Consider the following 141453-nt stretch of genomic DNA (forward strand, 5'->3'; position numbering starts at 1 on the left):
CTGCCATCTGAGAGTGTGTGATACGGAGGCGAGTGATTGACTGGGATTTAGTGGAAGCAGGCCGGCCTGTGTGGCCTGACAGGCACTGATAGCCGCATTCTGGGTCACAGCAGGGGCGGTCTGCGCTCTGTCCGGGAGGTCAGGATGGAAGGACAGCGGCAGTGTGGACAAAACTACCGACGGCTATATGGAGTGTGTAGAGATTTTTTTTTATCAACAGTATTTTCTTAGTTTGTTCGTATTTAAAATGGGAAATCAGGTCTACTCTCAGTTTTACCCGATTGCTTCACTCATCAAGTTCATGATTTTATTCATAAAAGAGATGACCTTGCACGACATTTGTTAATTTTAAGAGTCACATGAGACTGTCTAAGCTGTTACATCTCACATACCTAACCTTCACTCCCAAGATGTAAAAATGAAGAAGAACGGGAAGTCTGAGCGTTGCAACGGACAGCAACAATATTCTTCTCATTAGCAGCTTATCACTGGCTGCGCACATCAGATCTAAGTGAACAAAATACACGGATTATGTCACACGCTATAACTCTTTTTGCATTTTAACCCAATGTACAATTAAAAACTGCAACCGGTGCTGTGATGCAATAGCAGTTAAACTTTGTGAGTACGATACCCGTCTGACATTTCGCTCTAAGCAATAGTCATTTAGAGTCGCGCTCCTTTTAAGGTATTAGTCCATTTGTAATAAAGCTTATTATCAATGACACAATAATGAGTGTGTGGTTTCTGTAGGCTCTGCTTTTGTCCCCTTCTCTCCCTCTCACAGTCTTTTCCCACTTCTTTTTACTTTCCATTTATTCCTGCAGTCCTACCTCCAACTCCTTCACTCTTTCTTTTTTCATCTCGCTTACGCCCCCAACCCTGTAAAGCCTATAAATCACATGGTGATAGATTGGCCCCATTGGGAATGTCTCAACCCGAGGCTTGGAGCAAGGGTAAGCTCACCAGATATGGCTTCTCTTTGTTCTCAAACCACGTCACGGGGGGGATATTTACATGAAGGGCACAGATCCCAGTCACGAAAGAGGGGAAAGAAGGGCTATATTAACGGAAACAGTCCAAGGACAATAAAAAGCTACGATAACAGATATTTTCAAGGGAACAAATTGCAGGGTATATTCGGACTGAGACATCTGGTGGGAATGAATACTACGATCGTCACTATTTATATAGCAGCTCTGTGACTCCACTGAGAGTGGGCCATCAAAGTAAAGTGTGTGTATCACTTCAAGAGGCGTAACCTAGAAAGTGAAGCACGTCACTGCTGTGTGGAAGACGCACTGGATGACCATCAGCCTGGGGTCTCATTCGCTTCCTGCAGCCTGTATCTGTGATGAGCGGTTTATTCCACAGGCCACGGCGCTCTAAGCATTTTTAACATTGTCATTGCTATGTTGACAAGAGTTCAGTTTAACTCGTGTTTCACACGGTAAATTAGACACTTCAGTTTCAAATGACCTTCATCCCACCATGCTGCCTCATCTCATCCTCTCGCCAGCGAGCCACCATGGAAAGCTCGCGAAAAAACGCACGCTGCGAGGGGCTCGCACCATCCATCACACCTCGCAGGAAGAGCCGAGGTGGCTGTCACACAATTTCTCGACACACGTTTCACTTTTAATGTATTTATCACTGTACAGGAATGCCAAAACCAACAAGGTCACCTCTCATCATCAGGATTTTCCAAAACCCCTTCTGCCATAAGTCCCTCATCCCAGAAGTTAAACCCGGGGTTCTCTCGCCGTAGGAATTAAATATTTATGCATCACAGTGAGGGTTCACAGTGATAATAGCAGGAGTTCCAGAATTAAACACAGGTGGAGTTATCACCTTATTGTTAATGACTTTAGACACCGTGCACTCCTGGCTACAGACAGGTGCTACACACAGGATACAGGTACTCGTGGGGCGCAGCCGACTTTCTTCGCAAAGCTGCCAGTCTTTGTCAAAGTTGTGCCCTCTGATCTTGCTGTAGTGCCCACTAGCACCCTGAAATCCAAAAACTTCCTCACAGCTCACTGTCGATGCTTTGAAACTAGACTGTGTTGACTTTTAAGGCATCACCAGTTGGAGGCACTGTCAGCTTCCATACAAAAATCAGTGAGTGCCAGAAAGCCTTTATCTTTTTGCGTCATTGTCATTGTCACACTATCGGCGAGGCTCTGTGGTGTTGGTCTTTCAGTAGGTCCAGCTCTTCGTTCCAGACTGAAATATCTCAACAACTATTAGATGAAGTTCCGTGAAATTTTCTGCAGACATTCATGGTCCCCCAAGGAGGAAAGCTGTTGACTTAGGTGATCCCCGCTACCACAGGGTTGACATTTGTAGTTTTGTCTCAGGGTGAATTGTATTCACTTTTGTGAACACCTGACTGTTCATCTAACGCCATTGTTAGCAAGCATGTTAGCATGCTGACCTATGGTATTTGGGTTCCAGGTCCAGCCTGGAGCTAGCATGAGAGCTAGCATTGCTGTAGACTCTTAAGTCTTGGTTACAAACAAAAAATCTACCTGTAGTGGCTTTAATGTCAACATTGGAAACATATATATTTTTCACAGTTACTTGAAATCAGGAATGTTATTTTTCCCATTGCTAAAGTGATGAAGGATGGAAACAAAAAACATTATAAAAGATTGCAAGCTAATAATCATTGAGCCAAATACTGTTGCCTGGTTACTGGACTGTATGTGATCTGATACTGTATGTAAATGTCCTTTTGAAGTTAGAAACAATACAGTCAAGACTCTTTGTAAGGAAAAATCGGCAGGCAGATATCTCTCAACAGAAGAAACTTCATCATTGCACAAAGATGCTCAAAAAAAACTGACACTGAAGTCAGTGCAACTACAAAACAGAAAGCGATGCTCAAAACTATCCTTGAAAAACATGCATTAGGCTTCCATGGCTACTGGGGTTCTTTGATAAATAAAAAGAAAAAACAAGCTCCCTTGTTAAACTTGTCTGTAATTGCTTTTCATTATTAAGTGGTAAAAGGCAAGACCTGATTTAGCAACCTGTAGTTTCATTCTTCCTTTCCTCAGTGCCTTCCCTCCATTAGCTTCGCCATCTCATGGGAGATGATTCCCTCCAAGAAATCTGGCGCAATAATGTAGAATGCACAGTGAAAAGGAGTAAGACTTTTTAATAAACGAAAATAAGTAGAAAATCTTGCCAGGAGACAGGACCTGGAACATTTTGTGGGCTGCTTGTTGAAAGTGTCTTGGTCTGTATTATACTGGGAAGTTTTTTGGGGGGGGGTCTACTCCAGATAAGAATAAATAAAGCCTTTTATTGCCTTGATTCCTTGAAGATAGACTCAGCTGTGTAATATAGCCACCAAAATATCAGGGGATTAGAGACAAATAAGGATAGGAGCAAGGTAAGAAATGTATCGTGAAGAATTTCCAATTGTTCTGGTGATAAAGCACATGCAAAGAATAGCTTGCAAAAAATGGAAAAGACTTTAATTAAACTGATGCCCCAAATCATAAGAAATTACAATTTTTCTGCAAAGTGATCTGTTAGTAAAGCTACCCTAACCCTGTTTATCTTCCTGTGACAAGATTATGTATTTTCAGAAAATTACAAATGCATTAATTGTTATGATAGAGTTGTATTTTATGTGATAATAGTATCCTCTGCAGGCTGTGCTACAATTAATGATTACACATGAACTCATAACATGCGGACATGCTGACCTGTTTAAACTCAGCTTGATAATAAGGTCATATCTGAGAGCAAACAGTTTCCTTTCATTACCTCCATCTGACATTTAATGTGCCTGTACACTTACAGTAGCACTGACACATATCGATTCAGTATTTAAGCTGCTATAGGGCTCAGCCTCAAATCAATACACAAATACTTTACCAGCTCTCAGAAAATTCCCCTTCTGTAACATCAAGTCCTCAAGTGGTTTAAATAATTTCTGTCGGCACAGCCGAATGCTCCCCGAAATTACTTTTTTATTTGTGTCTTATTAGCAGTTGTATGATAATATGGCAGTGATTTATTTCTCAACTTGGCCTTTTTACTTGTTCACATTTTCTGATGCAGTGCTGTCATGCAGCAAGTAGAACGACCTGTCATTCAGGAGCAAGGTCGCTGAAAAGTCAATCTCAGCATCAATTTTAGTACTTTTTTCCCCCCACCACCTCCACATCAAAGGGTGAGAGTCAGTCAATTTCACTCCTGTCACTCCAATCAAAAACGCCAGTATTTTTCTCCGTCTCTCCCTCTCTGATGAATTGTATTTTTATTCATGTATTCAGGTTTTGTTTTGTTTTGGGTTTTTTTTTATTATTTTTTTTCTTGATTTCTAGTGATTGATGTACGCTCAGAATCACATATCGCAATTTTCCCTTACAGGGCTTTGCAACCTGTACAACAGAGAACGCCCTCTATCCGTAGACTATCAAGTAGGATAAGGGAAACCTGCCCCCACGAAAAACCTCTTAACAGTGGAAAAAAAGGAGGAAACGTTATAAAGAGCAACAGATAAGGGATTGCTCTTGCAGAACGTAGAGCGATGCAATAGATGTTGTGCGTACAAAAAAGAAAGAAACAACAACAACAGTAAAATTGTACTTTGGAGAGGTTGACAGATATCAAACATATATGAAGAATATAAATCCGAGAAAATATTGAGCAATGTTAAGCCGCTAAAACTGGTAGGACCTCAATCACATGACCAGGTCATGTGGGCATTACAGGTGATACTGGGCGGCCTACGGGGGCCAGCTCCAATGAAAACGCCTTCATTTCAAAGACATAGCTTGTTTTACACTAATGCAGCAGGACCGAGACACGTGTATAAATGGGGTATTGAATTACATGCTTGTGTGTACCTTGACCATTTGTGCATGAGGCTAAATGTCCCTGTCTGCCTAAAGTCAGCATTTATATGTCATCCAGGGTGTCTTTGAGTAGGTCTTAGCTCCAGTCGGAGCAACAGACAAGTTCAGTTAAGTTTGTTTTTCTGTTTTTATTGTACATGATTTTATCGTATATCTCCCATGGGGACCACAGGGCCTCGGGCAAGATACCATGTCAAACTGTTGAGGTTTGATATATTCCTTATTTTACAATATTACTTATTTTACATATATTTATATTCATTTTTCATCCTTAAATTTTTATCCTTTGCATTGGTTTTTTGTAATTCTTATGTTTACTCTTATGCTAATTATTATCCTTTATTTTACACGTGCCTTCAAGAGAAAGCCTCAAGAGTATATGCTACCTTGCATTTCACTGCAAATCTTGCATGTGACAAAGAAAACCTCTCGGTCTTCTAAACTTCAATCTTGAACTTTGGCCACTTGAGGGAAAAGCAAGCGGGATGAGCAGTTGAGGCAATAAGTTGTAGCTTTAATTATTGCAAAGCAGCTGCCCAATAAAAAACCAACATGTTTCAGGGGAGAACAGTTGTTGCACTGAGACTTATTCATTGGATAATATATTTGCAGATGGCCATATGATGGCGCATATGGCTCCATCATTCCCCTTTTGTTAATAGATGGAGTAACAAGCAACTGTGAGGATATTTTATTCTCAGTGTTCTGACCACAATGCATGCATTATCAGTCATTTGTCATACTGTAGGGTAAACTAATTTTATGAGATTTGACAGCATGTTACCATCAAAATAGACAAAGATACTCGATACGCTTTAAACATGGATTTCGTTGTAGAATTCATTTATATTGCTGAGGAAGAAAGATGAACAGTCTCAGAGCAGGGGACACGAGAATCCCCACCATCCTCAGTAAATTTCAATCACATCAGTTTTATAAAGAACTTTTCTTATCAAAAGCTAAATCGAAATCAAAAGAAAAAAACTGACATGAACTTTTTTCTTGTCTACAAGGTTTTTATTCTTTTGGGTTCTGCTGCACAGATATAAAACTCGTACATGTAGCAGACCATGTCAACTGTCGCTTCTTGTAAAAACAGACCAAGGAAAATAGAGAAAGGATGTTTCAGCAGGATACCAGCAATAATCTGTGTTAAACCTGCTGAGCTGCCATATTACTGAAGCTCTTGGCACACTGTAGCCCTGCTCAGTCAGTTTAAATAAGCTCTGAGTTGCTATGATCCCCGTGAAACTTTAGATTAGCACAACGTGCACTCAGACATGCCAGGGGACCGCTGATTCTGCTCTCTTGCTGCCGTAGTGTCAAAAGAAAACCAATCACGATGCAAATAAGAAACAGATTTTTACGGCACCGGAATCTGCGGATGCATTGTTTCTGAGGAGAAGCGGGCACGTGGGAGAGAAAATCATTTTTGAAGACACAAACAAGAGCTAAGCATGACCACAGACGTTGTGAAAGTGATAAAATGTTGGCTTGAAGCAAGTTTGAAATTGATTTGATGAATTCATTCATGTGAGATCCCGATAATCTACATAATCAGCAGTGGCCTTCCTTCTTAGAGGCCGCATAGAAGAAAATACTCAAATTAATGCACCCAACCCACCATCACTAATGTAATTTACACTGATTATGCAGGAGAGGAAGAAATCAGCAACTCAGCAACTTAACCGCCATGATGTGTTACTAGGGTCTTTAATATTATGTGATGCTTCCAGGAAAACAGGCGAGGATATGGGCACCTGCCGGGGATTTTTTTGCGGCTGACCAGACAAACGCAGGGGTCTGGAGGTCGACAGCTCTGTGATGCATGACAGTGGAACAGGGTTTTCTGCTAACAACACGCCGGTGTTGCTTCCAGCGAGGTCAGCGTTTTACTCACTTCGCTCTATACGCGCTCTGCTCTGGATTTCTGCTTCGGGACCACAGAGACACATCAGCAGGCTGATGGACCAGCAGCCCTGCCTCACTCACTTATGTATGCGTGTGTGTTTGCGTGCGTGTGCGCTGTTACTCTGACTGTGTGTCCATATGGTAGGTGTACCGTAGAAGCAGAGTAGGGATTTCTGGCACGACTTCACCTGCTTCTAAGGTGCATGAAGAAGGGAAAAAGTCTGAAGAGATAAAAAACTCCAGTAACACTTGTAGTATACAGCATAACTTTATTGTCAGACCAATGCGTTTTGGCGTGTGGCCTTTATCTGGGTCATCAGAAAATATATTCCATTCAAGAGGTGGTGGAGAGTAATATAGAGTGAAAAAAGCAGAGTGAATATTGGACTTCGTACTCATCAGGTGGACAAAAACACGACTCAAAAGCAGCGGTTTTCAGCTCTGGACATCCTGGCGGCCCAGCTGTTTAAAGTGCTGACCATGAATTGCAATATCTCTGATTTGAATCCGTCTGGGGACCTCTGTTGCATGACATTTCCATCTTCCCCTCGTCCCTCCTTTCCTGTCATTTCTCTACTGTGCAGTCTCTAATGAAGGCATGAGACATTCACCTCCAGTGTATTGGGGCGGAGGCAGCAAGCTTTTTGTCAGACATCTCAAAACCTTGGTCAAAAAAAAATTTAATTATTTGTATGGCTGGATATCAAAAGAGGTAAGTTGGAAAGTATGTCTTTTTGCAATGCAAACCCGTGCTTTAAAGGGATCATATAGGTGCTGTTTATTAAAATGTCTTCTGGCATCTCCCGATTCAGTTTTTTCTCTCTCCCTCTCTCAGTAAAAAGACAACCGTTACAAAGGGAGACACTGAATCAATAAGTGTACTATGTTCCGCTGAAAACTCCCAAAGTTTAAAAAGTCAAACATCTCCTCCCTTCACGGGGAGAGATTTATTGACAGGTGACTTGTACCATAAAACTACTTTCAAAAGGATGTTAAAAGAAATTTTCAAGTTGCCTGATCCAGTCCTTCAGCAGCCTCCATGGCTGCACTTTCTCTGCAGTGTGACCCTTCAATGAAAAGGGGGCTGATGTTCCCTCATGACTCGGTCAAGCGCTACCAGTAATATATAGCTCTCAATTCCATCGAATTAGATGCTGGCACGTAGTATTTTTTTCCAGGCACTTCCGTGTCATTAAGGATGAACATGTTAGCCGTTGCTTCGTCCCATCTGTTCCTACGTGAGCTACTCCATGTCATGAGTCAAATCACGGGGTAATGTACTGAGCGCTGAGATAACAGGACTACCTGTCGCCGTGAGTTTTGACAGTCCATTCAGCTGGAGCCGTGAAAGAGAGGCAGCCAACGACAGCTAGACTCCTCGACTGTGTGTAATGCGGGACAAACACACGGACAGTGCAGGGAGCTGCCAATGACTCGGCAGGAGTTGAGATAACATCAACAAAACGTAACGTCTAGTGGAAATCAGTGCTGATGTTGGCAGGTTAAGCTCACTAGCTTCCGCTTTCCGAGAACAAGCTAGCTAGCCTAGCTTGCTAGTTTTCGCTATCCGAATGAAATACGAAGCTAACAGTACGACGGGTCCACCTAAATGTTGAGGTTTAGTTTTACAAGTCTTGCTTTAAATCACTGTCTGACATTTGTTCGGTCCATCTGACTGGTGATGAAAACAAGACCAACCATTCAGGAGCAAAAAATTATTGGAAAAATTCACTGCACATTTAAATGATAAGAGGGAATATTAATAACCATCATTATATCCTCTTCTCCTCTGTAAAGACACAATGTTGTTTCCTCAGCTGAAAAATGTTATGTGTGTGTTATGTGAAGTAGGGAAGGGGAGGACCCATTGTGCTGCAGCCCTTAATGCAGACCCCCATAATGATATCACTCACCACTGCATCTAATAAAAAGAGGGGCTGGAAATGAAGATAAATCGATCCCCGAACTTATTCTATCGTTTAGGTTTGCTGTCGCAAATCCAAGAGAGTTAGGTGTTTCTCAAATGGTCCAAGAGCCACAGTGTGTGTGTGTGTGTGTGTGTGTGTGTGTGTGTGTGTGTGTGTGTGTGTGTGTTTAATAGCTGTCTCACTGCACCAATATGATTACCACTAACTAAATCCCTGCATTTTTTTTTATTTTTTTTTATTTTGTGGCCAGAAGAGAAAACTACACACACCCGTACAGGAGATGCTGCCACACCGTGTCTGCATGCATTGAGCAAACAAGACACAGTGTAGGAGGGATGTTTTTTCAAAAGCAGGAGTCTTTGGAGAAGCGTTGTATATTATACAACATATGGGTTACATAGGTGAGGCATATGGGTTGTAAGCACATCCCATAAAATCAAACAGAAGTGACCAGTTAAAAGAATACCAAAGAGAAAAAGCCACAGCTGAACAGCAGTATCAAGGTCTGGGTGAAAGCAAAACTTGATGTAAAAATGTCAACTTTCAGATATATCCCGAAATAATCACAGAAATGGAATCTGTGAACTTGTTCCTTGCATCAGAGTTGAAAACAGCTCTGATCCTTGACTGGCCTGTCACTGAAAATACCACTGACTGCCCCCAAAAACTAATGAGAAACTTTCACTTTGACTTTTTGTTTTCTCACTGTCTGACACGCTGCACAAGCCTGGGAGTTTCTTTTAAACTGAGAAATTGAGCTAAGGTGTAGAAAGGTGGAACAATAGCTTGACTATTACCTGAAGATATGGAACTGTTTTAATTTCCTTTAGCTCTTATTTTCTTGTACAAATACTCTTAAGAAAGTGTCGAAACAAAAACTTAATTTATTTCCCATGTGCCTAAAAGTAAACAAGACCAGAGAGTTTATATCCATGCTAACTGCTGTGTGAGGCTTCACTTAGGCACAGTGGTGCATTGAGGTAAATAGTAACGTTGTCATGCTAACATACTCTCAATGACAGTGTTAGCATGCTGATGTTTAGCAGCTGTAATGTTTACCATGTTCACAGTCTTTATTTGGAGTGTTAGCATGCTAACATTTATAAATGAGCACCAAACACAAAGTACAGCTGAGGCTGATGAGAGTGTCATTAGTTTTTTATTGTGGCAAACTGAAATTTTGACCTCATTATGGTGCTTAACAAAAGGTCAGGGGATCAAAGTAATCATATACTTTTCTCTGGGGACCTTAAATATGTGCAGCAAATTTCACGGTAATCCATCCAGCAGATTTCAAGATATGTCACTGTGAAACACAAATGTCAACCTCATGGTAGCACCGGAGGAAATTTCAAGGTATTCCCATTAGGATTCATCCTTTGGGGACCATGAATAACTGTGTTAAATTTCAAAACAATCCAGCAGATGTCGAGATATTTCAGTCTGGACACAAAGGGGTGGACTGGCTTACTCACAGGCCGGTGTTGCCGTCCGAAAAGCAATGCCGCTAAATAAGCACATGCAAGAGGCAGTGAAACAACGAACCTGGAGTGAAATACTCACCAGCGGGCTGTTTACTTCTTCTAGGTATTTTCCACAAAGCAGCCCAAATATGAGAATGGTACTTTACAGTGGACATCACACAAGGTATTAAAGACATCACTCTAAATGCTGCCATAGAGAACCTAAGAAGATGCTGTACTTGGCGCAACTTTAACAAGTTTAACTCAGAGGTCATACTCACAAGTGATTCCATAAGACAAACTTCTTTATTTGGAGAGTGAACAATTCAAAGGCCATGTACTGTATTTCATACTGATATGACTAAACTCTCAAACTTTTAGTTACTTAAAAATAGTTTAATGCGCTAATGAGGTAATTTGCTCAGCCTTCAAAGTTGTCCTCTCAGCAAGGCATTAATAGGATAGTTCAGCAAAGCAGAGACTCTCCTGTACGGTGAACTTAACCCTGGTCATCCAGCTGAAGGACATTCAGCCAACCAGCCATCCATAGTGTCTCAGTTGTCAGCAACATCATAGCAGCTCGCTGAGCAGCACATTGCATGTCATCGCTGTCCTGCGATGACCTCAATTTGTTTCTTACAGAATCATGAACTATGTCAAATGCCACATACAGTGCGAGCTGTTCAGATTTAATTGGCGGATGTTATCCTCTCCCGTTATGATTAACAGTTGTCCAATTGGAAAATATATGGCATCAACAAGGGAGATTCCATTCGCTCCTTGATCCTCAGCATTTTCTCCTCCCATTAGTGCAACCTGTAATTCCACACAATATTAGAAACGTATGAGTCATAATAAGTGATAAAATCAGCCTTCCAAACAGCCTGTGACAAGGTGAACAGTAAGGCATCTGAACTTAAAGTGGGATTTACTGCTGGAGGACAGAAACGGACCCTTTGTCTCCTTCCCGGTCTCCTAATGAATTGGTTTTAGCCCGTTTTGGAGCAAATTACCCTTCCCTCTCCTCCTAATTTTCCAATTTGCTGTGTCATTTATACCTAATTGAGGACCGCAGTGGGCTGTATTACTCTCACAAATAGGGTGATATAGTTTATTGAAGGTCTGCTTTATACAGAGGGGCTGGTAAACCAAACATCAATTGTAGACCATACAGAAGATGTGGATTTTTCCCAGAGGCTGGGGAGCATTGCAAAGAGGCTTTAATTATTTCTCAAAGGCAATCCCAGCCATTGCTCCACCGTTCATTTTATGGTCACTTTCCTTTTCTTTCTCCGATGGAGGTAATGAATGGGGTGAGAATTCACTTTATTTTATCCCTGCTCTGTCGTCCTTCCTGGGTTTCGCATCTCATATTCGTCTAACCAAAAGCTTGTTTTCAACATGCCGGGTCAGGGCCAGCATAGGAATGGATAAAGGCACAAAGCTCAGGTTAGTGCCTCCACTATTAATGCTTTCCACATTAAAACCCTGTGTACGCACACTGTGGTTTCTCCTGTTAGGAAAGTGTAAGTTTGTGCCCTTGAGTATGAAACTGTTCATAGCATGAAATTTGCTAACAAAGTAAGTTGTATTTATTTATTAGACTAGTGGCCCAGGATGAGTGACCAAGGAAATACATGAGAAAAGTGATATTTAGTAAAAGTAAATGGGTCATTCTTGCGACGTTGAACATTCAAAAACAGCCCCAGAGGGGCCCCTATTCTTTCTCTTCACCCACAGCATTTTTTGAAAAAAAATGTATGTCCAGTGAAACACAAATCAATGAAAAAAATATCCATCCCACGACACCACACAAAAGGATGCAAAGCGATACAATTTCTTAAAAACCTTGTACAAGTCAACAGCAGACTGGTCCATTTTCTAAATCCTACAGCTTCTCAAAGTCCCGTACAGGAGTAACAGACAAAGAAACGACATGGGTATTTAATGACTTTTTCTAGCACTCTTAACATTGCAGTTGAAATCAAATCACGGCTCAGCTTCTTCCATCTTTTTCATGGCTAGGACACCGACTGACGGTTCAGCTGCTTTCATCTCTTACACTTCAGCTAACAGTTTAGCTGCTTTCAGCTTTTAGTCCAGCTGTTAATTAGCTACTTTCAGCACGTTCATTCACACTGACAGCTCCCTAAGGGCCTAAAGTGGTTCTAAAAAAATGCACACGCCTCAACTTTCTCTACAACTCAACTACAGGTCTTACATAAAATTTTCACTTGCTTAAATTAATTACACTCCAACTGATTTCAGCTACTTCCCGGAGAAAATTTAGCTTTTTCTCTTTGGTCATGTTGGTTTACACAAATCAAGTCATTACATTTACACATGACCCACATATGTAAGTACTTTCTTGAATCACAGCCTAGGTTTAATGTTCAGTAACTGCTTTTGGTACCTAGTGCAAACAAATGCTGTCGTGTCTGAATTTCAGAGCCACCAAGGGGCTTCTCGAGCAAAAGTTTGCCTCTGTGCAATCAGCAAATGGCATTAACCTCCTGCCTCCTCTCACAGCAGCCCGTTATTTTCAGGGGATAATTTCCAAAGGGTTTTTTTTTTTTTTTTACGGCAGCAGATGTTCCTCTCCACCCCACCCGACACCAGGGATGTCTGAGCGACAGAGGGGCCGCCCATCAAAACGCCATCAGGACCCTGCTGGCCACCAGATGAACACATGCCCAGAATGCATCATGTGGGGGCAGTTCAGTCCCATTTACCTATCCCTCCCCTCTGCCACTTCACCTTATCATCAGTTTGTGTCCTTGTGCCTCTCCATCACCAAAGCAGACAGAACAAAACATTCAGTGAGATTTTTTTTTTTTTTTTTGGTTCCTGCCGACAAACCAACTTAGCAAAAGATGTGTCTCCACCCCTAGCTGACTCAGTATGAATTGAGTGAGAGACAGTGGCAGACGGAGTTGTGAGCACATGAATAAATCGATTAGTGGAGCACTTGACGGATGGGATTTTTAGGGGACCTCGACGCACCAGAGAATTAATTTTGCTCTGAGAACATGCCTCTGCCAGGTTCATTCATCTTGGCAGGAAATGTGGCAGTTTCCCCAGGTCTGGGGGCTCAATTAACCAACGGCTCCAGCAGTTTGGGGAGAGAACAGCTTTGTTGAGGAATACTCCACATTCGTGCGTCAGACACATCTGTTAATGATAACAGATTTTGGGAATACAAAATGAGTGAGACTGCGAGGGAGGGTGAGGTTAGGAGGTAAAAAGGTGGGGGTTGGGGGCTCAGAGAGGGGAACTGTGGGGGTTGGGACTGGCTGTGGAACTAAGGACAGGTAAAGAAAACATTATGGAAGGCTAAGGCAGCCTAAAACAGTATTAATTGATATTTTGGGCACTTTGAACCGACCTGCAAACACAACTCTGAAATATTATTGCCACGTAAAATCATTATGGCAAAATGGCTATTAGCTATTTGCTGACTTTGTCTGCCATTTCGTAGCGAGCATGTAGCATGAAGTCATTTCATCAGAGCCTTTTTGCAACATAGAGCTTCCTTCCTGGAACCCAAACTGTGAAATTATGAGCTGTAAAACCAAAACAGTGAGCTGAAAGGCAGTGCGACATAAGTGTATAAAATTGCACAGAATAACACCAATATAGAGTTGGTCGTTAGGTGACAAAGCATCTCTGTACTGTGTCTCTGCCTCCCACTATCTCAGGTTCCAGTCCCTCAGCCTGAACATCTCAGTGGATGATTTATGTAGCAGTGTTGCTCTGTGACCTCAAAATCCGCCCTATCCATACCGCACCTGTCACTGCGCCACTGCCTGCATGCTTACTGAAAACCAAGCCATCCGTGCAAAATGGCAATTTTCCACCCACCTAGAGAATAAAAAAGAAAAAAAAAGAAAAAGAGGATCCAATCTATTTAGGGGCAAAACAAGAAAAAACTCTATGATATGTAGAGCAGGTGCGCGAGGGCTCGGTACGCCACTAACGAGGGAGCTGAACTGCACGCGCCACTGACCACAACACCTGTCGTTTGTAGGGATGCAGAGTTTGGTTTTTACCTCTGCAACACAGTTTGCACAGCAAGAGACCGCAAATGATAAAGCACTTAAGATGGCTACAGATGGGAGGTAGAGGGCCCAGTTTCAGCTGGGGGCACACAGTTCCCAAGCTGTGTCTTGGTAGCATATGATGCATGAGAATCCAGCGGGGACAGCAAAGAGTTGTGCTTGTCTGTCTGGGCCCAAGGTGAAGCCCAGTTTGACCCAGTTCACCATCCCAGGTGGAAACCGTAACGAGCTCATCAGGCCTAACGAAGCTTAACAAGCTTCTAATTGGCAGCGTTATGATGTCCCCGAAGGTCGGAGTGCAGGTTCCTGTGCCAGGAGTGGGAAAAGGCTGCCGCTTCCTGCCAACAGCACGTCGCGTTACTCACTCTCGTCCCTCTGTGTAAACAAAGTCGTGAAAGGACAAGAGGAACTTCTTGCATAAGCAAAAGCAAGAGTTCGTTAACCTATAGAGGAAAATTACACACAAAGAGAAAAGTGGACAGCTCTGATACCAGTCTTGCTACTTCTAGGATCCTTTGAGACACATTTATTAACCTGTCTATGACCAGTATCATGAATAAAGCTCAACAGTGTAGCATAGGACATCAGTGATTTTTCATTGTATCCTGTAACTTTTCTAATTATTTAATGAAACTCAATGACATGCAGTACATTTAAATATTCTGCGTTAAAGGTTAGTACAGCAAATTGACAGATCTCAAGTTTTTTTTCCCCCTCCATCTGCAGTGGAATAAAAAAACTAACAAAACAAAACTGAAATCACTCTTTTCATATTTGATTTTTGGCCTGAACAGAATGATTTGTTTGACAACACTGAATACTGAGGAGAAGCAATGACAGTCCAGCTGAGCTGCTCTAACTATTGCAGAGAAACAAACTTCCTATAGTGTAATGCTGCCACCTTCTGGTTACTAAGCAAAGGTCCCGCTTGGTGAAACTCCCGTCTAGTAAATGCTTGACGACGTGTGATTTCTTGTGTTCAAGCTACTCATCCACACTCTTATTAAACCAACAATTTTAATCCCCAATAAACCATAACACACAAATTTAGAGCTGTAGTCAAAATCCTTTATCAGTTTTGCAGACATAGATTAAACTATGTACATGAAGTATGTATTTGCACACATAACGCAAATGCAAGCTGATTTATAGAAACATGGAGGGTCACTGAGTTCAACAATAACAAAATGAAACAAAAAAAGAAAATGTAGGATTAGAGTGTATTTACAAAAGAATCAAAGAAGGAACAGAAAATCGTATTTGCAGGCTATAAGAACAAATGTTTCAGTGTGAAATAATCTTACAAGTCTTATAAGGCTTGCAAAGGTAGAAGAAGTAAAAGCTTGACTTTACGAGTCTAAAAGACTGGAACAACACTAAAATGAGAGACATATTAGGCAGATTTCCCCAAGGATTTAGCCTCGCAGGGTTTTCCCTAGATTTCAGGAGGGCTTTCAGGTGCTATGGTGGAGTGGGGGTGGGCAATGGGGCGGAAAAACACCAGAGGTTACACGTCAGACCTCAGAAACTCCTGCAGGCCAAACTGGGCTAACAAAACACTTAAGGGCTGATCACAGAAAGATACAGGATAATGGAAAAAAAAGCAACATTAAGGCTTCAAACAAACCAAACTGCAACACTATAAAAGACAGTAGTTACACCTGTACTCTCCATTCAAAAATAATATCTGATGTTAAATATAAGTATAAAAGACAACCCCTCACTTTTTCAAACCTAATTTCCAGAAAAAAATATAGTCTCGTAATTGGGCCTCTCTCTTCAGAGCAGTAGATGGTTGGGTCACTCTGATTTTTCACACAGTGTTGTGAGGCGATTCTGTAGGTAGAAAAGAAAAAAAACAAAAAAAACAACACAGAAATGATGAGGAAAAAAGGCAAATGCAAATAAACTACAACTGTCGTCCTACAAGAACGCGATCAATACACAGTACCTGCAGCAGCCGAATGCTCTTCAGGGCAGTCTCATCCAGTAGGGACAGGTCCACCGAGTCCATCTGACTGGCCAACAGCTGAATGCTCTGGATCAACACAAGATTACAAAACAAAAGCGTGGGTAAATCAGAATTCTCCGTCAGCCTAATCCAAATGTCTTGTGCAAAAATGCATATAATCCATGAATAAAACCCACTAGTCAAATCTCAACATAAATAAAGGCCTAACAAACAGACCAGAGAAAAACTGCATCACTAATGCTGAATCAACCTAAATTTCCTAACTGAATTTCCACACTATTATTTTGTTGCAAAAGCCTGATTTATTGCCTTATACAATCAGCAGCTGGTATCTGTATTGTATCATGTCACCAAAGACAGAATTTGCACTAACAATTTAGAATTACAGTCAAAGTAAATGTTGCATTCTAATCACAAACATCTGATTATAAAGTGGTCATAATTTGTTGAAACTCAGTTTTGTTAAGAATCTGTCCTTTGCTGACACTCCCGGTTGACACAACTTATCACTTAAATAAAACATTGCTCTGTAGGATCCAGAACTCTGAGCCCAGCCAACTATGCACTCACCTCTCCGTTGCCGACGGGGACGTTGATGACAATGTCCTCATTTCCTGCTGCTATGGGAGAGCCGTTGACTGAAATGCTATAGACCCTCTCTTTGTGGCGGGGAACTCTCACTGCAGGGGTCTTAGGAAGCCTGAGGCAAAGAGGCACATGGTGAGAAATATCAACCCCTCACTGTGGGTAATGTCTCCGATTTTGAAAAGAAAACACAAGCTCCAAGAGAGTAAATCGCACTAGATGGCCCATAACATTTCCAATTAGCGAGCTAGCTATGAGAACAAGCCCCCAGTGCCCATATAAGGTATAAAACTCATATAAAGATGATGAGCTAGTGCTTTAGAGATCAACCTGAGATTTATTGCAACAGTTAGGGCATTTATTTGCCCATTTTGTTTTATGAAAATTACAGTAAAAAGCAATAACTGTACAGGAATTTCTGTGGGTGTAATTTCCTCAGCGTTTAATACTTAATATAGCAGATAAAAAGGTACACGCATGCACATAGATACAGACCCTACATGCAGTGCACCAACAAGTGTGCCAAAAAAAATAAAAAACAAAACGAAGAATCCATACTCTGGCAGTATGATCACAGCTATGTACACAATGTACCACAAGCTTTTTCTTAGCACTCAGGTGAGCCACGTAATCATAATCAAGAGATCTGCCCCAGGTTACTTCACCTGTTGGCAGAGTCTTTTAAAATGTGTTTGCCTATGTTTACTACTCTTCTCCAGAATTTTCATTTATGCAAATAGCAAAATATGATAGATGTTGCATCAGTTTACAGGGAATGAGCAATCCTTCCTTGCAGAGACATTGAGAGTTGTCGTAGTATTTTAACATAGAAACCGGTGCAGTGCAGCTGTATCTGTGATACTTACCTTGGGTCGAAGCGTGGGGTGATGAGGGGAGTGGGTCCCATCATCAAAGAAGAATCTAGCATGGTCCTGGCAGGAGTCACCAAAGGCTTCCTGGTCGATCTGAATCCAGAGACACGTTAGTATCACATTATTGAGCTACTAAACTTGAGAAAGGGGTTAAAAAAAAAAAAACAAAGAAAGAAAAGAAAAATGCCTTACCGTCTGATGGAGGTACTCTGCTTGCTGACTGCCAGTGCCTTTGCTCTTTTTGATGTAGTTGGGGGCTTTCTTGTAGCTTTCCCCTAAAGTAAGAACAAGAATTTACACAACACAAAGGGGCTGCACACAAATGACATTCCATAAGTTTATGATCGGTGATGATCTAACTCTCTCTTGCGTGTGATCGAATGAAAATCAGCCACCACCTTCCTTGTTGTGCTCGGTGTGTTTTCATCCTCTGAACCGGATTTGACTCTGCCGTTTTTCTTTGACGCTGTGGGTTGGAAAAAAAAAATAAATTAAAAAAATATATATTTTCCAAACTGTAAATTCTTGACTAGATTGAAAGATGTTGGACATGTTTCGTCATCCATCCTGTCTCATTTAGCATCATCAATAGAACTTTGTTTTTAGACTTGTTCCATTAAAGAATACTTAAAAAGAAAACACAAAAAGTATTTTTAACATACTTTTCTTGACTGATTTCAGAAGGACTGCGTGGTCCTCGGCCACAACGCTCTCAACAATAGCAGCTTCCTCTTCTCTCTGTTCACAGACAGATGTGCATCAAAAACTGAACAAGTGTTTAATACAGCTCAGGGTGTGCCTGCGCAAGCCACAGAGAATCTGAAGCTTGTGTCACAGTGTGAATCTCGAGACATGGTATGAGATACAAGAATCATCAACGTACCTTTGTATCGTCCACCTCTGGCGTCTTTGGTTTCTCGGACTCTACAGAGAGAGGGGTAATTGCTTTCATTTAATGATGATTAAAAAACAAAACAATATAGCATTTTCTCATTTTACAGAATATACACAGCGCTGGCGCAGACGATCATGATATTTCATGCAAATGTGTCTAATTTTTGCGACAACAGATATATGTATTTTGTATGCGTAAAATATAACTGGGGAAAAAAATGCAACTCATACAATACAGTGTACACAGGCAGGCTTTTTTGCAGGGTTCACCGAGTTATATGTAAGACTTTTTAAGACCACATAGAATGCCATTTAATACCCGTTTCATGGTCATACCAGCCAAAGTATCAAAGATATCAATGACAACCAGTAGGAATGATAAAGCACGTATTGTCAGTACTTCCCAGCTGTATGTAACAATAATTACTAATCATATAATCAATCATAAACATGACCTGGATAGGCAGCATAAAATGGATGGATGAATTAACCAAATCCAGGCTCTTTAATACTTTTCGTGACCTGCAGATACCCTGTTAGGATTTTACATGTCAGGAGTCACAAAACTTGCTACAAACAGATGTGCAAAAACATTCTGGTCTTGTGAGGAGATACCAGAGCTGCAGTTATGTGTTTACGTGTCGTTAAAAGCATAATGGCATAAAATGCCTGAGGAGCCCCTGTGGCATAATTGCCAGGAGTATTAAACAACGTTCACAGAATCACGGTAGTTTGGGTTTCATGAGACAAATGCGAGAGCATGTGTGTCAACTTACTGCAGTGCTCCAACCAGGGCATCAACCTGACAGCCTTGGGGAGCTTAATTAGTGCCATGTTGTAGCTGTTGTCAACATCTTTCAGCAGCTGGTTGATCTTCTCCTTCAGTTGTCCAACTCTGGTCTTCACTGTAAAAACACCAAGTGTTGTTGATGATGATCATGCAGTGGTACAGACTAAGCCCCCCAGTAGTTTATAAAGTAGTTAAATTGGCTCCACAGTGACAAACTACAACCTTGAAATGCTCCTCACAGCATGATGCATTGGTACTAATTATCCTGTAATATATTAGCCCCACTGATAAATCATCCAGGCTGATTTCAGTCTATTGCATTTGTACCAGTGTCGGCATATGAGCTGACCAATAAGTTACAAGAAATTGCAGTACAGAAGGGTCAAAGATAAGTTAGAGAAACGGTATCACCATGACAGTTTTTCGGCCAGGGAACACTGCCTGGGGTATTTTTCAGCTCTACACTGTCAGGCAGGCTCAGTACATATCTTGGTCACAAATCTTAAAAAAACCAATTAAGTGTATTATTAACAAAAAAAGTTTGGTATGTGTTTGTGCAAAATAATAATAATAATAATAATGGTTGATTCTTCATCACCTCTCAACTTTCAGTATTCATCTTTGCTCTCAAATGTCAAAATCTGTATCAGATTTTTGTATGCAAAACATATGAAGACCTTATAAAATATGACACTTTGTTATAAATCAAACTACCTAACAGTAAATACAAGTACAGCTTAAAAAGGGTATGCGATTGGGTGGTTGATAAAAAAATTCATCAGCAACTATACTGATCACTGTTTGAGTCATTTTTCATGCAAGGACGACAAACATTTCGTGGTTCTAGCTTCTCCAATGTGAGGATTTGCTGCTTTTTCTTTTAATCATCCTTATTTATTTTCAATAATTTGAGGTTTGGAGTATTGGTTGGACAAAACAAGCATTGTGAAGATTTCACTTTGGGCTCTGGGTAATTGTGTCGACATATCTCATTAGTTTCTGAATTTTTAGAAACCGCACAATCAACTGATTAACGAAAAAGTAATCAGCAGATTAATCCATAATGACAACAATCATTAATTGCAGTCCTATACAAAAGAAAAAAAAAAAATCATCTCTACTACAACCAACCACAACAGTAAAATCCTGCATTTATATTAATGCATGAGTAATAATAAAATAATGATATGATATATAATTGAATTACACTCACGAGTGCCATTTTTCTGCAACAACTACTTATAGAGTACTTAAAATACATTTTCCTGATTATATTTACATACTTTTAGTTACGTGACACTGGAAGTATCCTTTACTTGAGTAAAAGTACAAATGCACAAGTAAAAGTATTTATACACACTGTATAGATACTCTATTACGTAAGTAAAAGTACTGCATTGAAAATGTCGCTAAAGTATATAATTATAATTAGGAATGTGTGCTTATTTATTTGCCTTCCCTTGTGAAATCTCAGCGAAATCAGTTTTTTCGCTTCGACAAAAAAAAATTAAAGGTTTCACAAATCTACAAGCGGGTTTTAAACAGCTTTAAGGCTTTAACAAGGATGTCTAACAGCCTTTCACAACCACAAGCGGATCAAAAAACGGACAGTCGGTCGCTCAGTACTGTCCTATGTAACTTTCCCTTAACTTATAGTCCTTGGAAACTGCTGTGGGTTTTTTTTTGCAACGTCTCGACCAATAGTTAAATATATTCACCCTCGCTGTCGAAATCCTCCAGGAAAGCCTCTAGCTTGGCCGACTTGGGGTTGTTTTTCCGTTGTTTGGTGGTCCTTTTCCTGGGAGCCATGTCTGCATGGAAAGGCGGCGGAGAAGAAGTCAGTTTGCTCACACTTGACGACACACGACGGTAATATCGACGGGTTACATTATTATCCTTTAAAAAGAAACTGCCCGACATGCGGCCCCGCTGGTAATCAAACTAACTTAACGTCAGCGAGCTAACCGTTAAGGCTAAGTTAGCTAGCAAGATCCCGAGCTTGCCCCGAAGTTTGACTGACTTGCTTCATTGTATTGTTTCATCCACACGCACAAGTCTTTCACAAAACACTCTAGTTAATTACCTTTTTTTCCCATTACGATATATATTTTACAAACAATTCATTACCTGATTATTGTATTTGCTCGGGCGACCCTCGACTCTTCCTTCTTCACAAAGCCGTTTTCAAATCTACGCGCGGGGAGGGGCCAAAACCCCCGAACAGCCAATAAGGACGCGTGTTTTCTACGAGTCACGGTAAAATAGTTCTCGGCCTATCGTAGCACCAGACGTCAGTGTTTACATCAGGGGAACGGAAATGGTGTTCAAGCAACATGGTAGAAATGTGATGTTATTAGCAGCGAGACAGCTACATTTTAAAGGGCTACAGAGATCGTATTAACGAAAACCCTTTGCTCTGAAACGAGAGAAAACAAATTGAAACACAAGGATTCATTTATTGTGCACATGTTGCTTTCTCTTTGGTCAACTGTTGTCTAGAAATCGTCAGCTGAAATGTCCACACCTGCCCCATCATCACTTCATCAAGCGCTGAGGAAAGGCTTCAGTAGTCTGAAAAACAATCAGAAAGTATGGAGGAGCGTGCTGGCCGAGTGCGGCCCTCTGATGGCGTCTCTCGGGAATTTGGCAGAGCAGTCCAGGGCGCTGTCCAACGTCCAAATCTCCAGCACGCCGCTCAGAGACTTCCCTGACCTGGAGGATCGGCTGCGCTTCAAGCTCTCGCAAGCCACGGACACCGTGCTAGGCCAGCTCAACGAGAAGATGTAAGTCACCGGGTAAATAGTGCGACACAAATTAAGACTGCGGTGATGACGTACGGGCTCACCTCTCTCTGACTGTTCACAATCTCGACCTGAGATGTAAAACATCACAGACACAACCCGTGACTTCCTTTTTTTTTTTTTTTTTTGGCATCTAGCTGATGTGGTTATTTAATAATCACTCGTTATAACAGCAGCCATGCAGGGCCAGCTCAACCTGCCAGAAGGGGCCCTGGGCAGTAGGATTATTGGGCCTCTACCGACCCCCAATTCTAAGTGATTCTGAGATCGAAACATGCCTCTTTTTTTTAGTGATACTCAGTGATATGTCACTGTTAATTATTGTCCTGCTGCACTTAAAAACAGTGTGTCACTCATCCCCACTGCCATACGTATTCTGATTTTTGCCGTTGCGACACGTGCCACCGCTGATTATGAAATGCTGGTGTTACTTTCACTGGCAGATGCTACTTCTCACTGTCATATCATATATCAGTGGTGTAGCACTCGTGTTTTAGCGACTGACTCTTAGTGACACTCCACTTTGACCAGTGGCATGTCACTACTCCTGGCATATGGCACATCTAAACAGTATGTCACTGGTGTTCCCCTGTCACGCGTCACTTTCCACTGGCATGTGACACTGAAACAAGAGTGGCGCACCATTGGTATATGCCGGTGAAAAGCGGAACCTGCCAGGGGAACAGGAAATCCCCAAAACGCAGCGGCAGATCATGAGCAGGCGTGGCATATGCCAGAGAAAATCAGTAGATGCCAGAGGGAGGCCGCATCTGTGAGTAGAACATTTGGGACGTACCATCTGTAAGTGCCATAAGCCAGTAGAATAACAATGGCTTACCAAAAAACCACCAGTTGCATACCACTGTGATTCGCCATATGCCACTAAAACAAGAGTGGCAATTTGATCAGACACACACCTATTTATCGCATGTGAGCACAGTATCAGCAAGGGGTTTAAAATAATATTTTGGATTTTGACACAGGGCACATATTCTATCTATCCATCCACGCATCCTTCCCTCCCTCTTCCCCTCAGGTCTTCTCTCCAGTCTGTCCGAGATGCCATCAGCAACCAGGTCTCTGCGGCCGTCCAGTTGTACGAGCAGAACACAGACAGTCTGGATGTCCTGGCTGTAACTGAGCGCTCCGCCACCACCCCGTCCATCGCTGACATGCTGGAGTGGCTGCAGGATGCTGAGCGTCACTATCGGCAACAGTATCTTTTATGTTCGGGTTTGGCATTGGGTTGGGTTTGCGTTGTGCTCGGGGTCTTTTTCTCCTCAACACGCGTGTTCAGATTTCTGAGGAGGAAAACTCTTCTTCAGATGCTGAGAGCAGACAATCTCTCCCTTTTAGAATCTGCTCCCAAGAGATGGAAATCCTTGGAGTCTCCTAGTACAGAAGACTGCATCACAGGTAAAATAGCCCTGTAGATATGCACAAATAACTAATTGATAATTTCATCTATCTCTTACAACTGTGGTTTTATTTACTTTCTTACCAGTTGTTATTGTGTTATCCTTGTTTTATTGCAAAGCATTTTGCAACACTGTCTGTGCTGTTCAATGTAGAATTTTTTTGAAATATTATTATATTTGACAGGTTCATTTTTATAAGATAAACAGTTTGAAGCATTGAGCGACACCTTTACAGTCCATTTGAATCAGTCCACACTGTAACACCTTTACCTCTGTAATCTTTGAATCAGGTGCTGGTGATGTATCATGCATTCCTCACCCCGCTCTGCTTTTTCTAGATCTTCCTTTTATTCATTTAGTGGGTCAAAGTATGGGAAGTCACATAAAGCTGTCTTTTGTGCAGTAACGTGGAAATTTGATAGCATAACCCCTTTTTAAAACTCTCGAACAAAAGCAAAAATGTCAGAAATGTTGACTTTCAGTAGGACTTTTCCTTTCATAGTTCACTGTCTTTTCAGTTATCTTCTTTGCATTACTCATATGGACAACTTAATGGACTTGTTCCAGGGCCAGCATTCAAAAAATTGAAAAAAAAGTTTAAAAAAAAACAAATAAAACAAAAAAGTACCGGAAAACTTTTCACTTGACCTTGCAAACCCATGTTGTAATATTGATCTAATGTCACTTCATATAACTTATGTTTTAGTTTAAGCTGACCAGAGACCAGTGCTCGGCCAAATCTCCAATTCATTTTCATCAGCTGTCAGAGCTGGTTGCGTGGGTGTATGTTAAATACATGGTGCTGGAGATTTGTAGGTGAATTAATTACCTCTCTGTTTTCCTTTCAGATGCACTTTGCAAAGTGTCGCTCTTCATGGAGTCCCAATGAAGAGAGTTAAAAGTAACACGAGTGGAACTCAGACCAGTTTGTGAATTTGGCAGCATTTTTACGAGGACGCTGGAAGAGAAGAACCAGATGAGAAAAACTAAACTAACATCACTAAAACTAAACTGACTAAACATACTGTACATGTGTAAATTGGATGGATACTTGGATGCTAGGGTGAGGACTGGATTTTTATTTGGTCAGGAAAAATGAGTCCAGATCTGTTCTTGGATGGGAAGTATCTGCACATATCAGACTGTATATACAAGTAGTAATACAAGATGGAAGAGAAGATGACGAAGAGGATTACCGCGTATCGAAAGATGCCTCTATCCACAGAAGGGCATTGTGGCATCATTTCATACTTAAGTGTTGATACAGTGAAAATAACTGTACCATTCTGTTGTCTGTAATGGCAAAAATCACCCCAAAGCAAATATATTTTTCAGGAAAATCCGGCACACACAAGGAGAAAGACAGGCCCAACATACGGTAGTTAGTTAAGCACGCTTTACCAAACTTATTTTATTTCACAGTTTTGATGTATGCAAAATGACTCAAGGCTTTTAAGGTTCAAATCAAGGGGTGATGACACTGTCAAAGAATGACTGATTGAGAAATCACTGCAATCTTCACAACACAAACCCTCATAAAAGCCACCTTAAAATTCATGCTTTTTTTTGTGAATGCCGTTGATTTGACAGTATAGGCACTGGGCCTTCTTCAGGCACGACTATAAATCACAGTGCAGCAAAAGTCAAATGTCAAAGGCACACGAATGTTTGCAGGTACTGAAGACAAGTTTAAAATTACAAAGAGATATACAAACTAATCAAGATATAGGTTAGCTTGTAGCTTGAAATTCAAAGACTTAAAACCCGGGACAGTAAATTTAGGGCAAGAACCGGAGTTACACAGTTCCCCCTCTCTCCACCTGCCGCTATTCCTTCTTCCTCTTCCTATACATACTCCTTCAGTGGTAGACTATTGGATGTGATAGGTTTTGGGGGATCTGGTGCTGAAGCGGGTGAATTAGCAAAGCTCCGGCCTATGTAACCCCTGCGGTATCTGCCACTCCTCTCAATGAGGGGGCACGTGCTGCTCAACACAGCTCCGCTGATCATTAGAATAACCGCAGCCGCCCAGCCCAGATAAATGGCCTGACCCAGCTCTCTTTTGTGCATCAAGGGCACGTTGGGGTTGTAGAAATCCTGTACGACGGTGTTAGCAGTCCAGGAAACGGGAATCAAAACGCACAGGCCCGTGAGAATGAAGAGAACCCCGCCTGACAGCGCGATACCGGCCTTTGCCCGGCGGTCGTCCCCGGCGCAGGTGGTGCACTTCATGCCACAGCAGGAAACGGTGCAGGAGAGCCAGCCCATGAAGATGGCCAAACACATGAGGGCGCGGGCCGCCTGGATGTCCGGAGGTAACGCCAGCAGGGAATCGTATGTCTTGCACTGCATGTGACCAGTAGTCTGGTAGATGCAGTTCATCCAGATGCCTTCCCATTTGATCTCCGAGGTCAGGATGTTGCTACCAATGAAGGCCGAGACCTTCCACTGAGGCAGGGCCGTGACGGCGATCGCCATGATCCAGCCGGTCACCGCGCAGGTGAAGCTGATCAGCTGCATGCCAGTGTTCACCATGATGACAACACTTCTTTAGTCTCACTGCTTCCACTGAGCAATTACCAATTTCTTTTACTACCCCGGTTGCCTCTTTGGCGAGATCGTATTTTTGTTCTTATCCTTCTTTCGGTTTTCAGAGTCTACTGCTTTGGTTTACTTGTCTTTCTGTTGTTTGGCCTGGCCAAGCCTTACGGTCCTCGGCCCAGTGTCACTTTGTCAGCAGCCATTTTCTTCTCTTTTTCTTTTTCTCTTCAACATCTGCCCACTGTTTTCACTTCCACGTGTCCTCAATACCCTGGGTTATCCAGACGTAATCGCCTGCTTTCTCTTGACAGTCATCCACCTCTTCAAAGCACCAGAGCTCACACACTTTCCCCTCCTTTTCACTCCTGAGTTTGAGTCAATGCATTATTGAGTAGCCGATAGCTGTGCAGCCGCCTGTGGCAGCCGTCAGGAGCGGGATCAATCAGGCTTCACAGTCCTGGCCTTGTTGATGAAATGGATCTCAGCCAGGCTCTTTTTTTTTTGTTTTTTTTGTGTGTGTGGAAGTGGTTTTTTGCCTTCGACTGTGGTTCAAACCCAAGAAGCCAATTGTTAAGCTGCAGCGTATTTCAGTGTCACTCTCCTGGTTTAGTGTAGCCTTACCTAGTTGGATCAGACTGACATAACCTGATACTTGGATTCTAGGCCACTGATGCCGCTAGGAGTGTATCCTGTCACTGCAAGGTTGAAAATAGCGATGCTCGATTACACAGAATAAAAATCCGGTGTAGCTTTTTACCTCTTGTTCCACAGAAATCCAAGGTTTTGTCCTCATAGAATAAATTAAACAAATATCCACTGGAGGTGATCAATCAAAAGAGGTTCTTCCAGGCCCTTATTTGAGCATCTTTTAATCGGTGTTATCTAAAAAAATTTTTTTTTAAAAAGCACAGGTTTCCAGAGGAAAACAGCCAGCAGAATTCATCATCAGACACTGGTGCTGTTGCCAGCTGACGTGTTGCCTTGTTGACAATAAACACGCTGGGGTCCAAGCCTTGACAAGGCCACTTCAGACTTCAGCTGCCGCTCGGCTTCACCCTCCTCCCCAACAGCTTCCTGCGGTATCCACGCAGCCCAAATGGGTCAGTCCGGTTCCAACAAGAGTAAAAATAAAAAAAATCAGGGCTGCGTAGTGAGACTTCTGGGTAAACAGAGCATCAGTTCACTCCGTCCCATCTTCAGCATCGCTGTCAAACCTACAAAAGCGACACTGAACCACAGGGAAAAAAAAAAGAAACCCCAGTGATGCGGGAGAGAGGGCCAAAGAGGGTGAGACAACAAAAGGAGGGAGGGGTGGATGGATGGGGATGGAGCAGTGTCTGTAGGTGGATCAGTTAACACAAAGACAACATGGAGGGCCTCTACAATGGGGATTACACACTTTGTATTGCTCCATACCACACAAATTCACATGTATTTTAAAGGAGCTGTCACAAAAATTAGCTTTCATTTGCCCTTTTTTTCTGACACGGCATTGAAAGAGAGGAACAGCTTTACAAAGTGGGGTCATAGGTAGTCAAACAATGAGCTTGAAATGCTGAAAAGCCACAGGAGAAATACACAGGTTACAGGTAAAATGTCGCTCACCACTGTATCATGACACACGGTTTCATTTTGGCAATGGGGAAACTACAAAACCCAGGATTCTGACACTTTAGCCGAAACTGCTTTTTGTTTAATCTTAATTATTTCATTTCAAAGTGTCACAAAATTGTGGCTGAAACATAAACAGGCTGAAATGGCAGGTCTCTGTCAGGTCATTTATTATAGTAATTTAAACATATGGTAGTTATTGTTAAGAAAACAGCTAGTGGAGAAAAAATAGACTTTGTGTGACAGAAGGATGCGACAGCAGCTCTTTGTCTTCACATTCAGAAATCCCCCCTAACCAGGACCGCTCTCGCCCGATCTGCATTACACTGAACCTTGGCGTTCCATTGTGCCGATGAATTAAATATCACGGCATCAAGATCTGTGGCTCAGGTTTCCTTTCTTCTGTAGCCTCCGCTCTCCTTGGTAACGGTGGTCATGACAACCAGCCGGGGCACAGGAAACAGGAGGAGAGGAGAGGAGAGGCGATGATACACAAAGGGAGTCAGAGGAGGGTGACACATACCAATGAATGCTATCCAGTGTGAATGGATAAACAGACAGATGTGTGTGTGTGTGTGTGTGTGTGTATGTGCGCGCGCCTACAGGAGCCCGGGTCCAGTACATGATTGTAGTGAAAATACACCACAGTTATTGCTAATTTCATGCAGCCTTATATGCATTGTAATTAAGACAAATGTTTGTTTTTTTCAATAAAACAATTTATGTGTCATATTATCACTACAAAGGAGGGTGACTGAGGTTTGGTGTTTTTTGATTTCACACACAAAAATACAGACTTTGTGGGCAATTCAACATCCTTAACTCAGTGTTTTTGTCCAGAGGCGGTCATCCCAGCTGAATGCATGAACTCTTGTCTTAGGCATCGGGAACGGAGGCACTACAACAACCACAGCACTGTATCCTAAGTTCACAGGAGAAGTGGAAAATAGTGTAAACAAATCGCATTGTGAATGTTTGGCTACTGATAACCACGTCACGACTTAAATGTGGAATGTAATTTGTTTATTTAACATTTAGTAATACACATTAATGAACAAATAGGTAATATACCACCGTTTTTTTTAAATTGATTCAGTATACTCCGCTCCGTGAATACCTCAGTGGAACGTCAGCTGCCAGCAAATGTTTGTTTGGTTCCAAATTTTACTGCCTTTATTCCCAAAATGTGTGTGTGTAGAAGGGAACTGTGGTTACTGATCAAATAAATAGAAAAATGTAAGAGAATTTGAGTGTGTTTTTAATACTCCTATGCAAAAAATTATAAATTTTTTTTTAAAAACCATAGGATTCCATTCTTTCTTTTGCTTTTCACATGTATGTGCCCGGATAAAATGGTGCCAAACAAATATACAGTAATTATATTTTAAGCTGCTACACTGGTTGCCACTTACATTCATATAGATATATATATATATATATTTTATTTTACATGTCTAGGTTAGGCCCTGAGCTAGAGTATATGACAAACTTGTGTTCTAGAGTACTTTAGTAAAGCCCAAAGATCCTCAAGCCCATACACCGTCTCATTGTAAAAAGAAAGGTGACTGGGCTTTTTGTAAGAAGTATGAACTCTTAAGCTTTTCTTGCCACATGCTCACCTAAAACAAAGTTCAGTAAAACTGCATCTACACTGGTTAACATGGTAAGAATAGAGTAACAGAGCTTTAATATGTATCTTTCAATTCTCAATTGTGGTTATTTACCTGAAGAAGACCTGTTGGTTCAAACATCGACAATAAAATGGATCTGTGAATCTAGTGTGCGGGTATTCTTTGTATTGTATTTCATGGATTTTCCTGTACGCAGCAACTATTGTATGGTGGGTGTGAACACGGCCACTTATAAATTGTTTTTACATGGTAAGAGCACAGGCCTCTAATGAAACAACTTGTGGAAAAAAGCATCATTAAGCTGCTTCGGTCACTTCATACCCTCAGTTTGATCTTCGATGAACATCAAGGTAATGGTTACATCATTAATGTTTTACCGTTCTCAGCAATCATGTGATCCCAGTTAGCTTGGTAAAGAATGCCATCTAGTGACTAAACACACACACACACACACACACACACACAGCCATTTGTCATCAATGACAAGAACACACGAGCTATGGTATAGGCATAAAATACCAATTTATTACTTTGCACATTAACACAAGAATTCCCTGCAGGCTAAAAAAAAACAAAAAACAAAAACAAAACAAAACAAAAAAGTTTAACATGTCACATAATAGCAATAACAGCCAGTGAATGGCCCTCTGCTGGGGGGCGGAGCTAGAACATGCCCCAGCCTCTCACCACTGGTCAGAAAAGATTCCTCTCCATCGACAGGATCGGAACGTTCCATTCACGGAATTGGAATGTTCCAATTCTACGGTTCTATTGCTATTAGACAATAACACACAGCTTCAGAGACCACTAGCAGAAAATTAAAAAAAAAAAAGAAAAAAAAAAAGGAGGAAAAAGAGCAGAGCTATAACAAACCCCCAAAAAAAGGAACCAAAAGGAAAAATATAATAAAATTAAAATACACAATACACAATGTCAAATTACAAATCCGTTAAGATATAACAATATATCAAAGTGAGAGGAATTTAAAAAATAATTCATGCTCTCCTTTTATTGGGGCACAAAAGAATTATGGATCTTTTTTTTAAAAAGGTTAAAAAGAGGTAATCCTGCTCCGTTGATGCCATGGGGACCCCTTCACAAAGAGGAAGTGCATTTGTGAGAGGTTAGCAGAGTTGCCATGGAGACAGGAGAGCCCCCCCCACCCCCCCACCCGCCCACCCCTACCCCCACCAAAAGGCGTGGCCACAGGTACAAACCAGGAACAAGGAGACAAAATGGATGCTCGATACAGTAACCTGGCAAAGAGGAGAGGGGGTTCGCTCTTTCACGGGTCCACGTTTGAAGAAAGTACCTCGTTTGAATTTGAACACGACGCAAAGAGCCGGCCCCCCCCTCACCTCAGATAACAGCTTGTACCTCCCAAATTACTGACATTTGTGTAGGAATCTTTAAAATACATCTTAGAGAGACTTGACAAATATTGCTAGCCTAAAAACAGTCCCACTAAGTTGATAAACATTTACCAAAAAAAAAAAAAAAAAAAAACATTTATATTTTTTCTTTCTCATAAATATGATTCCAAAAAGGTTTTCTTTTTTTTTCTTTTTTTTTTTAAAAAAAAAACGGACAATACTCTGGCATGCAGGCGAGCAAAGTCTAAATTTTTGTTACTTTAAAGAAAATTGTCTAAAGCCTACGTAACTATTCCACCAAATGCACATTCCCACTGATTGATACAAGCAAATAAAATAAACGAAAAAATTAAGAAAAATAAAAGTACAGAGACAATAGCGAGAGTAGACCAACAACAACAACAACAACAAGAACAACAATGAGTAGAATTATAGCTTTGTTTTTCCACATTTGAAAACTAGAACCGGGTTAATATTGCTTTGCAATGTCATGTTAAAAACAGAGAGTGATCATTTATCTGACCGGAGTTTAATGATCAAATATTGTGATTTAGGAACATCAAATCATTCCCTATTACAGATGCCAGATGAATATTCAATCACCGCCCACTTGGCTTGGTAAAACTAGTGCATGTTTTAAAAACTGATCTGCCCCCTTTACACAAACTTATTGCATGCAATGCCTGGACAACACCCTCCCGATCCCCCCCTAGCCCTCCTCATTTACTGCTTCTCTGCTCTTGGCTGATGCCAACGCCCACGCCTTCAACAGGCAGGTGCTCAAACTCATTCATAGTAAACCTGCTGCTTTACGGGTGGTTTATTACAAAAGGGTTTTCACTGAGCTGTCCCCCCCTGATGAGGCGTGCACGCCGACCGTTTCTCCAAACCCTCTGTCCTACATCTTTATCCCGCCGCGGAACCAGGGGACACCACTTTTGCAACTGTCACTATTTTTTTTTTTTTTTTTTTTTGCTATGGTAACAGTTTGCTGAGTGTTTGTACAGGTGGGTCCAAGGGCAGTGCTTATGCTTATTGTCAATTCATTTAATCCAGTGTTAAAAATGCATAAAAATAGGAAACAACCACCGTTAAATAGTAGAGACTTTAAGATGGGTATACTTCAAATACACACAGAGTAATACAAACCATTTTTAAAAAGTCTAAAAATTCAACTCATTGCCAATCACAAACTGCTTTTTAACAAATCCTTTAATCTAGGTTCACTCTGATTACAATCCCTGATTGTCTCCATCTATCTGATCAAAAAAATCAACCGATATCAACTGAGCGATGTACGCCGCGGCAGACCTGTTTAACCAGTTGGAGTGCTACACAATACCTTAAATCTGCCGCTAACCGTTACTCACGCGAGTAGCCTACAGAGGAAACATGAATTCATCCAGCCTGGGGCCTATTTTCTTCTCACTATTAGCCAGAATGCTACAAAAAAAAAAAAAAAATTTCCAACCCAAAGCTCTACTCCTCAACCTGCAGCTCATCAACCGAAGTCTATTCCTGAAGTCGCACTAGTAACTATATAACTGGCTTTGCTGCCATCCTTAAAATTTCATCACAATAGTAACAACATTGACAACAACGATAACAACATCAACGGTAAACTACTAATTCTAAACAACAGTTTTTAAGATAACCACAAAACATCTTATATTAAACTTTTACAAATCTGCTTTGTTGATTCATATGTATAAATGCATAAAGGTAAGAGAGATTGAGAGTGCCCTCTGTTGCTTGCCTAGCGTCCCGGGTCAGTGCAATGAGTTGGCCAGTATTAGCAAAGGAGACCTCAAAAAACTACATTGGTTTCCGGCCCTTGAAACTACTTGGGAAAAAAAAAAAAAAAAAAGCAACGTCCAGCTGTGTCCTCATATAATCTTTCAGATAATCAGGTCCAAGGAAAAATAAAGATCCCGATTTTCACACAGAGAGCAAGGCTGATAAGACCATGCTCCATACTCTGTGTCTAACGCCTTCAGCCAATCAACAGGTCCCAATGCTGAGCCAGTCACAGGCCAGACCACAGTTACTACACTGCTACACATCAGACCTGGCCGCACTTTCTACATGAAATGGATTCCAGTACTTAGCTCTTCTGGGATTCAATGATGTTTTGAGGCACAAAAGGAGCAGGTGGCTCCCCAAAGGTGCAGATCCCACCCGTCTTGCAATAGCAGTAGGCTAATGCACCGATGTTCAAAATGTAGCTCAAAGCATTTCGATTAATGTGTGACCCAGGACTGCTACAAATACCCACACCGGCCTCTATGAGGCCTGTTTAAGTCATATGTCTCAAAGTTGCTCTATAGATGTAAATATATGCTTATTTGTACTGTATGTGTGAATATAAAAACAACAAATCTGAGGCATTTACAGCAGTTATCTCCTTGATTTCCCTTTACAATTCAGTGGCCTGCCATGAAACATGCACACGTAAAACACACTTTCATACAGCAGTACATGTATATACAGAGATGCACGCGCACACACACACACACACACACACACACACACACACACACTCACACACATACATACACACACTCTCACTCACTCACATACTCACAAACACACATATAGACTTGCGTATTCTTTGCTAAGATGGGAGGAAAGTAATAATGGGCATGAACACCCAGGTCACCTCGCTTGTAAAAGACCGTAAAAGGAGAAAAAGTTAAAACACACGCTCATAAAAAGGAAAAAAATATATATATCATTCTCAAAAGGTCAACTCCCCTCCATCTCTTTTCACGTAGAGTTCCCTCCCCACCACCCGATAAACCCAAGACCTTGTGACAGATTTTGCCCAAAGGGGCTTTGAGGTAAAAGTAGATAAGAGTCCTGCTTAGCTGGGAGAGCTAAAGAGTTGTGCTGACACAGATCGTGCCAATCCACTCCCTTGCTCAGTGTATCTTACAAACACAAGAGTGCAGACATTCAGATAGAAAAAACAAAAACAAACTAAAAATAATGGCTCAACTTGTAGTATGTGTGTGTGTATGGTTTGTTTTTGTTTTTTCGTTGTTTTCCTTTGTGCACTGGGAACCCTCAGGATTCGCAGTGCTGGATTGCTGGTTAGAAAGGCAGCTCAACTGGGAACGCTGGTTGGAGATTGTTCCATGAAACAGAAACTGCTGAACATCGAGACACAGCAGCTTCTCCTGTCCAAGAGCCGCTTTGGTGCAGATTCAGAAAAATGTAGATGAGTATGAAGAGAAAGAGACAGACGACAAGGAGAGACAGAGAGGGGGGGGGGAGATATGGGAGAAGAAGAGGGAGACTGATAAATAGGAAATAAAAAGACAGGAAAAAAAAACAAAAAAAAAGGGGAATCCGCGGGTGGACTGGCTGACGTGCTCACTAGCTCAGGCGAAGTACATGGTGTGCTGGGTATCATAGTGGATCTGAACTGCCTTGGCCAGCGCCTGGGGGTCCCGGCCGTTACTCTGGCCAGACACATGGCTGCCTTCAGCACTGCAATATAGAGAAAGGCAGGGTTTAGTCCGGCTCCATCAGGAATGATATCACAAAAATGCAGGAAATGAACGGGGGAGAGGTGACAACAAGAATCAGAAGCCGTATCCTGATCGCTGCGTGGGCAGTGTCTTGCCTCTGGGAAAGGCATGTGCTTCCAGTGGCCTGGGGTCAATCCAGAGAGCTTTCTCTCCTGTTTCCTCCATATTGTCTATGTCATTAAGTAAGGAGACCTTTTTTTTTTTAAATTTCGTCTGTTAAGTCACCATTACCAATTGCTTGGCAATAAGTTAAAAAAAAAAAAAAAAAAGGCACGCAAAACATACACTAACCAAACCAGAAACAGCCAACTGACCCTCGCCTGAGGACCTAGAGGCCCTTACACTGGAGAGTTGCCTGGCCACACAATGTCCTATCAGTCAAAAGTAAAATGTTACAATAAATTCTCAAGTTAATGTGGAGCCTGAGAAAGCTTCATATAATACATTCAAAAGTCTCCAAATTGTTTAAAAAAAAAAAAAAAAAAAAAAAGGTACTGATTGACAGGCTTATTTTTAAAAAAAGCAAAGATGTGATGAATAACTGTCCACAAGTGTCTTCTCAGAACAATGTCATCAGCACTGTCTGATGTCACATGACTGAAAAACAAGCGACATTAGAAAGGCCTGTTTGATACAAGTCCATGCATCCTTCCTCTAAGCTTAATCAAAACTGGTTAAGTGGTCTAAGCAGTTACGGTACTGAATATTTTGAGCATATCATCCCGTCAGGACAATCGTGTTAAGCGTTTTTCCTATGGTGTCACGCAGTGCTTACGATGTACTAACACTCTAGTTTTAGTACATTTCAGGCATGACCGGATATGGAGCTCCCCTGAACTGGAAGCACAAATGCCCAGGAATTCCTTACCTGTCATGGTCTTTGTCCACCAGGTGGTAGCGGGCTCGGAAAGCCACCAGCCTGGCGTAGTAGGCCGGTGCTGGGATGGAGACTGAACGAGTGCAGCGGACGTAGGTGTGGCACAGCTGGTAGGTGAGGAGCTGCAGTTCGTCGGCCGTGAAGCAGTTGTCGTCCCACAGGACGTGGTAGTGGGACGGTCGGCTGGTTCCCTGAGGAAGGGACGGAACATAATAATACGTTACAGGTCAATACTGTACTGATAATTTCATGTAATGCAATGCGACGTGGTGCACTACAATTTCCTGGTGACACAATAAACTTTGATTCTTTTGTAAGAGCAGGAGGCACACGCTCTAACATTACAAACCAGCGGAAGTGTGTTTGCAGTCGTTTCTTGCAGCTATCTTTTAAATTTAAAAGGGGACAAGTGTTTTATACTGAAAGATAGTTTGTGGGCAGTTTATCACTATAGATAACAGCCAAACCATCTGATGGGTCAAACAAGCATCCCAAATCATGCTGTTTATTGCCATTAAGCATCATTACTGCGTTAACCACAGAGCCTGATTGCTGTACACTTAAAGAAAATTATAATAGGTTTTAAACATTATTTGTATTTTATTGCATGTAAATGTGCCAAATCCCTGCACCATTTCAAAGCTGCAAATGAGACCTGGAGAACTGGAGACAGCTGGACACATTTCAAAGTTGCATCTGAATTCCTATCAAGTGGAGATATTTTATTTCGTGAGATCATCATCTGTAATAAAACTCAGTGCGAGAGCTTGTATCCCTCACCTGAATCCCAGCATGGCTGCACAGGTAGAAGTCAAACTCGGACGGATGCGTGATGGTACTGTCCACTGTGGTGCCAGCTGGGACATTACCACTCTTCCCAACCTGCAGTTAATACAAAGTTAATACAGTTTTGTACAGTAGAAAATCATAATATCGCATGTCGAGGCAAAATTAACTCCCACGGACCCTCTCGGCTTTGTCAGAGCAGAAGAGACGAGTGTGGTGACGTTTCTGGACCACAATGTAGGTAATGCCCGGCCTATAATCCTCCTCCAGACTGATACAGGCCTTGCGGATGGCTATCAGCTCTGGCCACGCCACCTGGAAAGACACAAAAACATGCACACATTTGAGAGGTATCCTCTGCAACATGCATCAATATAGTGCATCTGTGCTTATTTCACACTCTCCTCTCATAATGAGGCAGAGCTGCCATTCCTGCCTCATAAATTACACTTGCGACTTATACACCCAAATGCCAATAATATGACAGGAATAAGCTGGAAACAAGTATTAAAATAACTGGTTCAACACTGCCCCGTATTGCCAGTCTAACCTGTTTCATCTGTCCCTCAGACACGCCGCCACGATAATAGATGATACGTGTGGGCTTGAAGCGCGTGGATTTGTAGAACTGGATAAGCAGCTCCCGCACCATGTTGGTCAAGTCTTGGATTACCTCCTGGCTGAAGAGCTGCTCCTGGAGAGACAATGACATCTGATTTAGACTCAGAATAGAGAATAAAGAAAATGGAAGGGGACGGTTAACAAAAAAACACAGAAAACTGCAGTGTAACGGGTCCGTCAGACTTTGATGAGAGAGATATATCCATAAACCTGAATCTAAAACTAGCATCTATCATGATAAATTAAAAATAATAACTTAAAATATTACTTATAACTAAACTACATATGGCAGCAGTGAACAGGCCAGAGGTGCATTCAAACTCAACAGACGGATTTTAGGAATTACTCAGTAAATTAGCAAATTATGATCTTATCAACCGAAGGAAAATCCAAAACCAAATGTCATTTATAGGGCTGCAATGTGCTTAAAGGTGATGTATTCACATTGCTTTTTTATTCAACCAAGAGTCTAAAAATCAGAAAATATTCAATTTACTATCTTCAATGACAAAGAAAAGCCACAAATCCTCATATTTGAGTTGCTGGAACTGGGTGGTTTGTTTGAAATTCGACAAAAACTATTAATCAATTATCAAAATAGCTGCCAATGAATTTTCTGGCGATTGCTTGATCGATTAAATCGACAAATTGTCTCAGCTACCTGGGACATATCTTGTCGAGACGTCTGGACTCGCACTGTCGCACAGTATCTGCTGGGGTGGCCGTCCATGCTGCCCACCACCGCCGCGATGGACGGCTTCTTCCCATCACCGGCTGGAGGATGTGTCACGTCAGCGCCTAAGAAGATGACCGGCTGCTGGAACACAGAGGGCCTGAACCAAGAACAGGACGCACAAAAGAAAGAAGAGACTTCGCATCACAGGCCTGTACATTATATTTCTTATTCAATGTCTTAACCGAGACCAGCACTACTATGGTGAAAAGTATGAGGGGGGAAAAAAAAAAAAAGACCCAAATATCATTTTACAAAGTTAAAAGCCAACAAAAAAAATTGATTCCTCAAGATTCTCCAAATACAAGCACCAGATGAATTAAATCCTGGGAACTGCAAAAGTTATATGAAAACTATGCAGTTTATTACTTCAACTCATATTTCTCTTTACCAGATGATTACCAGGGGACTATTTGCATCCAGAAAACATCTAACCAATCTCCAACATTCAAAGCCAAGAAGCATTCCAGACTCCCATCTGGACTGCAGCGTAGAAATGACAAAATCCATGCTGACCTCTGATGAGGCACCAGGACGTTGTTGATGCCTCCCAGCTTGGCATTGATCTTGAGGCAGAGGTTGGAGAGGGTCTGAGGGGACGTTTTCACCACGTTCTTCACCTGGACACACTGGGTGGCCATGCCAAGGAGAGTGTCTCCCACCCGCTTTACTTCAGCTGCAGATGAAGACAGGAGATGACTGAGATCAACATCACAGAAATGTAGTTGAAAAAAACCAATTCATTACCTGTAGAATCAAAAAAATGAAGCTTTGCAAAGTTGGAATTCCTACATATGACCGTCTTCCTGTGTCCCAACCGCAAATCTAAAAAGCTTTTGGCTTTTTCTCATTCAACGAAATGCAAAAATTGAGGATTTTCAGTTTCTTACCATAGACAGGGGTTTTGCCGGGCAGAATGACCACAATCAGCTGCAGACCTACATAAGACATTTTGAGGTGTTTGAACATCGGCTCCACACTGTCAGCTCCTTGGGCGTATTTACAGAAACATGGCTGGCCTTGAATGGGCATCCCAGCGTCCTTTGAGATCTTTCGCAGCTGGTCAGTGAAGCTCCTATTGAAAAGCATTAAAAGCTCATCAGAAATCAGCAGCATGAGGACAAGCAGAGGCTATCTAAAAAAAAAAAAAAAAATTCATAACAGCAAGGATATGCAGATTTACAACAAGTCTACAGCCACGCCGTCACCTCTGGATGCTGTGATGTTCACTGTAAAGGAAACTATTAGATAAACATTGAGATTTAAAATGTGTTTTTGATCTTTAGCAGTCGGGGTGAAGTAAATGTAGGATATTTTTCTTTTCTCATGCGTTTAGCATCATGAAATTTCACATTTTAGTATGCTAACATTTGCTAACGTGCAGAGAAACACTAAACTCGGGGTACAGTAGAGTCTGATGGAAATGTCATTAATTTCGAAGGTATTTTGTGACGACAAACAAATTCCACCGTAATCCACCTGGCAGCTGCGGAGACATTTCACTCTGAACCACAAATATCAACCTGCTGGTGGCACAAGAGGAAAAAGTCAGGAGATCCCCAAAGTCATTAAGATACATCGCCTGGGAACTCTGAAGGTTTGTGTGAAAATGTCTTGCCATGTATCCATTAGTTGGTGAGACATTTCAGTCAGGCTCAATGTTGTGGACTCATCCCAAATTGTCTATGCGTGCTACGTGACTAAAAAGAAACAGTGCATAAGCCTCATCTGTATTAGCCTCACGTTGCCACCTTCCCGTGTCCTTGTCAAATACATTTCTGAGACAAGTCTGAACATCGCAATATGACAAAAGTCCATGACTCACTTGAGCAGGTCCTCCCGACACTGTTTCTGTGGGGCGAAACAGGCCACAGCCCAGACCTTGATCTCAATGCCGGCGTAGAACTGCTTCCCTCTCATGTCCCACACGCCCTGGTTGGGCGTGGCCACAGTTTTATTCTGCGGAGAGAGTCCCTATTCTCTTAGTCAACCCTCCGGTTGGATGAGCCAACGCAAAAGGTACAACATCCCAACCCACACGTTGATTTTACTCCCATATACAGAAAAACATAATGCATTAACATCCCACCCAGCCCCGCTGTACGTTGTTAGACTCGGCACAATAAAGAATTTGTACACACATTGAAATGCTCCAAACCGGTTTTCATATATTCATACCATTTTTTAGGTTGGTTTGATATTATAAAGCTGTATTACATAGCTCTGATGTGACCTTAATTTCAGGCACAACATTGTGAAGCTTGTTTACAAGAGAAAGGCTCAGATTCTTAATGCACATAAATATCCGGGATTTATAGCTTTCTCATATCAAGAGTCCTGAAATGAACAGCAAACGAGAGTATTATATTTACTCTAAGGGATATCATTAGGTGAGTGCTCCTACTTCGAGTTTGGTTGTGAATACAAATTCAGGGCAGTGGCTTTCAATTAAGTTAACAAGATTTGCCAAAGGCCATTAAGAGCTTTCATTCTCCGAAACAAGTGACCACAATGAACTATATGAGTGTGGCGTGCCAAGGAAAGGTAAGAGCTTGTCCACTTCATTACAAGACTGTCTTAAAAACAAAATAATAATAAATCTTTAACAGCAGTTTCAGGATTTAAAACTACTTAATAAATGATTGCAGGTTTTTGTCAGCAATAAAAGAAAATGTCATCACAATGCATGTTACACAGGAAATAGACTGTAGCCTTTCCCATCTTACATATGTTGTGCATACAGCGTCATCAGGGTGTGTTCATCTTTGTTTTTGTGAATACTTTTAATGCAGCTGTATGTACATCGACGTCAGTATATCACTGAATAAAATGAAAAGTGTGTGTGTGTGTTTCATTCATACCAAGTGAGCAGAGAAATGGGAAAAGCTTTCAGTCTACATTTAAGGGCATTTAACTGGAAGCCGATTAGACCCGATATCCCAGCAGGCAAGTGGATAAGCCTTTCAGAAAGAGAGTGTTGTGACAGGATCTTAGGTAAATTATACTGTATATATACACACACCATTCAGCCTGATCCAAGTAGTTCAGGCAGCCAATAGTGGGATTTAAGCTTGGCAATGGCGAAGTGTTTTTTTTTTTTTTGTTTGTTTTTTTTTCCTCCAAGCAGCAATCTGCTTTAATTCTGAGGAACAATTTTCAATGAAGTTGAAAGCACCAGCCAAAGACGGAGCCAATTTCCCTTGCAGGGATCATTAAAGTTTCATCTCGTCTTAGCAGACTCATTGAACACTGGCTCTGAATGGAGAGTTACAGACGGGTGACAAATTTAAGGGAAAAAACCAACAGAAAGTCTCTTAGTAAGGTGTCGGGCCACCACGCGCCACCACGACAGTTTCGCTGCACCTTGGCATTGATTCTACAAGTCTCTGTGACTCTACTGGAGGGAGTAACACCATTCCTCCAGAAAAAATTCCCTCATTTGATGGTGGTGGTGGTGGTGGTGGAGAGCGCTGTCTAACATGTGAGTCCAAAATCTCCCATAGGTTGTCAACTGGGTTGAGATCTGGTGACTGCGAAGGCCACAGCATATGATTCACATCATCTCATAAAAACCATTCAGTGCCCCCCCCCAATACCCTATGGATGGGGGCACTGTCATCCTGCTTCTCCATTAATTTTTTATGGTTTTCCTTTAATTTATTTGTCACGCGTCTGTTTATTCCAGCCCCTGTAGTATTCATATTAACCTTTTCATTTTCAGATTGGAGATAAAGTCACTCCACAGACGTGTAAATATTTTACCCAGATTTTACTTAGATGCTGGTCGGCGACGAGTCTTATCGTCCTCCTGTTGGAGCACATCCATTTTTGCCCCCTTTACACACAATCCTTGATGCCCAATTCAGCCTTTCACACCTTACAACCAGACAGTAATGGTAGATTCAGAATTCTGTGTTTTTGCAAAAAATATACGGATAAAATGCAAATTTCTTGTCTTTATAAAATTCTCCCGGTCATGTCTTCTGTTGACAAGCTGGAGGCAAATAGATTGCCTTTCAGGTCCATACAAGTTTGCTCAAAAATGTGTTACACTTGTCTTCTGCATGCACCATCCAGTCTGGAGCTTTTAGAACGGCTGATTTGAGATTCAGAGGGTGACTCTCAGCAGTCTGCAGTAACTAGCTCCTTGTCTCATTTCCTCCATCTGCACAGACACGACTGAATGTGACAACGGAAAAGCCGAGCCCTCATCTACGTGCACCGTAATATTTACATGCTCACAAGCTGCGTCAGCGAAGGGAAAGAGTATTTAAAGTAGATGCCCACACACACACACTGAGCAGACTTCTGAGATACACCACAGGATTATAACGCAGGGCAAGGTCCAGATCTTACTGGTCTGCATATTTTAAAGTTGGATACTGCATCTAGTCACCACCTGAATTATTGGCATCAATTAAATTTCCAGTTACACTTGCATGTAATGGGTATACTGTAAAGTATAAACCTTGCTTCAGACAGCAGTCTCTTGAACTATTCTAAATATTCATTAATCTCAAATTTGCCATGGCTCAAAAATCCACTGTTCAATAAGTTTCTGATCATTTCTGATTAGTGACCTCTGCAAACCTGGATCTTCCCCCGTGTTCTAGCATTCACTCTGTGATGTCCCCCCCCCCCGTGTGTTCCCAATCAGGCTTGCGCCCCCAGAGTGCAGCCCCTGCCCAGTACTCACCCTGCCACAGTCCCTCCCTGTGTCTGTACTCACCCGGCCCCCATACTGCAGCATGGGCGCTGGGAGAACACGCCCCGTCACCTCTGTCATGTCATTGTGCACCACAATGCCAAATTCCTTCAGGTAAGGGTCCGGGCCCCCGACCATGCTGTTGCTTTTGACCTGGGAAAGGGTGAGGAGGAGAAAAGTGGGAGTGACGAAGAGAAGGACTTAAAAAGTTTACCTTAACCGCTAAAGCAATATATTCTTCTAGGTTTCTCTTATTCAGCATTTAGTTAAGCCTGAGTTCAAAGCTATGACTAAAACTTAAAAGTTACTAATCCTTACAGAAACTCACACCAAACGTCAGCTGCTCTAGTTGCCTTCCCTGCTCCCACACCAGGAGGGAAATAACACTCACCAGTCTGCTGATCTCTTCCTGTCTGTCGGGGGCTGAGCGAGCTGTAGCTTTAATCATGGTGGACGTCTGGTTGTCTGTCAGTTTCTTGATACAGCGCTGGCCTGCTACAATGTTACAGACCTACAGAGCGGGGAAAAAAAATGTTTTCATTAATGAAGCAAAAATCAAATCAGATAAGAGGAACAACAGCGGGGAATCAAAAAGGGGGAAAGTCGCCGTTGGAGATGAAAGGCATTTCTCCCTGACCCTACAATAAATTCAAGCGTCAAAACAGACTCTCTCTCTCACCTCCAGGGGAAGATAGGTGTGCTTCTGTTCCTGCCCTACTTGCAGACAGGGTAAATGTGGATACTTGAGCTGCAGATTGTACTTTTGCTTGAAATACTGAGCTACTGTGCACTCCATGGCTTGGCCGTTCTCAAGCTGTAAGGGGAACCTGCGAATAAATGGAATATGTTGGCAAAGACAAGCCCACGAGTATGTCAAACAAAAAACACAAAAAAGGGAAAACATGACCAAGGTTGCACTGATTGGACATTTATGAGGGCTTACAATGTTATGCCTTTTTGGTACATTGCTCTACACATACAATATTGCTTTTGCTGAGATGTAAAAGTGAACACACGGCTGAGTGCAGGGACGACACTTACGTTTGGTGGCTGGCAGGACGGCGTGTGACATTGCACACACGATACTTCCTCTTCATCTGACCGCAATGTGTGACCTCAACTTTCAAGCCTGTTTAGAACACACAAGAAAACCCGTTTACAAAATGATTAAGAGGAGCAGGACCCTTCTCCCAGCAACTGTGTTCTCAAATATTTTCATATCTTCACATTTAGCTGGTCAGAGCTGCACTCTTCTGACAAAGATAAATGCTGACAGGGCCGCCAATTGTTTAGAGGGTTTTTACAGCTCTCTGCAGTTTCCTTTTTTCCTTCCTTTGTCGTAACTGACTTAGACAAACCACAGCAAGAATGGAGCGAGCTTACAAGTGTCTGCCGAAGAAAGTATGCAGTTTAACTTCCACAGCCTGGTTCAAAGTTACATCAAATCTGAAAAATCCCAGTAGGGTTATATTGTGGCTCTTTGTGTAGCAACAACAACAGAAGTGAAGAGACACAGATAAGAACTGCTTGAAATGGCTGTATTTTTTGCTTTATATTCTGTAAGTGATGAAGTAAAAACTCATCTGAACACTTGTGTAAGTCTGAAGGACGTACTTTCTGATTTGAGACTCCCCAGTTTACACAGATTAAGCAGTATGTATACAGCATGATTATGTGTCAGGAGTGGGAGTAGTTTCTTTAGTTCTGACATACTTGGGGGGGGGGGGACATGCACGTTCCTTGCAGGCCCACACCTACATGCATTGGTGAACTCGATTACTTACTCCATACACACTGAATCGTACAAGTTGTGTATGATGCGTGTTTGTCTGTTATTGCCAGCTCTCCTCTACTCTGGTAAATTCAGAGCATTGCAAGTCACATAATGAATGCCTGTTCTGTATTTGTGGCGGTAATGAGTGCTCACCTCTTATTTCCTTGGTGAATTTGACGCGCTGCGAGTCAGTCAGGGGCTTGGTCTGTTCGTTGATGTTCTGTATATCAAGCACCTCGCACATGAACTCTATCACAGGCTGAGCGCGGTAGAACGCCGTGGCTGACACTGTTGGGGCAAAAGAGATTGTTTATCAACCAGTCTCATAAATTAATAACCACGAGCAAGCCACGGAAGTCCAAGATGTTGCATATCACAGGCAGAGTCTGGCCAAGACTGTAGAATTGGGGAGTGGGGATGCAGCTCTCAAGTGACTTAAAGCACCCTCTCGCAGCCATAATGAAGTTCCTCGTCTCATCCGTAACAACAGCGACAGACCGCTTCACATCGGTCCTCAATATAACCGAGTGCACACACCCAACCATCACAGTCCTGTTTACACATCAGGGCCTGTGTTTATATGACAGCAAGTCCCTGTCACAGTTAGTGATTTGGTCTTGGTGCTAAGCAGACAGCTCAACCACCCCCTTCACCATCACGGATTCAGGAACTGGTTGGGTCGGGCGTTGCCATTTCAGCTACAGGTGACGCCTCGAAAGACACACGGGAAGTCCACTGTGAGTTTAAAGGCTGACCGTGACTTCGAAATATAATGGTACAGTGCAAGGGTGGGACAACAATGATTTGATCATTCATTGCAATGAAGGAAGTGCGCTTTTATTTGATGTGGCACCTTGCCAAATGACATCGCATTGTATTGCTGTCAAGGTTGAGCCAGGTTCAACTTTTTTTGCAGAATAAACCCCTGCAATACCTTCTGCATTGGCCCCCCCCCTTCTGCACCAACAAAGACCCCATTTTTTTTCCATGCAGGGCTACTGTCGGTCTGAATGCGGTCTTTCCTCTCATCAGCCCAGTTAAAAGCTACTCTCATCCGCAACATGTTCCATGAATAAAGCTGGACTTGTGCACACTGGCAAAAAAAAGAAAAAAAAAAAATCTATCGAGCTGAAACTCACATTAGCCAATGGCGGTCACATGTTCCCACTAACACGACCCTTCACTAATCATATATTAATTTTCCTGCTGCATTCTTTCCTTGCCGACATTTTAACATGAACTATGTAGGAACCGCAAACTGAGTGGAAACATAAAGCTACAGAAAACCTAAATTTAGAAACAAACCCAGAGTACTTCTTCGTATTTGAGATGTAGAAGAATTAAACTCGGCTATTCATTCATTCAAGTATCTGTATTTTTTCTCTTATGGATGTAACCATTAGTTGAATTTTTCTATCTGATCTCCATGATGGACATAAAGTCTGCCGTTACAGTCTGGGCATAGAGGGAACAGAAATTTGGTGGGTTTTCTTTTTTCCCTCCAAAGCATCAGCTGCTGATTATCAGTGACTGTGTGCATAAAAAAAATACATTAAATCTTGCTGAGCAGACTAATAAGCTGTGGCAGAGGCTACAGCATTAGATGTGACAAGATTCATCATATTAACAAACACCAATGATCACAAATGACTGTGTTAAAGTGTTTCGTTTTTTTTGTAAATGAAAGAATTCAGAGCAAATTTAAATCCCCCACGGCACTGAGATAAATCATTTCCATTCAGTTCTTACCATCGATGTTGAGCATCATGTTCCACATGGCAGGACGGACAGACTGATGGAAACCAAACCACACCTCCCTGCCTCCCCCAAGAGGATGGTAATAGCCCTCCGGAGGGGAGAAAAATGAACGCCCCACTGGAGTGTACCTGTGTGCACAAACAGAGAAGATCAATCGCTGGCACGATCAATTGGTTGCTCTGCTAAAAAGTGACCAGAAACTCTGAACTGGACTAGCATCACTCAAAAACAGTTTCTCATAATGCAGTAGTGTGTCAGATAACTACGGCGTGTAAGCTAAAATAAAGTCAGTAGACGTGAAGATTCATTTATGACTGAACTCAAATGTGTCAGAAAAGCAGTTCAGACTAATAGTCTTGCAAAAGCTGATGTGAGTGAGCCAACACCCTGAAAATCTATCCGTGGTACTGTAATGAACTACGGATAGAGAAATCCATAACAGTTCGATTTGATCAAGGAGACGCATGACAACAAGAATTTAAGTAACACAGGTAAATTAAAAATGAAAAACAATAACTGTCAACACATGGAAATGTGGCCAACGTGTTTGCTGAAAGGCACAGAAGGATTAATAGCGGTACCTCATGGAAGGCAGATGGCGTGTGATGACATCCAGAGCCTGAACAGAGTCTTCGGGGACCTCATTAAGGTGGCCTGAGAGGGCTTCCAGCAGCATCTGAAGACTGACCACGGACACCCACTGCAAAGACACCTTGAACGTCTGATCCTTCCCCTCACCAGGCAGGGTCACCTCCAGATCCACCTAAGGGGGGAGTGGGGTGGGGCATGGGAAGCGAGGCAAAAAAAAGGCAAGGGAAGAGAAAGTGATAAGAACACGTGACAGAAAGAGATCAGTAATAAATACCCAAGGGCAAGGTAGACTTAAAGACGGGAGCAAACACCAAAGAATCCCTGGTGAATTTGTCTTTGATATGACAAAAGACGAGGCAGCACTAAAACACTTTATCAGCACGCAGACACAGAGTCAACAGGTGTAAACAAAAAGAAAAAAAGTGGACTTAATTCTGCTCATGAGGGGAAGATGTAATTCTCATTTACTGTTCAAGCAGAAATGTGAATACTAGACTTTTGAAAACGTGATCAAAATCAAGAATTCAAATTTACTAGTTTAGAAATATTTCCTCCTAATACTCTGCTATAAAAACTCTTTAACCAAATCACATAACACTAACTGAATGAAGAAAACCTGATATTCTCGAGCATCTTTCAGAGGAATGTGGGTACAAGGTAGATTGAGGAAAAGTGGCTACAAAAACATTACAACACATCATCAAAATGACTTCCCACAAAGCAATGAACCAGGCAGGTTGATGAAGCATTTCAGCAAGAGAGTGTCTGGGGTTGTATCTTCTTTTAGAAGCAGTAGTAGTCTCACATTCTTGATCCGGATTTTCCAGGCGAATCTTGAATTGAATCTGGCAACCTTCCACTCACAAATCTACATAAATCTAGCCTGCCTGCTCAACCTAATCCACTAAACAATTTCACATGCCTACCAACTCCTAAAATGTGAACAAACCATTCGGTTAAGGCACTTACATGCAAACTATTTCTCCTTTTATGAATCCTTAGAGCTGACTGATTTTTTCTACAGGACAAAAACATTTACACGCAGTTTTTTTTTTTTTTTTTTTTAGGACAAAAATAACTCTGCGTACATGCTCGTGACACCGGGGTCAAGTGTTTTGAGATACCAACCCTGTCTCTCCCTATTGGCAGTGGATGTGCTGTGTACATGTTCCTCTTCCCATCATAGCCAGGCTGTCGGTCTCCAAAGATCTGCATCTTGAAGTGCCGGACCATGGTGTCCACCACCTCCCTGAAAGGCCGAGACAACAGGATGGTGAGACGCACACGGGAATACCAGTAAACTTAACAATACTTCTGGAGACAATGTAAAAAAAAAAAAAAAAAAAAAAAGGCTATGCAGTTTCATTCTGCAATATAATTTCCCCACTTACTAGAATCTAAAACTTCTTGCACAAGAAGAGACAAGTTTCTCCTTTGGCAGTCTGTGGATATCATGGCTATAAATGTAACTGGCATTTCAAAACTATAAATACCTAAATTAAAACCTCCACCGGAAAAAAAAAAAAAACTGCCCGAGGTTTTTACCTGTTGACCCTCCGAGGCCGTTTCTCAGGCTTGATGTCGATATCATAGTGATAGACGTCAATCTTGGGAATCTGCACCTGGAAGTGGTTGGCAAGGAGCCGGATGGGTTTCCCCACCGTGCCAAGGCCGGGACGCCGTGGAGGCTGAAACAGAGAGGTAGGGGCAGGCGGGCCTGGAGAGAAAGAAGGGAAAAGTGGTTATATTTTAATATGCCATTTCACAGTTACATAATTAATAGGTTCTCTGCATGACAATGAATGATTAGCGCCGTGTCACGGTCCAAATGGGTTTTACTTGACAGTACAAATCAATATATCAAGACTACGGAAGAAAGAAAGTAATTTTCTTTATTTTAGATGGTAAATACATACAACTTTAGTCCTTTTCCTCCTCTCAGTGCAGGCTACTTTACCAGTCTTGTGTAAAAAAAAGATCCTCCATCAAATTTAAACTGAAGCTTGTTTGGCATTTATTTTGTATCAAGAACAAGAGAGACGCCAGTGAGAGGGTGTACGTTTCTCTCTCCATTAAAATGTCAGATTTGAGAGATGAATGTGCGCGGCGTAACGCCAAGCTTGTTGCCAACAGTGACACCTGCTTGAATGCACTGTAATGGGCCTCACAGCCCAGAGGCGCGAATATACGCTCTGATTGATCTGCAACTCCGGCCCTGACCTACATGGGTCAACAAGGGGCTGGCGAAACAATGACCTCCAATTATCCTTCAGCCCGCCCACAGCTCCACCCAGACACACAGGGCGCCCACCCCTCACGCCGAGACAAAGACCTAGCTCCTCTCAGACAGACAGCAGCAGGGCCATATGGAGGGGTGCCACACAGAGAGTCTGGGATTACCGTTGCACACAGTACACGCAGCACACACACGCACCTCGACCACATACACATTGCATACAGCACACGTAGGTGCGTGCACGCAGGTGCCCAAAAGATGCGTGGTGCCCGAGAGTCTTACACCGCGGCCTAAAAAGCTGCAGGTATCGGGAGGCACACAATTTACTTAAAACACTTTAATCACCAGTTACAAACAGGACATATGTACTCAAGACCTCGAGCCGCCTCTAGGTACAACGAAGCTGATAATGACTCATCTCACACATCACCATTAATCGTTTACATCGACACGGAAGGTAGGAGGCGCTGTGATGCTGTCGAAATCTGCAAAATGAGCGTCCGCTAAAGGCCTCAGAGGAAACATACGGCACTTCTTTGCTCCGGTTAGTTGGGACAGAAGGAAAACAGTGAGCAACAGACTGAGCACATACGAGACAAAATATATATAGACATATATTATATATATATATTGTTTTTTTTAAACTTAAAAGAAACTTAATATTTTGTTGGTGGTATTGAAGGAGGTTGGAGGAGGCTGCTTAATGCTTTTGTCAACTCACAGCTAAGAGACTGCAGGGGTCCTCCTGAACTCCATGCACCCACACGCTCCAGTTAGCAAGTGAAGCGCGAGAACACAGACAATCGCGACCCTCCCCATCGCTTCCTGAAAACACGCTTCCCAACATGCCCTCGTGTAGCCTGGGCCCCAAATCACCCCCCCCCCCCCCCCCGCTCCCTAGTACCCCCCATACAAAAAACCCATTAGCTTGATTGTAACGTCATTCAGCTTTTCTAAATCATTATGTTTATGACACAGTCTCAAATAAGAAGCTATTTTTTGTGTGCCTGCTGTTCTTTGTCACGACTTGGATTCAAATCATCTTATGATTCACTCTACATTGTCCTACTGTTTTTTTTTCTTACTGATAGCAACAAAAGGCGTACCGTGAAATTTAATAGTAATTCAGGAAGACTCATTTCTCCCTCCATTCTGGTGCTTTGTGTTGATGGCGGGTATGGAAAACTTCACATGCAGGAAAATGTGTTTATATAAGATTTTGTCCCAGTGTATGTACACCGGGGTGTACAAAAAGTCTGAATAAATTGCAGCTTTTTTTTTCTTTTACAACACCACAACAACAGAAGTTACTACACAGTTGAGTCTAATCCTCTTCCATACAATCTCAGGAAAAGAAAAATTACCTTTCCCAGAGTGAATCCATATTGCATGGCTACTGTATTCATGGTTTCTGCAGGGTTCAGCAAGTTAAAGTTAAGACCTTCCTAATATCACACAGGATGCAATACTTGTTTCACCATCATACCAGTAGGCACAACACAGCCTAGAATGATCTATTATTATATCACGTTTTTCAGTATTTCCCAGCAGAATATGACAATAATTCCACAATCACAATTTTTAAAAAATCAGCGCATCTATTAATTCAGTGTCACAGCATTAATTCAACCCAATGTCGCAAAAATCCCACTTTAAGTTTATAGGTGTGTAACGTCCCCTGGCAGCTCGCAATCGGTTACAAAAACATTTTGTACCTCACAGTACTGCCTACGGCAGGCACGAGAAAACATTTAAAATAGAGAAAATAAGAGAAAATATAAATATTTAAATAGAATCTGGTAAATAAAAATCAAGACTTTAATGCCTTCTAAAGCCTTTTTGGAGGAAACAAAATTTTATGCTTTTTAAGACTAAGATCTGCAGATACCTTGTGTATTGAATTGTATTTCATTGCACATGTATTTCTGTTTTCAGCTGACTAGGTGCATGTACAGGTACTGCAGAAAGGCTTTTACTCTGTGTGTGTCGCTCAGTGAGTTCAAGGTCCTCCCTTTTCCACTTTCACCAAAAACAGACCTGTACCTATATATAGCCTCCTCAGCTGCCACACTGCCATGCTTAGAAATGTGTGCGAGTGGTTCGATGGGAAATGCCTGAACCCATCCCGCCTCTAGAACCCGTCTACTTACCACTCACACCACCACCACTCATATCTGAGGTTTTTCATTGTCCATTAATCTGCCAATTATTTTCTTGATAAGTGGAATAATCGTTGAGTCTAGAAAATGTGAGAAAAAGGTCAAAGAAAAGAAAGAAAAAAAAAAAGAAAAAGAAAAAAAAAGGCCCTAGCTGATGTCCTCAAATTGCTTGTTTTGTCTGATCAACAGTCCAAAACCACAGAGATATTCTGTTTACCACCACAGAAGATAAAGAGAAGCAACACATTCTCACAGCCGAGAAGCTGGAAATGGGAAGTGTTAGATTCTATTTTTTTTTTTTTTTTTTTAAACAAAAACTGAAATGACTACTTTGATCATCAGAACAGTTGTCGATTAATTTTCTGTATCAACCAGTCATAAGCTCTAGATGAGTTTCTAACTGGTGACATTCAGTGGACTGGATTTGTTGTTTTTCTCCTTTCAGGTAGTTTATCTAGACAAACAAAATGGCAACAAGTGAAAGAGGAAATAGATACAAATATGTAGGTGATAAAACTGAAAGAAAAACAGAGGGGGAAAAAAATACCAGATGTGGAGCTGCGACTAAGGATTACTTTCATTATTGATTAATCTGCTCATTATTTTTACTATTAATCATTTAGTCTAAGAAATATCAAAAATGGTGAGGAAAAAATGCCAATTACAACTTTACAGAGCCCAAAGTGGCATCTTCAAACTACTGTTTCTGTTCAACCAACAGTCCAAAACCCAAAAGATACTGAGTTTACAACCGTATATGACAAAGAGAAGCCGCAAATCCTGGCGTGTTGGGAGCCAGAACTAGAGACTCTTTTGCATGCCTTCGCTATTTTTGCTGGGAAAATGACTGAAGCGGTTCAATCGATTATCAAGACAGTTAGTAGTTTATTTTTCTGCCCGCCGACTACTCAAGTAATCTTTTTCAACTCTAACCTGATGACAGGAAAGCAAAATCAAACATGCACTGGTATCTTGTCTGCTAGAAAAAAAAAAAACACAGGCTGGCCTATATTCATGCAAATTTGAGGATACTTTAGAGCCCCAACCTGGACAAGTCCTGTCATGAGGAAAAATGGGCGCAGGCAAGCAGGCTTAAAAAAAAATAAAAATTAACTAATAGCATCTAATAGGAGAAAATTCAAGATAAACATCCCATGACCACCGAAGTTTTCCGACATTAGAGCGTACAACTAAATTAAAACTTAATTACAAATTGAAGCTACAAAAGGGCAGAAGAACATTATGTCCATCTAGAAGAAACCTTCTTTTAAGTGACTTCTTTTCTGAATGTGTCTTTTTCATGTGTTCGAATGTCACAAACATATTTTGATATTTATTACTCTGGCCTTGATAAATATTTGCATATTGATGCCAATCATGTTTAATATACAAACCCATGGCAGCCTTGCCATAGGTTTGAGTTGACAATCCAATCTGGTCTGTGAAACCTTTTTTCTCCCACAGAATAACTTCATCAGTAAAACATTTTTAGACAGGGCTAGATATCATATAGACAGACCCTGCAGATTTGTCAAATGTGGCGTTTAGGTCTCAATTTAAAAAAAAAAAAAAAAAACCCAGTCAAGCCAGCTTCCTCCATGACGCTATGCTTCTGCTCTGAGTGTGACAGCGCTGCATCTACTTTGAATCGCATAGGAAGTGAAATGAGCTTTTCCTGGTTCACAAAATGACGGAGGCAAACAAGTCTACCTGCTGCTGCTTATGTAGTCCGTTAGCGTTTTTCCAGCTTTGGAACCAAATTGACCGCTGAAATGTCCGAGGAGCCACACAACACGGAACAAAGATAACCGCCTTCCACTCTTTGTATGCGTATTTCTCTCTTCATTGACCTAATGTTTGAAAACCATTAGGTGGTTGTGTGCAGTGCACTCGCATTTGCTGAGTGAGGTTTGCCACTCACGCACTGTAGAGCCTACTAATGCTATGCGTGTCCCCGGTAACCACGGTGTGGTCAAGCTGAGAGACACCTGGGCCTGAGCTAGGCATCGAGGACGATGGCTTGGCCTGGTGATGAGTCAGACTAACGGCGCTGGGCAGGAATCGCACTGAAGCTCACACCTGCAAACCACCTAGGCTGAGCTACTATCCGCTGGACTGCGGAAAAGCTAGATGTACTGAGAAGAGGCTTACTGACCATTCATAAATGGAACCATCCACCCCTCAGTGTAGAGCTGTCTATACAGTCAGGTACATATGTATTTGGACAGTGGTGCAAATTTGCCTCTCTACACCAACACAATGGATCTGAAAGGAAGCCATGAAGATGTAACTGAAGTGTAGACTTTCAGCTTCAATTCAAGGGGTTTAACAAAAATACTGCATTAACCTTTTAGGGATTACGGCCATTTTTAATAGTTCTTCATTTTCAGAGGCTCAAAAGTAATTGGACAAACCAACATAATTATAAAGGACTCTTTTCAAAACTTTGATGAAAATACTTTACAGTTAATGACTGCCTGGAGTCTGGAACCCTTAATAATCACCAAATGCTGAGTTTCCTCCCTTGAGATGCTTTGCCAGGCCTTTACTGCAGCTGCCTTCACTTGCTGCTTGTTTGTGGGTCTTTCTGCCCTCAGGTTTGTCTTCAGTACGTGAAAAGCAGGGTCAGTTGGGTTGAGGTCAGATGACTGACTTGGCCATTGAAGAATATTGCATTTCTTTGCCTTGAGAAGCTCTTGTGTTGCCTTCGCAGTATGTTTTGGGTCATTATCCATCTGTACTGTGAAGTACCGTCCTACCAGTTTTGCAGCATTTGGCTGAGTCTGAGCAGATAGTTTAGCTCTATAGACTCCAGAATGCATCCTGCTACATCTATCAGCAGTCACATCATCAATAAACACTAGTGACCCAGTTCCATTGGCAGCCACACAGGCCCATGCCATAACACTGCCTCCACCATGTTTGACAGATGTAGTATGCTTTGGATCATGAGCTGTTCCTTTCCTTCTCTGCACTCTTCTCTTCCCATCATTCATCTATAAGTTAATCTTGGTTTCATCTGACCAAAGAATCTTTTTTCAGAACTGAGCAGCCTTTTTTAGATGTTTTCTGGCAAAGTCTAATCTGGCCTTTCTGTTCTTGAGTGTTACCAGTGGTTTGCACCTTGTGGTAAACCCTCTTTATTTACATTCATGAAGGCGTCTCTTGATTGTAGACATTGACAATGAAACGCCTACCTCCTCGAGTGTTTTTAACCCGGCTGGATAATGTGAAGGGTTTTTTTTTTTTTCCCCCAATCAAGGACAAAATTCTGTGATTACTTTAGTGGTCTTCCATGGTCTTCGGCGTTACTGAGCTCGCCAGTGCATTCCTTCTTTTTAAAAATGTACCAAATTATTGATCTGATCACTCCTAACGTTTCTGCCATTTGTCGGACAGGTTTGTTATATTTTTTGTTTGTTTATATTTTGTTTTTTCAGCCTTTTTTTTCCCCCCATTTTCCCCATTTATCATTATCAGTGCGTGTTAATCACGGTGTGATTGAAAAATCTGCATCCACACTCCACTTAGGAAGGCAGACAATCATATACTACTGCAAGGAAATGTAGCTACCTTGTGAATGTGTGACAACAAAGCTACCAGGACTCTCTCTCACACAACACACACACACACACACACACACACACCTGTGGATGGTTGTACGATACTGTTGTCTCCAAGCACTTGCTCACACACCTTCTTGCATCTGTGTTACAATCGTCCGAAAGCTGCTGCAGTGCATATTTACGCCTTAAATAATACATCCTGGTTTTTCCTAATGCCACCACCTTCTCTCAGCAGCTAGTGGGCGATGTGTGCGGACATACCGCAAGTCAACAAAAATAAACTGTTTCTTCCCCGGCGCAAAAATGGTGCTCTAGTCTGCAAGATGCATTCAATTCCTCTTTTAACAAAAGCCCCGTTTCACACAGAAAAAAAAAAGAAAAAAAAAGACACAGCTCGTCTCAGAGAAAAAAAAAAATAGGTAAACATATTTTGCATGTTGTATGGGGACAATAAAAACTGCGTCGCATGCCTTATCATCAGATCACTGCACCGCTGCAAAATAAGTGCCGTGGTGAGCATATAGGTGGTGAATAACATGGAGGTGGCCTGCAGATTCCGATCGATAAAAGCGCCATCCATCCCCTCCTGAGCTCCAACAGGCGCATGGCTGCTGCCCAAGGAGAAGCGCGTAAACCAATGACAGCCTCGCGCAACACCAGTAAATTAGGAGCCGAGGGATACGCACGTCTCCTCGTTTAACGCCTGTAATGTGGGTTTTATTGGCATTCATCTCGTTCTCTTTTTTTTCTTCCCACCCATCGCTGTCATCTTGGACGCTGCCAGCCCGAAGGAGACGCGCGGTCCCTCACGGCGATGGTGGAAACTTCCACGGTTTTTCGCTAGAAAAGGGGATATTTGGTCAAATTTCGACGGCAACGCGGGGCCCCTTTCCGTGGAAACGAGGTCGTAGTTTTTTTTTGGGGGGGGGTAAGCCAAGACGAAACACACCGCGAACAAACACCAACGTAAACACACCACGACGCGGAAGGAAGGAGGAAGGAAGGTCCTAGTTAAATCCCCACTCACACAATGCCAGCCCCGACACGACGGGCTGTGCGCGCTTCGGATAAATAAAACCGCGCAGACACGGCCGGGTAACCGATAAACGCACCGACTCCTGGGGTGCGGACAGGGAACGGGTCCTCCCGCTCGATGTAAATAAGAGCCACACACACACACAAAAATACGGAGGCTGGGCCTCGGGTTTGTTTTCCCGTCAGCGCGTCGAGGCCTCGCTGCAGCCGCGGCCCCCAGTGAAGCGACGCATTTGCGCACACGCGTCCCGCACAAGGCTCGCTCTCTCCGTCGCTGCTCGCTCCTCCTCTGTTTTCTTAAATCTCTTACCGGGTCCGAGCGCTTCCATGGCCGAGGCCTCTCTCTCCGTCTCTGTCCCGGCCTGGCGGCTCCGTACCGACGCTGAAATTGGGGGCGGTATCGCGAAGCTTAAAGTGGCTAATTTAAGAAAAGGGAATATAGATAGATGCGTGGATGACTGCTGACTGGACTGACTGACCCGAGCTACCGCTGCTGTTGCTTCTGACGATTTGTAACGGCGCATGCGCCAGTTAGAAGCCGTTTAACCTGTTGTGCGCATGCGTAATTTTCCCTGCACGGCACTGGCCCATCGAACTTTTTGCCAATTCCAGTCAGTGGTGGGACGGTAACGGGATACTAGCGAAACCGACCGTGACCAGACATCGTGAATGTGACTTATAATACAAGACGAGCGACCCAACAAACCCCAGGTGAAGTAAAGCGCATTAATCAGAGAGTTTGGAGAACAGCAGTGGTGTTTCTTGGGTCGGACATGACAGCTGCAAACCCCCCCCCCCCTTCCAAAAAAAAAAAAAAAATTGCATAATGTCTCACTGGATAAGGGAAGATCCCTTCCTCACCCACACTGTGTGAATGAAGTCATTGTTTGCATGCGTTTTGACAAAGAAATTACGTATAACCTAAGAGAAACTGATGCTAATAAACACTAATGGATTGCTTTACTTATTTTATTTACAATTTGTTCTCATCTTGTTCTTTTTTATTTTATTTATTATTATTATTTTAAATTTTTTTCTTATTTTTACTGCCCATCCTTTGCTTTTACTAATAATTATTATTATCTAATCATTATCATTCAATTCTTTTATTATTAAAATCCCCTGTAATTCATTTCATTTATAAGGGGGGAAAAGTAGTGGGAGCCAGTCAAGGGGTAACTCGAGTTAAACAGTCCTGAGATGTGGTCTGGTGAAAAACATTAAATTGCTGCTTTCACATTTCTGCAGTGATGCACAGATTAAACCAATAATATAATATATACTATTCTGAATTGGGTCGTTCTCCATAATGACCCCTTTCACTTTTGTTACCCTAAGAATATTTTGATGCTAATACTTGTATACTAATATACTACGATACTAATATATATTTATGTAAAATTTTGAATGCATAACTTCAACTTGTAACAGACTATTTCCACACTGTGGTATTGCTACTTTTATTCAACTAAAAGGTCTAAATACTTATTTTGCCATTGAATCAGATACATTAGTTAATGCAGTAATATAAAAATACTTCATTATTATTAAAAGTCTAGTATTCAAAATCTTTCTCAAGTAAAAGTACACAAGTGTTACAAAAAAAATGTAGAAGTATCAAAAGTAAAAGTGTTCATAATGAAGGTAAATTCATGGCCCTTGTGTGTGTTGCATTATTGTAGTTATTATATTATTGAGTTATTTACTGTTATAGCTGGTCAAGATGGAAATATTTAGAACTACTTTATATTCCTTTGTAGTTTAATCTATAACAATAAATTATATTTTATAAGACTGTTGAATTTTATAAGACTGTTGAATTCCAACACAAGCACACCTCATTCTACTTAATGAGGTACTGGTTAGGTGTTCAGCTGAACCAAATCTTATTTAACGAGGAAAAGTATAAAAACCACTGCTGTGCTCATCACTATCCTCTTGCAATAGGACCAGCTGGATGGCAAAAAACAGTGCTAGTAGTACCTCAAAAGTAATTGGAATCAAAACATAACTACTGACCATGCCAACAGAAAAGAAGGGTTCAATTCTGGCTTTACTGGCAGAGGCATACAGTGAGCGTCAGGTTGCTTCCATCCTTAAAATTTCTAAGATGGTGGTTCATAAGAACAAGGTCAAGCAGCAGACATTGGGAACAAAGCTACAGACCGGCAGGAGGCCAAAACAACTCTCCACTGACCGGGATGACTGTCAACTCATTCGAATGTCACTCAGCAACCGTACGATGATATCAAGTGACCTACAAAAAGAATGGCAAATGGCAGCTGGGGTGAAGTGCATGGCAAGGAACGGTTCGAAACAGGCTCCTAGGGGCAGGGCTCAAGTCGTGTAAAGCTAGAAAAAAAGACCTTCATCAATGAGAAGCAAAGAAGAGCCAGGCTGAGGTTTGCAAAACACCATGTGGATTGGACCATAGAGGACTGGAGTAAGGTAATCTTCTCTGAGTCCAATTTTCAGCTTTACCCAACACCTGGTCATCCAATGGTTAGACGGAGACCTGGAGAGGCCTACGAGCCATAGTGTCTCACACCCACTGTGGAATTTGGTGGCGGATCGGTGACGATCTGGGGGTGCTTCAGCAAGGCTGGAATCGGGCAGATGCGTCTTTGCCAAAGGACGCATGAATCAAGCCACGTACAAGGTTATCCTGGAAGAAAACTTGCTTCCGTCAGCTCTGACAATGTTCCCCCAACTCCTGAGGATTGGTGTATTTCCAGCAGGACAATGCTCCATGCCACACAGCTAGGTCAGTCAAGGTGTGGATGAAGGACCAGCAGATCAAGACCCTGTCATGGCCAGCCCAATCTCCATACCTGGACCTCATTGAAAACCTCTGGAATGTGATCTAGAGGAAGATGGATGGTAGCAAGCCATCAAACAAAGCTGAGCTGCTTGAATTTTTGCACCAGGAGTGACATAAAGTCACCCAACAGCAATGTGAAAGACTGGTAGAGAGCATCCCAAGAAGCATGAAAGCTGTGATTGAAAATCAGGGTTATTCACCAAATATTGATTTCTGAACTCTTCCTTAGTTAAAACATTGGTATTGTTCTTAAAAAATGAATATGAACTTGTTTTCTCTGCATTATTTGAGGTATGAAAACACTGCATCTTTTTTGTTGTTTCGACCATTTGTCATTTTCTGCAAATAGATGCTCTAAAGGACAATATTTTTATTTGGAATTTGGGAGAAATGTTGTCAGTAGTTTATAGAATTAAAAAAATTTTACTCAAACACATACCTATAAATAGTAAAATCAGAGAAACTGAATTTTGCAGTGGTCTCTTTAATTTTTTTTTTTTTTTTCTTCCCAGAGCTGTAAGTATATCCACTTGCAGATAACAAGTGGAATGTGTACAATCTGTTTAAGAGCCCATATGATATACAGTATTCTGATCTTGAAATTTCAAGATGAGAGCAAGTTCTAAAACCATGCAAGTTTTACTATCCACAACGTAAATTTAGATCATCTCTTTAGGTACTTATGGGGCCTTTGCAGATGTGTGATTAATTCCTAAAACTGACTTTAAAAAAAAAAAAAAAATATTAAATGAAAATCTGAAGGGCTCTTGCTTGAAAAATCTTCACTGGTAGTAAAAGTCATAGGTAACTATCTTTACCAACAGCTAAGTTCTTTAATGGTGCATGTCTGGAAGCCCCCATAATCTAGTGGTTTATTCCCACATTAGTGGCCTTTTAAGTTTGTCTATGAATAGATTTATATTAAATTAAATATATTATAAATAGGTTTCTTTCTTTCTTTCTTTCTTGCAACACAGCCACAAATCACTCTCACTTGCAGTCGGGGGAAACCCTCGCCCCCGCCCGCCCGAGCATCCCCGGTGTGTAGAGCACGCTCCTACCAAGCTGTGTCGTCACACCGAGCGGGCACGAATCTCCCCGAACGGACCAATGGGAAAGCGAGGATAGGGCGATTGACACCTCAGTGACGAAAAACTGCGGGCCAGCTGTCACGGCGCGCGAAAGATCAAAATTATCTTTTCAGTGTGTATGGAACAGGCGGGAGGAAGAGGAACAGTCCGGCTAAAAAGCTTTCTAAATGTGCTTTAAAACACTGACATAGCCTTTGCCACGCAGACATTTTATTTTCGACGTCTGTTGTGGCTGCCGAGATTCGTCAAAGCGTTTTTTTTTCTCCGCTGGCTTCTTTTTTTTTTTTTTAAAAAGAGCGTGAACTAGCCGGCGGACAAAGATGAGCCTGGTCCTTTCTCAACAACCGGTGAGGGAATGCTTTCAGACACCACCAACTAGTTTGGACATATATCTAACCTGAAATTATCAGACTGACACATATGCCGCCGTTAGTTATAAGTTGTGAGAGAAGACTGGGAAGATAAAAAGTATTCCAATCAAAGAAATGCTGCTAGCTGCGGATATTGTTAGCGTTAGCCAGTTAGCTAGCTCGCTAGGTTACGTTTAGCCAGCTGGGATGGTAGTTATCGACTTGGCCTGGTCACATCGATTAAATGCATGTTAGTAAGGCATATTACTTTGTTGACCACTGTTAAAATTTTATATCTAAATAGATTGGGATCAAGGGGACTATTCACGGATATCAATCACTTGTGCCTGCGAAGTTTGTTTTAAAGAATTGTACATTTAGCTAACTACAAGCGTTGAAAGGAAGCAGTGTCGCTAGCTAACTTAAATGCTTATCGTTTGGTTTATTGCAAGGCGCCACTAATGTGATTTAACCAGCCACCGGGGTGCCTAGTCACACAATCGACGTCTATGCCTCACGTTAACTTTGCACAGAAATTGTGTTTTCCTGACTTTTTTTCTTTTTTTTTCCGGACACTTTATATCCTTGTATCCTAGAAAAGGTGATGCAGTGAGTTGCACACCTATGAACGGTTGCAGTCTGCTACTTTTACCATGAAATCAATACGTTATACCTGTGGCTTTCTTGAAAGTATAGATTCAGTACACATTTAATAAGTAACACTGATAACTAGCATTTGGCACTGTGTGCCTTTTGGAAGTTTATAGATGCATTACATTGATTCTGGAGCATCATGTTTTCTTTGTTTTTGGTTTTGTTTTTTCACTAATCAGACAGCAGAGTACACTGCTATGCCCCCATATTACTGAAAAAAAAACACTGCATGGTGGTTTAATAATGTTTTTGCGTTATTACACCCAGGCTGAGGGGCTCCCAGCTGTGGCCCAAACAGCAGCAGAGAGTGATTCAGACAGCGGGATGGGCTCTCCAGCAGAGGAGATGGTCACTGAGACAATCAACAATAGAGAGGAGCTTCCAGGTGAAGTAATAGAACAATCAACCGGAGACAGGGCAGAGCCACTTTTGCTATGTAAATGAGGAATCCATTTAGGTTATTGTCTGTAAAATTGGACTAAACTTGTTACATTAAATTATACAGTTTAGGTATTTAGTAGACACTTAATCAAAAAAAAAAAACTTACAATAGGTGCAACAGTCACATTACTATTTGAATGGCGGCTGATGATCCACAACACACAGCTAAAGAGAAATCTGCCTGTGCCAGTCCATGTAATTTTTTTTTTTTTTTAAAGGTGTGAAAAAATTAAATGTTGCAATTAAAATTAAAAAAAAAAGGCCTGAAGAACTTGACTATATGTACTTACAAATGAAAGATCATAAAACCTTTGCTTCAAGAAGATTTTGGATGACGATTGTGCTATTTAACTGTTTATAAATTGTTATTTTGCTTCCAGATTCTGATGACGATGAAGACATCACTCCTCACAGAAAGCCTCGCCGTAATGCCATTAGAGACAGTGACAGTGAGGAAGAGACAGCTGCAGATAACAGTGGCCACATGGCTGAAACGCTGGCGTTATCTGCTTCCAGCGGAGAGGAGATGGAGACGGGAGAGGCCGAAGAGAAGGGTGAGGGGAGAGAGAATGGGGCGCAGAAGAGCAAGAGAATAAGCCGTGCACCCATCGACAGTGAAGACAGTGAGCCTGAGCAAGGGAAATGTGGAGAAATGGAGGAGCAACGGGACGAGGTGAAGAAGGAAGCGAAATCAAAGGAACGGAAGAAGAGAGAGAAGAGCCAGAGGCACCGGCAGAAAAAGGAGAAACATAGCAAAGCGGTGGAAAAACTAAAGAATAAAGAGAGGTTCTCTGAAATGAATGAGGTAAGTGCAGCCTGGTCTTTTCTCTTAGTGGTACTTATTTCCTCTGCCACTGAGCTTTTTGTACATGGGGTCCAGTACATCAAGGTTCCTACTCTAGTCCAGCCTGGACTTGTCTGTGTCATAAGTTTGAAAACTGCTTCTAAACCTTGAAAAAGTATGATATGTATTAAGTACATGTTTCTGTATAGGTCACTAAATATTTTCTACATATTTAGATTAGTTTCAAATTCTTATGTTAGTATCCATTAAGAATAATCTTTATGTAAATAGGAATATGGTAATATTTGTGTAACATCACACCAAACACCCAAATCCTCAAGTAATTTGGGAAATGAAATGAAATTGAATGTCAAATGTTAATCTAAGCGGAATCGAGTGACATGACATATGGATTGTATGATTAAAGACAATTTTACCTATTTCCTCAGGAGACACCTCTCCCTCGGGCTCTGAATGACAGCGGGTGTCCACTTGGTGACACAGACCTGTTTGACACTGGTCTGGATGATGAGGAGGAAGAAGAGTCTCTGGATGCCATCCGAGCTGCAGTCAAACACGAGATGAAAAAACATAAGGTACAAAAAAAGATGACTATTTGCAATTGGAATTCTTTAGTGAAGACTTTTTTTGTGACGTAAGATATTGTTAATGTTCTTTCTTTTTCTTCCTTTTAGAAGTAAAACAACTATTTTGTGTGTGTGTGTGTGTCTGTGTGTGTGTAAACTGCCTTTGGTGTTACCTCTGTGCTCAGCTTTAAACAAAATGTATTAAAGTTAACGAAATTTTGGTGAAATGTTGTGTTGAAAAGAGTGAGACAATGTTAGCCTTGGTACTGCAGATGTTGTCTAGACAGTTCATTGTGTGATCAGTGTTAAATATCGCTGCAGGAACTTCTCCTGAATGAAGATGAAGAGGCACCAGAGAAACCCCAGCGCGTGGTATGCAGTGCCAAAATGCTTGAATTTATTCTTAAATGCTGTAAAATGAATACCAAATAACAAAAAGCGCTTTTTTCATTTTCATTTTCAACATGCATGATGTTCTCAGGAGAGGAAAGCTGCACGTGCCAGCAAAGAGGCAATGAAAAACCTCCACAGTGAGTCTCAGAGGCTTGTCAGAGGTCAGTTTACAAGAAACACTTCTCTTGTCTTTTTATCCGCTGTAGCAATGTGTTAAGTCTGCTCCTTATTTGGATTTTCAAGTTAAACCTCAAGATTTTTTTATTTTTGTATCATAGTATGAAATGTATGGTTCACATTTTAAAAGAGGTGTCACATGTTTTCCGTGCTACTGTGACTGCATCTTTGACATGTTCCTCTGTCTTTGCAGAGTCCACACTTGGCCTGCCCTACCACATCCCTGAGCCCAAGACCATCGACCAGTTCTTTAAGAAGAGAGCCAGGCCAGAGGGTCCTGCCATGGCATTATTGAAGTAAAGACAAAAACAACCCCAAATTACTATCAATTGGCACAATTTTACTAGACAAATCTGATTTTTATAATAGACTGGCTACCTGCTAACATCACCAGCATTTAGTTGCCGGGCAAGTTTTAAGTTTTACATTGGTTCTGTCAGGAACACGCAATCAAAAGTCAAATAAGTCACAAGTGCGCCATAATAAAATTACAAATTAATTATAATTTTATTCTCTTCAGATCTACAAAGTATTCAGCCATGATGTTGGAGACACCATCGGCTCCTCCTCCACCTCCTGTAAACCCCCCCAGCGAGCCCCAAAGGCCATCCACAGAGCACGACTCTTCACCTTCTCTGGATCTCTCATGTACTCAGATCCAGCCCATACCTCATCCTGCCGCCACCTCATCCCCGCAGCAGGAGAGCCTCAGCCAGGCCAGTGAAGCAACTGGAAGCCTAGATCCCACCCAGGAATCTGGACCAATGCTTTACCTCTCTGAGAGTCTGCAGGATTCAGTCACAACAGATGGATCAGTGAAATCCTCTTCTTACTCTGGGGAAGAAACCTCTGCTGTCCCCTTAGAACAAAGCCAAACTGCAGTAGTGTCTGACTCAGAAGCCCTGCAAAAAGAGTCTGTATCTGGGGCTTTGGTGGAGTCTGTATCTGCTCAGTGTTGGAGCACTGCTTCAGCTGCAGCAGAGCCTTCAGTGAAGCAACCCACCAAGCCCAAGAGGGACAAACTGGCCAGACTGAAGGAGCTTGGACTGGACCCCCCACCTGTTGCTAAATTGTGTCCAGATGATGGAGCTTTTGTTCAGCTCGAGCCTCCACAGCTCAACCCTGGTGAGTCATGTTTCTTTTAGGATTTCAAGAGATGAAGAATAAGAATGGGTCATAGCTCAGTATTCCCTCTCTTCTTCAATCAGGTGTGGTGGCCCTGAAGGAGCGTTACCTTCGTCATGTCCAGCCCCCCACAAGGCCCCAGGGAGAGCGCACAATGCAGCTCAACATCATCCGCAAAGACAGCAACCCTTCTGGCCAGGAAGAGTTGCACACTGAATCAGTCTCTGTCACTGTTAAGGAGGGGGCAGATGAGCCAGTGCCCACCAAACCCGGTATGGATACATGTGACATGAACATACAGGCCAGGGTTTAAATTGGTCCTTGAGATTTTTCTCAAATATCAAGCAATTTTGAGAGGTTTATTTAGGACAGGGTAAAGAAGATTGTTTAGCCCCTTTTAAAATCATAAACAAACAAAGGAAAAAACCTTTTTAAGGCACTAGGCCATGGTCCAGATCAGCTATTATGGACAGGGGGGTGCACAAAATTTGACTGGAAATTGAGATGTATTGTTTCTTGACATGACAAACCTCTTCCGCTCTTTTGTGTAGGAGAGAAGCTGCTGACACTGAAGCAGCGTCTGCAGCTCGCCATGGCCCAGCGGAGAAAGGAGGAGAGGGCACGAAAAGCTGAGCTGAATCGCCTAGACAATGAAAATTTTGGAGAGGAAGAAGAGGAGGAGGAGGAAGAGCTGACAGATGAGTCAGAGGAAGAAGAAGTAAGAAGATGTGTTTGTTTCTCTGAAACAATCGAAATTAATTTATAACTATTAGTGCTTTTGTCTCTTTTGTACTCACATCAAGCCGGAACTTCTCTCTCCCAGGGTGTAGACGACTTACTGGGCGGCGATGATGGGGAAGAAGAAGAGAAGGAGGATGAGGCAGAAGAGGAGGAGGAAGGCAGTGTAGCTCAGAGTATCAGGAGCCCTTCCCCCGTGGCACTGACTGGACCCTCGCCAACTCCTGACCTTGTTAACACAGATGGCACACTCATGCTTTTCCCCGGCAACTCCTGCTCTCGCACTGGGTAAGTTTGTTTGGAGTTACTGGTTGTGTGTCTCGGACTTTGTAAGTGCCTCTTGAGCATACACCTTTAAAAAAAAAATGTAATGATAAAACTGCCTTAGAATAATTGGTAAATGTGTGGTTTAGTGTCACTTAATTATCACCTCGGTGTCCCAATTAGCATAAAACATAAGTTGTTGTTTTTTTTAAAATTTCTTTTATCTTTTTTTTTTTGTCTTAACAGCATGTTTAGTGTGTGTGTGTGTGTGTGTGTGTGTGTGTGTGTGTGTGTGTGTGTGTGTGTGTGTGTGTGTGACACACACTTACACACTAGAAGCAGTGAAGCTTCACATGTACTATTTTTCCATTTTAGTGACGGTGTAAGACGGTCTGGTCCCTCTGGACAGGACAGTGGTAATAAGATGGGTGAGTAGAGCAGGGGCCCTCTGTTCAGTTAGTCTATACTTTATACACTCAGACTAATGTATAGTTAATATTGACAATTAATGAGGGGAAATGCTTTAAACATAGTGATAACATTGGTTATACTCGCACTGCTTCTCATGCCAGTTGAAATTGCTTTATTTGGCAGGACACTGTTTTTTTTTTGTTTGTTTTTTTTTTTTTTGTTTAACAAAATTTGTGTTTTCTTTTTTCACTCTCTTGCCACTCTTGTCTCCAGAAGAGGATGACTCCCTGTCCCTGGTAAAGGACAACAGCCACAACAGCAGCTTTGAGCTTGTAGGATCCATGATTACCTCTTACCAGCCTATCAATCATCAGCGCTCCACAGGAAGAGGTGTCCCCAACTCCTCCATTTTCCGCTCCCCTTCTCCCTGCCTCTTCAGGCCCAGCTTCCTCGGCTCTGCCTCTAAGGTAAGATAGAAGGTTTTCCAGTTTGTTTAATACTTACAGCATCAAAATGATATCATCAGGGGTTTGGATTCTCCCAAACATGCCCAGGGTTAAACAAACGTAGTCAGTTCAGCCAGACTGATGTGGCACACAGAAAAATACACTTATAATAAAGGGGTGCAAAATTTTAGTGTCATAATTTAATTGGTTTGTTTAAAAATCAAACAATCGTGAAAGATATGAGATGTACACACAGACATTCACATAAAAATATATATAGACACTTTTAGCTACTTATACTGACATTTAATTAATTACAAATAAATTAAAAAAAAGCCTGTGCAGGTGAGGTAGGAAACTTATACAAAAATCTCTCTTAAAAACTCAAGGTCAGATAAACAGGATTACATTAAATAAAAATAGGAAAAATAAAGAAAACACAGAAAGGAAAGGGAAAAAAAGAAAATTATTTAAGCATTTATACTGTTGTTTGCTTCAAAATTGTGGCTTCATTTTTCATAATTTCTTTTTTTTTTTTGTCTTAACAGCATGTTTAGTGTGTGTGTGTGTGTGTGTGTGTGTGTGTGTGTGTGTGTGTCACACACTTACACACTAGAAGCAGTGAAGCTTCACATGTACTATTTTTCCATTTTAGTGACGGTGTAAGACGGTCTGGTCCCTCTGGACAGGACAGTGGTAATAAGATGGGTGAGTAGAGCAGGGGCCCTCTGTTCAGTTAGTCTATACTTTATACACTCAGACTAATGTATAGTTAATATTGACAATTAATGAGGGGAAATGCTTTAAACATAGTGATAACATTGGTTATACTCGCACTGCTTCTCATGCCAGTTGAAATTGCTTTATTTGGCAGGACACTGTTTTTTTTTGTTTGTTTTTTTTTTTTTTGTTTAACAAAATTTGTGTTTTCTTTTTTCACTCTCTTGCCACTCTTGTCTCCAGAAGAGGATGACTCCCTGTCCCTGGTAAAGGACAACAGCCACAACAGCAGCTTTGAGCTTGTAGGATCCATGATTACCTCTTACCAGCCTATCAATCATCAGCGCTCCACAGGAAGAGGTGTCCCCAACTCCTCCATTTTCCGCTCCCCTTCTCCCTGCCTCTTCAGGCCCAGCTTCCTCGGCTCTGCCTCTAAGGTAAGATAGAAGGTTTTCCAGTTTGTTTAATACTTACAGCATCAAAATGATATCATCAGGGGTTTGGATTCTCCCAAACATGCCCAGGGTTAAACAAACGTAGTCAGTTCAGCCAGACTGATGTGGCACACAGAAAAATACACTTATAATAAAGGGGTGCAAAATTTTAGTGTCATAATTTAATTGGTTTGTTTAAAAATCAAACAATCGTGAAAGATATGAGATGTACACACAGACATTCACATACAAATATATATAGACACTTTTAGCTACTTATACTGACATTTAATTAATTACAAATAAATTAAAAAAAGCCTGTGCAGGTGAGGTAGGAAACTTATACAAAAATCTCTCTTAAAAACTCAAGGTCAGATAAACAGGATTACATTAAATAAAAATAGGAAAAATAAAGAAAACACAGAAAGGAAAGGGAAAAAAAGAAAATTATTTAAGCATTTATACTGTTGTTTGCTTCAAAATTGTGGCTTCATTTTTCATAATTTTTTTTTTTTTTTTTTCCCCCCATCAGAGTTCAGGCAAACTCTCTGAGCCCTCTCTCTGCCTCCCTGTTGAGGACTCCCAAGACCTCTATGCACCTCCCTCCCCAGGTGCTGACTCGGGGCCTCTAGGTGGAGCAGCTTCTGGCCCTGGCCTGGGAGGAGACTCCCAAGGTCACTTCTCTTTGGAGGACGACGCCCATTCCCAGTTACTTGATGCAGACGGCTTCCTAAACGTGGGGCCTCGCCCCGGTGCACCTCATTCCCATAAGAGACAGTTGATCCTGGACAGCCTGGATGAAAATGCAATGGATGCCAACATGGGGGAGCTGTTAGGGCTGTGCTCAGGTGTTTTTGGGACAGCAGAGAGTGGCTCCAGTAGGGGCGGACGCCTTGGATCAACACAGGAGGATGAGCTGCTTGGGTTGTGCTCAGGAGCATTTCCACCAACACAGGCAGGAGAGGGGCAGACGGACACAGACAAGAGTAAAGACGAAGGACGAGATGAGGAAGCTGACAATACCATGGATCAGCTGCTGGGGCTCTGTTCAGGAAAATTTCCTAGTCCAGGTAAAGGAGTGTGTGCTGTCCTTTTGTTTCGAGGGGGACACGTACAGAATTAATGTTTAATGTATTTAATTTAAAAAAGCCAAAGGTCAAAGTGTAGCCTCCACTGTACTAAACCCATCTTTTGGGCTGGTTGTTAAAACTGGAAACATCTCAACATGTTCGAATTACTGTTGTTTCGTTTCGTGTTTGTTTCTTTTTTTAATGTCCTTTTACAATTTATGCTTTTAGCTGATACACATTTGTGGTTTTAAAATGTGAAGCTTATCTTTTGTTTTTCCTCCAGTTACACATTATTTAGATTTGTCTCTTTTGTCTCTTTTGCTGCCAATTCTAGGTTCTGCTCACACAACTTCACCAGCACAAGACAGGTACAGTACAAAAACCTGATATGATCTAAAATCAGCAATCAGTTAGGAGTTTATTGTTCGTTGTTTTGTGGACATATAACACTTGTCCATCCGTATAAAAGTTGCTTACTCTTTGTGATTCTTTATGAAACTGCTTATCCTTATGTCCCTCTCTTTTTTTACTCATTACTTCAATCCCCTTTGATAAAGGAATATTAATTGGAATATTTATATGCAATGTAAGATTCTCATAGTGATTTCTCTCTGTAAAGTAAAACGACGACAGAGAAGGAAGAGCAGCAGGACGAGGAAGAGGACTGCGAGTTCCGGCTTCTGTCAGATGTAGAAAGTGAGCAGGTATTAAAAAAAAGTCGTCTGAAAATATAATCCTTAATGTAATTTCCTTGTTATGGTTTTGGGACAAAGTTCCACTTCATGTGTGGATATATCTCTTTATAGTAGAAATGATAAGAATTCTGGCTTTGCAGGAGGATGATGAAGATGGCGTAGAGGAAAATGAAGAGCATGAGGATGGAGAGGAGGCAGATGCTGGCGAGGAAGGGTACAATGACGTAGAAGAGGAAGAGTTGCACGGTGTGTTTGCTCCCCATCGGCTCAAGAAAAAGAAGAAGATGTAAGTTAAAAATCAAATCAAACTTAAGGTGATTTGCAGAATTGAATTGAATTGAACATGTAGCACAGGTTTCAATTGCGTCTTGCATTCACAGGCTTCTGGCTGACTACCTGGACAAAGAGGCTGAGCTGTCGGGCAGTGACATGGGGAGTGACGATGAGGATGGTGACAGGGGGAGCGAATATGAGGAAGAGGAGCTTCTCGAAGAGCTTCCCTCTGATGAAGAGCTGCAGGACCAGGTCAACAAGATCCACATGTGAGTAACGGCTACTTTTTACACCATGTCTGTCATCTTATTTCTGTGTAATTCAGCAAACTGTAGTAATTATGCTGCTCACAGCGGAAATGATCTTATCTTCAGGCTAAAATGCATTAATGTAAGTACAGAGGGAGCAACTGTGGATAAGCTTGTTCCAGTTTACTCAACTGTTGCTCTAAAATGAAGAGGAAACCTTCGAGAAAAAGCCTGAAATAGTAATGCAAGGTGGATTGTTTACAAACTGAGAGATGAGAGTTTTAAAATGTATCCGTTCTTCTTAAAGGAAGCAGATACTGGATGATGACAAGCGTCGTCTGAGGCTCTACCAGGAGCGCTACCTAGCTGATGGCGACCTGCACTCTGATGGCCCGGGACGAGCTCGTCGCTTCCGCTGGAAAAACATTGGTGAGATTACAGGATGAGGGAATAAATACCCTTAAGCACCACATGCTAGTAATCTCGTTTGAATCTTATTGGAATTGAGACAGTAGTTGTTTAAGGAACACGTGTTTCTGTTGGGCCAAGAACACTTTAGATTCTTAGCTATGTAAAGAGAGAGAGAGAGATATATGATCTCAGTACAATCTCAGTACAAATTAATTTCTCCCCGTAAGGACTATTGTATTCATCAGCTTGCCACCCAGATCAATAGATGAACACACACAGAAGATAGAAAAAGAAAGGAAAAACACTGTTAAGTGGAGGTTTGAGCTTTGAGTCCCTCAGATTTTCCGTTCAGATTCTACAAATTAACTTTAACATTGTTCTGTGTTGTCATTTGATTGTCATTTCCTTTTGAATCTTTCCCTCCAGATCATGGTTTCAACATGAACAGGATGGGAGCAGATGGTGAGGAAGAGGAGGAGGAAGATGAAGACATCGACCAGAGTGAGGTCCAGAGGAGGAAAGAGAGACTGGAGAGAGAACAGTGGCTCAGAGAGCAAGTAGGTCACATTGTTTGTAAATTTGTATCTGCAAGTATTAAGAGTCCTGCACACAGATATGTGAGGAACCATTAACTGAGTAAATATATTTGCAGTATTGACTTTGGTGAATTCAAAATTCTACATTTTGTAAATTCAGTGCAGGTTTAAAAGACATTTAGCCCTGTAAACAATTAACATACTGAAAACAAGCCGCATGAGTTCAAAGAGGCTGTGTTGTTTAGTCTTCCTTCCTTTCTCTGTGTCTCTTCTCACAGTCTGAACAGAAAGCCCAGAAAGGGGAAGATTTGGATGCAGACGACGAGCGGATTGGAGAGGAAGACAGTCATTTTATGAAGCTGGCCAAGAAACTGACAGCCAAGACTCTGCAGAGAAAAGGTCGGTTCATACGAGGCCTCACAAGAAGAGTCCCATGGCCTTAAACACCCAGACATGTTTTTGGCTGGAATAGCTAAAGTAATAAACTTGTATAGCAAAAAACCAGAAGGAAACAAAACATTAAAACCCAATCTGTTAAAAGTAGTTATTAAGATACTCTTATTATTCAATTATTCATTTTTTGACTAACTCTGGACCTAGGAACAACCAGAAGGGAATCACTTGAGGATTTCAGGGAGCAAGGATAAACATAGAGGGTTTAGGTCAGTGATATGAATGAAATAAGAAAGTGATATATACTATAATATATATATTATCTTGTTTTTAGTTCCAGTTAAGCTCCTGGCTGCTTTTTAACAAGTTAAAGGGTAAAACTTTTTTACTAATGCCAGTGAACGTGGCATTATATTTCATTAAAAGTTACCAGATTTTCAGCAGAAATTGAATTGCGATGTTCCTAAGATATATGCTTTTTTTTTTTTTATCTATGTAGTGCTTTTCACCAAGACACTGGCTTATGGAAACTAAACCAGACACAGATGGGGAACTGCAGCCAATACTGTCATTGCTAACTTAATTCAACCACTCTATCTAATAGGTAAACTCCTTTACTCTTCATCAGGGGGGGAAAAAGACTTTTCCCGGAAAATCTGTGTCCCAGCAAACCAAACTAAACTGGACACAGAATGAAAACTGCTGCCAAAACTGTTACTTTGGAGTGTTTGTTTCTGACAGTTGTAGCATTCTTGTGTTCCCAGAAAAAGAAATGAATTAATAAAAGAAATAAACAAATTACTTTTCCCAGAAAACATATGTCCCAGCAAACTAAACTAAACCAGACAGACAGGAAACTGCTCCCAGTACTGTCAGTGACAGTACTGGGAGCTTCAAAGCGTATGTTTCTGGACAGTAGTGGCATTCTTGTGTTCCCAGAAAAAGAAATATGAATAAAACTGGGTGGCTACATGTGATATTCAAGAGCTTTTGACATTGGTAAAGTCATATTTTCAGATACAAATGACAAAGTGGACTGATTAATGTCTGCAGCTGGACATTAATCAGATTTACATGGTGCTTTAATTATTTGCACTGCTGAGTATGTGTAAGTTGAAGACACAAATGTGCTTTGCTTTTTGGCTTTTTTTTTTTTTAACCAGCAAAAAAATATTTTACACGAATCAGTAGATAAATGGAGAAATATTTTAAGCATATTTTGATTTAGTGTTTGATTGTTTTTGTTTTTAAACTACTTTTTATCATAATATTAGGAAACTGGTTTGCTAGAGGGGTCTCACTCAGATTATGTCACTAACATTCACAATTTTTAAACCAGAGCCCCCCGTGGTGCCACAGCCAGAAAAGAAGACCACATCAACTCTCAATCCCTTCCAGAGACCCTCAAGGCCTTTACAGGTATGACAGTTAATGTAGGAGGCAGAAAGTGCTTAATATTTGAAAGGTGAATTTTGATTTTATTTGCTTGTCTTACTTTTAAAACTGCCATTTTCGGGTTGTTATGATTATATCTGTACAACTACCTATAAGATATTTCTCATTTCATAACTTCAGTTTACTCTTGAGTCCAGCTGCAGACCGCTTTTAAGGCGGGAAGGTAGCTCTTGTGTAACTTGTGCGAACCCGAAGCATCTGACACTTGTTGCCTGAAGCCGTTTTTCTGGCTTTTATTCTGAGAAAATATCTCATGGTTCTTAGCCAAATATGAGGACCTTTTCACTCCGGGTCAGTAGAATTACGATTTGATTGCGTTTACCATTTGGAATTCCTGCTAAGGGTTTAACTTTGTGACAGATACGGTGGCTGGTGGACTAGAAAATCGATTTTCTGTTCTGTACTTAGTGTTCCTAAATAAAAACCTCTTTGAAAGGGTCCAGAATGCTGCAAAATGAGAGGCTTGAGTGGATGTTGGTGATTGGCCTTATATGTCGTTCATTACTGAATCTGTACTTTGATCTGTACAAGGTCAACGTAAGACTTATGTTTTATTGAGTTTTTTTTTTTTTTTTTTCCCCCCCTCCTCCTCCAGGTGAGGAGAGGTTCACTACTGAGTCAGCCTCACTCCGTCCTCCAGAAGCTGGCTTCGATCTCAGAGGGTAACCCTCTGGCGCCCAGAAACAGTCGTGGATTTCTGTTTCAGACACTCTCTCCTGAAAAGGACCAGACTACTTCTCAGAAACAGGTGTGTGAGAGAAATGTCAGTCAACAAATGAAAGGTATAGAAGTTGAGACAAGCATAACTGATGCCCTCACATGGAAAATGACCACGTGGAGTCCAGCAGAGTGCTTGAATGGTGTTTCAGTTTGCTCAAAACAGTAACCAGCAACAGAAGTAGGCTCTGTTCCATGGTATGCTATAACAACTCCCCAAGAGGTTGGCTGAAAGTAATGCCTATCCCTCAAATTTTGTTAACTTCTCACTTAAGGCCAAAGGAATAATCTTTTTGGAGCTGCAGCAATATATCGATGACAGAAAATTAACCATCAACTATTTTAATAATCAAATAATTTTTTTTTTTAATCCATTTTTAGACAAAAATGTCAGTGGCTTTTTAATAGAATAGCCCCTGTTTCATTTAACATCTGTACTTTTTGCCCTGGTGAAAACAGTAAATTACTCTGTTTGGTCATGTCTTTTCTCCAAGATCTCGCTGTTCTAAAATAAGCACAAAAACAAAATACTTTCCTAAGATCTTGGAGAGACTTCAGCGTGATAGTCATGTGAATGTGTGATGGGTGAATTTCTTGTTTCTGAGGTATTCTAAAACGGCACTAGGTGGCGCCAAAGCCCATCGCTGCTTTTCAGATCCTGTTATGTAGAGATTGCAAAAAAAAAAAAAAGTGTGTTCCTTGACAGTTTTTCCAAACATCCTTCATTTAAAGAGTTTCAAGTAAAAATAAAGCTAAAATGATATTTTATTTACATTTACTATAGTAGGTTACACAGCTGTTTAAAACAAAACATTCAATTCTTTTACCACAATTATATTTCAATGTCAACATGCACCGAGTCATTTTGTCAGCGTTTTTTGTCAGATTGTGTTTTGTATAAGACCCCTATTGATGTGAAAGGGCTTAACTTTGCATGTGTTTGATCCCCAGATGATGAAGAAGAGGGGGCAGGTGGAGCCCGTGAACCCAGCGGCAAAGAGGGCCTGCAGGGAGAACAAACCCGCTGGACAGACTAAAGGCCCCCAGAGGAGCATCTTCAACTTCCTGGACCACTGAGGACTGCGATACGCTAAGTGAATTATGATCGTCAACTGGGAGGCCAACTGGTAAGGGCCAGGACTTGAGCCGCGTCCAGTACTTCCCCCAGCCAACGAGACTTGAAAAATGAGGGAGGTGGCAAAATTCTGGTTTATGTTTACATGGCCTTAAAATGGCAAACTAAAGAACACCAGTGAAGCATCTTTTGATGTTTACACACACTTGTCTCATCTTCAAATCTGTTATGCCATCAGCAGCATTCACCTGTCACATCTTACTTGACTTAATTTGGACTGCTTTATGTTTAAAATGTTTTATCATGTAAATAGGATCGATTTGTGTTTTTTAACGATTAGGGATTTTTGTATGATGACTTAAATGTATTTGTTTTACAGTGTAAATAAAAGTGTATTTTACGACATTGCTCTGTTTGCCTCTGTCTTCCCTGCTCAGGCTGGATGTTGCCAGTCACAGAGTCGATACAGGTAAAAAAAAAAACAAAAACAAAAAAACAGACATGATGCGTATTCAGTGTGTTGTTCCCCATGTGTGGCTTAGATTGCTATCGTGAAATTGCGTGCCTAGGGAGTGCTGTGTCACAATGGGCTTATGTTATCAGGTAGTCTCTTTAAATTTTAATCGTAAAGTCAACATACGAGGGCAATTAAATTATGTAGTTTTGTCTATATCACAACGCAAGTGTAAAAGAACCTTAACCTGAAAGAGCTATGGATTTGGTTTTTTTGGTTTTTTTGTTGTTGTTGTTAACTCATTTTTAAATCTTTTTACCCCAGTGTACAATACATGAACTTATTTAGCTTGGAAAGAATTTCAAAGAAACAAAAACTATTTGAGCAGTACCACGAGCAGCTTTACGCTTTACGCTTATATATGATTAGAGAGCTGAATGCACACTTCCGTCATCCCCATGTGAGAGAAAAATGTCACTATTCTCGTCATACAGAGGATTTAATTGGAAATGACATGCTGTTGTAGTTGTATCAAATCTAATTCAGCGTGTCAAATTTGATAAAATATCTATAAGAGGCTTCCAACTTATAACCTTATTAATAGACTGTAAGGCAATTAGGATCTTGCCATAAGTAGATGAGGATGCAGCTGTCAGAAATCACTTTTTCTTTTTTTCTTTTTTTTATTGTCTCCATTATTAGGATAAAATGGGTTTTCATTGACTACAATACAAACAAAACAGACTGCAAAAGACACCATTTCTGGTTGGATTGCTTGGCAATGTTCCGTCTAAAAAGGTGTAAAGGTGTGGTTTCAGTGCTGGATATGGTGCTACCATCTTTTGGGGGATTTGTATTATTTCATTGGATTTTGAAAAAAAACAAACAAACAAAAAAAACATGTTAATGTGTCAAAAATCCTTTGTGCAGGGGAGGAATTTTGTACAGTTTAAGATAGACCTTCCGAAACATTATTTCCTCTGTTATTGCTTGTTGCTTCTTGGGATTTTGAAATTTCATTTACAAAATGTTTGTGGGGAAGAAAAAGAACATTTAGCAGACTGACTCATACTTTGACAGGGTGGGAACGCTTTCAAACAAATAAACCCACTTAACCAGATTCCACTTCATGGGTGCACGTTAAATTAGAAGCTACACTTCTCCACCAGTCTTCTTCTGAAAATCTCCGCACTTAAGCGACTCGTTTGACACTTTATTTCACTTTTTTCTTCCAGGTTTGAAGCGTAATTGCAGTTTAGAGCCTAATGATTTGGTAAGTGGCTAATAATAGGCCGGCATTAAAGGGATGGTCCTCTAACGAGCCCTTTCATGTCTCTCCATCTCATTAGTAGCCGCAGTGATTAGGAGGAGGTCCCGGGGTTAGGAATGGGCACAGGAGGCCCCATTACACATCATTAGGGGCCAACGCCAGGAGGGCCTGGAATGAACCCCATGGTGGGCCCTGCCTATAGTGAGCTGTTGTACCTGCAGGCGGACAGGCTTAATCCCGGTGTCAAAGCGACGATTACGTTTTTTTACCTTTTGTCAAAGAGGTGATGTTTTCTTTGTTTGTCAGAATGGAAAGTCTGGAAAACATGGCTGGATTTCTGAGAAATTTGTAAGGGCCCAAGAAGCTTTGCAGAGAGGAATAGTCTGATTAATTTTGTTGCAGAGTTGCATCTATCATTACCTTTGAGCCATTACAATGCAATTAATCAAGATAAAGAATTGACTTCAAATCCTGGGGCTCTGTTTGCAGGGTCAAAAGATCAATTCTAATTAGAATTTCATAGGAATAATGTCTTTGCAAGTTGGAGAGTAAGTCAGCTTTGGCATAATTCTGAATTCTGCCTTTTTTTTTTTTGTCCTTCTGCTCTTCCTCTTCATCAACACCATATCCACTTCTCCGAACTGAATTCCACAACTTTGTTTAACCTCCGAAAGGGAATTTGGAGGTCAACAAAGTAAAGCCAAATGCCCCCCCCCCCCTTCCAACTCCCAATTCACTCCACACTTGAAAGAGGAGGAAGGTTACATGTTTTGGCATTGAGGCCTGGCTTCTAAATATCTAGAGGACACGGATCTGGCTTTATTCAGATTATGAGGAGGAGAGAGGGCAGAGGGTGGAATAATTGAAGAGGAAACATGAGCTGTAGCACCCAAGGGTGTGCTCGCTTGTGTCGTGACGTATGCACTGTATGTGTGTGTCTACTCACATCTATGCCTGAAATAAAAGTGTATAATTAGTGTGCAGCGCGACCCCCGTGCTGGATTAGTGGTTCAATTTAGCACGTCTTGGCTGATTTGGCTGATTTTTTAAGAGCGCTGGCTGTGAGCTCGAGGTCCAGCCGGCTCCTCTTTACGGGCTCTGTAAAGCATCTCAGCACCAAGGATCTGACAGAGTAGCCCATGGGTGCTGCCGGCCGCCCTCGGCCACTGTCACAGCCGAGACTGGTGCTGGAGCAGATGTGGAGCTGAACTGAGGGAAGTGGGTCACGGCGCTGGAGGCTGTGTACAATTTCAAGCAAGGTCTTATTATGCACAAGGTAAGTCATGGTCCTTTTTTTACTCTTTTCGTGTGTGTGTCAGAGGGAGAGAGGGTGGTGTTAACATTACAATATCTTTCTTCCCCCAGGAGGCCTCACAGATGACCCTCGGTCCTCCGAGTTCATTCTATCTCTCTCTCTATCAGTGTCCTCTGTAGTCGTCTTTTGTAACTTGGGTTTTTTCATTTTCTTTTTTGGAGAGAGATGGAGGGAGAGATGATTTTGCGTGTGACGAGGCCTTGGGCGGACGGCTGTGTTTGATGTATTTTTTATGTGCTTAGGCTACTAGTGAACGATGGGGAGGGGGAGGGAAGGAGGGAGGAAGGATGCCTGGAGCTGATGCACTTGAATGGGGATGTTGTTGAAGGAGAGGATGAGGGGAGGATGAAAAAGTGTGTGTGTGTGCGTGTGTGTGTGTGCGTGTGTGTGTGTGTGTGTGTGTGTGTGTGTGTGTGCGCGTGCGTGTATATAGAGGGGTTGGAGGGGGGGCATGAGGTTTTTCTTTTTCTGCCGCCAGCGACGACATGTCAGGGGGATGAGAGCAGGGAGGAGAGAGACAGTGAACACTTGTTAAGTCTGTCTGATGTAGCCTCCCTATACCACACACATACACACCTCCAGAAAACACATTTGCATGCACACACACTCTAACACACACACACACACACACACACACACAAATTCTCGCTCACACACATTCAACTGCCATGCCCTTAGATCTGAAACTGACAATCACAAAAGCAGTCAGTCACCAGTTTGGAGAAAATATCACAGTGCAACAAATCCCGCAGTCCTCCCTTTGCAAAGGCTGGAGAAATGACATTGCCTGTCAGTGTTGCATTGTGGGTAACATTTTGGAAGCCTTAAACGCACCTGTAACTGTAGACATCTTGTGTTACTGTGATGGGATTTAAAAAAAAAAAAGAAAATGTCCTCAAAGACTCTGTTTGACTCCGTATATCATCAACTACGTGGTGACTTTTTCAGTGCCCGACTGGCAGCGTTGGGATTTTCTGTTCTGCTTCACATCCACTTGATGCTTTCCTCCATTTCCCAGGATGCCTTTCGACGCCCGCTGGAGGACCAGCATGACCTTGCTCGTTGCAACCAATCGGAAGAAGGTGAGGAGAGAAATAGGAACAGGGATAACACAGTCAAAGTAAGGGATGATGTTTTTCCCGCAGCGTGAATGCGAGTTTTGTCCCTCACAGAAGCTCAATGGCCTTTAACTGTTTCTCCTCTGATGGAATTCCCCTTGTATGATTCTTAAAAAAAACAAAAACAACACAGTTACAGACGGACTATAAATCGAAGTCCTTCTGAAAGCTGGACCGTGATTTCACGCTGCGAACCTCTCACACTAACAAATCCAGAAGGTGCTCTGTGTGAGTCGGATCTGGTGACTGGGGAGGCCACTGAAGTTCACTGAACTCACCGTCGAGTTCATGAAACCAGTTTGAGGCGACTTTTGCTCTGTGACCTGGCGCATTATCAACCTTGAAGTAGCCACTGGAAGATGGTAAATTATGGCCGTAAAGGGATGCAGATGGTCAGCAACAATACTCAGACAGCCTGCTGCATTCAGACAGTGATTGGTTGGTGTTAAGGGGCCCAAAGTGTGATAAGAAAACATTCCCCACACCGTTATACCACCACCACCACAGCGTGGACTGTTAACACAAGCCAGATTGGGTCCATGGATTCATGCTGCTGATACCCAATTCTGACCCTACCATCTGCTGCCTCAGCAGAAATCCAGATTCACCAGACCAGGCTACGGTTTTCCAGTCTTCAGTTGTCCGGTCTTGGTGAGCCTGTGCCCACTGCAGCCTCAGATTTCTGTTCTCGGCAGGGCAGGTGGTGGAACCCGACGTGGTCCTCTGCTGTTGTAGCCCATTCGCCTCCAAGTCGGACGCTTTTGTTCATTCAGAGGTGCTTTCCTGCTCACCACGGTTGTACAGAGCGGTTATCTGAGTTACTGTAGCCCTTCTGTCAGCTCCAACCAGCCTGGCCATGCTCCTCTGGCCTCTCTCGTCAACGAGGTGCTTCAATCCACCATATGCCGCTCACTGGATGCTTTTTGTTTTTTTTGTTCTTTGTGCGTGACAATCCCATCCCATCTGTCACCGACAAACATGCCACAGTCGAAGTCCCCGAGATCCTGCGTTTCGTCCATTCTGATGTTTGACGTGAACATTAACTGAAGCTCCTGACCTGCAGCTGCAGGATTTTATGCATTGCGCCGCTGCCACATGCTTGGCTGAGCGAATAATTGCGTGAATAAGCAGGTGCACAGGTGTTCCTAGTAAAGCGCTCGGTGAGCGTGGCCTTGGAAAGCAGTCGTGGCCCGGTACGCAACTTAAACAAACAAGACGTGGAGGCTTGAAAACTCCGGTGCACCTACACTGAGAAGGGACTTTTTTTCCATGAAGTAGGAGGCATCTTGCGTGAAATAACAATGAGAAAAATTAAGAACTTTTAGAGTAATTTTATGTCCTAAAATGTGTCTGGGTGGGACCTTTAACTGTGTAGTCCCTACAGGTACACACAGACCTGAAAGAAAGATAAATAGAACATAAGAAAAACACATGAATCGTATAATAATAACAAAAACACACATAAAATACAGCATCACATACAGCCGGGGTTAAAATTGGGCTAAATCTGGATTAAAGTTCGTGGGTTGGGTGCACATCGTTCTTATCCAGGCAGTAGAAAAAAAAAGAAAAGTGATTTCTGCCTCCCAAGGACTTCCAACGCTGTCGAACTCTCCCCCTTAAAGTGTTCATTTTGAGCCCAGAGCGGCTCTTCGTCAGCTGGAGAGGATTCAAACACGTGGGGGTATCTGGGATGTGATGTGGTTAAGACTTCCCCACTGACACATAGTCGTCTAAATGCTGCAGAGATAATCGCCACGTGTCCCCTATTCCTCTCCTCCTTCGTCTTCTCCTTCTCCTTCTGGTACGGGAATATTATACAACGGTTGCCATACAAGGCTGAGTGAACCTGGACAGCCCGGGACCCGACTGTAACCTCGTAATGAGGTCAACATCATGTGGCTGTGTGTGTGGGGGGGGGGGGTTGGTTGTGATATACTGTGCGTAGCCCAGGCTTGTTGCTGTTACATAAGATTCAACCCTATGTCACACTACAATAACCGCACAGACATCACAGTAACATGACAGCCTGCTACCGTGAAGTCCTCATGTCCTCACATTGTTTCCATTCCCTCCCCACGGTCTCCCTCTTCCTCCAGTCCCAGCCCAGTTTAGGAAGTGGTACTAGTCAGCCAGTCCCTTTTTTTTTTTTTTTTTTCTCTTTTCCTTCTCCCCAGAACCACAGTGGCAGTTGAGAGGACGGGGAGGAGGAGGAGGAGAGAGAGGAAGAGGAAGATAAACATCACACAGGAGGGTCGGAGGAGGAGGAGGAGGAGGACGAAGGGGGGGGGGTGATTGGGAGGGCGCAGTGTCCAGCTTCTCCACCGAACAGCAAACCAGCTTTTTTTAAAAAAAAAAAAAAAAAAAAAAGGTAAGTACAAACCAGAACCTCATGCAAATAGATTCACACCACACGGGTGTGTGTGTGTGTGTGTGTGTGTCAGTCATTTGACTTATGTAACCTGCTCATAGGCGATGAAAGGCAGGCTCCGAGGTCGTTTTCACTGAGGAGGCGTAGAGAGGAGACGGCGCTGACATGGGGTGAGCGTTACATAACGCAGCGGAAATCAAACGGTTCCTCCGGTCCTCTCTCCGGCTTTGTCGGGATTTCATCACGTCTGGAGCAACTCGAAACCGCGGTGTTAATGTCGTTGCGTGAGTGTGAGTGTTGAGTTTGGCTCTTTTTTTTTTTTTTTTTTTTTTGTTAGCGTTGTATTCATCACTGGCGCGTAAATATGCGGCCGCCGAGCGTCATTGGCCGGTCGCCCTTGTTTTTTTTTTTTTTTGTTTGTTTTTTTTTTCCCCAAAACGTTTCCTTCCGTCGTCAGTGCTGAAAACAGGCACCTTCTCGCACAGACTAGAAAACATCGAGCCGACAGCAGGACGATTTTCTTGGTATCGTTTTTTTTTTTTTTTTTCTCTCTCTCTCCTTTTTTTCCACCGCGTTAATGGCATCGCGTTGTTAGCACGGGTGAAGTACGGCGAGCCTGTGTTAACGGACATCCGCCCCCCGAAGCGGACCGCGAATTGGCTCAAAAAAAATTCGGGCTCGGCGGCGACGAGTGTGTCGATTTCACACCGGGGAAAAACGACTGATTTATCCGTTTATTTATTTATTTATTTATTTATTTTTCTGGTCTCCTCGCGATCGCCGAGCATCGGTCGGTGCCTGCTGCATGCGCGCGCCCGACAGAGCCACAGTCGCTGTCCTTCAGCACCACGTGAACGCGCGTGCACAGGGGGAAGGAGAGTGGGTAGTGGTGGTGGTGGGGTGGTGGTGGTGGGGTGTGGGTGGTGATGGTGGTGGTGGTGGTGGGGGGGGGGGTGATTGACAGCAGCCTGAAGTCAGGATTAGAGAAATTTCCATTCTGAGGAGACATGTAAATATTTGATGCTAATAGAAGTGGAGTGCTCAGACCAAGCCTGTAGTTATAGACATAAACAAGGAGTTGGGTTCTACCCAGGAGTGTGTTTTTCTGTTTCTGTGTGTGTGTGTGTGTGTGGAGTGGAGTGGGTTGCCGAAGCGGTTTTCATCTTCCTCTTTTCCTCGGTCCTGCTCCTGCTTCGGCTCATCCGTTCACGTCCAGTCGCTCCTGCAGTCTGTTTCTTTTGAATCCACCTCTTTTTAGCCCGCAGAGCTGCGTGTTCCTGACATTTCTGCTGAACATTTTCCAGAAACGCACAGTCGCCTGTCAGGACGCTGTCGACTTGTTTACCTGCCCTTCTGCCGAGCTGCTGGTTTTGACTCATGCTTAAATCGTCACGCAGAGACTGAAAAATTGCTTGCGATATCTGTCACAGTAAACACGTAGCCCGGTTTATTTTCGCTGCCAAAGTCAATTTATCATATCCAGATGATGCAGTTGAAAGCCCGACTTGTTTTTTACCAAAAACTCTTGATCTTCTGGGAAGTGCCACTATCTAAGACAGCAGAGTTTACCATGGAGCAGCAGTGAATTAACAAGCTGTGTTTTGTCTAGAAATCAAACTGTTGAGATGAATAACAGGAAAAACACATTTTGTGAATATTGAAAGTGTGAATTTGGTCGGTCTTGTGTCTTAGATATCAGAGTTTCCCACGCACAATTTCGAGGCGCCAGCACAGAGGCGTTTCTTAGGACAATTTCTCGTCTTCTCTGTACATTTGACATCTATCGCCCCTCTCTCCAACTTGGAAGAGGTTGTCTTCCTGCTTCTGCTCTTCCTGGAGTTTCTTTGTTTTTTATCCCCCCTTCTCCCATTGCTCGGGGGAGCTTCTGCTTGTGTCGATTGTAAAGCCCTTTGATGTAAATCTATGATCTGTGGTTTTGGGCCGCATAAATGAAACGGACGTGGCTCTACTTCCCAATCCATGTCCCTGGCTGTTTGGGCTGAGTTTCATTTGAGGTGTTTTGATACTCGCGCCGATAGGATACCAGGATGTTCAGTACTGGTGCTGAAACCTCACTTTGAGTGACACAAACATTTCTCCACAAAACCCTTTTTTCACTTGACAACGAAGCCAAACTTCAAAAATGTTATATAGCTCGAACAAGTACGGGAACTGAGAATGCGTGAAAATCAAAAATTCAGTGTCGGCTTTCTGTATTTGACAGTTTTCAATACTCAGTGCTATGGATTCATTTCCGTCGATACCAAAAAAGTCTCGTGTCTCTGCAAGTTGATTTTTCCCGGTGCAGTGATAAGAACCGACACTTGGACACTGGTCATTTAAGTGCTGTAACGATTGTCTCCTTGTCATTTCAGTGAGTCCCAGTCGAGGTCAGTGATGCTTCACCATCAGGGCCAACCTCTGAACTCAGCCTACGGAGGGCAGGGAGGCACAAACAATAGTTCTTCCTCTTCACTTCGAAACAGGGAGGGCGACAAAGACGGCAACTTCAACTTCCTGCCTGACAAGGATGACGAGGGCTTCACGGGCATCGGAGGAGGAGACGTGAACCGCAACCAGGTGCGTCCCCGCACCTTGGGCCCGTTGGGTCGCGACCATGCAAACCCCTCGCCACCTTCTGGGTATCACCACAACCCAGGGCTCCTGTCGCCGCGGTCGCGCCTGCCCTGCTGGAGCCCGCTGGAGCCCCTGCCCGAGATCGAGAGCGGGGACGACGCGTATGGTCGAGTTCCCCCTGACGGAGCGGAGGAAGGGAGGATGGAGGAAGAGGGGGGAAGGCTGATGATGAGTCTGAATGAGGAGAAGCAGAGAGAGAAAAGGCAGCTGCAGACGAGGAAAGGCAGCATGGGGTTCAAAGGCAAGGAGGAAGAGGACGAAGAGGCAGGGCTGGACGACGATGACGAATGGGGAGACAGCGAGTCCGACTCCGAGTTCAGCTACCGGTCCGGCAGCAGCATGTCCTCCCTCCCAGTAGAGAGCGCAGAAGGGATGCTGATGGGGGGCTGGGACCGCGTCGGAGTCGGGGAACCAAAATCGAACCACCACGAAAGCGCCGAGGTCGGAAACAGCAACAGAGAACCAGCTGCAAGACACCGGAGCTTCAGCCGCAAGTCGCTGACGGGAAGCACCCTGGGAAATCTGCTGGAGGAAGGAGCAGAAGAGCAAGACGACAACGACCAGTCTTCAGACTCAGACTGCGAGCTGCCAGAGCTGATGGACGCCGTCTGGACGCTGCGGGACCGCGAGCGCTTCAAGGCCCAGGAAATGGAGAAGCACCAGGTGCAGCTGACCATGTATCGCCGCCTGGCGCTGATCCGCTGGGTCCGCACGCTGCAGGGCCGCGTCCAGGAGCAGCAGAACCGCCTGCAGTCCAGCTTCGATGTCATCCTCACGCACAGGAAGGAACTGCTGCGCATGGGCGCGGCCGCCGCCACCGTGGCCAACGCCACTCCCGTCGCCACCGTTGGCCAGTCGTAGAGAGAGAGAAGGGGGGGGGGACTGACAGGAAGTGGTTGAAAGCAGCATTTTCGTTCTGTTTGCTTCCATCCTGAAGACATTTCCCCAGAAAAAAAAAAAAAAAGGACAATCTCCCATCATCCTGTTTGATGTTTTTATGCTTCACACCCGTGTCGCTGATTGTAATGACGCAAAAACTGGAGTTTTTGTTGAGTTTCCTTACCGGTGTTCCCCCCCCGGGGCATCAATAAGTGTATTCAGTTTCATCTTCATTCGGGAGGACTCGAGCCCCGTCCCCGCGCCAAACTAAAATGTATGACCTAGGATGTATTCTGATCCAAGCAATGGAAAAATTAACACTCTATTGTGAGATCGATATGATGTTTGTACGAAAAATGTTCCATGTGCGTGTGCTGTTATCGTCTGTCTTGACTTCTGGTGTATCAAGAAAAGTATTGGAGAATATCATAGATTTAACAGTGTTAGAGATGATTTATACCCTGAGATGCTGTATATAATTAAAATAAATAAAAAGAATAAACAAAATGGCCTCATACCTCGGCACTGTGTTCTTTTTTCCCCCCATACATTCATAAGGCTTCATAAGAAATTTTATTTTATTTTATCACACTTCTGACATATTAATCTGAGGGGATTGCAGGCTGTTGTCTGATAATGCCACTTTTAAGAGCCCAGAGCCTTCATTTCATTCCAAGATCAGCGTGCTGATTTCAAGGAGCAGGTTTATCAAAGCTCCCTCAGTGCAGATATGACTAAAGAAGGGCAGTTTTTATCTTCTGTGGATGTACTTGCTGCACTGGTGCCCATGGGCGAATGACCTTTCAGCTCACAAATGCTTCTTTGTCAGCCGAACAAAGTTGGTCTGTATCAGCTCATCACAAGGGGCCGGGGAGTGTGTGTTCTGCAGGGAGTGTGATAGCCGTGTGAGGCTCAAGCGTCAATCTTTATGGGCATGGCTGCCGCCGCCGGCACTCCGACATCATCTCACCTCGCTCCGTGTGTGTGTGTGTGTGTGTGTGTGTGTGTGTGTGTGTGTGTGTGTGTGTGTGTGTGCGCGCGCGTGTGTTCAGAGAGATACCAGCCGCATTGCCACCCTATAATCTCCAATCCCGAGATGAGTCGCGGGGTCCCTCGTTGCGCAGGAGGCCCCCGGGGAGCCTGCCAGTCTGCGCCCCGGGGCCCTGCGGGTCCTACCCGGCCGCAGTGAACAGACGCCGGTCCGGTTGCGCACAGGAGAGCCAAAACCCCGGGGCAACTTTGGGATAATCCCCGTCTATGCCTGGAAAAAACTGACTCCCGTTTATTCCCGAAGCTTATCGCCTCTCTTGGACGCAGGCGTCGCAGTGAAAGTCTGAGGCCATTTACATATTGATCCCTTGTTCGCTGGCTGAAGGTGGATGTTTGCAAGGCATCAAAGCTGAGCGGATAACATGTTTACACCGGAATAGTGACTTGTAAGCAACGCGCAAGCAACAACCTCTTAAAAAAAAAAAGAAAAGAAAAGGGACATCGAGGGGGAACAAACACGCCTTTGATTGTGATTTTGTAAACCACCGAGACGTGATTTCAGGCTGGTTAAGGGAGGTTATGAATGCATCCAAATAAAGCTCGTGAAACGGGGAGATAAATGAGCGCAAGAGCTGCAACAGACCGACGCTGGATCTCGCTCGGGAAAAGTGGAACCTGATCAGCTCTGCCTCGGGAAACAGTGTCAGTATTTTTAGAGGCGATGGCAGCGTTGCAGTATTAAAATATCCCCCGGTGGCGGGACGTGTTAACTATTTCCTCCAGTCGCTGGGAATAAAAAAAGAAAAAAAAAAAGATACCATTTCGGTGCCACTTTCTAGTAAAGACACGATTTCTAAAGGGTTTATTCGTAGTTTCGATTCTGGCTGATAAACCATTTACTAAGGCTTCATACAGCAGTCGCGAGCCATTAATTAGATCGACTTTTGGGTTGCCAGGTTGTAAAAATGTGAATAAGTAATTAATAATAAGCGACACGTTTTCTCACTTTCTGGTACGCAGACAGCAAACGTTAGTAAATCATATGGGATTATAAATGTTAATAACTTAATAGTAATAATAATAATAATGATAAAGGTTTGTTGGTTTGTTTTTTACAACAAATTGCTGGTGTTGAAAAGTTGTTCGTAACCGGATTTCGCTCCAGATGCTCTTCTCCAGAACTCCTCCGCAAGGTCAGAGGTCAGACGGCCTCCCGAGGTGGTCTCCCTGGTCACGGAGGAGTCACGGAGACCGTCCACGCCGGAGGATCGGCTAAGCCCCCGAGACAAGTGATTTATGAATCAACAGTAATGCCGCTAATCGCGGCTCCTGCACCCCGTAGAAGTGGTGCCTTGTTTCGAAGACGGTGCTAGAAATGTCCGGTAGACGACTGCGTGATGTTTACGACCGTTTGACATAAAAAAAAAACAACAAAAAAACAAAACAAAGAAAAAGCAGGGTGTGAACCGTGTGGGATTCGGCGCCGTGAACACATCCCCCGGTGCTGGTGTGACCGTCGGGGCGTCTGCTGCGGGCGCACTGACGAAGCGCATCGTGCGCACACGTCTGCGCTCCTGTCTTTCTCTGCACATCTACTCATTCAGTCAGTGAAAAAGAATAAATAATTAAATACATTTAAAAAAAAAAAAAAGTGGGGCATGGAAATGACAAGTGTGGTGTTAGATGCGTTTTATGTTTTGGTTTTTTTTTTCCTCAATGCAAAACTTCCTGGGGAGCAGAGAGGTGCGCACAGCTGGGCCTTGTGGCAGCCCCCTGGCGACGCGGAGCACCAGGATGAGGATCAGCAGTTTTTCTGTTTTTTTGTTTTGTTTTCTTTCTTTTTTTTAATACTCTTCACCTTCTTCGCCTCCAAACAACAGCGAGAGCCCAGAATTCGCACCTTTCAATGTCTGACAAAGGATTTGAATGCTTTTCCCACCCCCATCGCAACACTCGTATTCCACAGGGCAGAGGAATGACTGTAATACTTCTACTTACATCCTTGTTCGGGGTTTCTAATCTCAGCTATCACTAAAGAAATCATATGACATTCTTATATTTTTAAGCCATTTCTAATGCTTTTTTTTAATTTTTTTACATATTGCCAGAAATTTAACATTTATTTCTTTTACAGACACATTTACCTGACCGCTGCGAATGCGTCTAGCCTGTGACTGATAATCATGCGTTCGCCATTATAGATCTCTTGACGCGCATCTTTTTTTAAATAAATATTTAAAGAAAGGAGGCAGGTAGTGGAGCCAACAGCCAAAATCTATATATTAATTTAAATATTGAATTTAGGCGGTTTGATCATCAAAAACACACAATAATTCTGCTCAGAAGTAAAATCCTCAAGGATAAAATCACAACAAAGCAAAAAGTAATGTTCTTTTTTCCCCCCTCATTGTGGGTCTCCAACAACAAAAACACTCATTCATTCATACTTTATTTTCCACTTAATGACTTCACTTTATATCTTCGGTGTACACTTCCTACACATACAAAATATGAGCTCACACCTCACACGCTGTCAAGACAAAAACAATCTTTCCAAAGGTTTTTTCTCCTGAAAACATTAAAAGAAAGAGAAATACCGATTTTTCACACTTTATACACACACACACACACACACACACACGCACGCACACACACACAAACGCACACGCATCCCTGACCTGGAGGACCCGTCAGTAAGCAGTGTTCACTAGGGGGAGACACTCCATCACAGACCCGCTCAGGTCAGACTGTCACCTGCTCCCGTTTCCGGTTTTCTGACGCCAGGGGGCGGCAGTGCGCGCACGGGCGGATCACCCAGCCGTTCGCGTGCAACAGTGGTGCACCCAACGGAGGGGGGGCACCCGGGGTCCACGCAAGGGTCCCCACCGGACAGAAAAGAAAAAAAAAACAAAACAAACAAAGGTTGAGAAAGGCTGATGTAATGTGGCTGGGTGGCTGTTTTAAAAGTATTGTAACGTCGGTCATTTTTACGGTTTTAGTTGGCCCACCGCTTTTTACTGTTTCCTGGGATCAGACAGAACTGTTGGAGTCTCGACTGGCCAGAAATGAAAGAAAGAAAGACAAAAAGAAGAGAGAAAGAAAGAAAAAAAAAAGAATACTGGATTTTTTTTTTTTTGTTCGTTTGTTGTTGTTGTTGTTAGTTTATTGAGTTAGGCGGCCTCCTTTTTTTTTTTTTTTTTTTTTACCGTTTCCTCGCATAATAAAGATGTTTCGGTCTCATCTTGCCAAAAAAAAAAAAAATGAAAATGAAAGAAAGAAAGGAAGAAAGAAAAGAAAAACGACAATTTGGTGAGAAGAACTTTCGTTCGGTCGTTTTCATGCCCACGGAACTTATAACCCGCCAGCTGCTCACTTAAACAGCTTATACATCCGGTGGGAAAATCGCATGCACATGTATTGAGTCATATCATCCTCTCCACAGGTTCGCTTACGTTTAATTGCCCAAGATATCTGCGACATTATCCCTGATACCGCGGTGCAGCCCCTCTGTTAAAACCCCCTCAGCCTGCAGTGCCTATCTCCCAGTTCCTCCTCCTAAGTATCTGGAAGGTTTGGAAAGATCATCTTCTCTCCTCGCCGTCTGACAGTGTCACATACCAGCCGTGTATTCTGTATCAGCAAATGCCAGCCTCTTCATCGAAGCTGTGCGATGGTTACCCTGAAGGGAAACATTCAAAAATGTATACACACTGCCCCCCCCCCCAAAAAAAAAAAAAAAAAATCCAGATTATTCTCGCGTTGTTGGAAACTTTGGGATGTCAGCTAGAATTTGAAATAAAGTTCTGTGGGTCTGAGGCGTGTTTGGCTGCACACCCACTAAAAACTGCAGGGTAAACACTGACCCCGGCGCGGGTCAATGTAGCCTGGCCGCAGTTACCTTTAACCCGGTACCAATGGGTTGGAAAATCACCCAAGACAATAGCTGGTTAAGGTTGTTTTTAGCATTTTTTTTTTACACTGTTACCCAAAGTAAAGGTGCAGCTGTGACCAGTTATAATCCACCCCGGCTCTTTCTAACCTTACATTTCTCCCTATCTGTTACTTACTGCTGATAAAATGAGGATCCTTTGCTGTTTTGAATGTCGATTACACGTTGTTCTGCACAACTGACGGTACATTTGTGGCAGTTTTGAGATGTAACTTGAGGCTGTTGTGTCAAACACTGGTTCAAGGAACCATGTCTTAGTTTGAATAAATAAGCCGCCATTAATATAAAAAAAATGACACTAACACTGGGTCCAAACACTCCCTTGTTTTGGTTGATCCCAGTGCGGCCTGGATAAAGTTAACTGACAGTACCTTTCCGTAAGTTTAATGCGAAAGTGTCCAACGTTTTATTTCTATTAAATAACCCAACGATAAAATAAAAAATAACACTACACACTCAAAATCCCTGGGTTAATAAATGGCCCAGTTTTTAAACTTACATGTCACTATTTGCCAATGATTTACTGTTGTTTACTGTTAACAATATGTGTATCCTCTGCAGCTTTGTTAGTTTTGCTCAACTAACAATACGTTTGAGACAATTTTAAGGTAAAACCCGAATTCGTCCTGTCTATATATCTATATCACCAGTTATTTTGACCCAGTTTGTGTAACTGAATCAGCAGTAATATCAAAATAACACTACCACTGGGTCAAGACAAGCCATTTGTACTGGTTAAAGTGCTGCGACTGTGCTATATTGACTCAAACTGGGTCGATTTTCACACAGTAAATTCTACTGTGCAGCTTTGTAAAGGGGCTAAAGAGTCCTCATGATCAATTGTCTGAAAGGTCAAAAATGCTTCTCTGCGTCAGATTTTTAGCGTTTCCTGCTTTGTTATCGGTGCACACTGACTGAAAGAACACGCAAAAGGTGATGTCCTCTGCCTAGATTCTCCTCGTCTCTGTACTGTGATGACAACGCGCCTTGATATTTCGTAGATTCACGGCCGTGTAGAGCTTTAATTCTTCCCGCTGTCAGATTTACCTCCTTTCTGTACAGTAGTTTCAGACAGTTATATCAATCTCCCCCAACGCTGAAAGTCCTCTTAGATTAAGATTCCTCGGGACAAAATCTGGGGGTCGGTGGTTTTACATTCGGATGCCCTTGACATGAAAAAGTTTGGGAATCCCTGCTGCAGTCGTGGCCTTAGCTGTTGTGTGGAGCTTTTTGAACAGAGAAATACATATATACCCTATCATACACTCTCTCTCCCCTTCTTCCCTCTGCCTGATGTAGTGTGACAGTGTGTTCGCCTGCAGCACTCTGCTGGCGTGGAAACAATCAGCTTTGACAGAAAGGGGGTGGTAGTGGTGGTGGTGGTGGTGGTGGTGGTGGTGGGGAGAGAGAGGGAGGCAGAGGAGCAGGGAGGCCGGGGAGGGAGGGATAAAGGGAGAGGGAGGGGTGAGGAGGGGTGAGGCTGGGTGGAGGGGAGGCTGCGGCCTGAGGCCTGTGTATGATGAACTGGATAGAAAGACCTGTCGTCAGAAGAGAAACAACACAACACAGACACGGATAGATAGCAGATAGATAGATAGATAGATAGATAGATAGATAGATAGATAGATCATATGGACACTAGTTATATCAAATTATTTTAAACAATAAGTCATGGGAATTTTAAGGCCTCAATTGGTCAAGTGGAGTTGTTTTAATGTATAGAAATACATTTTTGGTTTTTTTTTGGTTTTTTTTTATCTCAAGAAACCATCCTGGTTAAATTAAGGTCAAATAAATGACCAAAAATGAAATGAGTGTCATTCAAAGAGAAAGGAGGAAGTTTCCAAATGAATTAAACTGACGGGAATTGTACCGCTTTAATGAAATTTCTCATCATATTCAACTGTTAATGATGATTTTGCATTATTTGTCTCGTGCCAGCAGAGCCCAGTTATTGAATTTAATTCATTTACAGGCTCATCGACAACATTTTTAGAAAATCAAATTGTTCTTGTCACCTATTCTGCTCAAAATCGGCTTAATTTGACTTAACTTATAGACTACACTGAAAACCGCACAGAAAAACTAAACATTATCAGAACTTTGATGGCCAAAGGAGACAAAAACAGGTCAAATCGCCCTTCAAAATGTTAAACATTTTATCAACCAACTCGTCTAATGATGTGTTGTCACAACTTGTTGAGTGAAACAGCAAAGTGCCTCCGTGACCTGAGCGTCACTCACCCACTTGACTCTCTTGACTAATTCAGTTAAAGCAATCGGGTCCATGATAAGGGCCCCTCTCAAGATGCTTGTCAATCTCTGATTCCGGGGACTGGAAGCTTGTGTGTGTGTGTGTGTGTGTGTGTGTGTGTGAGGAGGAGGAGGGAGGGCGTGTGTGTTGATGGTTCAGCTGCCTCGTCTGCTATAACCAGCTAATAAATATGAAAACAGCAGGTTAAAACTTTTTTATTCGTCCCGTGCCTGAAAGGATTATACCCTTCTATAGAGTCCCATGAAAAATCCCCCAAACCTCATAATGCCCAATGGTGTCCCATAAAACTGTGTTGGACAATAGATGGAGAAAGGGGGCTTTTTCACGCATAAGGGGTTTTCTCAAGAGCACATTGAGGGGAGCCCCGGCTGGGATCCGCCCATAGATTATCTGGCTGTCGGTGAAAGCGCGGCTGGGGAGCGGCAGGTGCGTGTGCCAGGCACAGGGGGTCGCGGGGGGCCCGGCCACCGTGCAGAGGGTGGGTGAACTGTGGAGAATGCAGCGCAGCTGCCGGCAGGAATGTTTGCAAATTGTCACTTCCATTTAACTTGCTCTTTTTCTTTTCCCCTCTCCCTCCCACCCCAACGTAGAGATGGAGCCGGTCTCCCAGCAGAGATCGGGCTAAACGGTGACACCCTGTTCACAAAGGCGACAAGCGGCGTGGGTCGTCCCCGCCTCAGCACCGTGAAATCGTGGATTAAACAGATAAGCAGGAAGAATGATTGAATCCCGCACTTTTTGAGGGAGTTTCATAGGACTAAGTGAATACCAAGTAACTCAAAAGGCAGGGTTAACACAGTCTTTAACTCTGTCTCTTCTCGGTCCCCAGAGGCTTCTTTCATACCGGTTATTTGATTTCAGATTTTTGAAGTGCAGACATCAACATATGGTGGTGTGTAGATGAAGCTGGGGCTGCTTAGTAGTGCAGCTCGTGAATTTATCTCTGCACCTTTTGCAAAAAAAATTAATCAAACAGCACAAAGAATTGTACTCCATCTAAATTCACAGACTAATCTCTTGTCATGTGGCCTTTTATGGAAGAATCAGCTCTTATCTTTATTTTCATGCATTCACAATAAAGTCCGTGTCTTATTACCAGATTGTATTTATTAAAGGAGATAGTCGTCCCCCATGTATGCTGTATCTCTGCCTGGAAATGGCCTCTTTGCACCATACCTTGGTCTCTAATCTCTGCCATCCCAACTGTGTCCCCTACCAAACTGTGGCCCGAGGCTATGTGTGGATTCTCAACATAATCCCCCCTCGAAAACTCTGCGGTCCCCGTTATTCCACCGGGGGTTTGGCAAAAGTGCTACATGACAGAGCGGCACGACGCTCAGTGCTTTTTCACACCATCTTCCAGCAAAAAGGGATTAATGTCCCCGCTATTATGAATAATGAGAATGAATAACAAACAGCCGTCTGTTTATCCGGCACGATTAAATAAAGGAAAGAGTGTCCTTGTGCTTTTTGTTGAACTGTCTTCAGGGTGCTTGTAGGGGTGACACACAATCAACAGAATGGGCTGAGATCAGTGAGTTAAGTTACCATCTGATGCTTTAAGCCAAGGTAGCTGGCAGTCAGTTCGTCTCTTCATTAACGCCTAAATAGACACGTTGGGTTTGTGAATCCTTGTATGCAACGAAGGGAAACAAAAGATCCGATTTTTATTTTACGACGGGAGAGAAAAACTTAACCAATGTGGAGTATCTATGCCCACGGCGACACTTAAGGGGCAGAGCTATATCTATCACTGATGACACAGAGGTTATACCCTCTGTATTTTATTTTATTTTTTTTTAAATATTTTTGTTTTATTTGTGAATTCGGGAGTTTTAGCAAATTGAGGGGAAGCGGTGGCTAGGTTCCACTGTCCAAAAATGTAGACATGGTGGGAATTTTCTAAGTTGATTCAAGCATTTTTAAATCAAAGAGAGTATAACAGTGCTGATGTTCACCTAATGCACATGCAGCAATTCCAGCAGTCTAAAAGGATTTGTTTATTCTTGTAGCCTCAGATTTTTAATTTTAGAGTTTGACTTATTTGGATTTAATTGAACTGGCGGAGGAGGACAAATTTTAAAAATTCTCGTTGGAGTCAACCTAAAATCAGAAGTTGGTGTGAGTTTTTGTAGCATCCCCACACAGGCGTCATTATCCGTGTTCCTGCTTTTTACTGGTGTTACCGTGTTTTACCTGTATTACACAGTGTGTCCGCAATTCCAAAAGACGAGAAGTAAGACAATGAGAGTCTGTGACTTGCTTCCCAATATGTGCACAATAGTAGGCCGATTAAGGTTCACCAGTGTGCGAAATTCAAGACCGAGATTTAAGCTGCTCTTGATTAAAAGGCCTGAACTTACAAAGCATGGCGATGTGAAAATACAATACTGCACCCTCATGGTCACATTAAGGAAAAAAAAAAAAAAAAAAAGACCCATAAGAGTGTAATTCAGAGGTGGAAATGACAAATCGCTTTGCTGTTTAGAATCGTTTCGTTCCGTTCAAAGTCACCGACTATGTAGTAAGTTCACTTTTTTTTTAAGTTAAGCAATCCCACCACTGTTGAAAGGCACTTCAGCTCGTATATCAAAAGGTGAACACATCAGCGGGTCTCAAAATATTTAAAAAAATTGAGATCTTCTTTTTGGTTTCTGGTAAAAAAAAAAAAGGTCTCTAAATCTCTAATGCTTGTGGAGGGTGCATTGAGGGTACTCCTGACCTCAGTGTTTCTAAAATCATGGCTAAGACCCTGTTCATGGGACAATGACTTCCCTTATGCATCTCCTTCCAGCGTTTCCTTTGTATCATAGCCCTAGCAATTCAACAATATTTATTATTTTTTTTTTTTTGGCAGTATAATCTAACATGCACTTAATTATAACTCAGTATTTGCAGCTGTCAAAATGGACAATGCATGGACAAAGTAAATGAAGATCGGTGTGATAAAGCAACCTAAACCACACAAAAAGTGAGACATTAAAGACCCTCTTGGTCCTAAGTGTTGCCACTTTTCCCTTATGCATCTCTTTGAAGTGTCTCCTCCACCTTTTCCGCTTTTTGCTCTGTATTTTCCGACAGGCACTGGATCATAAGCTCTGTATCCACAGCTGCCAAACCGGACAATGAAGCTGGGAACGAGAATATGAAAATGAAATATGAAACAGTGGTGTGATAAACTGGTAGATAATCATCTTTTCATTAAACTTTCATCCCCAGTGACTTAAATATTCAAGAGCCCAATTACAGAGCTTGTATCTCTCTCTCTTTCCCTTCTTCTCCCTCACTCTTGTTTTTCTTAACAAGAGCAGTCGGAGAGAGGGGTGAGTGGCTTTAGGGTTGAATGAAGGCATCATTACGAAGGGGGGAGAAAGAGATGACCCCGTGGAGGACAGGGAGCAGTGGGCCTGATGCGAGGCTGTCCAAATACTGGGATAAAAGGGAAAGGAAACCGAGATGGAAAGAGAAAGGCAGGCAGCAGATAGACAGGCAGAGTGCAGCCATGCAGGTCTGATGGATGGAAGGATGGTGGGAGACAGGGGAAGAGACAGGAACAGACAGACGAGCTGAGAGGAGTATAGATTTTCCAGGCAGATAGTGGAAAGATGTGTGCATCGTGATGAGTGCCACAAACAGGGCGCATGACTCTCTTGTCTGCCTGTTTCTGGGTGTTGTTTGTGTGCTGTGTGCATGTAAGTGTGTGTGTGTGTCAGTGTATTAGCAGTCAGAGCACTGAAGCCCACGGGCGATTCCTGTGTGTGCTCGCGATAAAGGGAAAAAGGGAGGAAGTATAACGGTGGTGGAAGCGGGGCGTGGAGCAGGAGGGGGTGGGGGGTGGGGGTTGAGAGGAGAGATGAGGAAGTTGGTTGGGGGAGGTGGGAGGGCGAGGGGGACGGGGTTGGGGGTGGGGATGGATGGGAAGAGAGAGAAAAAAGAAGAGAGAGGAAAGAGCATCCAGCAGTGCAGGGAGCTTCCTCTGTGCTGTCAAAGCCTCTGGATCATGTCCCCATTGGTCTTTCTCTTTCACACACACACACACACACACACACACACACACACACACACACACACACACACACACACACACACACACACACGCACACACACGTTCCCTCACCCAATTGCTCTCTTCTCCCTCAAACCAACCCCACTCCTCCCTCTCCTCCCTCCCTCTCATGAAAAGAGTGTCTTGGCAGGGTAATTAAGAATGGCCTCTAAACACAGGAGTATGGCAGGAACGCTCCAGATGAAAGTAAATGATTAAAATAATTACAGGCTGAGAGCTGACGAGCCGGAGTGTGGGGTGGCCGCCGGACATTTGTCGGTAATTAGATAATTAATCTGAATGCAAATGATGAGCCCTAACGAAGCAGTCAAGCTGAACCAGCGACAACTGCCGTGAGTGAAATGTGATGGGGGGGTTTGGTTGGGGGTGTGGGGGGTGAAAAAAAAAAACACATGAATATGAGTGTAAAATATCCAACCTCCCAAAAAAAAAAAAAAAAAAAAAAAATGAACAGACTCCAAAGCTAAAGCAAGCAGCAACAGCAGCTGCAGCAGCAGCAGCATTGTAAATCAATAACTGTTTCTGGCAGTGACAGCTCAACCCCCCCCCCCCCCCTCGCTTCACTCTGTTTGTAACTTTCAGTGGAAGTGTAAAGCAGACATGAATACCTTGTTAAAAATATACAAAAGGCAAGCCACCATGTGTTGTGCTCTGCAAAAAAAAAAAAAGAAAAAGAAAGAAAGAAAGAAAGAAAGAAAAAATGTCTCCTCTCCTAGGGAGCTGAAATGTAAAATGAAGAGTACGAACATGAAATGGCACCTGAGGAAGAAAACAGAGCACAGCCTAAAATGCGTGAGCAAATTGTGGGTTTACTCGCTCACTACAACGCACTCGAACACACACTCATTATTTCTCAATCTGCCTCCCTCTCATGCACACTCACAAATACTATCAGCATGCCTTCGTGCTCTAAGCAGAGGTAAACATCTAACTTCATAGTTTATTCATGGATGCTTTTTTTTTTTCAAGGTTGGTATAACAGTTGAAGATATACCTGTCAGCATGCTCTGCACCAGTGTTGATCACTTCTTTATATTTAAATAGAGATCTTCGGGGTTTATCTATCGCGACTCCACCTATAAGTACATTGCAGCGAAAGCTGTGCCAGTCCTGTGTTTAGTAACGGCAATGGGCTGGATTACCAACTGGATTGAACGGGCAACCGCCCAGGGGCCCCAGACACCCAGGGGTCCAGAAAGTCCCAGGTTTACTCCATATCAACTGGGCCTACATGATCTGATTAATCAAAAAAGGTGTAACACATTTGCACCACTAAGGTACAGTATGGCATCCTCCATTTTGTGACCCTCTTGTGTCAAACTCTATCTTAAAGATCCTCCATTGTTTTGGTTTATGTTGTTTATTACATGTTGTGCTAATTTGTTGTAAAGGTGTGTTTTACCCAATTGTTTAATTTTTTTCTGTCTGGCAAGTAATTAAGACAAAGAAACCCTTGAGCCAGGTATCATTATTTCACGTAAGGCTGCAACTGACAATTAGGGCCATTATCACCAGGTCTGACAATTATTTTATTTAATGACTGATTGATTGTTCAGTGTATACAACTTCAGAAAATAGTGAAAAATGCCCATCATCTTTCATAGCAAATATTCCCATTTGAGAAGTTTGCACCAGGGAAATTTTGGCATTTTTGCTTTAATAAAATGGACCTGAGGGATTAATCAGTTATCAAAATTGTTGCTAGTTAACCTTCTGTCAATCATCTAATCAACTATTTAATCTGCTGGTTGGTCTTTGGGTGCCAGGGGAAATAATGAAACTGACATGTACAGTGGAGGTCACTAAGGGCCCGAAAACAAATTCTTGCCCTAGGGCCCCACAGGAGGTGAATCTGGCCATAGTTGTACTTGTAAATCAAGTTGTTTTTTGTTTTTTTTGATACCTTACTTTGTGGAATATTTTCAACAAAACCCCTTTTTAACTTGACAAAAGCCAAAATGTTGAATGTTGTCTAAACCAAACTAGCCTTAAAAGAGCCTCACTTAAATAAATGAAGTCTAAATAGCAGCAAAATTATAACTTAACTCAGTTATGATCCAATTAAAGTGAAGAAGAAATCTGAGCATGTGGTACTTGTGGAAAGTTTCGTTACAACCAAACATTGTACTACAGACACACTTTGGTCAGAACCCCAAGCAAATATTGAGATTCACTACCAAGCCTTAGTTACTACGACTACGACTGCACTGCTCGTTCTCAACTTTTCCAAAAAGTTCTACACACAGACATGGGACATAAATCAATGGCGAAACCAGCATCCGAGAACAGCCTCAACGCTCCTTATCGTAGACTCTCTAAGCTGTGGACCCTACAGGAGGCATGAACGCCATTCCTCTAAAAGATATTGCCTCATATGTTTTGATGATGGTGGCGGGGAGCATTTTCATACTCGCTGAACCATTCATGGACTCTCTGTGGCCTGTATAGAAGCATCTATATTTGATGTTTTTTTTCCAATCAGTTATTCAAGTTTTTAATCAGCTGCAAATGTATTTAAATTCTTCATTATCTAAAGCCAGACACGTCAAGAACCCGTACGGACGCAGTCTTTATCTAAAAGAGAAGCAGCAGTCGGAAGCAGGCGTGACGGTTGATAGCATCCCGCCTTGTTAGTGTGAATTATGCAACACATCCACTTAGACCTTTAAGAGGCTCTGGAGGAAAATGTTTTACCTGTCCGCCAGTCTCGTTAAATCCAGACGGATCACCCACCCACTCATTCATTCAGTGTGACTCATCAGTCACTGGAAACCACTGCTCTGTATAGGAAAGTGTTGTTAGTCAATACACTTGGATAGTCCCTTATTAGACCCCATTCTAGTTAACATGGCCAGTAATGAGAACCTCTAAGAACCTCTAAGACTGTTGGCAATGTTGGTAGTTTAATTGGTCGGGACTGAGATAACAGTCCAAGAACAACACTGATAGGTGCTGTCTTACAGTTTTATTCTGAATTTTTGAGTCAATCAAAGTCGGATTTAAAAACGTTATCAAAGGGACGTAATCTGGTTAGAGAGCTCCGAATTGCTGCCCACATTTCTGTTGTTTTGCAGCACCTAAAATATAATAAACGACCAAGAGAAACAAAATGCCAGTTCAGTCTATAAGGGTAGAAACTCCTGATAAAGAATTGTCCATTTATAGCGTTCAGATCGTACCAGTCCTGCAAATATGTTTTAATATTTATAAACCACCTACAGCTTCCACCTGTATTCATAATCCATATTAGACTGTCACATTTTCCCTCTATGTATCTTCTGCACAATTAACAAGTTTGTGACTAAAAAGTAAAAGACAATAAAACATAATCAAACCCCATTTTAAAAACAAACTTACAAATTGCAGTTTTATCATTCCAAGTCAACATGAGAAGTAAAGGTAATCACAGCTGCAACTAACAATTATTTTCATTATTAATTACACTGCCAATTATTTTTTCAAAAAAAAAAAAAAAAAAAAAAAAGACCATATCTTTGCAGAGCCAAAGAACGGCGTCTTTAAATGTCTTGCTTTGTTTGACCAAAAGTCCAAAACCAAAAAAATATTCAGTTTACAATGGGCCGATATGATGTGTAACAAGGAAAAGCAACATCACCCTAAAACTGAAACGATTAATCAATTATCAAAATAGTTGACGATTATTTTTCTGTAATCAACTAACGGATTAATCGTTTCAGCTCTAAAAGATCATCTGTATAAAAAGGTTTTATTTATAATGGAAAGAGAGAGAGAACATGCAACTACTGGTCATTTTGAAATGAAAACAATACTCAAGTGAGACCATGGTAGGCACAATAAAGAGCTAAACAACCGCATTAAGAGCATTGAAATGAATAAGCAAAAAGAGGAACCTCCAAGGAATCAAAATTTACAATATAAAGAACTAGAAATATACAAAAACTTTTTTGTTTTGAGTAAGAAGCACATCCAGAGTCCGTGTTTTTTCAGCGTGTCAGTGACAAAAACAACATGCCATAAGAGAGTCCTTCAGTCTACCCCAGTCTTTTAGTCGCAATATTTTACTCCACGACCAGCTCAAACTCCTCTGCCTCCTCAAACACTGCGTTCATCTTTGCAGCCAGTGCGTCCAGCTCGGTGGTGTCTATCTGCTGGACCTTCTTCCTCCTCCTCTTCTCCTTCACCACAGCCACTCCGGGGATATTTGGATCCGGCTCGGGGAGAGCTGAACCACAGTAGTCCGCCTCGAGCAAAGACGTGAATGAGTTCAGACAGGACAAGGACCCAGAAGCCTCCAGACCAGTCTTGGACTGTCCGACCCTCCGGACGACCTCGGGGGTCTGCAGCTTCTCAAAGCCGAATAAAGTCTCACGGGAGTCGGGGCTGCTGAATGACTTGTCGCTGAGCCTGCTGTAGGACCGACGCACTTTCTGCGACCACACCGCGTCCTCTGGATCCACCGCCGGCTGCTGGGGACGAGAGGGCGGCGAGGGGAGGATCGGTGAGGGCATAGCGGCCTTCTCTTTCTTCTTCTTCTCAACCGAGGAGGAGCCGCGACGGTCCGGGTCCGGACCCGGGGTGGAGACCTTCTGCTTTTTCTGCTGGTTGCCTTTCGATTCCGACCTTCTCGGCGTGTTCTCCTTGTTGTGCTCCGACGGTGCGACTGTTTTTCTGGGAGCTATTTTCCTCACAGTTATGGAGCGTTTAACGGCGACAGATGCCGTCGCCATGTTTTTGTCAGTTTTTACGTTAGCCTCAGGAGGAGAACTCAATCGCGGTGACCGTCTTCGCAGCGTGCTGTTGAGCTTATTAGAGTCCGACATTATGCTTCGAGGTGTCACTTCGTTCATACTGACCTTCAACTGGGGAAACAACCGATTCTTGTCGTATTTATTTTTGAAACAGAAACGGTGGTATCTCAGCCTCGGTGAATCCACTCAAATCGCCCGCCCTAGTCGCGTAGAAATTACGAAAGCGTTTCTTCCGGTGACGTTACCAGCCTGCGCCAGCTGTCTTAAACTTTTGCTGTGTAATCTGTACATTCGCGGCTACGAGACGACTGCTATTTCAAAGTATTTTAAAATTATTTCAGCTCACAGCTAGTTTACAGGATGGAATATTTAATCGGGATTCAGGGACCGGATTTTGTCCTCGTCGCCGCCGATAATGTTGCAGCCAGCAGCATCATTCAGATGAAACACGGTAAAACAACGCGTTAGTTTAGCATTAGCCATTCCGCCGGTGGCTGTAGCTAAGTTAGCTCACACATGCCTGCGTTTATTAACTTCTGTTATGGTTGCATCTGCTTTTTTCTTAATGGCAAATGATCCCTAGAGCTTTGTCTTCTTACAGTATACTGTTGTGTAACTTTACCAGAATGCTCACAATGTAACGTAACCCCACATTTTGATTGTGATTTGAGCTAATAAAGCTAACTGGAGCTAAGCTAAGTAGCGCATAAATCTCTATCATTCCTTTTTTTTGAAAGTACGGGCACTTTTTCATCTTATATTTATAGCAGCACACTTAAAAACACTGACACCTACTTCTTTGAATAAAGCAAGTCGTTGTGTTTTGTAAAAATCAAGCTGTTCAAGCAGGCTTGTAACAGTGAAAGTGAAAGTCGTTGCTGGATTAACGTTTCCCAATCTGGTAGTCAGCAGATGCCCGTTTTAATAATTAATAAAGACAAATAAATAAATCCTATTACTCGCTCTGTGTTTTTCAGACTATGACAAGATGTTCAAACTCAGTGAGAAGATTTTGCTGCTGTGTGTTGGAGAAGCAGGAGACACAGTACAGTTTGCAGAATACATCCAGAAGAACGTTCAACTCTATAAAATGAGAAATGGTAAATACCTCAGAGATGATGACTGTGTGGCTCAATCTCCGTTTCAATTGAAACTGTCTGGTCTTAAACAGCGCTGGGTATATTTTGTCTTTTTATCAATACAGGTTCCCATCCATTACCCAATTTTCGGCACCTTTTCTCAAACTATGCTTGTTTTGATATATAACTTGGAAGAATATGAACATGTTTTATTGAAAAACACTTGTTATTTTACAAAAGAAGCTTCTTCTTTTACTAAAACCTTTTTTTAGTAGAAAAAAAAGGCAGTGCCAAACTTGTACAATGTTAAAAAGTTGTCTAAAAACACATAATCATGCAAGAACTTTATCTAAATAAAATACAGCCTACAATAGCAAGATTTTGAAATAAATCGGGAGCTATCTGGAGTAAAAAACAAAACAAAACAGTGTTGCCAACTGTTGGTACTTGCCCTGCCCTAGTCATTGACAATAATGTCATATTTTGAAGAAGAAAAAACACACACCCAAAACTTTGCATCTGATTCCATGTTTTCCCCCCATCCTATTTCTTAGGTTATGAACTCAGTCCGGCAGCAGCAGCAAACTTCACACGAAAGAACCTTGCAGACTACCTTCGGAGCAGGGTAACTACCTTTTATATATACACATACAATCCACTTACAACATAATTTTTATTAAGAGGGTAACAGCCTAAAACTGAATAAATATTCCTATGACAATCAACGCATTTGTTAAAACCATATAAAGCTGTCTATGTTGTTTCATCAAGAGAAGGATCTTAACTTTAACTGAGTTGCAAAGCAGCTTTATGGGCAAAGTGAACAGTATCCATTGTGATTTTGAAGACACGAAAACGCATTTAAACAAAAATTTAAACTGCTTGTAATACATGTTACACTTGCTTGTAATGTTATACAAGCTAAAAAAAAAAATCAGTTCCTAGCCGTCTTCAGGGGAGCAAATAGTTTTCCTTTGACAATACATTAAAAACCCTTCAGACCTTTGTACCTAGTTAGGGCTCAGTTGTTCATGTTCACACATTACTGTAGAATTTAAACTGCCTCAGTTTGTGAGAATAATACATCCTGCTGAAATGGTTTGTTTGAGTATCAAAGAGATTGTTGCTTTAAAAACATAGTTAGCTTGTATAGTCAGAGCATAAAAGTCCACATAACAAAGTTTAGGAAGTTTTGCTTTGGTTTAAGTATTAATTCTACCTTTCTCTTTTTTTTTTTTTTTTTTTTTTAAACACGTGATAGAAATTTTCCATCGTTTTGTTCCTGTTGGCGCTGGCCTAATGTTAATGCTCTTGGCTTTTTCTGTCAGTCTGTGAAAAAGAACCATCACTTCCCATACAACAATGATAGTAATTTTTATTTCAGAGAAGTGTTTTCTTACATCTGAAGATTTTTGGGTCTGTGTGTGAGAGTATAATCATAACCAAAATAATTGCTTGAGTTGAGGGGTAAATTTTCTTGTTTGAACCTCATAGCTGCATATGATAGCAAAGAGTTTATGTCTTTTTGTGGGCCAACTTTATAAAATTTGCTCCACTCTGGGTCCTTACAGCAGATATCTGATTAAAATTATAGCAGTGAGTTTTTGATTGAGAAAATAAGTGGTGGTGTGTAGTCAGTATGATATGCACATACCTGTTTAACAAGAATCTCTGCAAACCAGCACACTTTTGAACAGAGTGTAAAAGTAACCGGTTCCTCAGAATTTCCACTAGTCAAAGCATGGTAGAGAGGGGGGGGGGTAATTAACTTGTAAACTTAGCCAAATTTAATTGAAGTTAACTTTAATACAGCTACATTGCCAAAATGAGATAAAGGCAACCGGCAAAGTATTGTCACACACAAAATTTCATTTTCCTGTCATTGTATAAGATTTCTTGAACTATACTGTCAGATATGATGTTGTGAAATTGAAAATTGTCTTTGAAAATAAGACCACACATTATTACACAGACAACAAGCTTAACAGTCCCCCTGATGTCTCCATAAATATAATTTCAACTTGCAAAAGCGCACCATCTGCTACAGTTTGTGCTGCCATGTATTCTCAGACCTGCTCCCTCTTTCATGCATCTAAAAAGTACCTTTTTTGTACCTTTGTGCTCAAACAGACTTTTCTAACCCGCTGTAAAGACTTTCAACACCAGTGTGTGTGTGTATTTTCTCAACAAAACTGTAGCTAATGAATCCCTTGTATATGTGAATATACCTATAAATATTTCAGTTTATTTATTTATTTTTTACTTAATTACATTCCTCTAGCATTTTCAATCCCGTTTTGCTGTAGGGAACAAATGTTAGAATCACAGACTAATTCCCATAAGTTAAAGTAATACTCAATTCAGATTGCAGGCACAGTAACCATATGTAGTGGGCTTACTCATCCATATCAACAATATGTTTACATTTCTGCTTGAAATTCTTCTTTGGCTAAAACAGGAAATGAAAACACTCGAGCACAATAGAGACCTTGCCTGATGATGTGACACAGTCATGATAGTTATAGAGGAGTAGTTTTCACTCTTAAGTTCAAGTGAGAATCAAGTCTCGCCTGCTACTGTACCTGTGTTGTTATCGGCTTGAGACATCAAAGCTGAACCAGCAGATGCATTTTGACAGAGGCAGGTACATTTGTCAGCTTGTTGTGAATGGTGATGACGGTTTCTCCCTTTGAGACTTCATGACAACACCTGAGCCTGCAGCACTGTCCCCCACCCTGACTGCGCAGTTCCTCTGGGTATATTATCAAAATACCGGGGTATTTGACGTTCACTACTTCAATACCAAAATTTTACCAAACAAAACCTTAAAAAAAAAAAAAACACATTAAGGTGCACATTTTTTCTTTATTATTTATGTAAGCTTGGATTTACAAGCAGGCAAATTAACCAGCTAATTTATCCGTCTACGTGTTTATGAATTGGTGTTTTTTTTTTTTTTTTTTTTTTATTAAATCTGAACATATTTTGCAATTTGCACTGCTTTTTGAAATTGTGACGTGTGTCCTTAAGGCCTCGCAAAGACCCGAAGGCCCTAAAGGGGCAAATACACTCTTATACCAGGCATTACAGTGGAAGGCACACAAGCAAGAACTAGATTTAGGTACATTTATGCTGTATATTAAAACAAACTTAGAGACTTACTCTCTAAATTAAGTATTTGTTGTTTATAGAATTTATTAGTTCTTAGAAAACTGTACTTACTCTACATTTAAATCTTAAAAGGTAAAGTTTTTAAAGTCAGTGTGGTATCAGTTTCACCCCGATTATAACACTGAGTATTGAACACATTCATTATAGCATAGATACAGTACCTTTAAATACGGTACCCAAAATCACAAATTTGCCTCAAAGGGCTTTACAATCTGCACAGTGCATACACCCTATGTGCTCGGAGGAAAAATCCCACACAAAACCCTTAAACAGTAATAAAGTATGCAAAACTCCTCAATGTGTCAGTGTTTAAGAACCTATTTAACATATTTAAAATATAATTTAAAGGGAGGAGAGTCCTGATTTAAAACAGGACAGGTCTGATCAAGCATTATGTAAACCTTCCTAAGAAACTGACCAACTTCTGATACTTGACGCTTTTTGGTACTCGATGTTGGTGACGCACATCATGCAGACTTTCTGCCTCTTCCATCCCTAAATGAACATCCACAGAAAAAGCATATACTAAATGGGTTTTGTAAAAACATTCAAATACATATTTTTAGGGCCGGAACTAATGATTGTTGTCGTTGCTGATCAGCCTGCCCACAATAATTTGGAAAATGGCGAAAAATATCCGTCAGTTTTCTGCAGCCTTCAAATAGCTTGTTTTTTCCGACCAACAGTCCAGAGTCAAAAGATATTCAATTTAATATCAGATAAAACTGGAAAAACAGCAAACCTTCACATTTGAGTAGCTTGAACCCCACTGACTTAAGATTGAAAAATTGCTTTAAAAAGTATAAGGCCATCATCGGAATAGTTGATGATTAACTTCCTGTTGATTAATCGCTTAATCTCCCTACATATTTTGAACTTGTTTTTAAATATCAGTACAAAGTTTAAAGTTGTAACAATCAACAGAAAAATAACCAGCTACTATTTTGTTAATCGATTAATCATTTTATCAAACATTCCACAGTTCCAGCTCATCTTTTCTGGCATGTTATACACATAATGATTAATTGATGAATTGAGAAATGAATTTGCAGATTAATCGCTAAATGAAATCATGAAAATCATGAGATCATTTCTGCTCCCTGACATAGTTGGTTAGTGCTCGTGTGCACAATTGTGTTTGTTTTTAGATGTAACACACTCTGCCTAAGACATCTCTGCTTCCCGTATCCGTGCGTTGTATCGTTTGTGCTAATTTGTTAAGAGTAGTGCAGCCGCTGCCTGTCACAATAGCAGAAGGGTGAAAATAATTACAAAAAACAATTAGTGTGGCAGAGAAGGGAATGTGGGACACATCGAACGGGGGATAGGGCTAGGGAGGGGGGGGCTCCCAGGGGAGAACAACCAGGCCCAGTAGACAACACCACGCAGACTGGAGTGTGAACGAGTAGGAGTCAACATACACACAAATATAATATACATGCACACAGAGGGACCTATAGGATTAGGACTTTTATTCAGTCAAGGTTGCTCATGTTGTGGAGGATAACATTTATATTCATGTCTTGTCATAAGTTGCAACTGTATCGTTATTTTTGTGCCTCACGGTTATGAATTTGGTTTTATGAGTGCAGGATTTACTAATGCTGCGTTCTCAGGAGTGCTCAGAAACTGAAGCAATAGCAGTTTCTCCTCTGCATCCCACACCTTCCTCCAGCTATGCTCTTTTCACATTCATCAACCTCCAGAGTACATGGACATTTGCAAATTATGTTGTATAAACAGGTTTTTTTACGGTGTTTTTTTTTTGTTTTTTTTTGTTTTGTTTTTGTTTTTTTTCCCCCAGAACATCTTGAGTATGTAGAATATGTAATATATCTTGTCCATTTGAATGCTAAACAGGGAAAGAGATCATCTGCTAAAGTCTTGCACCATTTAATAACAACTACAAGTGCGACAGACTCTTTGGTTTTTTTAAGATAAGTAACAAATATGCAGGAGAGTAAGCAGGAGGTAGAAGCTTTTTGAATTTGAACTGTGTCTTATTTGGGTCAATAATTATTCTCTCTCTTTTTTTTTAAAACGTGACTGAATTGTGTGTGTGTTACTAAAAGCATTTAGTACAATTCCTCACGACTTTGGGGTTTCAATTAATGGTTGATTATTTCATCAGTGATTAATCTACATCCTCGATTAATCGTTTGGTCCATAAAGTGTCAGAAAAAAGCAAAAAATGCCTATCAGAACTTTTCTAGAGCACAAGCTAATATCCGCAGATTGCTCGTTTTGTCCGTCTAACAAACAAAGATGGTCAATTTGCAATGATTTAAAAAAATAAATAAATAAATAAATCCAGAAAATCAGCAAATCCTCACACTTGAAAAGCTGGAAGCAATGAAATTTTGAAATTTTGTCATAAAAAATGACTAAAAACCTTCCGCAGCTTTTACTTGTTCTATCAAGAGTCTAGCAGTCGTTTTAAGGAAAATTAACTCTTTTTAGTAATATAGCATACTATAATTGAAATGAAAATTCCAGAAAATAATTAAAGAAACGGTTTATCTTAACTTTTAAAAACAAAATATTGTCAGGGTTCAACATGTGCAGCATCTTTGACTCTACAGGATGGTTTCTCAGACATAGATAAGGGCCATTTGTTGACTGAAAGAAAATTTTATATAGATTTTTTTTTTTTTTTTTTTTTTTAAAGAACGCCTGTAGTCTAAGACCTCGCTCAACTCATATCTGGGGAACTGGCTGCGTATGTTGGAAATTATTTTAATTAATCTGATTAAATCATTGCAGATTAAAGTTTAACCCAGACAGAAAGGCAAGATAATGATCTGCTCTTGTATATCAAATCTTTTTTTCTTTTTCTACCAGCCTTAAATCCTCTTCTGAACCCCCCAAAAACCATGACGCGATCCCGCCAGCATGTCCAGACCCCTAGGTTAAAAATCACTGACTGATAAATTAATCAGTGGTATATTGTTAAGTCTGATGGCCTTATTTCTGCAGGATAAATTACAGATGAAATTACCCCAATGGCTGCGGACCTCCGGGAGGTGCAGTTAGCTTGAGTCGGCAGCGCATGTCAGTGCAGAGTAAGCGAAACCCTGTTCAGATACGTCTGTGTACTTACCAGCCTGCCGTCCAGAAAAACAACTCCACTAACCTCTGGAGTACTGCATTCACTCAAGCTTTAGAGAGCAGACAAAAGGGAAAAGGAGGAAAAAAAAAAAAAAAACTAGCGGTAAGCATAATCACCTGAGGCCTCGACTCTGCTGCGTGTATATCAGTAATGATACACATGAAATCCGCCACAGACCGAAACAACAACTGCCAAGTTTTAGGAGCACAGAAATTCAGCTTCTGCTCTGCTTCTGTTTATTTTATTTTCCCGTTTCATGTACTGTAACATATTTGTGTACTGAAGACCATTACAGATTAAATTAATAGATATTGAATTGACGGGCACACCTGAGGTAGTCTAAAAAGTTTAGCAGGATTGGAAGGTGTAGGAGGCTGAGATATGGAGTTATATTGAAACTGTAAAACTCAGGGGAGGCAGAGACTTTATAAATATCACATTTCATTTTTTTTTTTTTTTTTTTTTTTTTAAAGGTTTGTCGAAGCCTTACAGTCATCAGTTTTTGTATGTATGTGGATGTTTGTTGCAATAAGCTGAAGAAGTCAAATTTTGTCAATCTGTACGGTCTGAGCCGTTTACTTTTTAGAGTTTCCTATAAGGCCGCAGCAACAGTTAGCCGCTGTGCTGTGGTGATCTACAGCTGGCCCCATATGGGTTTGTAAAATATTTTTTAGCACACAATGGGCACAAATAATTACTGGCGCCATATTGCACGCAGCTCCCCTGCTCCCGCACAGATGAACAATTAATACAGCAGATTGAGGAGAAATGCCAATAAAGAGAACATGCCCCTGGGCAGGGTGCAAAAATAGGGGGATGGAGGGAGGGAGGCGAGGGGAGGAAGGAAAGGAGGGAGGGAGTGCTGGAACGTGGAAGAGGAGAGTTTGGGGATGAGTTTGTGGTGGTTTACTAGCGCTGTGACCTTAATTTGTGTCACAGCTAAAGCTGTTCTCGCGCTGAATCCAATGTCTTAAAGGAATTTTGCAAAACAGGCTTATTCACTTTCTTGCCGAGAGTTGGATGAGAAGATCGATACCGCTCTCATTTCTGTACTGTAAATGTAAAGCTACTTCAAGAAGCTGATAAGCTTAGCTTAGCATGAAGACTGGAAACAGGTGGGAACAGCTAGCCCGGATCTGTCTTAAGGTAACAAAATCGGCATACTAACACTTCTAAGGCTCGCTAATCAACAAAAGAGCTGCAACGATTAATCCAGTAGTTGAAAATTAATCGGCACCTGTTCTAACTAATCGTCTTTCAGACAGTTTTCAAACAGAAACACCAAACATTTGAGGGTTCCAGCTTCTTAAGTGTGAGAATTTGCTGTTTTTCCTTGTCTTAAAATTACCGTAAATTGAATACCTTCGTGTTTTGGACCGTTGGTCAGACAAAATGAGACATGACTTGCGCTGTAGAGTAATGGGCATTTTTAACTGTTTTCTGATATGTTATAGACCAAGGGTTTAAACGTTTTATCGAGAAAGAGATCTGCAGCTTAATCAATAATAAAAATCACCGGTTGCAGTCCTAATTAATACGGTATATCTCGTTTGTTTAATCCATAGAAAAACCAGGTGTGCCAGACTGTTTCTTGGCTACTATTTCTTGCCTTTGGACAGGCCCAGGCTAGCAGTTTGCCCTTGTTTCCAGTCTTTACGCTAAGCTAAGCTAACCACCGCCTCCTTTATATTTACCATACAGACACGAGAGTGGTATCAGTCTTCTCGTCCAACCTCTCGTCAAGAATGCAAATGAGCGTAATTTCCCAAAAATGCCAAACTGTTCCTTCGTAACCAGGCGGGGCGGGGTTTGTGTCTGCCGAAGGTGGCGCTGGCAACGCACAGGTGATGCTTTTGTTCGACGCCACAGCGGTTGCCTTGTTTGGCTGCGAGCGAGACTCGCGGCAGGGGGATAAAACATATGATGTGCATTGTTTGCATGTGAGCCTGGGTGTGAGTTCAGGTGGCTGGGTTAACAAGGTGCCTGGTTCCCTCCGAGGTGACATGGGAAGGGAAGGTTATTTTGATGCCAAGTCCATATTATTGTTACATTGTAACCAGTGAGGCAGGTGTCTGGTGGGTGGGGGTGACGCCACTGGGGCGTTCGCAGGCTCAGGGAGAAGTTACAGCGGGCACGCACACACAAACACACACACACACAGACGCGCTAAGATTTTCATCCTGAGATTCACACCCAGATGCGTGTGTGCGTGTTCGTAACCATCGTTAACACACGCATACACTAAAGCGTACTCCACGGGGAGCGTAACGATCATCATTGCCCTCGTGGCAACATAGCCCCAACACACAAGTCACAGAAATAAGCAGGCCGGCTGCGAGATAAATTGAAATGAGAGGGCAGGTGTGTAGATCACAACTGGCCTGGCGTCATATGAATCATATTTGCCTGTCTGCACAACTGAGAACGCAATATTATATTTTTCTTGTTGCATTTTAATCAAAAACACTACACTGCATACCTCCGCAAAGAATTCGGGCCATAAGTTACTTTGAAATCCAAAAAATTGTCTAGCTTTAAAGGGATTTTTTAAAATGAGGAACAGTGGCTTGCAAAAACGAAGAGAGAAAATTAGTGTTTTGGAGGAAAAGAAGGGAGAAGAGGCTGGAAGCGTAAAAGATGTAATTTAAAAAGAGAGGAGGGGGGAGATAGGGGCAAGAGAAACGACTTTAGAAGTTTTTAATGAGCCCTGGCGCTACTCCAGGGCACAGGGTGAAGGCAGCGGAGAGGGGAGGGAGGGAAGGAGGGAGGGAGGGTAGCGAAAGAAAGGACGAGGAGGGAGGGAGGGCGCAATGGAGGGAGCAACAGGGGTGCTGAGTCCCAGCAGATGTCACACTGTTAGTGACACCCTGATCCCCCCACACACAGACACACACACACACACCTCCTCTGTCCTGTGACGCCCTTTCCACCTTTTCCTCTCCCTCCCATCACTCTCCAGCCTCCCTTCCCTGTGCACTATCACTTCAGCCTCTTGTGTCTACGGACCCCCCCCCCCCTCTCCCTGTGCATGCTGTGTTAATGTTGCAGCTGTGTGCGTTACTCCACGTCTCTGCTAAGTTGAAAAAATCAAAGTTGATAATAAGGAGCAACTTATTTGGAAGAAGTTGATAAAGAGAAGTTGCACTTTTCAAGTGGGGAGATGTCTCGCTCTCATGCACTGGTTGATGAGACCGACTGTTTATAGTAACACTTGTGTGCGATAAGGTACAGCCAGTGACACCATTGTGGCAGTCTATATGCCGATGGCAATGTTAGCACCTCTAATTGGGGAAAAAAGAAATAACTAAATGCAGAAATTCTGCCGCGTTCTGCCACCTCATGTTTACAAATCCAGCCAGTTTGTCATGCTTCATGTGATGCTGCTAGTTCATTTTACTTGTCACAAATTATACCACTCAGCCTGTGAAAACAGTTGCATAATGTCTTGAGTGGCTCCGGAGGGAGTTTTCCAAAGTCTGGGGAAGGAGAAAAAGAAAAAAAAAAACCGGAGTGGGCAATTCGGACCCAAAAGAGCGCAGGTGGCCTGCGTTGGTGAGAGCATGTAAAAGGTACCGGTGAGACAATGAAATACAATCCAGGGAGTCCGGTTTGAGTAACAGATTAAAGGATTGATTTTTCAAGTCTGTCTTAAAACAATACTCCTGCTCATACTGGAGGGGCAGTGTTTTTTTCCTGCAGGGCTGAAGTCAGTCTTAACGCGGCCGTAGACTAAACATTTTTATCACCAAGCCTGCGTTCGTCTGCGTTAGTCCCTAGTATAAGTCGGGATATCCTTGGTCTCTGCTGCTTTGATTTTTTTTAATCATATTTTTTTGTCTCTCGTGAGTCCCCCAACTTGATGGATGTGCAAAAGTAAATAGCTAGAATACCCCTTTTAGCTAAGGATGTGACATTTCAGTTTATGGAAGCTCCGTTTTATTTTTTTTTATCCTCTACAAGAGATTCACTGGTGTCTTTGTTGTTGTTTTTTAAAACATCGTCTTGCAATGTTTTCACACCCATATTAGCTGATACCATGGTCGATAACCCCTAAAAAGTCAAAAAGCAGACAAAATTGGCATTAAAATTAAAACTGTAACCATGTGCAGACGGTGTTGGTCTGCACATGGTGAGGGATGTGGTTTTTCTGGGTTTAACTGCAGCATCTATGGCTCAGTGGCTCAGAACCAAATGTCGTCCTGCTCCCGATGGCTGAAAAACATTTTCATCAACATTTTATCGGCCACATAAACGAAGTAACGAACTCGATTACTAGTTTGCGTCCCAGGTTAACGCCTTGTAAGATGCCTTGTAATAGATCTGAATATTACTCCCCCCCCCTCCATCCCTCCCTCCTCTGTCTCCAGACTCCGTATCATGTGAACCTGTTGCTGGCGGGCTACGATGACACAGACGGCCCGGGTCTCTTCTACATGGACTACCTGTCTTCCCAGGCCAAGGCCCCCTTCGCTGCCCACGGCTATGGAGCCTTTCTCACTCTTTCCATTCTTGACCGCTACTACAGACCAGGTCAGTGTAAGAAAAATGCCCCCATGCTTGTTTTTTTGCGTGTTTACTGTTCCTGTGAGACTGACAGGGAAGCCAAGAGAAAAATAAAAACCATAAAGCAAGTTTGTAGATCGTGCCCTGCGGAGGTTACGGAGTTGAATCACACTTAGGTCACGCTAACAGACTCATGGCGCTGTAAGAGATGTTGTAAATACAATGAGTTATCTAATGGCATACGATTACAGCAGAAACTAGACAGCAATCTTTATGTTAATTGCATGGTGGTCCGTAGTGCAAACCATATCCCTCGTCATGTTAATGAAAGATGTTTATCTAGTTGTTAATCTAGTTGACGTCTCTAATTCATGTCTCCGTTATTCCCATTCTAGCTTTCTCATTCTCTTCTGTTTTTTGTTTTTAGACCTGACCCGAGATGAGGCAGTGGATCTGCTGAAGAAGTGTGTCGAAGAGGTGAGCTCGAGTCGTTTGATTCTTCTTTTTTTTGTATGAATGAGACTAATGAGCATCTTACTGAGTCGTTCATAAAGTTGCTGGGCCTTTCAAGTAGTAACTACGCTCAGTCCGCACGAAACTTGGACGTCCGAGCTGAGACGACAGTGGCCGGCAGAACTGCCCTCAGCGGAGGGATTGACGGCAGAATATTATGGAACAAAAACGGTCCTCCTGAAGGCTGCGTGGGAAGAAATCATCATTATTTTATTTATTGATTCAGTGATTTTTATTTTATTTTATTGGAATCTGCCTCCAGTGAAGCCAGCAACCTCATAGCCACACTCAGAACCTTGATCAGCCGTCGCAGACGCCCTTAATAAGTTCACAACATAAACAGCAGGAGATTTGTGTGATTTGAACAGCTCGCTGTGGAAATTACTCTTCACAAAGCATGCAAGGGGAAAAAGAACAGGCCCAGAGCAGTCGTTTATCTCTCAGCTTTTCCTTCACTGTTTGGTTTCTGCTTTACTTGACTCTGTTCCCGTTCTGCTTATTTATTATTAAGATATTATTTATCTTAATATTTCTTATCTAATCATTTCTGTCTCATATCTTAATATTTCCTCTCCCTACTCCAGCTGAACAAGCGCTTCATCCTGAACCTCCCCTCCTTCACCGTCCGTTTGATTGACAAGGAGGGCATCCATGACCTGGAGAAGCTCACCCTCGGCACCAAGTGACCGCTCACTGCTTAACTACCAAGCCCGACTCGCACATTTCTGCTTCTTCTCTTTTTTTTCTCTTTGTAATGTTGACCTCCTTGCTCGCTCTGTTCCAATAAAAAGTGACACACAGTTGAGATACAAGCTCTTTGTCCCTGTGGTGTTTTCTCATTACTCTCTAGTCTGCTCATCTGCACATAGAAAGAGAACAGCCTCCTGGCTGTGTACTTTTGCACTTGTTCTCAGCGAGTGTGCGTGCGGGTAATGTACACTTGCTCATGCTTGTACACGTGGACTAAAACATGCATGCACATATGAGTTTACTTGCAAAAGAATGTTGCTCCCCGTCCTCGAGTGACAAAACCAAGTTCAGTCAAATAATCGTGGTTAGTATAATTATTGTTTATATCATTGTGCATCGCAGGAGTTTTCAAGCAACTGCAACTCACAAACGGTGTTTTCGCAGTTCAAAATTTGATTCAGTGTGCTGGTGAGTATGCGGTAGCTACTGTATGTTCAAAACAGGGTAATTCTCACTTTTAAACAAGCTAAAATCATTTGGCACTGAGCTAGAAGTTATTAATGGCAAAGTAGCCGTGCATCCAATTAAAACAACATCACGAAATACGGTGTCAAAAATTACCACGGAGTTGTATCGACACCTTTCTAACACAGTGTCAGTAAACGAATAATCAAAACCTGCAGAACTGGCATCGACTGTGACTCAAACTCTGTACATAAGCAGGGTTTTGAAAAACAAATCTAGGTTTGCTTCAGGAAATATATATATGTATGTATGTGTGTGTGTGTGTGTGTGTGTGTGTGTATATACATTAACAGTATACTTGTAATTTTTTCGTCCACCCCCTGAATTTGAATAATTTGAGATGCAGCCCTTATTCAGCATAACGCAAAGCTTGGAAAGTTGAAATCTACCAAAGTTGAGCTATTTTGTGGTTTAGTGTGTCAGCAGATGATCACCGAAAGTCCAGTGAATTTTGAGAGCGCCAGACACAGATAATTTACAGCTCTTAACTAATTGTTTTATAAAATGATTTCAGGGAGTACGACAACATACAGTAAGTGAAGAAGTTGTATAAACCTTTTGTGTCTTCATAGGGAGCTGCGTCAAATCTTATAAATTACCTCGAGTGATGTCACTTGAGTCAGTGTCTGTTAGGTCTGAAGACTACAAGTTTGAAAAGTTTAAAAAACAAACAAACAAACAGGGTTTTCATTAAAAAACAAACAAAAAAGATCATTGTGAATGAAGCGTTACTGCTAAAAATGTTAAGGTTTTCCTTTAACTCAAAGTCTACTTACCAGCTTCTGTGGAGATTTCAACTGCATATCACGAGCTTTGCGGTGGACGGAGTTGCTCATTTGTCATTATGTGACCTAAATATGGTAAATTTAATGTACGTGACCACTTTTATTACATAACCCAGGTTCCAAACGTAGGTCATGTAGTAATAACTGAGCCATCTCCGTGATATCTGAGCAAATTCAGATATCACGAGGACCGTGAGGTGCAGTGGCGGGCTTGGGAAAAAAAGCTTGTGAGCACCTTGAATTAAGATTGTGTGTTTTTAAAACAATTTCCAAGGTCAAGAAAAAAACGTTCATGCTAAAATACTGATTGGGGAAATGTCACGATTTGTACAGAAGATGAGAAAAAAAGGAATAGCATTTTGTTCTTGGGCTAAAAGCAGTTGCCAAAACAGGGTTTGGCAATTGAATCACTGCTAACCTGCAGTAAATATGGTAACTACCGAGAAAAACTTACTATAAAGATAAATTATTGGATCCTATACTGCTGTAAACCTCACTAGTTTGTGTAATAATTTACGGGGTAATGAGTCCCATCTAAGTCTAGAGCCAGACATTAAGAGAATAGGATAGTTTTTGATATATACTATACTATGGGCTCCCTCAAGATGTAACTGCATTAGGATCAAAATCAGTTTTAAATACCTTTTAATTCTGACATTTGTTTTGTAAGTTCAATAACCAGCTTTCACGTGACAGAAAAAAATGAACCTTACTGATATACTAACAAGTAGCTCCTGTAATAACTAGGAGGCCTTGAGTTTTTCTTCGTGTCTGTACACAAGGAGTGTTACAGTAAATGAGCTCACTTATATACAGCTGTAAATGGGAAAACCAGGCCAAGTTGGTAAAATCACAGCTGAATAGGTGTGTGTGAGAGATACAGCTCATGTGTATGTGTACAAGACAGACGATGTGTGTGTGTGTGTGTGGCTCTATCATCGTCTCTTCTCTCCACCACAGACAGGTGATTAATAAACATTAAACAATCCCTCCTCTCTCAAACACACCGGAATCTGACGGGAAGAGCAGCATATGTTTGCCTGGAGGCACAGGGAGAGATGGAGAGCAGCCCCGCTGAGTGTCAGATAGAGGGAGAGAATAGGGGGGAGAGGGTGGGGGGGTGAGGAGGAGGAGGAGGAGGAGGAAGGAGGTGGGGGGTGGGGGAGGTTTAGGTTACAGAGAGGGAGATGAAGAGAAGGGAGGGGGGGGGGTTGACACAGGAGGGTAATGAGATGGGAGGAGTGAAAGGGAGATACGGCAGGTAGAAATGAGTGATGTTTGAGAGTGTATGAGCAGGCGACGTGTGTGTGTGTGTGTGTGTGTGTGTGTAGTCCCTGGAAATCCGTAATTGCGCTGACTATCTCATCCCGGTTAAATAAAGTGAGGGACTGCGCGGGAGAGGTGAGAGGTGGTCGGTGGGAGAAATGCGGAGCAGATGGGTTGACGGGGAACCGAGGTGTGTGTGTGTGTGTGTGTGGCACCGTTCTCCCAGGTACAGCGTTCAGGGCTGCAGCTGTGACGCCGTCGTCCTCCTGGGGCCCCTGCTGGAGCCCTGATATTTTTTTTTATTTATTTATTTTTTTATTTTTTTAAAAGAGCCCCCTGGGGTGCACAGAGCAGATTCGTCCTAAGCACACTATCTGCTCGTGTGCGTGTGAAAGGAGAAGCCGGCATTCAGGCTCTCGTGTTGGTAAGGGTCCTTGAGTGAGGCGCTGGATCCCTTCAAGCTCCAGAGCCGAACCTTTGCTTGTAAGTGTTTAAACCAGAAGTTGATTAATTGATTAGTCAGTTGGCAGAAAATTAATCAACGGCAGTTTTAGTAATAATCACTTAATTAAGTCATTTGTCGAGCAAAAATACCAAACGTTTGCAGGTTTTTTTGCAGATTCGCTGCCATCCTCAGATGAATTGCATTGAAAGTCAAATTCATATCTCGACTCTGGATGATTGTTTGGACAAAACAGGCATTTTGAAGATGTCACCTTGGGCTCTTGGAAACTGTGATGGACTTTTGTCACAAACAATTAGTGTAACACAAAGACACATATTAAACAAAGAATGGTCAACATTGACTTTTAGTCCCTAGCATGGGTCAAGCTCCAAAAACCCTGGATCCTACACTTCCCATCTATTCTTTTGTTAGACCTGTTATTCAGTACTTCCCTGTCTGGTAAATGGGAATGAATGAATTTTGGTACCAAATTTCATGGCAATCAATCCAGTGGTTATGGGGACATTTGTCTCAAAACCACAAATCAGTCAGTCTCGTGGGGGTTTCGGAGGAAAAGCTATTAGGATACGAGATTTAATTTCAAGTTTCACGGGATATGTACAAACTTTGACCTGCCGATAAAGCAGGAAGAAAAGTCCGTCGGTTTCCATCCTCTGGGGATCCATGAATGTCCACACAAAATTTCATGACAAGTCAACCCAGTAGGTGTTGAGATATTTCCGTCTGAACTGACGTCGCTGGCATCCCTGGAGCCATGCTGCAAGCGTGGCTGAAAATACCCAACGTTTACTGGTTTTTATCTGGTTTTTTTCCTTTTTTTTTCCTGTTTAATATCATTGGAAACGGAATATCTTTTCGTTTATGCCTGATAGGACACACAAAACAAATGATCTGAAGATGTCACTTTGGGTTCCAGGACATTTTTCACCGTTTTCTGACATTTTATGGACTAAGCAATAACTCGTTCGACCGAAAAGAAAAAAAAAAAAAAAAAAAAAGAAAAAAAAACAATTGACGGATGAATCAATAATGAAATTAAGTGTTAGATGCAGCCCTGGTCATGACCTTCCTGTTGAAGTGAGAATAGACTTTGCCAGCAGGAATCAATAAAAAATATCATTATTGTGACAGAGAGACAGAGGAGCGGAGGCATTACAATAAAAGCACCATAAAAGAAAATAAATGTCCATTATCACCTTTAAATTTAAAAGTAAGTTAGAGGGGGGAGGTGCAGTTGGAGGCGCCTGAAGTTGCCATTACTTTTTATTGTTCTGATATTTCAGGTGAAAACATAAAAACACACTCGTGAAACTCAACTGATCACTTCTTAATTCTTTAATAATATATTACATTTATGCCGTAATACAATAATAATAATAACAACAGTAATAACATTAATAATAAACAGACACAGAAAGTACAAAATGATTTGTGTTATTTTTTTAAGTTACCAACACATAAATAAAAGAAAACAAATCTCCTTTAGCTGCCTTTGACTCCTCCTTACCCCGCTGCTAGAGAACCCAGAGAGTTCAATTTTCCCATGACCACCCACTAAGAAGAACTACATATGGAAGCTGTGCTTGTCCATCAGGTGGAGTTAAAAGTCCCCCAAAGTTCCAGAGGAGCAAAGAGCAGGTTGTTGTCTCGGATATGGCTTACAATGCTTCCCAGATGAGTCCAGTCCAGAAAAAGTGTGTTTGCTTGTGTGTGTGTGTGTGTGTAAGATGTGAGACTGATGAAGGCAGGGGCTCCTAAAACACAGATAAAGGTGACGCATTTAAGGTGACATAAGTAAATAAAAAGGGGTTGAAATAATTAAAACCATACTGCCGTATGTAGGAACTCATCTTGAAGAGATGTTTCGTAGACGCCATCATGACACAAACCAGCTACTGAGAAGAGAGGTCCATGCGTCATTTTGAGTGAGGTGGTTGTGGACACATATTACAGTACAGATATCATCATAAACCCCGCCTCTTCGACGAGAGGGACCGCAGGGGTTTCTGGGAGGTAAAAGTCTCAGTTCTTATCCTGAGGGCAAAGGTAAAGACGCAGAGGGGGCGCAAGTCAGTATTCTCCCCTCCTTTCTCTTCCTTTCTGCCGCTCATCCATCCAATCCATTTAACCACGCGTCTGTCTGTTTTCCATCTATTTGCGGTGCTTCATCTCCTTGTCGTGGTGGCTCTTCCCTCCACCCTCTCCTTTGTCCAGCATTTTGATCGCCTCCATCAGGTAGCTCTGGAAGGCGGAGAGCGCGGCGCAGATGGCGGGGGCTCCGAAGCCGTGGGTGAGCAGGCTGAAGTGGGTGAGGCTTCCCTGGACGCCGGGCTCCAGGCAAGGGGTGGGTCGACTGCCGCCCAGTGGAGAGCGGTCCTGGGACATCAGGTCCACAAACTCCTTGCAGATCTCCCTGGGAAGAAACGAGACGAGGCATTAGTTTGTTATCATTTTGGTAACAGTGACAAGCTAGGTTCACTGTTGTCTAAAACGATTTAAGTTAGACTTCAGAAAAAGTAGCTCTTGAAAAATCGACTGTTGTAGTTACTATTGGAATAAATTCACAAACAGTGTAAGGCGCACTGCTGTTAAAATACAGAAGAAATCAATGCCTACACTATTGAAAATATTAAAAACATCTTTCTTAGGGTCCAACAATCTCGCGAGGACAGACAAGGAAATCCTTTAAGCACAGACATCAATCAAACACGGGTGAATTTGGTGCATTTGCACAATATCTGGTTGCACCCTTTACAGATCACCCTACGCCAAAACTAGCCCACAATACACCCTGATCTTGAAAAAAAAAAAAAATGGGTCCTACTCCTCACTGAAACTGAATATATGTACCTCAGCAAAGTCGGCACTCAACAGAAGGGTCTTGAGGGTTTTGAGGAGGGGCGTAGAAAAAGCCACTTAAACTGCCAAACTAGCAAACAAGGTGTATAGAGTATACTCACGTCTAATATTTCGATTCAGCAATTTTGGAAATCTAACAATTTATACAGAAAGTGCGACTACGAAAAAGAGAAACGGAAAGAGATGTGTACATTATGAAATTCGTAACTTCTGTGTGGGATTGGTACTTTAATAAGTGGCCAAAATTGGCACCTTTTCTCTGCTTTTTCACGAGAATCAAGAACTTTGTGTTATTTACCAAAGAGCTGAATCATTCAAACGTATTTCTCCTCAAGTGGTTTTTACCAGGCGGCATGGCAGGTGATCGTTAAGGATTTCTAATTTGACCCTGTATCAAGCACTGAGCTGGTACACCCTGGTATCCAGCACTAATTGGCATGGAAACGAAAAGCTCCTGAAAATAAATAAAACTAAGCTGAAAAAATCAGTTTAAGTCATTTTTCCAGGACGAATGCCAAAGATTTAATGCATCCAACTTCTCAAATGTGAGCAATGCTGCATTCCCATATCTTACTTTCTAGTAAATGGAATATATTTGGGTTTTGGGTTTTGGGCTGTTGGTCGAACAAAAACAATCCAATTTGAAGATGTGACATTAGGCTGTAGGGCTGGAATTTTGCACGATTCTCTAATGATGTGTGGACCAAACCATTAATCGATTATTTGAGAAAATAATCTGCAGATGAATCAGCAGAGAGATGCGCAGAGGTAGAGATGAAACACTCACTTGGTGGCGAGTAGCATGCTGCGCCGTGTTGGGAGCTGCTCGGGCTCGCTCTGCCTGCACAGATACTCAGCCGTGGCTCTGGCTGGGAACTCGGTCTCACACACATAACCGAAGTCCCGCGCCAGATGGACGGCCTCACCTGGAGGAGGAGGAGGGAGAGAGTCAAGGTGTGTCTCGAGCAGAAAAACTGAGTCAAACTAGCACTGTACAAAAAGGAGCACTCTCCTGCATTAGTTAGGCAAAAATGCAGCCACTACTTACTGTGTGTTTTAAAGAGTCCAAGTTCAGGGCTTCAGTTTAGCTTTCGAATCAAATAATTATCCATATAAATGTTTTTAAATGATACACAATCGAGTGGTGTAGCTACTGGGGTCAGGTCAGGTCAAGAGACAAACTCTGCAGCCATTGTTCTCACTTTCACTACTCAAACAGTTCACTGCTTTTTGGCTTTGTGAGGCAGCCACGGCTTCAGCTTTTCAAATGACGCCCTCCATTTGTGTGTGCACACGCATGCATGCAGCCATCCATGCTATGACTGTTTATTCATGTCTGCTCATGCGAGGCTATTTCTATGTGAATATGTGTCTCTATCTGTCAGGATATATACAGGTCACAGTATGTGTGTGTGTGTGTGTGTGTGTGTGTGTGTGTGTCTGTGTGTGTGTTTACCCACCCTCCACTAGAGATGTTAGGAGAGTGACGTTGGCTGCCTTGCGTCGCCCGGCGGGCAGGTTGAGGCCAATCTTCTCCAGACGCTCTCTCAGACAGCGGCCACCATTCTTTGACTTCGCCCTGGGGGGGGGACAGGGAGACAGAGAGAGCAGTTTTTAGGAGATGGTTCTTGTGTGTGTGTCTGTGTGTGTGTGTGTGTGTGTCTGTGTGTCTGTGTGTGTCTGTGTGTGTGTGTGTGTGTGTGTGTGTGTGTCGTACCCTGTGTCTGTTTGTCTCTTATGAGTTTTGTTGTGGTGTGTTTGTGTGTGCGTGTATCTCTTTATTATGGCTATGGTGGGGAGTGTGTGCATGAATTTGTGTGTGTGTGTGTTTGTGTGTGTGAGTGAATGTGAAGCTGAAATCTCCCTATGTTCCCTGTCAGAACTGATAGTGTCTTGTATTCTTCTGTGTTTTTTGCCTTTTGAGTTTTTGCTTTCATTTCCTGTGCCTGGTCTCATCCCTTTCTTTATTCTTATACATTTTAAATTTAAGAAAAATTCAATATTTATTTAGACGGAAACATTTCTTGACATTTATATGACAGGCAGAAGGGTTAGAAGAAATACTTAGACTCTTTACTTAAGGGAAATTGTGTGGAAATACTACAGTATGTCTTCCAAGTATATTTTATATGAATGGATTATTAGAGTTGTTGTATTATTGTGAAAGCAGCATTTCACTTTTGTAGCTGGTTGAGGTGGAGCTAATTTTAACAATTCTAATATACAGTTGGGTGGTTTATCTACAACAATGTATCATATTTACAAACTGATCATATATTTTACATGTAAAATCTTAATTTTAAAAGTAACCAGTAACTAACTATAGCTGTCAAATAACTGTAGTAGAGTAAAAAGCGCAATTTCCCCTCTGAAATGCAGTGACGTAGAGGCATAAAGTGGCATTAAAATAGAAATGATCAAGATAAGTACAAGCACCTCAAAGTGATAGGCAGTGATGTAATCGAGGAGAGACTTTGTTGATAACATTTATTACCCTTTTGATCTTTAATTATGTCCTTTTATAGTACTTCAGCCTGAAACCCAAATCATAAAGTTGTTCTCTTGCCCCGAGGCTGTGGTTCATTAAACCGCATTGCTTCTCTTGTGATTTAGTCCCATGACACATGTTTGGTCCTCAGCCCTGGCCCTATAGTTACGTTAAAGCGCCCCCATTCTGAGAAAGCTTCATGGAACAAAAAGGCAAAAAGGTCCTGGGTGTTTGGAGCACATGGTTGATAGCAAAGTACATTTACACCCCCGTCGTTTGGTTTCAAGCATTTTGCATAAACTAACTACATACGAACTGTACTCAATCCGAAACCCACGCTTAAACGTGCAATGTGTAGTATTTTTAGACATCAGTTTATCATTGTCATATTACTACCGTTACAAAAAAATTTACACTCAAGATGTTTCGGTAGCTTGGTAGCACTGCTCTCCCCTGCAGTGTTATTCTGTCACTCGGAATTAAGACTAGAATTCCCATAAGCCCTGGTTCTTGTCCATCAATTTTCACTTTTCTGGAGGAAGATAAGCATGTTGGATATCAAGGAAAAAAAAAAAAACTCGTGAAAAGTTTTTGCTTCTTTTGTAATGAAAGAACTATACAGCGTTACTGTTTTGTGCCATTAAGCGGTAACGATGTGCAGATTTAATATAAAACTGGGCTTGGTAGAAAACAATTAACAATGCTATGTAAAGGCTGATGGAGGCTTCCAGGATCCTCTTTAATGGCCGTGGACCCCACTATACTTACTCGCACATTTAGCTATTCTACTGTCTTGCGAGTCTAGTTAATTCACCATCATATACCTCTATAGTATTAAATATTAACGTATGATTCTCAGTGGATTCCAACAGATCATTTGTGATGAAGTGTTGTAAATTCCTTTTATTCTACTGTCTCACAACCGTTCCTGATTTCCTACATTTCCCAGAACAGGTCCAGAACAGGACCATAAAGCTATTGCTTGAAACCTGAGGAGAGTTTGTACTGTAGATGAGCCAGCCTGGCAGTTTGGTGACATTGGAGAATGTCAATGATCTAAGCTGAGCTTCTTTCTCAAACTGCAATATGTTTTTAGGTGTCACAGCATTATCAATTATTCGGGTGTCTGCTGATGAAAAAAATATTGTTATTTAGTTATTTTGTCCTCTCCTGTGATGGACGTCTTCATTTATTTTTGTTGAACAATGCCATATGGTTACTCCATTTCTAACTCTGATGTCCCAGCATCGAGTCTTGTTATTTACTATCGGTGTATTACCTGGTTAAATGTTAAATTGGAGCTATATTAGCTTGAATTTCCAACGTGTATGTTCGGCCAGTTAACCATAGGAATAAAAGAGAGGTACTGTACACTGCTAAATGACAAAATGAGTTCCTGTCAAGCTGAAAATTCAAGTTATTTAAGGCACCGCATCCCAAACTTTCGGGCTTGTAATCGCCTATGGCCAAACAATGTCTACTCAAGACTCCTTGTCACAGGTTGCTGTGACAGTTCAACCAATGTCAGATGTTCCCGTCTCAGACTGTTTCATTCCACTAGCTTTCAGAGACCTCGATGAGTGAGTCTCTAGTATTTCATAAGAAAAAACACAGAGATGTCAGAAAAGTCAGACAAGGCTAGGGATCATTCATTTGGGGTGTACTTTTGTCTTTGAGTGCAGGCCTTAGATTCTTAATTTGACTCCCCAAAAGCATCTCTATAACTACATCCCGCCCTCTCATTCCCCGTCTTCCTCTCACCTGCGGAGGACTCCACCCAGCAGGGAAGCGTTGAGGCACTCAGGTGGGGAGAGGCGCCGCTGCACCTCCCCGACTGTCACCTTGTATTTGGAGGTGGAGCTGAGCAGCGAGAGGCGACCCGGGACCGAACAGAAAACCTCGGCCGGGTTGGACACGGCTCCCATACCCAGACCCTCCTTACCGATGGACAAGGATGACAGGGACGAGCCGTTCAGCTTGGACGGGATAGGAACTGTGGAAAGATGATTTAAAAAGGGGGGGTGGAGAGGAGAGGCGGGAGGAAGGAGGCAGAAAAGAGAAAAAGAAAGCTTTAGCTTATTTACATACATACATAACACACTGAATAAAGATCCTCAATCCTTAACATATGTCTTGTGCAATGACAATAGTGTTGTGTGAATTGACTGCGTGACAGTCCTGATTAATCTATTCAGTGCAATGCTCTCCCCTGTGTCAACAGCTCTAATTCTGGAGTGCTCCTTGTTGATTCTGTGGCCTAGACTGCAGGTGGTTAGGTTGCAACTGCGCATTCTCAAATAGCTTTATTTTACACCTTGAGGAGCTCAGTTCACACTCACTTTTCTGCACTGTGGTGAACCTTTAAGACTTTTGAGTTTTTCTGCCGGTCTTGGGTTGGAGTGGAGTGGGGGGGGGAATCATCTGAAACCCGTTTCAACCACTTCAGGTGTTTAAATTTAGGAGTAACTCAGTCTCCTACCGAAGCATCCCTGCGATTCGTTAGTTGAATACCACTTGCAGCAAGGTTTTCCCATTTTAAAAACAGATGAGGATTTTAAACTGCCAATCAAATCCTAGTATTGATTTAACTGGCACAAAGACCAGTGTCTGTTTGTCTCTCCCTTTTCGCTCTCTGTTGTATCATCTTTTAAAGTGCTAATTTGTGTAAATGAAATTAGCTTTGGAGTCTTAATGTAATGCCATAAATCCACTAAATCTACATTTGTACGGGCAGAAATCCTCTGAAACGAGAGGATTGAAAGGAATCAACTGCTTTGTTTATTTCTACACTTATGGGGACCATATTTCTTCAAGGATACAAAGATGAAGTAGATTTGCACCTTTTGTTTGTTTCAGGTTCTTTTTTGGACTTCATTTTGGGTTTATGGTTAAAGGGTCAGTTCATCCCAGTTACAAAAAAAATATTTTGTTATTTATCCCGTGTAATATCTAGTCATGCGCATATTTTTTTTTGTTTTCATGTTTTTGAAATATCCCTTTCTGCCTTTACCTGAATAGAGGTAATTGGAATTTTTTTATGTAGTGCTCACAACATTTCCACAAAATATCTTTCTACAAACAATCTAGAAACTTCTCTGTGACCAGTTTTCACTGGCTGAAGAAATAGCACTGATAAAAACAGTTGACAGCTGGATAGTCCAGAGTAATGTTGCGTATTTTCAAGTAGATTTTTCAATGGTGTGAACACAACAAAATGAAATTCCATTCACCTCCACTGTCTTGGGGTGGAGGAAGAAATCTCAAAACCTGGACAAATTACACAGCAAACCTTTCAGTGTGACTGGATACCACCAGAGGTAAGAAAGAGAAAATATGTAGGAGAAAGACATTTTTGTATAGTACATTTTGCACTTTTTTTTTTTTGGCCTTAATTACAAAGGCAACATTAGAACGATGACAATAAATGATATATAGAAGACAGAGACGGGGAACCACATGCAGAAAAAGCTCCCTGGCTGGACTCAAACTGGGGACGTTGTGGTTCATGGTCAGTGTCTTAACATAAAATGTGTTTTTTGTAATTTGGGAGAACCAACCCTTTAAGGCGAAGTGCAAAACCATAGGGTTAGGGAATTCATTGAGCCAGCAACTGTGCTTGTAATTCTAGCAATCCATTATTTTGTGTAGTATTTTGATGAGAAATACAAATAAAGCCACCTTTCTCCTTTTTCCTCTCTCTTTTTCTGGTATTTCCAAATCCCGATGGCTCTGTGATTTTCACTCTCCTTTCTCTTAAAAAAAAAAATAATGATCTATTATCCGTACAACTCTACGCTCAGATGCCAGCTCTCCCCTCACACTCTGTGGGCAGCGAGTGTCCTCACCCTGCTGTGCAGCACAGATTCCCCAAACTGAAAAAAAAAAAAATCCCTTAAAATGCCCTCATTCACAGCTAGCCGATCACGCAGCCGGCCAGGCCACAGAGCAGAAGAGTTTCTTCTAAGGCTCTCTCTCTCTCCTTTGTCAGCCGTCCGCCCCTCCCTCTCTTTCTCTCTTATCGTCTCTCACTCTTTATTCTGCCTCCCACTCTTCATCTTCCCCCTTTTCCTTCTCTATATTCTGTCTCCTTCTCCTCTCCCTATTGGATTTTCTATTCACAAGGGCCTTAGGTTTGCTCGGCTATCTTGCTGTAAGTGTTTGCCGGGGAGAGTCTCGCTGTGGTTAACTGATCAATTCTAAGCGTTTGGCAAACAAGTGGAATCCCTGTCACTTCATCAAATGACTGCTGGTTTGCAGCAGCAAGATTCAAGCAGTTTGAATCAAGCTAGAAATGCATGAAGTTCCTCCCCGGGGACTTAATTTGGAGAATTACATCCCTGTTTTTGTGAAAACTTCACGGCATGGAGGGGTTTAGGCCAGTGAAGTGTTTGGATGACTGAATTATTTTGAATTCCTAGGCCAAAGTGTATTAAAAACGTGAATGGATGTTGTTCGTGTGGGGTTTAAATCACGACATTTAATCAATCATCAATCAAAGTTTTGAGGAAAAAGTATTAATAATTATTTGTAGAAGTTCTTCATTTAAAGGGAAACGAAAGAATACAAAGCATCCATTGTGTTTAAGCGTTATTTTATCTGCAAAAGTGCGTTTAATTTTATGATTTCAGTTATTTTATAACACAGTAGGTGTTTCGGAGCAAATCTTCACTTTTTTTTATGCACCACGACGCACCCGAACCGGCTGACTATCGGAGTTTGTTGGGCTGAGTGAGATTTTCACAGTATCACGCTTGCACCAGCTACAAATCCAACTTGAATTTTCTAATCGTGCCCCTGTGTCTTCTGCCACTCGGAGTCAGTAATATTAGAGTGATCATACTCTGCAAATTTCCCCACAACTCCTCTTTTATCATGTTCCCCTCCCTTTTCTTCTTTGCCCCACTTCTCTCTACTCTCCACTCTAATCCCTCTCTCTTTCACTCTCACACACACACACAAGCACACACTCGCTCTCTCTCTCTCTCTCTCTCTCATATGACCATGAACAGTTCATTAAGAATGTGTGCCTTTGGGGTGAAGTCTGCAGCTGAGTATTAGAGGACTTCTTGACTTCAAATGAAATAGCAAAACAGAATTATTTATAGTGTGTGTGTGTGTGTGCGTGTGTCTGTTTGTGTCTGTGTGTGTGCGCGAGTGCGTGAGTGTGTGTAACAGCGAGAAAGACTGAGTGCCCCTAAACACAAAACCCCCTTCAGCATATATAGCACAATTATATAGGTGCACACTTAGACACAAATGCACAGATGCACACTCAATCTTTCTGTTCTCTCTCTCGCTCTCTCTTTCTCTCTGTCTCACACACACACACACACACACACACACACACACACACACACACACACACACACACACACACACACACACACACACACACACACACAGCTCTCTCACCTCTTACCTTTTTTAATGACAGAGTGGTCGAGGATGCCCAAGGCTGATCCTTCCTCCATTCCCTGTGTCAGATAGACAGACAGTCACTATCATTTATCAACTGGCCTCACAGCCAAAAAACACACATACATGCACACAGACACACACACACACACACACAGACACACACACGGCTTGTCTCTCTCAGGCCAAAGCAAGATGGAAGGTCCTACATTTAGTTTTCCCTCACAGCAAATATGAACACTATCCATATCCAAGCAAATAATAAAGTCTGTAACTCAAGTCAAACTCGGTGTAGTGCAAAATGGAAAGCAGGTAGTAAATGATGGAAGTAATGACAGATGATTTTACATTTTAAGCTGTTTATTCATATTTCTATACAGCTTGACACAAAGAATTATGTTAACAAAAGTGTCAGTTCAGCTGTTTTGTTGAGTGAACCAGCTCTATGTGTAAAATCCTTAGAACCACATGAATGTATACTTTCATGTTATTTAGTAGCTTCATGCTTTAAAACTGTTTTGTTCTTAAATCATTTATTGGACAAGAAAACCTGCCTCTTTGAATCTTTTAGTGCTATAAATGTACCTATAGCACTGAATTACAAAAAAACCCCAAAAAACATACAAACCACAATGATATTAAATCAAAGAAATACTGTAATAATATAAAATGTTTAAAACAACTAAAGACCTTTTTATATATTCTATTTTAGCATATGTATTTAATACTTCCCAAAATGCGAACATAAAAAACAACACTGGTAGTATTTCTTTCACTATAGCCTTATTCAGAAAAATGTATGTGAGAAAAATAAAATATTCAATGATAATTAAAAAAAAAAAAAAAACCAGCCACTGTATCTTACTGACTCAAAGAATAAATTACAGCCATTGAAATGTATTTGATCTTTTCATTCGCTGGGAGTAAGATTGTCTTGCAGGGCGATTCTCGGATGTCTCCTTTGTGGTGAATTTATAAGAGGGTTCAAACGCGGAGGATATAATCCATTAATCAAATAAAGGTCCTTGTCAAGTGGGAGCGTTTAACAGTAACATGCCCGGGTTGACTCTTTGCCTGACGCTCCTCTCAAACGTTTCTTTTCTATTAATGACCATACAGATCAATTGGTCTCGGTGTGTTTTTCTGCGAGGAGGCAACAAACAGCGTCTGCAGCTGCACCTGCTGCAGGGAAGCTGACTGCTCAATAAACCATAGAAACTATTCCCCCCCCCCCCCCCTCCAAAAAAAAAAAAAACAAAAAACCCCGCAGAAGGCAAAAAGGCTGCAGAATGAGCAGAATCACTTTGTCTCCGTGTGAGACGTCGGGTAATACTGGATGGATGCAGGGGTGATTAATAAAGTGGCGCGCTACCAAATAACCACTACTATTTATTTTAAAAAATACAATTCCAGATCGGCGTTATTTCCAAAGGCTCTAACTCATAAAACCCATAAAGCGAAGGCCACTTTATGTCGACGATAACATGTCAAGCCATCAAGATCAGAATTGCGGATGAACTCAAAACGCGTTGTTGGACGGAAACTCCGAAGCCGACGTATCCAACAGACCACTTCAAATCTGCACTTGACAAAGTGGCACTTGACATTTGTCATTCCTAATGTGAACGGATTCATAAGAAAAAAAACAGCTCATTTAATTTATTTATTCATTAATATTATTATCATTGAGAAATTTGGAAACTAATATTTCAGGCCTGACACGTTTCTCATTACAATTAACAATTTTTTTTAAATTTTTTTTCCCCCCCATTGTGGAACAAGTGACGCGCAGCCGTTTTCCTTCTCGTTTGGATGTCAGACAGCAAAAGTGGTCGTGTAAATTCTTGGGGAAATTTATATTAAATAGGCTGAATACCTGCAGGTGGGCACAAAAAAGATAAATAAATAAAATAAAATAACAGGTGGAAAATTCGAAAATTCGTGGAAACGATAGATAAAATATAGTGGGTGTTAATAAAACAGACAAGAAACAAATCACATTTTATTAATGATGGCTTCATGAACTGTAGTGTCATTTGTAGGAAAGAAGGAAATGAAAGATAAATTGCCTTGAGACGTTGTTGCTATCATCCATGTATGTTTTTTGAAGGCTTTCCCCATAGTGACAGATTATTATAAAGGAATTGAATAGAAAAGAATCGAAGCAGCAGAGAGATTTTTTTTTTCCCATAAAGACTTTGTGGGCCCTGGTCCTGTGCCGAGTGACTTTTACGCACGGTCTCCCCAGTGCGCATCTAACATCATCTAAACAACTGAAGGGATGGAAGAACCAAAAATAGAGTTACCTGAAGATCCTCCAGGCCATGATGTCCCAGGTGCATCCCGAGAGGACCGTCCCCGAGTGCTGCAGCCCCTTCCCCGAGACCGTGGAGCAGCCTAGGGACAGCTGGATACTCCCGCCGGGGGTCGAGGCTCAGAGCCCGGTGAGACTGAGACAGGAGCCCCCCGTCCTCGGATCGCGACCTCTGCGAGTGCCATGCCGCTTGCTGATGCTGATGGATAGAGTTGATGGAGGGGTAAGGGTCTGACAGGTGGGAGTACGCTGAGTCCTGGCTCTGGGAGTATGGCAGGGAAGACTGGGGATAGGGGGGAGGGAAGTAAGGAGGCTGGAAGTCAGAGGCCGGAGTGTGGCAGAGCGGTGGAGCCGAGGAGTAGGCGGCCTGGTTCAGGGAGGACAGCTGGGAGAGGCGCCCACTCGGCGAAGAGCCGCTTAGTCCGTCTGCGCGGTCCTGCAGAAAATCAGAAAGTTTGTTTTATATCAGGAGTCGCGAGTCCTTATCGCACTGTTCTCCCAAAGGTGCAAAACGGGAGGGATTATTTAAACCAATGAGCTCCAGAAAATGCATCATTTTAAAAACTAAAGCATAAAGTGCAAGGACTGTTCAAGATAAGATCGAGTCTACAGAAGAAGCCACAAAAGCGCAAAATTAAAAGATATATATATATATATATATGTATATGTATATTTTAATATATATTAACAGTAAACAGCACGAATCCATAAATAATGGATTTCCATTTGTACTAGATCGTTGGAAATAGCAGCAGCAGCGCTTGAAGTGATGCGCACAGGCAGAGGACGCCGTTGGCATCGCTGCTCAACAGTGCTAGAAAGGTCACGGCCACCAAGAAGCCGCACAAAGGACAGGTAATGCAAAACAATAACACGTCGCTCCGGGAGGGGGGTCCATCTGTGAATAATCTGCTGCTGTGTCAACGAACGCAAACTGACCCCCACCGCTGAAAATGAAAGGAAAAAAAAAACCCTTTTTCATTCAGGCCGACAGGGCGCAGGGAGGCAAACGGGAAATTTATTTCGACTCCGCAAGTTTGACCCCCTCGTGTAAAAAGACATGCCCGCGTGTCCCATTGTGTGTACAAAACAAAAAAAAACACGTAGTCCACTAGCCTACATTTCTCCTCACACACGTCCTTTCAAAATTGGAATTTTTTTTTTTTTTTTTTTTTTTTTTTAAAGCTGGGTCACCCAGATCAATGCTGCTGTGGTGGAACAATGTCCATTATCTGCCAGCCAAAGAGGGCCGCTATCTGCCAGCTCAAAAGCGCACACAATATCTGTCACACAACCACACTCTGCAGGACTGCGTTTGGATTTTTTTTTTCTTCCACAAAAAAACAAACAAAAAAACAAAACAAAAACAAAACAAAAAAACAAACAAACAAACTGGAAGTTATATTCAAATCTGTGCAGCACGGCGACACTCCGTCAGAAAGACGACCGTCCTCGGTTCGCGTGTCACGGCTTTCGCGGTGAATGAACACTTTACTGTCAGGCGCTCTCACTTGGTGTGACACTGCGCAGACAAAGACCATCTCCGCGGACAGATGCGCGGCGCCGCTACAGTAAACTGTAGTGTCAGGCAGGCTCACTGGCGAGTGTGTGTGTGTGTGTGTGTGTGTGGGGGGGGGGGGAGACAGCTGACACTTAGGGCTCCGCCGGAGATCAAAGAACAAGCCAGAAGTTGCCAGAAATGTATTTAATTGTGAGATAAAATTAAAAAAAAAAAATTAAAAATAAATAACCGAGGACTTTTATTCTTTCTAAACTGATAGTTGGTGCCACAGGTCCGAAAACGCAACACATTCATCAAATCATAAAGTCCATTTTCTCTACCTTTATTCGCTCCACGCTGTTTTTAAGTAACGGCAGCGAATTGTTCGCACGTTTGTTTCGGGTTTAGTTTACCGGCGATCCGCAACGAGAAAACAAACTCCTTCCGAAAATTGAGCGGCGGTAGTGGTGAACGAGACATCAGCAGTCCAAAAGAAAAAAAAGAAAAAGAAAAAATGCTCAAAATACGAGTCTCTGTCGAACTCACCATAGCCGAATAGGTGTGGATTAACATCTGGACCGCTCTGGATACCCCCCAAAAAAAATCTTAAATTCAACAGGATGCGCAGGCTTCCAGCGGCTGAAAGATGTCGCCAAATGCTCTCCGCGATGTAATCCAGGCTGCTTTAACGGTCCATTAAACTCAAAGGTGTTATTCACTTTTCCCCTTCTCGCCGTTCGACGGAGCTCTGTGCGCGCAGATGAAAAGCTGCTGCCAGACACACACACACACACACATACACAGACGGGCGCAAGACACACGGACTCCTCCAGCCGCTCCATGAGCGCACTACTTATAGGTTTTGCGCGCATCCGGCAGAGTGAGGGGAGGGGTCGACAGGGTCCACTTCTCTTAAAGAGATATATTCATTCAATCACTGGTTGTTAATTCACACATTCGCTCTACTTTCATATTTTGTGTATTCTTTTAAAATACCGGCCCTGAATTATACTCCAGGTTTCATGTGCAGAGTGACACTGAAATGTGAAGGGTTTTTTATACGTTTGCTTTACAAATTTCGTGAGAAGAACCACGTTTTAAACGTGGAATATTTTCACGTTGTCTAAGTTAATGCTACAGTCGTTTTTGCGCACGAACACCCACCTCCTTTTTAGTCAAACATCTTGGAGTTTCTTAGCTTTAAACTCCAAAGAATGTAATTTTCTACAGATATTTCACCTGCTGAAATCCACACTGAATCACTCACTGGTTGAATTATTATTATTATTATTATTATTATGGATTCAGGCATAACATAACAGACCTACATGTAGCTGCTGGAAGAAAAAAAAATGTACCGATGAAAACAGAAAAAAAAAAGGAAAAAAAATCCGTGGTGTTTCTTTTACCTGCAGGAGGTCAGTCTTGGTTCGGGATTTCCAGAGCATGGTGGTGGTGGTGGTGGTGATGGAGGCGCTCAGTCTGGGTGTCAGGCGGCAGCTGAGGGGTTAATGAGACGCGGTGGAAGGAGGCTGAAGGTACAGAGCCGAGAGGAGTGAGTTAGTTTGAGCGACGATGCAGGAGTTTGTATGGATGAGTCAGAGAGAAAAAGAGACGGGTGTTAGGGAGGGGTGGGCTAACAAAAAAGGAGGGCGGGAGGTGACAGGAGCCGAGGTGGGGGGGGGGGGTAGCTAAAAACTTTTTTCCACAGTTGGGACATGGACTAAAGAATCAGGGATGGAGTGGCTGGCCGGTGATAATTACAAGGCAAGGGATCACAGATGTCGACAAAAAAAATAAATAAATGCGTTTTTCTTCCTTTGAATCTTTACATTATTTTTACTGAGCCATGTAAATCTGCAGCATGAGGTCCTGGTTTTCGGCGGTGAAGGGGAGATAAATTCCAACAAATGTCTCTGAGCAAAAACATGTATTGCATTTAAAGATTTACTGTTAGGAGAAGTTACAGCTTAAGGATAACTGTCAACAATGCAATTCATTGTTGCACTTCGAGAAAAAAAAACATTCAAATAATTAATTGACTTGATGTCATGTCCTTGGTTTGAAAAATATAATAACTTCACATCGTACTTTGTGGACATTTTGCACGTTTTGATGTTTTAATAATCCATTTTAATTTAATGCAATGATCAATGTGGTTATCTTAGAAAAAAAAACAAGGAAACAGAAATGTGGACAGAGGAAATGGTGATCAAGAACTTCAGCACACATTATGTCTGACTGCGCCATCTTGTGGTAATTGAGGAAAGAGGAAACATTTCTTCTTGGATCATCTACAGCGAGGGGGCCATTGTTAGCTGGATACTGAGGTTACTGCAGATTATTTTATCACCTGTATCAGATTTATTCCACTGGTGAACCAGTGGACAAATTAACAGTTCAGCGGTCTTCAGGCTGAAATGTTCCAACTGTCCAGTGGTAAAAATGGACGTCAACCTACAGCTACAAGAAAATAAAAGGGAAGTAACATTGGCAAGAAAGCTTACTGTTCTCTAACAAAATAATTCTTTATTAAATGCATTCACATTTCAGCATTCACGTGTAAGAAACAGCTTGTATGTTTTTCCGTTCCACGTGGAGAGCACAGCCGTCTCAACAGGCATTTACATTTACCTGGTTGTCAACGAATTGGAGGCCCACTCCTCAGATTTTTTCACTGATGCAAATAGTGAAAACAAAAAGGCATCTCAGTCTCGTTATCAGGGTAGAATTACACTATTTACACTGAAAAATATGATACACAGAAATACATCGTTTTCCCCCTTTTCTGTGTGGGCTTAGGCATTTTGGGCTTTTCATCTCATTTCAAAAAAGCCTGAGTACACATTATCCATGTCAGATTGGTATGACTAATAACCACACCAGTTTGGCTTCATTAATAGCTGTGCTTTTTTATTTTCATAGTGCGACTTCATTTTCAACTCTGCAAGTTAAAAATACTCCATCAAAGAGCACATAGTCCATCGGCAGCAGCTCGCTTTCACTTCACTCCCACTGACCTCTTCAGGTTCCTCATACAGTTCAAAGCTCCTTTATCATTTCTCATCATCATGTCTCCAATCTCCTGCTTACAGACCGGGCACTGCTCCGCCATGGCACACAGAGCTTCCTCTAGCGGCTCCTGCGTGTGCTGGTCAGGAAGTGCGCTACACTGACCCAGCATGGCGAGTGTGTGCTTGAGCCAACCTTCCTCTCTGACCAGGGTGGTGATCCAGGGCTGAGCGCGGACGCAGCCTCCCAAAGCCTGCAAGCCCAATCTCCAGAGCTCCGCAGCCTCCTCCCAGCTCTCCTCCCAGCTGACGCTCACCTTAACCGAACCGGGGCTGGAGCCAGAGTCCAGGGCACCGCAGAGGAACCGGAGAGCTGACGAGAAGAAACGCCTCTGGCCCGCTTCCACTGATCCTGGAAAAACAAAAAAGCAAGTGTTATTAGTGGAGTCTAATGTTTCTGAACCTAAGGCTACCAATAACTTATTTTGTGCTTATATTTAATTTTAAATGTGGGGTTTCAATCAGGGACACATTACTAGATATGAAATTAAAATGTTGCAAGGGTGCCACCGAAACAATTTACAGTCATAGCTGCATTACACCTTCTTGATCTTACTAGTTGCTCGACAATGTTCACCAGCCGCTCTGTGAGTTTGTCTGTACATTTCCTGCCCACCATCAAACAGCTGCCAACAAATATTGATGTGAGTGGTTCAGGACATGCCAACCCAAACAATGAGTTAATACAAGCTAAAAAGCAAAGAAAGAGAGCCTCAGAATTGTGTGAAAATTGTCCGTGAATATTGGCACTACAAGCGACTCCTTTCACAATATAGGGTCGACAGAGCGATCGATTAATGCAGGTTTACAGATTTTCTCTGAGACTCAGTCAACTCTAAGGTTTTAAGAGAACATAACAGTAATGTTTACAGCCCCAGTCTGCATCTTGTGTACAGCAGCGTTTCTGCCCAACCTAGAGCACACATCATCTGCATTCCCATAGGGCTTTTTTCAAAGCAGTTATATAAGGAAATGCAAAAGGGTAACTAATAACATTAGTAATGGCTGCATTCCTTTTAGGTTTACCAGTTTCCACAGCCCGGGTATGGGCCTTTTTCACAGAAGACACAGTAGGAAAAGCACAGGTGTTAATAATCTAATTAATGATGGCCGATTTCCATTTAGCTGCTTCGGTTTCAGGATCCTGGTAGTGTGAATGTTGGCTCAGTGTCTCACTGTCACAGGGCTTACTGATACACTCAAATACAACCGAGCCATCATTAATGGTATTAGTAACATCTGTGCTTTTCCTGCTATGATAAGTCAAAACGTCTGCTGTGGAAAAGGTGTATCATACAAGCCGTGGAACTTTAAAATGTGTCAGCAACACTGGAGGGAAATACAAATAAAAGAACTAAAATAAAATTGTAGGTTTGCTTTATTATACTATAGAATTACTGGGAATTTTATATACAGACTCATGACATGATAACAATAGTACAGAGCGTATTTGCATATAATTAACTATCTATAAGCGTTGATGTCATGACAAATAAAATGGTACCAAGTGTGTGAACAACCAAAACCACTTTCACCTGAAGGAGCTGATTTGAGTCTGCCAATCATTAGTCCCAAAGTGCAGTAATTTGCTGCTAGGACCAGGAGACAGGGTTTATGCACCAAAACTGGAAGTGCTTCACTCAGAAGAGCCTCTAGGGTTCTAAAACATGGGTCCTTCCTAGAAAACAAACAAACAAACACAAAAGTTAGATATTACAGCACGATTTCATTCACTCCAATTAACCTGCAGGCTTCAGATGAGTATTTCTCTTGTGCACCAGCTGTGTTACCTGACTCTCTCTGGTTCTGTGACGGTGAAGTTGAGGAGGGCTGAGCAGGCCGTCTCCATGCTGGGATCCCTGGCCGACGCCATCCCACTTTTCCCCTTGAGGGAACTCCAGCTCTGGGACAAAAAGTCCACCAGCAGGGCCGGGGTGTCGAGCGTGAGCAGCACCTTCCTGGGATCTTCCTCCGCTGACAGGTGGCACAGAGCCGGGAGGAGATACCTGGAGAGAGGAAGACGTCTTCTTGAATGCCAGCCCTCGGACACCACATCGGTAAAAACGCCATATGGATATGTCGTTGTGTTTCTAACATGACTGATTAATCCCCTCTGCATCGCATCGTCATCTTTACCTCAGAGGTTCTTTGCCCGTCCAGGGCCCTCTCTCCTCAGAGACAGACATCGTGGCCATCCAGTCAGAGAGGCCCTGCTCGGGGCTCTCGCTCCGCAGGTGGCTCCGGGAGTAGCTGATCAGGAAAGGCAGCAGTGCAGTCACTTCCTCCTTCAGACAGGAAGTCTCCTCGGCCAGCCATGAACACAGAGAGCGGAATGTGGCAAAAATGAAAGGGTCACCATATTGACTCGCATCGACCTATGAGAACAGGAAGAAAAGAGGAAGAGTGTTTTAGTGATTAAACTCTGAGGAGGCCTGTGGTTTCACAGTACAAAGAATCATTATTACTGGACTTTAAAATGGTGAAAGAAATAATTTGCTAAATTTTCATATGAATAAAGATTTATACATAAAACTTTTTACCCTCTCTCCTCAGCTGGTATAATACAAAATATTGTAACGTATACCAATTTCATGAATTGTTTTATGCATCTTTGCATGTTTTGGATTACCTTCCCATTGCTACATTCTCAAACAGTAACAGAGAATTTTAAAAATTTAAAATACAATAAAATATATAATTTGGCAGGATGAAGGAGAAGAAATGGAATCCAAATCAAAAAAACCTATTAATGAACAGAAATCATGGTTGGTTGTAAGAAGAGCTGTAACTTGAAGTTAGTTAGTTTCATTATCAGTGAATCTCCCAATTATTTTCTCAATTAATTGGTTTATCGTTTGGTCTTTAAAACGTCAAGAACCAGCAAAAAATGTCCATTACAATGTCTTGGAGATCAAGGTCATGTTATCAAATGTTTTGTTTTCCCCAATCAACAGTCCAAAATGTAAATAAATTCAGTTTAGTATCAAATGAGAGAAACAAAAGCAGCAGGTCCTCACATTTAAGAGGCTGTAACTAGGGAATGGTTGACAGCTTTACTTGAAAAATGCAGTGAAAGAATGAATCCACTTTTTAAAAAGTTGCTTATTTTTGTCACCTGACTAAACAATTAACTGATTGGTTGAGCGCTATTTGTGAGCTTATTGTTTCAAAATCAAGTGGCTAGTTATGATGCTATATAATAAAATATTTGTCATTTACTAAGTCATTTATCTCATACTCATAATTCCTACTGGACATGTATATTATTGGCCCAGCAGCAGGAAGAATTCTTTGGTGCACAAAGAGTGATTACATTTCCAGAAGCAGCAACAGGTAGCTAGTTGGGTGTAAAAACTATCAAAAGCGCCACCAACAGAGGCTCCAGCGTCATTCTCTCACCTGTTGCAGGTGGTACATTATAGCGGAGAAGGCCTCCTCCAGAACCCCGACGACCTGCCTGCCCTGCTGCAGACTGATTGAGGAGATGGAGCTCTGGGGAGGTGCAGCGGTCTGCGACAGGGCCGGACTGCAGGCCTGCTCTATGGCAGCCTCCATGATTCGGTAACAGCCTAAGAATGAGAAGAGGAGGTTTCAACAAAAAAGGAAGTTAGTCATGTTTAATCAGATCATACTTACATGATTTCACAACATTAGCTCAATACCTCAAAAAAAAAAAAAAAAAAACTAAAGAAAATAGAATTTTCATATTTCTGTACCAGAGCTTTGTTTCTGGCATTGTCAAAAAGGCTTTGGAATAGCTTTTGGACAATTGTGTAGGGAAATATAATCCGCAAATAATATATTTTATAATAGTTAAATTAATATATAAAATGTGGGGAAAGAAAATGTCTTTTCCCACATTTTGGTAGCTAGTCACAAATTTCATGGGGGATTGCACAGACTGACTTGGGACTCTTTGCCTCATGATTACTAAAACGTTGACTACAGCTACACAAATATGTTTTCAAAATAACAAAATGGCTAAGGGAGCAGTGTGGGCTAGATATTTTATCTGTCAGTTTTACTTCCTATCACTGTTTTACTCCAAAGAAAATGGAAAGAGGTTGAGCTATTTTAGATTTTTTTTGTGTGTCTCAATCTCAGCTAGCTGCCTATATATAGTTTTCATCACCAAGCCATTACATTTATTCTGTGTTCATATGCTCCTGGAGAATCAACGTCCAGGACTTCCTAGTTGATTGCTAAACAGCATCTATTTTTCCACAAAAATCACACCCAGGAAATACACGTAAACATAAAGTGTTAGCGTGGCTTCAGCTTTGCAAGAAGGTGAACTGTTCAAAATAAGCAGAGGCTGTAATGACAATTAATAAACTACCTGTGAGTGTGTGCTGCAGCTCTGGGCTCAGCTCGTTACCAGGAGGTTCCTCCAGGCCCATTCTGACCTCCACACAGGCCCGGTTCACCAGTAGGCAGCAGAACTTTGGCGGTCCCACTAGCTCCCACCCATACAAATCCAGCAGACATGCACAGAGTACCAGGATCGGCCCGATCTGCCTCGGTGTCAACTTAGCCTGCATCATGGGTCTCAATACCCCCCACACACGGCTCACGACTCCCTTCAGCTCTTCACTCTCTACTGCCACTCCTACTGGGGGGAGAAACTGCACCAGCTGGGAACACATGTCCAGTCTGGCCTGGTCTTTAGACTGGCAGAAGTCTTTAGAGAGCCTGACCAGCAGAGTGAGGAGTTCTGCAGAGTGTTTACTCCACGCTTTGTCCTTGGTTTTACCTGAGAGGAGGACACCAAGCAAGGCAAGCCCCCTCTCATGGCTGAAAGTCTGGTTTTGTTCCACTGCTTGACACAGAGCAGGGACAGCACCCCTGCTCAGGAGCTGGTCAGGACCCCTAGGTAAGGCACGCACAGCTGTCAGTACCTGGTAGCAGTCAGCAGCCATTGCCTCATCGAGATTTGCAGACAGTGACGTTTCTTTAGATGTCGACACTCTTTTTGATGTACTGCCATCGTCGCCCTTTTGCTCGCAGGTCTTGCTCTCTCCTGCTGATTCTGCCACATTGGCAGGATTACTTTCTGGGCTTGAACTCTCTGCTGATTGTACTTTAGCATCTGGGCTCTGCCCCTTCTCTCCAGCTTGGTTCTGTTCCTGGGCAGCCTGTTTCTGCGGGTTTGACGTGGGACCATTCGCTAAAATGCCCAGCAGGAGCGGGATGGTGGTGAGGAGCTGGGGATGGGAGGCCATGTCTTGGTCTGTGCTCAGGGCAGCCAACAGAGCTGTACCCAATGAAAGGAGTTCATGTGGGGGTAAGCCAGTGTTGTCATGCCCTCTGACCGCTGTCACCAAAAGCCGAGCTGGGAGGTTTAGTCCCACGGCCTCAAAAATGCGTCTCAAGGTGGGTTTGTCTAGTTGGCTTGCTGGGCACAAACGAGTGATCTAAGATAGAGAGAGGAAAACAACAAACTAAATCACAGCTACATAGCGAACAGCTGACGGTTGTGAAGACCTGAGCAGGAAACTTTCAGACACTGCACTTTGTCATTATGTCATTATATTTGGATTATTGTAATTGAGTTAAAGGGTCAGTTCACCCAAATAACAAAAAACAACATATTTTCTTAATTACCTTTGCTGTTATCTAACCATAATTTTGGTTTTATCTTCCCATATTTTGAGATATGTGTCTCTGGTGTTTTCTTCCTCCATCCGAATACAATGAGGGAGAGTGGAATCTCATGTATGGTGCTCACAGCATTTAACTTAAAAATCTACACTAACACCTTTTTCCATAAACAATGTCCTCCTCACTCTGAATAGTCCACAGAACATGCTGGAAACAGTTTTCTTAGGGACTATTTCTTCAGTAGAAAGCAAATATTCACAGCAAGGTTTGTAATATATTGGCAGTAACAGGGACATTGTTTCTGGAAAGTGATGTTATTCTAAGTTTTTTTTTTTTTTTTATTGGAAGGAAAAAATCCCAGAATCTGGCATCTCAAAACCACAACTACAGTATCAGTATTGTTAATCACTAGTTGTCCTGTAATTACATATTTGTATTACAGACGTAATGTAACTAGTATCCTGGTTATTTTTGGAGTATACTAGCTATGTGTTTTCTTATGCAAACAGCATATCCTGGTTTCAGAAACCTAAATACATCTGTATCCCTGTTTTTTCTTTTAAAACCCACATATGTACGCTTGAGTACTCCTATAGAAAACGTAATACTGCGGCATATAAACACCCTGTCCAGGTGTCTGATCATTCTTTGCCATGTTTGCTGGTGCGTCCTCAACCCATGTTACATATTGGTATGAGTAAAACTAAAGATATCATGGTAAATAATTTGTGGTTAATCTATACGCTGAAATGAAAATGCAGTATCACATGGGTAATGCAGAGCATACACTGTATCGTTTCTTTGTCTTAAATTACTAGTGATCAGAGGGAGACTTGAAATACAGTAGGGTGGTAACTGCAAAAGTATACATGTAGAAGCCAATCTGGTTTCATGCTCAACTGCAAATCAGTCAGGGTAGAAATGAGAGAGATTGGCTAAGATGCGGAAGAGTCTGCCAGGACAAAGATGATCAAAGACTTAAGAATACACAAATATGGATAGTCAGGTTTCTCAGTGCTTTATCTTTCTCCAAAACCAGGATAAAACCAGGTACAAACACACTCAATCAGCGCACTCGTCACGTGTATCCTTTTACTTCAGTGTACCCACAAGGGTAAGACACTTACCAACAGAAGAGCAGCCAGCGTGTGACTGTCATTTTTAGCATGCTTGAGTGCGTGAAGACACCTCTCCAACACCTCTCTCTGAACATCAGTCAAACCTCCTCCATCTTCCCCATCCGTGTCTGAGCGTCCTCCACCTTCTCCTCCTCCCTGCTCCCCTTTTTCAGGAGTCTGGCTGCTCACGACAGGCGTAACGTCGGCACTGTCAGCCATTATGACCTTGGCGACTATTTACCCGAGAGAGAAATTTAAAAAGTAACGTTAAGAAAACTTAAAAAAAAAAAAAAAAAAAAAGATTTGAAATTGGCTCCACACCGGTGAGGGCAACAAGAGTAGCCTGATCTAATGGTTTTCATTTGGTTTGCTGAGTCTTTCACAGTAACTGTTTGTGAGAAAAATTCGAATTTGTTAACGTTCATAAAAATGACTTACTTTGTAGATAGCCCCTCCACGCGCGACAGCAGCCCGTCGAGCACTCTCCGGAAGTAGACCGTCAAAATAAAGCTACAACGAACCAATGACAGCGCTCCGACAATGTCAGTGAACCAATCGCAACGGGGATAGTTGGAAGGCGGAGGCGCCATTTTGGTCCGTGTTGCAACGTAGGAGAAGCGACACCGCGTTATTTTTGATGCCAAGAGAAACATTTCACTCTTTTTTTTTTTTTTTTTTTTTCGTTTTCAACATTAAAGTGTACCATGGTAATGGCTAAATTTCAGCAGTTTAACTTTTTCTGTTGAGCTGAACTTGTTCGACATTGATAGCTGGTCGGCAGGTGGCGCACGGCGGCGGAAGTAGTCGGATTAACCGTCTTCAGTTTCATTAAAAGACGCAACACAGGCAAAACTAGAATTAGAGTAGTCATGTATGTAATATAACTTGTAGCCTGGTGTACTTACTTAATAGTTCTTCTCAAACGTATCGCTAATTTCAATTATTGTGCTTCTATCGTCCGCAAAACGTTCCAACGGTTTTGTCCCTGGGTGCTTTACTTTGAAAATCCAGCCACCGAGAGCACTATATATCAGTAGGAGGACTGGCTTTACAGCGGTCACACGGCACATCAGCTGTACAAGCGAGAGGAATACTGACCCAATTTACTGTACCGGGGATAACAACAGCGACGACACAATACTTCACAGCGACCGACCGAAGTGAAAGCCTGTGCCATTTTCCGCTACTGTAAGTCATTGTGCACTTTTCTGTCTTTAACGGTGTCTTGACAGTTGCCGTTAAAAACGCACCGGATGAATACTGCATGGTATGTAGTGAAACAGAGACGCCAGCTGCTGTTAGCCTGAAGGTGCCTTAAACGGGAGTGATCCCGGATTATACAGGTGAATTACCTTATGGTGTACCACACCAACCTCCGCGTCTCAGTATCGGGACGTGGGTATGCTTTATAAAAACCGACCTACCAGATTAAAAAGTGTCATGTTATTGATTCGGCCGTCACTCTTTCTCCAATTTTGTGATAGTCCAGTGCACTACGCAGGCTCTAGCTATCGGCC

The 141453-nt window shown here is 42.2% G+C and overlaps 11 protein-coding genes across 18 annotated transcripts in view; 5 read left to right on the plus strand and 6 right to left on the minus strand.

Annotated features, from left to right (window-relative positions):
• Positions 1 to 15283: 15283 nt before the first annotated feature.
• Positions 15284 to 21609, minus strand: cdca8 (cell division cycle associated 8). Its single transcript, XM_040121652.1, has 11 exons — positions 21478 to 21609; positions 21069 to 21161; positions 19337 to 19465; positions 18550 to 18590; positions 18329 to 18404; positions 18065 to 18132; positions 17859 to 17941; positions 17661 to 17759; positions 16780 to 16909; positions 16189 to 16275; positions 15284 to 16073 (listed from the first exon to the last, which is right to left on the minus strand). The coding sequence occupies exons 2-11, from the start codon at positions 21157 to 21159 to the stop codon at positions 16038 to 16040; spliced, it is 840 nt and encodes a 279-aa protein (XP_039977586.1). The 5' UTR covers positions 21160 to 21161; positions 21478 to 21609; the 3' UTR covers positions 15284 to 16037.
• Positions 21610 to 21627: 18 nt separating this feature from the next.
• On the plus strand, positions 21628 to 26616 carry c19h1orf109 (c19h1orf109 homolog (H. sapiens)). The gene is made up of 4 exons (XM_040121655.1): positions 21628 to 22133; positions 23188 to 23367; positions 23449 to 23567; positions 24418 to 26616. Exons 1-4 carry the CDS (start codon positions 21865 to 21867, stop codon positions 24456 to 24458), a joined length of 609 nt encoding a protein of 202 aa, XP_039977589.1. The 5' UTR covers positions 21628 to 21864; the 3' UTR covers positions 24459 to 26616.
• On the minus strand, positions 25415 to 26104 carry LOC120786294 (claudin-4). Its single transcript, XM_040121654.1, has one exon. It carries the CDS (start codon positions 26102 to 26104, stop codon positions 25415 to 25417), a length of 690 nt encoding a protein of 229 aa, XP_039977588.1.
• Positions 26617 to 32602: 5986 nt separating the features above from the next.
• ago4 (argonaute RISC component 4) lies at positions 32603 to 55608 on the minus strand. 5 transcript variants are annotated; one of them, XM_040122543.1, is made up of 20 exons: positions 55410 to 55608; positions 47649 to 47820; positions 47232 to 47352; positions 46094 to 46275; positions 45504 to 45640; positions 43908 to 44042; positions 43022 to 43109; positions 42660 to 42807; positions 42372 to 42491; positions 41972 to 42133; positions 39101 to 39249; positions 38166 to 38350; positions 37792 to 37951; positions 37204 to 37375; positions 36472 to 36615; positions 36102 to 36236; positions 35916 to 36017; positions 35127 to 35326; positions 34105 to 34217; positions 32603 to 33918 (listed from the first exon to the last, which is right to left on the minus strand). In XM_040122543.1, the coding sequence occupies exons 1-19, from the start codon at positions 55426 to 55428 to the stop codon at positions 34109 to 34111; spliced, it is 2640 nt and encodes an 879-aa protein (XP_039978477.1). In that variant the 5' UTR covers positions 55429 to 55608; the 3' UTR covers positions 32603 to 33918; positions 34105 to 34108. The 5 variants fall into 5 exon arrangements, with proteins under 5 accessions (XP_039978477.1, XP_039978481.1, XP_039978480.1 ...); XM_040122547.1 differs by lacking the exon at positions 32603 to 33918 and having other exon boundaries at positions 34086 to 34217; positions 39101 to 39234; positions 42005 to 42133; XM_040122546.1 differs by lacking the exon at positions 32603 to 33918 and having other exon boundaries at positions 34086 to 34217; positions 42005 to 42133.
• Positions 55609 to 59104: 3496 nt separating this feature from the next.
• Positions 59105 to 73813, plus strand: LOC120786835 (claspin). Its single transcript, XM_040122541.1, has 24 exons — positions 59105 to 59358; positions 60283 to 60400; positions 60837 to 61261; positions 61690 to 61836; positions 62149 to 62199; positions 62309 to 62381; positions 62591 to 62693; positions 62918 to 63522; positions 63606 to 63794; positions 64074 to 64240; positions 64346 to 64548; positions 64900 to 64952; positions 65209 to 65402; positions 67068 to 67605; positions 67940 to 67973; positions 68225 to 68309; positions 68441 to 68586; positions 68681 to 68842; positions 69129 to 69250; positions 69659 to 69789; positions 70047 to 70167; positions 71501 to 71580; positions 72212 to 72364; positions 73285 to 73813. Exons 1-24 carry the CDS (start codon positions 59332 to 59334, stop codon positions 73408 to 73410), a joined length of 4053 nt encoding a protein of 1350 aa, XP_039978475.1. The 5' UTR covers positions 59105 to 59331; the 3' UTR covers positions 73411 to 73813.
• A 6222-nt stretch (positions 73814 to 80035) lies between these two features.
• LOC120786555 (UPF0500 protein C1orf216 homolog) lies at positions 80036 to 83942 on the plus strand. Of its 2 annotated transcripts, none has more exons than XM_040122038.1 (2): positions 80036 to 80106; positions 82312 to 83942. In XM_040122038.1, exons 1-2 carry the CDS (start codon positions 80102 to 80104, stop codon positions 83432 to 83434), a joined length of 1128 nt encoding a protein of 375 aa, XP_039977972.1. In that variant the 5' UTR covers positions 80036 to 80101; the 3' UTR covers positions 83435 to 83942. The 2 variants fall into 2 exon arrangements, 1 of the variants encoding a protein (XP_039977972.1); XR_005706730.1 differs by having other exon boundaries at positions 80048 to 80226; positions 82312 to 82413.
• A 14375-nt stretch (positions 83943 to 98317) lies between these two features.
• On the minus strand, positions 98318 to 99707 carry cdca5 (cell division cycle associated 5). Its single transcript, XM_040122728.1, has one exon. It carries the CDS (start codon positions 99559 to 99561, stop codon positions 98773 to 98775), a length of 789 nt encoding a protein of 262 aa, XP_039978662.1. The 5' UTR covers positions 99562 to 99707; the 3' UTR covers positions 98318 to 98772.
• On the plus strand, positions 99092 to 112649 carry psmb2 (proteasome 20S subunit beta 2). 3 transcript variants are annotated; one of them, XM_040122731.1, is made up of 6 exons: positions 99092 to 99212; positions 100440 to 100562; positions 101096 to 101166; positions 111189 to 111351; positions 111752 to 111801; positions 112422 to 112649. In XM_040122731.1, the coding sequence occupies exons 2-6, from the start codon at positions 100451 to 100453 to the stop codon at positions 112521 to 112523; spliced, it is 498 nt and encodes a 165-aa protein (XP_039978665.1). In that variant the 5' UTR covers positions 99092 to 99212; positions 100440 to 100450; the 3' UTR covers positions 112524 to 112649. The 3 variants fall into 3 exon arrangements, with proteins under 3 accessions (XP_039978665.1, XP_039978664.1, XP_039978663.1); XM_040122730.1 differs by lacking the exon at positions 99092 to 99212 and adding an exon at positions 99265 to 99368; XM_040122729.1 differs by lacking the exon at positions 99092 to 99212 and adding an exon at positions 99796 to 99913.
• Positions 112650 to 116986: 4337 nt separating this feature from the next.
• On the minus strand, positions 116987 to 130951 carry tfap2e (transcription factor AP-2 epsilon). The gene is made up of 7 exons (XM_040121824.1): positions 130693 to 130951; positions 128638 to 129081; positions 126336 to 126390; positions 122678 to 122909; positions 119889 to 120007; positions 119216 to 119354; positions 116987 to 117982 (listed from the first exon to the last, which is right to left on the minus strand). Exons 1-7 carry the CDS (start codon positions 130717 to 130719, stop codon positions 117721 to 117723), a joined length of 1278 nt encoding a protein of 425 aa, XP_039977758.1. The 5' UTR covers positions 130720 to 130951; the 3' UTR covers positions 116987 to 117720.
• Positions 130952 to 132655: 1704 nt separating this feature from the next.
• On the minus strand, positions 132656 to 140468 carry ncdn (neurochondrin). The gene is made up of 8 exons (XM_040121181.1): positions 140375 to 140468; positions 139946 to 140169; positions 137557 to 138631; positions 136617 to 136786; positions 135354 to 135592; positions 135008 to 135223; positions 134753 to 134895; positions 132656 to 133569 (listed from the first exon to the last, which is right to left on the minus strand). Exons 2-8 carry the CDS (start codon positions 140153 to 140155, stop codon positions 133148 to 133150), a joined length of 2475 nt encoding a protein of 824 aa, XP_039977115.1. The 5' UTR covers positions 140156 to 140169; positions 140375 to 140468; the 3' UTR covers positions 132656 to 133147.
• Positions 140469 to 140835: 367 nt separating this feature from the next.
• The window catches only part of kiaa0319l (KIAA0319-like ortholog), a 27119-nt gene continuing 26501 nt past the window's right edge, over positions 140836 to 141453 (plus strand). The window contains exon 1 of the mRNA XM_040121890.1: positions 140836 to 141124. The gene's annotated coding sequence lies outside the window, so the exon portion shown is untranslated. The remainder of the gene's footprint in view (positions 141125 to 141453) is intronic.

The sequence above is a fragment of the Xiphias gladius genome, chromosome 24 (genome assembly GCF_016859285.1).
Source record: "Xiphias gladius isolate SHS-SW01 ecotype Sanya breed wild chromosome 24, ASM1685928v1, whole genome shotgun sequence".
NCBI classification, from domain to species: domain Eukaryota; kingdom Metazoa; phylum Chordata; class Actinopteri; order Istiophoriformes; family Xiphiidae; genus Xiphias; species Xiphias gladius.

Coding starts and splice junctions, on each gene's coding strand:
- cdca5 (XM_040122728.1), bottom strand. CDS start 99,561: ATGAACGAAGTGACACCTCGAAGCATAATGTCGGACTCTAATAAGCTC.
- psmb2 (XM_040122729.1), top strand. CDS start 99,823: ATGGAATATTTAATCGGGATTCAGGGACCGGATTTTGTCCTCGTCGCC. Junction 101,167..111,188: donor CAGACTACCTTCGGAGCAGG/GTAACTACCTTT, acceptor CTCTGTCTCCAG/ACTCCGTATCATGTGAACCT. Junction 111,352..111,751: donor TGACCGCTACTACAGACCAG/GTCAGTGTAAGA, acceptor TTTTGTTTTTAG/ACCTGACCCGAGATGAGGCA.
- LOC120786835 (XM_040122541.1), top strand. CDS start 59,332: ATGAGCCTGGTCCTTTCTCAACAACCG. Junction 61,262..61,689: donor GGTTCTCTGAAATGAATGAG/GTAAGTGCAGCC, acceptor CTATTTCCTCAG/GAGACACCTCTCCCTCGGGC. Junction 68,310..68,440: donor CAGATGTAGAAAGTGAGCAG/GTATTAAAAAAA, acceptor CTGGCTTTGCAG/GAGGATGATGAAGATGGCGT.
- cdca8 (XM_040121652.1), bottom strand. CDS start 21,159: ATGGCTCCCAGGAAAAGGACCACCAAACAACGGAAAAACAACCCCAAG. Junction 18,133..18,328: donor TCTGAAATCAGTCAAGAAAA/GTATGTTAAAAA, acceptor TCCAACCCACAG/CGTCAAAGAAAAACGGCAGA. Junction 16,910..17,660: donor ACCCCACGCTTCGACCCAAG/GTAAGTATCACA, acceptor TCTTTGCCTCAG/GCTTCCTAAGACCCCTGCAG.
- ago4 (XM_040122543.1), bottom strand. Junction 46,276..47,231: donor TGCCAATAGGGAGAGACAGG/GTTGGTATCTCA, acceptor CTCCCCCCTTAG/GTGGATCTGGAGGTGACCCT. Junction 38,351..39,100: donor TGTCGGGAGGACCTGCTCAA/GTGAGTCATGGA, acceptor GCTTTTCAATAG/GAGCTTCACTGACCAGCTGC.
- LOC120786294 (XM_040121654.1), bottom strand. CDS start 26,104: ATGGTGAACACTGGCATGCAGCTGATCAGCTTCACCTGCGCGGTGACC.
- ncdn (XM_040121181.1), bottom strand. CDS start 140,155: ATGGCTGACAGTGCCGACGTTACGCCTGTCGTGAGCAGCCAGACTCCT. Junction 135,224..135,353: donor ACGGGCAAAGAACCTCTGAG/GTAAAGATGACG, acceptor TCCTCTCTCCAG/GTATCTCCTCCCGGCTCTGT. Junction 134,896..135,007: donor ACAGAACCAGAGAGAGTCAG/GTAACACAGCTG, acceptor TTTGTTTTCTAG/GAAGGACCCATGTTTTAGAA.
- c19h1orf109 (XM_040121655.1), top strand. CDS start 21,865: ATGTCCACACCTGCCCCATCATCACTTCATCAAGCGCTGAGGAAAGGC. Junction 23,368..23,448: donor GAGCGTCACTATCGGCAACA/GTATCTTTTATG, acceptor ACGCGTGTTCAG/ATTTCTGAGGAGGAAAACTC. Junction 23,568..24,417: donor TACAGAAGACTGCATCACAG/GTAAAATAGCCC, acceptor TTTTCCTTTCAG/ATGCACTTTGCAAAGTGTCG.
- tfap2e (XM_040121824.1), bottom strand. CDS start 130,719: ATGTTAATCCACACCTATTCGGCTATG. Junction 120,008..122,677: donor CTGGGTGGAGTCCTCCGCAG/GTGAGAGGAAGA, acceptor TCCCCCCCCCAG/GGCGAAGTCAAAGAATGGTG. Junction 119,355..119,888: donor CCTAACATCTCTAGTGGAGG/GTGGGTAAACAC, acceptor CTCCTCCTCCAG/GTGAGGCCGTCCATCTGGCG.